The sequence below is a fragment of the Myotis nattereri genome, assembly GCF_964212035.1.
Source record: "Myotis nattereri genome assembly, chromosome: 9".
NCBI classification, from domain to species: domain Eukaryota; kingdom Metazoa; phylum Chordata; class Mammalia; order Chiroptera; family Vespertilionidae; genus Myotis; species Myotis nattereri.
Genome location: NC_138084.1, coordinates 51,639,490 through 51,783,668, shown reverse-complemented (window position 1 = coordinate 51,783,668; position 144,179 = coordinate 51,639,490). Strand labels below are relative to the sequence as shown.

The window sequence follows — 144,179 nt, the reverse complement described above, 5'->3', positions numbered from 1 at the left end:
TTCATTAAACACTAATCACAATTTCTACTCATGGTCCCATACCTCATTCTAGTTTTGCACTCAGTAGCTGCCCTATTGAATCTAGCTGTGATGGGTAGACCCTGAGGATGGAATCGCAAACTTCTTAAATGTCATAAGTTTTACATCATGGCAATGCCCTCAGTAGTACTTGGGAGAGATACAGGCATGATTGGAAATAGCAGATGATGAAAAGTAATATTTATCACATGGTCCTGATTATAATGCACTGAAGATTTTTTTATCCATCTACCCATTCATCCATCCACCCACTCATTCTTTCCTTAGACAATGTGCCAGGCACTGTGCCAGACACTGGAGTTAGAAAGTTGAATATGGTCATGGTCTGTTATAAAAGGATACAAACAATTATAAGCAATATAGTAAGTGCTGTGATGGAGTGAGCATAAGGGCACCCACTGGACAACTCCACAGAATAAATAGACTATTTATTCATAGAATAAAATTTCACTGCTGCTCCCTGGAGATGTGCATTAGAAGAACCTCGGATGCTCCTGAAATACAAGGAAGGGTTGGGCAAGAACAGAGAAAGCTCCGTTAGAAGGGGTATCAACCTGAGTTTTGAAGAGCTGGCCATGTGAAACAGGGAAAAGGAGACATGCATGAAGGTATAGTTTTGTTTTTCATGAAATAAGGTTTATTCTTCAGCTTGAATCTTTTTAAAAAATATATATATTCCATTGATTTTTTACAGAGAGGAAGGGAGAGGGACAAAGAGCCAGAAACATCAATGAGAGAGAGACATTGATCAGCTGCCTCCTCGCACACACCCCACTGGGTATGTGCCGGCAACCAAGGTACATGACCTTGACCGGAATCGAACCTGGGACCCTTGCATCCGCAGGCCGACGCTCCATCGACTGAGCCGAACCGGCTAGGGCAGCTTGAATCTTTTAACCAAAAAGATGTCATGTCTACTTCCTGTCAGTTCCCTTCATTCTTGAGAAAATTTCAAGTGTTGACAATCTGCATATTCCAGTTGTTCTTTCTGTGTGTTTTCTTCCATCACCATTGATCCCCTCTATGCTCTCTCCCACTTCCCGCCCCCCACAATCACCACACTGCTGTCCATCCAAAAAGTTCTCTCCCTTTTTTTCTTTTTTGCTCAATCCCTCCACCAAATATGTTTTTTATTTATTTTAGAGAGAGAGGAAGAAAGTGGTAGAGGGCAACAGAGAAAAAGAGAGCAACATCAATCGGTTGCCTCCTGTATGCACCCTGACCGGTGTCCCCACTGGGAATCGAACCCATAACCTGGACATGTGCCCTGAGCAGATTACCAACAACCCCTCAGTGCAAGGGATGATGCTCAACCAACTGAACCACACCAGCCTGGGCAAGCGATAGACATTTTTGAGAATCATTTCCAACACTTACTCACAGGTACAAATCCTCTGTATCACTTCCAAAAAAAACCCACCAGACAATAATGCTGGCTTTAGTAAAATAATTAGAAGTTATTGTGTGTAGTGGATTTTATTACTGGTGAGAATTACACAAGCATATCCCACTTTCTCTAATAACAACTGAAACCTAGAAGGGACAATGCTCAACAACTCAAAGGAATAAATAAACAACATTGATATTGAACCACAATGCCCTCTGGCATAAACAACAAAAATAAACCTTCACTTTCCTTTTTAAAAACCCTGAGCCATTGTTTCAGCAAAGCATTTCTGAGTCATAGACTTGAATGAAAAGACATCCTTCAGTATTAGTAAAAGTTCTCCAGAGAAACAGAACCAATAGAATGTAGAGAGAGAGGAAGATTTGTTTTAAGGAATTGACTACACAACTGTAGGGCCAGCAAATTCGAAATCTGCAGGACAAGCTGGAAGGCTGGAGACTCAGGGAAGAGTTGATATTGCTATCCTGTGTCCAAAGGCCATCGGGGACCTGTCTTTTCTCTTAAGGCCTTCAATTGTTTGAATGAGGCCCACCACATTGTGGAGGATAATCTTCTGTATTCAGTCCACTGATTTAAATATTAACCATATCATCCACCTGACGGCTGGCGTAGCTCAGTGGTTGAGCATCGAACTATGATCCAGGAGGTCACGGTTCACTTCCTGGGCAGGGCACATGCCCAGCTTGTGGGCTCAATCCCCAGTGTGGGGAGTGCAGGAGGCAGTGGATCAGTGATTCTCTCTCATCATTAATGTTCTTATCTCTCTCTCTCCCTAATCCTTCCTCTCTGAAAGTAATAAAAATATATTTTTAAAAAATAAATAAATAATAACTGTTAGTTATATCTAAAAATATATCTTCACAGCAACATCTAGATTGGTGTTTGACAAAATAACTAAATACCACGGCCTAGACAAGCTGGCACAAACAATTAACCATCACATTCCATATCCCAATCTCGGTGAATGGCAGCACCGTGCACCCAACTGTCCAAGAAGCAAACACCTAACCGCCCTGGTCAGTTGGGCTCAGTGGATAGAGCATCAACCCATGGACCGAAAGGCCCTAGTTTGGTTCTGGTCAAGAGCACGTACCTCGGTTGCAGGCTCAATCCCCAGGGGCACGCGTAGGAGGCAACCAATCAATGTGTCTCTCTCACATCAATGTTTCTCTGTCTGTCTCTCCCCCTCCCTTCCACTCTCTCTAAAAATAAATGGAAAAATATCCTTGAGTGAGGATTAACAACAAAAAAATGATCCCTTAACCCAGTGGTCGGCAAACTGCGGCTCGTGAGCCACATGCGGCTCTTTGGCCCCTTGAGTGTGGCTCTTCCACAAAATACCACGTGTGGGCGCGCACATACAGTGCGATTGAAACTTCGTGGCCCATGCGCAGAAGTCGTTATTTTGTGGAAAAGCCACACTCAAGGGGCCAAAGAGCCGCATGTGGCTCGCGATCTGCAGTTTGCCGACCACTGCCCAACCTGTCCCCTTATCTCAAATGTCATCTTCATTTTAAATTTTGAAACCATTAAGTTAATTTCCCATCTTAAAATACTTCAGTGATTCATTGTTTTTAAATAAAATCTAAGCTTCCTAAAGCATGGCCTATAGGCCCGTTATGATCTGACCCAGGCCTGCCTAACCAGCTTCATTTTCCACCACTTACCCTTACTCACCCCAAACCTAGACAGCTACTTGCAGATGCCAAATACCCATGACTTCTTTACATTTTAGTGACAGTGCACATGCTGCCCCCTCTGCTAGTAATGTCCCATCCATCTGGCAAATGCCTACTCTTGGGGTCTCTTTTGTGAGGGCACTAATCAATCCCGTTCATGAAGGCTCCACCTTCATGACTTAAGCACCTCCCAAAGGCCCCACCTCCAAATACCATCACATTGGACATTAGATTTCAAAATATGAAGTTTTTTTGTTGTGGGGGGACAACACATTCAAACCATAGCAAGGTAGTTTTGTATATTAAATGAGATAAACAAGAGTAGTTATTATCGCCATCATTCACCCTCTTTTTCTATCTGCATTTGTTGCTCCTCCAATCTACAGGTAAATGTCAACAGATACAGCTAATTATTTTATCCTTTTTCCTCTGGGCACAGCATTAGTTCTCAAATGGGCATGTGCCCCAGGCATAGCAAATGAGGTCAGTGACTATGAGGTTTGAAAATGGAAGATGGGAGGTTAGGTCTTACTTTTCTTTGGAATCATAAGTTCTCAGAATAACATCAGACTCTAAGAACAGACTGTTTAGCCATCTTTACCACCACATAGAAAGACGCTGCCAGAGAATTAAGCCAATAGATGAAATCTAAACCAACATATGCAGAGCCTGTGTCTTAATATGTCCAAACTTCAGGGGTACCTAACGCTAGCTCTGCTCTCAGGTTCTCCAGTACATAAACAATATATCATCTCTTTTGGGCTTATTTTAATTTGAATTGGATTTCGTTACATGCAACGGAATATAGAACCCACATAAAGGAGTGTGTTCCCTGAGATTCAGGGGCCAGATTCCCAAGGTGAGCTGTAAGGAAAAGGTGTCCAAGTTCCTACTTATTATTGTTGTTCTCGGATCCGGTACCATCTGGCCTTTCTGAAAAACCATATATTCTAAAATGTACTAAATGATGTGTTATATCAGAAATGGGAGGACAATACAAAGTTTTATCCAGAAGGATCACATAACAGTGCTCAGCTAACTGATAAGAAAGTGAGATTATGTCCACAGAGTTATTTTTATATCAGTCTGTGGGCCTGTCGGGGTCTGGTCAGGAAAACAGAAACCACTCTAAGCATTTCAGTGGGGGGAGTTACTGTAGGCAATGGGTTACAGATGCTGGAGAGTTGAAAGAGGGAAATGGGAACTTTTGCGGTACCCGGAGACAGTAACCACGTTAGATGCTACCACTGCTAAGGTTGAGGGAACAAAGAGAAAGACTAAGGAGGTGCCTCATGGTGCTTTATTTTGCCTCTAGAGCAGCGGTTCTCAACCTGTGGGTCGCGACTCCTTTGGGGGTCGAACGACCCTTTCACAGGGGTCGCCTAAGCCCATCGGAAAACACATATATAATTACATATTGTTATTGTGATTCATCACTATGCTTTATGTTCAATTTGTAACACTGAAACTGGGGGTCACCACAACATGAGGAACTGTATGAAAGGGTCGCGGCATTAGGAAGGTTGAGAACCACTGCTCTAGAGGAAGCAAAACGTGGTGGCTGCTGATACCAGGCAGGGGCGAGATGAGGCCAGCGACGGGAGTTCCAAAAGAAGCTGGAGGCTAGAACCAACCACTGTCACTGGGGCAAAGGGCTCCGGCTGGGATGACAGTGACCAGAGCTCAAAGCAAACAGGAAGATGAAGATCGCTTCTGCCCTCCTCTTGCCTTCCAATCTCCCTCTCGTACCTCCCGTTGGCAGAGCCTAGTAAGATGCCACCTGGCAAAGGAGGAGACCGTTATGCAAGACCCAGCACCAGCATCACAAAGCAGAGTATAGGAGTTGGATTTGGAGCTGAGTGACAATAATTTAATAACCAACACAGCTTGCTTTTGAATCATATTTCCAACTTGATTTGTCTCCCCTCTCAACAGTTTCCCAGACAATTCTCTTGTCAAAGAAATCTTCCCAGCTCCATTTGATTGTCCAAGGTAGCACTCAATCCCTAAAAGTTTGTTTGTTTTCTTTTTTAAGAGTGAAGTACATCTTTGCAAGACATTTCTCAAATAGAATTCCAAATAGAGAGCCTGGGCTTGCTTAGCCTCACACAATCTTAGAATATTCATGAGTGTTCCGGGATCTCTTCTCCAGGGACTACCCAAGCAATCATAGTAAGGCAGAAAGCAAGAGAATACAAATCAATCTAAGGAAAACTGGTATGGCTACTTGCTCTATGCAAGAGAAGGATGTAGCTTGTTTTGCTACCCACTCCTAAAAACTTTACATGACTTTAGAAACCCTTTAAAGTCCACCTTTCAATGATGTATGCAGTACTAATGCAATGATGTATGGTACTAATTGCAGCCCATAGGTCCTTTCAAGCCAGTGAATATGCATATTTTAATATTTCAATTTCTTTCCATTTAGCCTACAATACACATTAATGTGACCTGAAGCCAAGGTCCTAAACTACTCTGCTTAACTTGGTTATTTGCCAGAGTACAGGGAATTCAGAGTACAGCTGAGTACAATAGAATTGAAAGTAAATGGGTTCCAATTGATCTCCCACAATTGGAGTTCTAAAATTTTATGATAAAATGCCTTGAAGTAGGTTTCTTTTTTATTCATTGTGCTGAGAACTCGGTGAATTCTTTATATCTGCAAGCTTATATCCTTCAGTTTGAGAATTTTTCTTTTCTCTCTTGAATAATTTTCTCTCTCTCCTTCTTGGTTCTGAATATATTTGCAAATAATATTCAGGATACTGATATTCAATTAAACAGCTACCGGACCTCTTGACATATCCTATAATTACATCTCTTTTTCCCTCTATATTCCATCTTTGTCTGACAGTCTGGTTTCTAGTAGCTTAGTGGGAGTAAGATAGTTTGTGCCTCACTGTCCAATATGTAAACTTTCACTTAGTTCTACTGTTTTGAATAAGATGTGTGTCTCCCACTGTCCATGGTGTCTTGAGTGCAGAGCCTGTCTGATTCCATTTCTCCAAATAATAAACTCTTGCCCCTTGTCTACTGATATGTGAGAGGTGGTTGCCTGATTGCATAGGGTTCCAAAAGGAATCTAGTGTTTTCCTTCTCCTCTGCCTGTGAGGCATCTGGTACTTCCAATTCCTCAGCCTTCCTGGAGTTCTGGGATTGAACTGGTTTCTTCTTGTCATTTCCTTCTGCAGGATTCCATGAATTATCTAAATAATATAGCACAGCAATCAAGAGCTCAGGACCTATGTCCAGATAGCCATGGTTTGAATCTTGGCCCCTCTACCTACTAGACATTTCACTACGGACAAGTTACTTAACATCTGTGTTTCAATATTTTATAAGTGGAGGTCATAATAGTGCCTACCTCTTAAGGTTGTTATACCTAACGGATGAAATAATACCTGTAACACATTTAGAGAGGTGAAAGAGTTGTACATTAAAAACAAGAAAATATTGCTAAAATAAATCCAAGAAGACATCATGTGTTCATGAATTGGAAGACTCGATATTGTTAAAATGTGAATACTACCTAAAGCAATCTACAGATAAGTGTAATCCTTACCAAAATCCCCATAGCATTTTTTAAATAAGTGGAAAATTCCATCCTAAAATTCATATGGAATCTCAAGGGACCCTGGAGAGCCAAAACGATCTTGAAAAAGAACAAAGTTGGATGTCTCACACTTTCTGATTTCAGTAATCAACACATTGTGTTACTGACATTAAGACAGACATATAGACCAATGGAATAGAATAAAGAGTCCAGAAATTTGGACAAGGGTGCCAAGATCATTCAATGGTGAAAAGGACACTCTTTTTCAATAAATGGTATTGGAATAACTGATATTTACATGCAAAAGAATGAAGTTAACTCCAACTGAATCAAAGACCTAAATGTAAGACCCTAAAACTGTAAACCCTTAGAAGAAAACATACGGGAGGAAACTTCATGACATTTATTTGCCAATTAGTGGCCCAGTGCACAGATTTGTGCATATTGAAAGGAAATTAAGCCCTAACCGGTTTGGCTCAGTGGATAGAGCATTGGCCTGCAGACTGAAAGGTCCCAGGTTCGATTCTGGTCAAGGGCATGTACCTTGGTTGCAAGCACATCCCCAGTAGGATGTGGGCAAATGGCAACTGATCAATGTTTCTCTCTCATCGATATTTCTAACTCTCTATCTCTCTGCCTTCCTCTCTGTAAAAACTCAATAAAATATTTTTTAAAGGAAATTAATTAGAAGAAATATTTTAATATTGCTATTTGCCCTTTTTCTACAATAGAAGTGTCAACCAAATTCACAATCGATAATGACAGATCAAAACACACACATGTGATTGGCGCCAGCGAGAGCTTTTATGTATTGTACATGCATGAATCATGTTTATTTTTAAATTACCAGTGCACATCATATATACTGGCTGGTTGTTAGGTCGGATGGTCAGATGGACGTACGGTCAGTCACTTAGCCTTTTATATATACTAGAGGCCCGATGCATGAAATTCATGCAAGGGGCTCCCGGCTTCGTCTGGAAGATTGTCCGGAAGGATGTCTGGAAGGTCGTTCGGCTGTTCAGTCTAATTAGTATATTACACTTTTATTATTATAGATATAGATGATTTTTTATACAACACCAAAAGTATAAGCAACAAAAGTAAAATAAATACATAAATTGGACATATTAAATTAAAAATCTCTGTGCATCAAAGGACATAATTAATAGAGTAAAAAAAGCAAACCATGGAAAACACAAAGATGGCATCATAGGTAAACATCTGTATTCACCACCTCCTACAACCACATCAAAATTACAACTAGAATACAGAACAACCATCATCCAGAACTGCCTGAAAGCTGGCTGAATGGAAGTCCTACAACTAGAGAAGTAAAGAAGGAAGCATGTTGAGACTAGTAGAAGGGGTGGAGGTGCAGAATGGGCTGGTCCAGCACCCACGTGAACTGCTTTTTTAATCAGGAGGGAGATCGTGTCTGCGGAGGCTGCCCATAGGAGCAAGAGGTCCCAACCCCACACCAGATCCCCAGCCCAGACTCCCAGAGCTGGGAAGAGAAGTCCCCATAATGAAAGGCTATAAAAAACCAGTAGGGATTGGGGCTCAGTGACACAGAGGCTGCTGGAAACTCACGTGTTCCTTTTAAAGGGCCTGCACATGAACTGAACTTACAAGTTCCTGCTTCCTCTGAGCTCCAGCCAGGGCAAGGCAGACACATATGGGAGGAACTGGATTGTCTGGCATCAGGGCAGGAACTCGGGGGCAGCTTTCTCCCAGACAGGGCTACTTGCAGGGGCCATTGTTCCTGTGCTGGGACCTCCCTGGTTGCAGGGCTGACTGGCAGCCATAATGGAGTTTCCACTCAGTATGGCCCACACTGTTTGATCCTCCCTGATGATTCCCTGAGACCCCGTCCCATCCAATTTGCAGCCCCACCCAAGCTGTTTGCAGTGGCTTTTCCAAGAGAAAAGCAGTTACCTACAAGGGAGCACCCATATGACTATCAGCTGATTTCTCAACAGAAACTTTGTAGGCCAGAAAGGAGTGGCAAGAATTTGATTCAAAGTGATGAATAGCGAGGACCTACAACCAAGATTACTCTACCCAGCAAAGCTCTCATTTAGACTTGAAGGTCAGATAAAGAGCTTCACAAACAAGAAAAAACTAAAGGAGTTCATCACCATCAAACCATTGTTACATGAAATGTTAAAGGATATTCTTTAAGGGGAGGAAGAGGAAGGAGAAGGAGGAGGAGGAGGAAGAGAAGAAGAAATAAAATATGAACAATAAAATGGCAACAAATACATATCTACCAACAATTGAATCTAAAAAATCAAAATAAACAAGAAATATAATGAACAAAATAAACTAGTGAATGAAACAGAATCAGAGGCATGGAAGCATGGAACAGACTGATGAATCTCCGAGGGAAGGGGGGGTGGAGTAACCAAAGATCTTACGTACAGACACAGACAGTAGAGTGGTGAAGCCCTGGGGTGGGGTGGAAACTGAATGAGGGGGGCAAAGACGGGGGGGAAGGGAGACATCTGTAATACTCTCAACAATAAAGGTTTTTTTAATTATAATAGGCAAAACTAAAAAAATAAATAAATAAATAAAAGCAGCCCATGGAATGGGAGAAAATATTTGCAAATCATATATATGGTAAGTGGTCAATATCCAGAATGTATAATGAATTCCTACAACTCACAATAACATGATTAAGACATGGGGGAAAGGCCCAGCAGGCAGCTGGCATGGCTCAGTGCTTCAGCATCAACCTATGAACAAGGAGGTCATAGTTTAATTCCTGGTCAGGGCATATGCCCGGGTTGCAGGCTCAATCCCTGGTAGGGAGCATGCAGGAGGCAGCAGATCAATGATTCCTTCTAATCACTGATGTTTCTATCTCTTTCTCCCTCTCCTTCCCTCTCTGAAATCAATAAAAATATATTTTGAAAATAAGAATAAAGAATGGGGAAAGGCCTAAATAGACATTTCTCCAAAGAAAATATACAAATGTCCTTTCCCCATCTGGCTTCAGTCCCAGAGAGACAACTCTATCTCCCCCGTTATCTCTAGTGAGAAAGAAATCAAACAGAAACTTTCTCTTTGGGTCATTATCGGTACCTTAAAAGGCTGTCCTGCTCTCCATAAAAACACGTGAGCACTTTCTATAAACCTCAGTTAACCGTCCCATCTACCTTAGGGCCCTTGAATATAAGATGAGGCACCCTGGATGAGAAAAAAAAAACCTTTACTTTCCCAGACAGGGTTGAAAGTCCAGGACAGCCTGCAGGCCTCCCAGACTGACAGACATTCAATGGCTGCTCCATTCCTACTGTTTAAATCACAGCCCGGAGAGTCTGACCTTCCAGCTCCCAGGTTTTTGGTGCTAAATCACAGTCCCTTAGAAAATCAACCCTCTGAGAGGCATTAATCATTTCTCTACTCGTGGATAAAATGTTTTCTCTACTCATCATGGGCAAGAAGCTCTCTCAAAAATGATCTGTATTCTAAGGTGACTCCTTCCAATCTTCCCCTCCCACGGAAACATCTTTCCATGCACGGTTCCAGCCTGCAACCTGGACACTTCTCCTCATGATTTATTCTGGTATTCAGACATCTTAGAAGTCATGTAATTCACCTCCAACTTTGCATGTAGAAAGGAAACTGAGATAAGCATGACCAAGAGGCAGAGCTGTCAGGGCCTGGTTCAAGTCTGGATTCCTGTCCAGCTGCCTGTCCCACCAAAGGGCAACCATGTGTTTCCAAGACCACAGAGAGTCTCAAGAAACTAAGCTTTAAGGATCTCCTTCTTTTGTGCTAAGTGATCCTGACCGGGTTACTGACCTTGCTCTTCAAGATGTGGTCCCCAGAACAGCAGCGTTGGCAATACCAGGGAAATGCAGAATCTCAAGCCCCATGTCAGGCCTACTGACTTAGAATCTGATTTTAACGAGATCCCCAGATGATACGTATGTTAAAGTTTGAGGAACACTGACTTAAATTATCCCAGTCTCAATATCTTCATCTGTTAAGCAGGATGATAGTAACTACACCTCTTGAGATCGCTCCAAAAAGTAACAGCAAGGTATCTTGCAAGCAGCTATAAGAGGCCTTGATTTGAAAGCTCCGAGATTCTCTTCAAGGAGCTTTCGAGCTCAGCCATCTGGCAGAACTAAAATAAATAAAATCTCCATCCACGGCTTCAATTGAATCCATATATCTTATAACTTATGGTAATGGTTACAGCAGGAGCTAGAGAATAATCCAAACGAAGGAATAACATATTTAGTTGTTGGCTCTGGGTGAGATCTCCTGGGTTTGCTCATTTCCTAGAGGCAAACTTGAGTGAGGCATTTATCTTCATTAACCCCAGTTTTTGCATCTGTAAAGTGAGGATGATAGTGCATCATGTGATGATGAGAATTCACTGAGATAATCCATGTGAAGCACTTAGCACAGAGCCTGGCGCACAGAACATCTGCAGAAAACTCAGCCCCCATCACCATCCTCACCATCTTCCTTATCTTCATTCATGACACGTCCTCCGCTATGTCACTCAATCGCCCTGACTTGGGAAGATCACAGCACAAATGCTCCTAATTGAGAGGCAGGACAGGAGCCTCTCCTTCGACGTGAATAATAACTTGAAACCTCTGTTTCCCTTTCGTGAAGGTAATCTTATCCGTGGCAAGTAAACAGCTTTCTCACCTTGCCCTTCACACGGAATCTTATTGGGGAAAATCTGTTCAACCCCGTCAGCCTCGAAGTCCACCATCTTTGAATGGGGAGAGGTGACTCACAGGGTAGTATGTCCACTCCCTTGAGCGTTGGGATAAAGAAGAGGGCAGCTTGTGAACTGCAAGCACCCTGCAACCACAATCCAGGTCTCTGTCTCCAAGCAACAGAAAACACAGGCAGCAATTACAGGCTGTTGCTTTTTTTGGGCTTGACACTTTCCTAAGCACATCAGCAGCCATGCCATGAGGAGGGTAGAGCAGGAACTATGATGCCTCATATGAGGCTCAGAAAAACGAAATGATTTTTCCGAAGTCACAAAGCTAGTAACCAGGAGGAATCAAGACAGGGTATTTCTCCCAGGCTTTCTCTCACATACATGGGGAAAGAAATCTCAGAATGGATCACGCCCTAAGCTATTTTTAGAAATTCTCTGATTGTTAATTGATTTTTTAATGGGAATGAGCTGAGAACAAGAATGGTACACAAACCCACCATCGTGAGAAAGGAACCCTGGGGTGGGGTTGGATGGAGAAAAGGGGAGGAGAGGTGGTTTCCTAGACAAACATCTCAAACTCCATAGTTTTCCTGAAGGTGAGAGCTGACCATGCCAAACCCGCCCATTTGCAAGCTCTGTTGGATCTGGTCCTAGACCAGGTCCCTGGGGGCAGGGACTTACATCTCCAATGGCCAGCACTGTGCTGGGCACAGAGTAAATCCTCATACAGTTTTGATGAATGAATGAATGAATGAATGAATGAATGAATGAGTGGTTTTGTCTTTCACATGGTCACTGCCCTCACCTTCAGTTTTCTCCCTACTTCCTCTCTGATCTCTCTAGCTGGGCTCAGTGTCGGGGCTCCTAATCAAGAAGGGAATTGGCCCAGTGAAGGCCTCACCTTGGCCCAGCATAGAGTGCAAGCAGCTCTGGCCCTAGGACAGCAGTTTTCAGTTGAACCAAGCTCAGCAGGTTTATTGCTCATTCCTCTCAGACACATCAGATTTGACATTTCTCCCAGCAGAGGGATTTCTTGTTGCAAACAAAATGGAATCAATACAGTTTTATTAACCATCCAGTGTAATAAATTCGCTCCAGATGACAACCTCTACGCCTGATTCTTGCCAATCCAGCCTGAGTCTGAGATACAAAAGGAATGTGTCCAAGTGTTATTCACTCCTCCAGCCCCACCCCCGCCCTCCAGCCCCCGTCCTGAGCACCACCTCCCCAAACCCATCCTTTATCACCTCTGCCTGAACTTCTGCACAGCCTCTTAATCATTCTCCGGGGCTCCAGGCTGTCTCCCCTCCAGCCCTTCTTCACCTTATCTGAACACTTCCCCCTTCCTGTGGCATTCACGGTCCTTCACAATGTGGCCCCCCATCTCCTGACTGATTGCTCACCACTCCTCCCAATATCCTACAGGTCAAAGGAACCGTTCTCCAGACAGCCCTGGACACTTGCTCATGCTAGTTCCTCTGCCTAGCATGCCCTTCCCTACTCCTCTATCAGAACTCCTACTCATTTTTCAAGGCCCACTTCCTCTGGAAGGCTTTCCCTAGAGGCCCCAGAAAGAAGCAGTTACTCCCTCCTCCATGCTTTCTCAATATTATTTTATTTATTGCCTGATACTTGGGACATTATATTTATTTCACTTATCTCTTCTCCCACTTGTAAACATCTCTAAGATGGGTATGCAGTGTTGTTCAACCTTTAGATATCCTTGAATACCCCATGCCTACCACAGTATCTGATCCAGGCACACAAAAGTATGTTGACCTGCACTAAAAAAAAAAGCTAATAGGATTGTCCAAATCTCTGGAGAACTCAGGAGCTCTTGGTTTAGGCAATTCACATGTTGCAACTGGTCAGAGCCATGGAAAGGTAAGGAACACCCTCATAAAAATATCTAAATTAGCGAAACTTTTTAGAGTGCAATATAGCAATATATTTCAACATTTTAAATGAGCAGACTCTTGGACCTGGACATTATACTTCTAGGAATTCTTCCTATAAACATTCTCACATCCATGTACTGAGAAATATCAACAGGAATGTTCCAGTGCAGCTTTGTTTATAATAGCAAAAAATGTTGGATACAACCTAAGTACTCCTTAATGAAAACACTAGTTAAAAGGAAAATGTTTTACCTATCCCATATAATGATACTAAGCTACTAACAAAAATGAAAAGACCTAGATGAACTAACCTGGAAAGCTGTCTAAGATACAACGATAAGTGAGAAAAGCACGTTGCAGCACAATGGAAAGGCAATGAGCCAAACTATTGACAGTGGTCATCTTTAGGACATAGTATTAAAGAATCATTTCATTCTCGCCCTAGCCAGTTTGGCTCAGTTGGCCCGCAGACTGAAGGGCCCAGGTTTGATTCTGGTCAAGGGCACATGCCCAGGTTGTGGGCTCAATCCCCAGTAAGGAACGTGCAGGAAGCAGCCAATCAATGATTCTCATCATTGATTTTTCTATCTTTCTCTCCCTCTCCCTTCCTCTCTGAAATCAATAAAAACATATTTTTAAAAAAAGAATAATTTCATTCTCAACCTACAGATTCCCATACTTTTATTTCCAGGCAAGCAATCCTATATAATAAAAGCCTAATATGCAAATTGTCCCCTTGACTGGGAGTTTGACCACTCGCTATGACGTGCACAGACCACCAGGGGGTGGCGCAGAACATGGTGGGTGTCGGCAACGCAGAGCTGGCAGCGGAGGCACTGCCAGCCCCAATGGGCCCTGACAAGAGCGGGACCATGGTGGAATGGTGGAGCAGATGAGTGGGCAGTGCCAGGCCAAGGCGGGTGTGAATGGGGCCCGATCACCCCACCAATCTCCCCACAGATGGTGACCAGTAGCAGCGGGGGGGCGGGGGGGGGGGGCGGCAGGGCCGCCACCCGGCTCCCAGGCACTGAGGGAGCTGGGTGGGGGCCCAATAACTCAGGCAGAGGTGGGCATGTGGGGGCCTGGGGGCCCAGGTGCTGCCCAGGCCCAGAGTCAGCTTCCACGCCAGATGCTCGTGCTTCAATCACTGGCCAGGCCTAGGGACCGCACCCATGCACAAATTTCGTGCACCGGGCCTCTAGCTCATTTATAATTCAATACATGTTTGTTTGTTTTTAAAGCAGAAGCCCCACCCTCCAGCTTCCCAACTGGATGCTTTGGGAGATGAGCCCAGAGCTGTTCACAGCCTAGAAAGGCCAGAACCTGCTTCTCTGCAGTTGCTCCATGAAGGAGGCACAGCTCTTCCTGCTGCTCCTTCCCAACTGCTAATCACACCCCCTTCAGCTGATGCTGAGACCAGGGGGTAGTGGGGGGCCTGGGGGGGGATGGGGACGGGGGGGGGGGGGTGTTGCAATGAACAGCAAGGGAGGGAGGCAGGTAGGTGGAAGAACTGTGACATCTAAAGCTGCCTTTTCCTCTCTCTCTTTACCCCTTAAGGCTGTCTTATGGAGACCAGAATGAGCAATGAAATGAACTACAGGTACATCAATTAACTGCAGAAACAGCCCTCCACCTGCACTTCCAGTGGCATCCCTGGCCCTGGGCAGGGTCTCCCATAGCAGGGAATTCTGCAGACACCAAGGCTGGCCCACCGGGCACTGGCTGCAGAGGAAGATGGGGGCACAGCTCCTTGGGAAGGAAAGGACAGAAACAGTTGAATGAATTCCATGAATTGGTAAATTGCTAACCTAATCTTTCTCTTTGGATGAATGTCCTTTGTCTCTGCTTTCAGTGGTGGAAAAGGGCACAGGATGATGCTGCTGCCAGCTCTCTTCTCATTCAATGACAGGCCCCAGGTCTTACATCAGCAATATTCCAGAAGCCTAAGAAAGGACAATGCGGCAAATGAGCCTCTTCCTCCCTCCCGCTGTGTCCGCTTTAGGATATGAGCTGGGCTGGGAGGGCCTGAAATAAGCATACATGGTAAATAGAAATAATTCTAGTAATGCCATGTTATTAATTCTAATCATGCTATTATTAGCTATATAATGGGTCAATAAATATTATACTTTTACTCTACGCAATGTGCAAATGCTTAATATGCATAATCTCACTTTAAAATAATCCTATGGTAAATTATTATCACCATTTTACAAATTATTTAAGCCTGAATTAAATAATTTTCATGTCATCATCCAGTAAGTAGCCACACTGGGACTGGTTTCGCCCCATTCTTAACCATTACACTACAGTGGTTGGTACAGTATAATCTTGGCATTCATGAGAGATATACCATGATGAGGCCAAAATATTCAACCAAGCACAAATATTTACCTTTCTGTTAAAATCCTAAAAAAAATTCAGGAAAGATATTTTGAAAAAAATAGTAAACCAGTTAACATGAGAGGCAGATTAGTACCTTGGTCAAGCACACAGCCACTGGAGCCAGGCTACCGCAGTTCAAATCTCACCTCTGCTATCTACCAGCTGTGTGACCTTGGACAAGTTACTTAACCTCTCTGTGCCTCAGTTTCCTCATTTCTAAAATGGGTTGTTTGGGGGATTAAAAGAGTTAATATAGTTAAGTGTACTAGTTTCCTATTGCTGTAACAAACTACCACCAACTTAGTGACTTAAAGCAACACACATTTATTATCTTATAGTCCTGGAGGTCGGGAGTCCAAAATGGGTCCCAAAAGAACTCAAAATGGGCTACAGTCAAGGGCGATGTTCCTCCTGGAGTGTCTAGGGGAGCATTCATTCTCTTGCCCTTTCCAGTTTCCAAGGCCACCCATATTTCTTGGCTCCTAGTCCATGCCATCTTCAAAGCCAGAATTGCATCACCTCAGTCTCTGCTTTCATTGTCAGCCACATCCCTTTGTTTGACGCTAACTCCCTCTTCCCTCTTTCCCTTATGAGAAAAGGGCTCACTTGGATAATCCAGGTCTCCTCATCACAAGATCCTCCATTTAATCACATCTGCAAAGCCCCTTTTGCCATGTAAAGTAACATATTTTCAGGTTCTGGGGATTAGGATATGAATATTTGGGGGGGGGCATTATTCTACCTATCACAGTAAGGCTAGATAGGTAGGTAAGTAGATAGATGATAGATAGATAGATAGATGATAGATAGATAGATAGATAGATAGATAGATAGATAGATAGAAAGATAGATGAGGCAGACAGCAGGTTTTGCCCAGTGAGAGGGAGCACTGTGGTGTGACAGGCCGGGAGACAAGCTACCAGCCTCTCTCCTGACACAGTCACGGGAGCTGAAAGCATCATCTTTATTCAGAGGCCCTCAAACACAAACTGTCATATGGAAAACTGAGCACTAATCAAGAATCACCAGCATCTGAGGAAAGCAATGCCCGTGAAGATTAGAGCTAAATTCCACTAATGAGAACTAATGCCTAATGAACTAGAAGATAACTTACATTCAGTTTAATTACTCCTCCCAGGGAAATTTGAGAAGATATTACTTTCTAGAAAAAATAAACAACACAAGACCGTGAAATAAATAAAATTAGACATTAGTAACAACAGGATGAAAAATGCTATGTTGAGTTAAAAATTTTAAAGCACCCTTTAAATTATCCTTAGGTTAAAGAGGGAAAAATTAAAATTACAAATTATTTTAAAAGTAAACAACAACAAAAGTATTAGGTATCAAAACTGTGGAAAACTATCAACACCGTATCAGAAAAAAAAATCTATTACCTCAAATGTATTTATTAGAAAACAAAATAGAAGCTATATGAAGGGAGATTACAAACCCCAAAAAAGTAGAAGACAGAAATTAATAAAGGAAAAAGAAAAGGAAAAAAAAACACCTGAGAAAAGTAAGCTGATTAATACAAGCAAAAGCTGGTCCCTTAAAAGGACTAATATAATAACAAATATCTAACAAGTGTAGCCAAGCCAGTGGCAGTTGGGGTGGAGAGAGACACCAAAAAGTAGCATTAAGTCAGATGAAAGGAAATAATAGAGATGCAGAGAAGTCTCCTAAGTTATAAGAGAATAATATTTCTTCTAATCAATTTGAAAATCTAGATGGCTCTACGGGAAGGTGGCTCAGTGGTTGCGTGTCCGCCTATGAACCAGGAGTTCAATTCCGGGTCAGAGCACACGCCCTGGTTGTGGTCTCAGTCCCCAGCAGGGGGCGTGCAGGAGGCAGCCAATTAAGGATTCTCTCTCATCATTGATGTTTCTATCTCTCTCCCTCTCCCTTCCTCTCTGAAATCAAAAAATATATATATTTTAAGAAAAAAAGGCCGTAAATAAACACACCAAAATGTAAATAATTGTTTCATTGGGATAACAGGGTGATTTTTACTGTGTTTTCTCTGCAGATCTGGCAGCTCTGGTGACTGCACTGTGGTATTGTGAGTCCCAATGTGCTCTAGGAGGCTGCAGCTGCAGAAACGGCTAATGCCTCTGCAAGAAAACTCAGCTCAGTGAGTCTTTGCTTTAACGAAGAAATTTCATCAAAAGGATTTTTTAAATAATAACAATGCATTTATTTCAATGTGTATATATATATATATATATATATATATATATATATATATATGTATATATATATATGATGCTATGTTCATCTGGGAACAGATCTTGCTGTTGAAATGATAAACCTATGTTGTTTTCACCAGAAGAAGATAAAAATATCAAGAGGACAGCCAGTGCAGTATCTTGTTAGGAATGCTTCCCAAACAACTCCTTGAGAGCATTTTGCTTTATTTCATTTGCTGGCTGTGGTGGAGAGGGTCTCCCCTCTAGTCCCAATCTGACAGTAATTACCTATCCGACTTGGAGCAAGTTATTTAACTTATCTAAGCCTCAGTTCTCACATCTGTAAAATGGGAGTGAGTTCTGGATGTGGACTCAGATTATAAGGAAGAAATGAGAACAAGTGTGTATTTTCAAGGATTTATCAAAGCACTGGACACAGAAGGGACTACAAGATGGGTGATTGGACTTCATGCCCCACTCCCCGACCCACCCACAGGTTCCCGAGGGAAATGTAAGTGTGGAGCAAGGTCTGGCAGAAGAATACCCTTCATTACTATGAGGCTGAGACCTCCAATGCACACTGCGCATGTGCACAACTCATTGTCCAGACAGCCTGGCTTGTAGGTTCCAAGCCCGGTGAGTGGCCTCCATCGCCCTTCTCTGTCAGCCCACGTGAGAACCCCAGATCCTACAGCTCAGGTAGGAAGGACAGACCAGTGCAGAAAGTGCACAGGCAAATCAGGGTCTGCAAGCACAGCAGCCAGGGTGAGGGGGCCGCAGGGGGCCGGCCCCCAGGAGAGCTGGTCTGGGCTTCACAGGCTGGGCGGTGACAGCAACCCTGGCCAGTCTCACCTTTACACAGCACAGAGCAAGATACTGAAGGAGCACAAGAGAGCGAGAGAGAGAGATGACTTCCGTGTTCCCTGAGCAAGAGAGCTCAGCCCCTTCGGGAGAAAGATCCCAAGAAAGCAGGTCCCTATGTAAGCTCAGAACTCTGGTTCAAACACTGGATCTCCCCTTCCTGGTGCAACAGAATGAGTTCAGACACGAGTGATGGGTAGCAAGGCTCTTCCTACAGGAGGTGCAGAGAATGAGGCGGCAGTGAGGACTGCGGAGGATCCCCCGGTTGCTTCAAAATGCCCAGTTGAGCCCTGGCCCCTGTGGCTCAGTTGGTTGCGCATCATCCCTTGCCCTGAAAGGTTGCCAGTTCAATTCCCATCAGGGCACATGCCAGGATTTCAGGTTTGATCCCCAGTAGGGGACATGCAGGAGGCAGCCGATTGATATTCTCTCTCTCTCTCTCTCTCTCTCTCTCTCTCTCTCTCTCTCTCTCGTTCATCAATACAAATATATTTTTTTAAAAACACAACTCCCATCTGAGGCATGTCAGCCATTTCCTGCTGGGACCAGTCTAAAGATTTACAAAGAAAAATAAAGGAAAGTCATCTCTGGGGTACAGCAATGGAGTGAGGAGCTACACAATCCTGCTCCTGAGGCCCCGGATTCCAACCGTACTTCCTGTTCAGGCTCCATGATGCCAACTCTACTAAGAATCCCCTATTCCCCTGAGGTGAGGCCTTGTCTTTCAACTTTCCAGGGCTGGACTCACGTGTCTACTTCCCTTATTACCACACGTCTCTTGTATAAATGCCCTGTCTTCTTCTTCTTCTTGTTTTTTAAATATGTTTTATTGATTTTTTACAGAGAGGAAGGGAGAGGGATAGAGAGTTAGAAACATCGATGAGAGAGAAACACCGATCAGCTGCCTCCTGCACATCTCCTACTGGGGATGTGCCCACAACCAAGGTACATGCCCTTGACCGGAATTGAACCTGGGACCTTTCAGTCTGCAGGCCGATGCTCTATCCACTGAGCAAAACCAGTTAGGGCATAAATGCCCTGTCTTCTTGTTCTCATACCGCCTTCCATGGCCAGGAGGCTGGAGGAGGGCGGGCCTCACACGCTGCTGGGGGCCCGCAGAGCTAGCACAGGATGTGGAACGGCCCGCCTGGCTGCAGCCACCGGTAACTGCGTGCTTGGCTCCATCAAAGGAGGAGAGAAGCACTCGGAGCCTGATGTGGACTCAGACTGGGGCCCACAGACTCTGCACCGTTATCTACTCGGCAAGACGCATGAAGCAGGAGCAGTGCAGGCGCTGTTCTCACAAAGGACGCTCATCTGCACACGTTCTCTTCTGATTGAAGCTCTGTCCTCGCCAGCTCTTCCTTAGCGGTGATTCTCCTCCCCTCCGTGTCCTGCAGAAACAGCCTGTGTGCTCACAGCCTCACACATCTAGCACCTTAACCAAGCGGCAGTGGGAACCAAGCTCTCAGGGTTCCTTTGTGTCCTGATTTCATTAATATTTTTAAACTCGCTGTTACTTAATTTTCCTGTTCTTGCACCTGTTCACATATTTTATCTGGCAGGCAACCTGCCACATGTTGACCTATAAAATGAAAACCTGAAAACTAAAAAATAAACCAAGAGTCTGAATAAAACCAAAAATAATTTCAATCCCTCTTCAGAGGTGGAGAGGAGGGAGTCCGTGCAGCCACCAGTTGAATGGCTAACCTCCAAGGCCCTTCCCGCTCTGTGAGAGTGGCTTCTGCCTGGCAGGTAAGTCTCATGCCCAGAGGCCTAGCCTCATTCATTGCCAGGATCTGTCCCCCTTCTCCTCCGGGGGGTGGGGCCTGGGTGCTACCTGACTCCTACCCGCAGTGCCATCCTGTCCCAGTCTCTGGAGCTAGTCCTGTCTGGAGGCGCCTGAGAATTTCATCCGGACCCTGTCGGTATTGTCCCTTCAGACTGTCAGGGCCCCAAGGGCAGGGACTGTGCCTCTGCACTTCCCCAGCTCAGGCCCCAAACACAGCAGGTTCTCAGTGAATGTTTGCTCAATAAACGAGGGCCTGTGGCTCCCCGTGCCTGAGCCCTGTCCGGGCAGCCTTCCCAGCAGCCCCACGGGGCAGACATTGGGACCTGGCCTGTGCAGGCCCCTTTATGGTGCTCGCAACAGAGGCCGCCAAACTAGAAGCACAGTTTCCAGAGCTCTTTTTATCTAGGTTCTAACTGTGATTTAGTTTCTCTAATCAGATGCACTGGTCTGAGGTTTCATTCAGAATGGAGTCACATGGGGAGAGGGACAATGCCTGAGGCATCACGCTTTTGTGTGCACGGAGCTGAACCACAGCTCTGGCCGCAGCCTCCGCTTCCGCGGCCTCCTGATTCTGGCAAAGCCAGCAACCCCGTGGTGTGATTGGAGGGAGTCATTCCTGGAAGGGAAACTCCATTTACTTTCTGTTCCTTCAGCCCCCCACCCCCACCCCAAGAATTCTGTGAGCCATCACGTTTTCCATAAACCCCTTTCTGCTTCACCAGGTAGAACAGATTCTGTTTCCTCCAACCACAACCCTCGCACCCTGTCAGACGGCTCCTGGCCTTCCACCTTCCGAAGTTAATCCCCAAACTCAACCCCCCGCCCTTCGTCACGGCTCAGTTTACCTTCACCCCACTCTGTTAGAGAGGAAGCACTTGCTCTGCTCAGGGGCCCTGGGCTACATGCTGGAATTATTGACATGAAAGGGACCTCGTCTTTAATTGCGTAATCGAAGGATTTATCAATCAGAATAGGAAACCCGAGAAGGCTTTAAATGTTCCAGCCAGGTCATCTCCGTTCCACGCGTGTTCCCTGAGAGCTACTCTGAGCATCTCCTGGAAAGTGAAACAAGGGCCAGCAAACGTTTCCCGAGATGAGGATTTTTAAATCTACCCTGAGCACACAGCATCGGCCACCACAGCCAGGCGGACTTCCTTAAGGACTAGCGCACGCCTGTCCCTTCATAACAAAGGCTCCGCTCACTGCTGACAACAGTGCGATGGACACTCAGAATCTTACCCGCACGCGACTGCTGGGGAGAAGAATGCTGCTCATCTTGGAGATTCCAAGGACTTTGTGCCATTGCAACCTATTCATCTCGTCATTCATCCTGCAGCTTGGGCACATCTAACTTCCACCATCGCCAAAACATGGACTGCCCTGTCTCCCGCTAGCCCACCAGACTGCTCACTTGACTTGTCAAAATCCACAGCTCGGCTGAATGCCACCTGCACCACAAAGCCTTCCAGTGTTCCCTGGATACAGGATCACTTGTTCCACATCTGTACTATGGACCCTTGACATTTACAGATGTTAACATTCTCCACTTTGAACATTGTCAAACCACCCTAAAGGCCCAAGACACAGACTAATTTGGAAATTTGTTGAGGAGGGAAGTTAAGTCACACAGCTGCGATGAGGCTGGTGTATAGGAAAGTGTCACTGAGCCCCGAGGGTGGTGACAAAGTTGGGTATAAACGAGGCCCTGGAGGTTAAAGAGGACAGAGAATGGTGGTGCTTCCTACTTCCACCCTCACCTTCACCCCACTCTGTTGGAGAGGACAGGCTGGTAAGGGCTGGGAACCTAGTCACTGAATCCCATCAAAAGGTCTGGGGGCATCAGGAGATGCAGGCCAGGCGCTCTAACAAGGGAAAAGGGGAAGGCTATGTCGGGGAGGGGATTCAGGGAGGGGGCCCAGGACGGAAGCCCTGCCAATCAGAAAGCCTGGCCCAGACACCAGCATCAGGTAGGAGCTTGAGGTTTCAGGGCCCGAGAGCACACCAGGCACCCAGAAGCCAAACATGGTATTTCCATACTCCTTTTTGATACCTGTTGCTCAGGCCTAGTGGGGTCACAATATTTCTGTCATATTATGTTTCCAAATCCCGTGGAAGAATATAGAGCACCCATCAAATGCAGAGATCCCAGAGGCCTTGGTATGTAGTTTCTGAAATGCGAACTTCTACTGGACTTGAGGAGAGCCTCCATCCCAGCACCCGTCACCTGGGGGAGGTGGGGACCCCGCTTCTCCTCCACCAGACCGGCCAGGGCTTCGTCCAGGTGGTCCTTGCAGTTAACGAGGGGACCACAGACCAAAGTGGAGCAACCATGGCATTTGTCCACTTGACGTGCTAACTGGTCCGGGAGTGAAACTGAATTCAAGCTGGCCTGCGAATCCTTTCCCTCTGCATGCTTGAACTGGGAACAGAGGACACTCAGTCAGTTTCTCTCTGATGCTGACGTTAGATGTAAAACTTCTGAGATGTCAGAGGCTGTGCCCTATCCTATGGGAAAAGTCAGTCTGCAGTCAAATAGAAGTAACAGTACTAACAGCTAACACTATTTAAGCACCTTCTATGTGCTTAAACCAGGGACCATGCCAAGCCCTTTACGTGCAGTAACTCAGTGAGTCCTCACAACCACCCCAGGAGGTAAATAATAAGATGATCCTTGTTTACAAATGAGAAACTGAGGCAAAGCCAAGTTAAGTAACTAGCTCACTATCACTCAGCTAGTAACAAAGCTACGGTCTCTGGCTCCAGAGCCCATCATCTTAGTCACTAACCTGCCCTGTAGAGCTGCAGGCAGAAGGGAATAGCAATGAGATGGCAAGAGCCTGCTCACATTGCAGCCCTTGCTCCAGCTCTTCCAGGCTGCTGGGCCTGTTCTGCCCCGTGTGTGTAGAGGAGGACGCCTGTGCCCCCAACACAGGGCTGGTTCTCAAGGTGACTAGCAACCCAAGAACTCCTGGCAAGCATAATGTCTCCCCGGCATGCAGCACGGTGCCCAACAACAACCCTCTTACCCTGCATCTCACTCATCCCATCTCAACCGGACACCAAAGTGAGAGTCCAACTCCACGTGAAATCATCTTCCTGAATCCCTCCAATACCCTTCTAGTGCCGTGGGGAAAGTCGGGACCTCTCTGTGTCACAAAGTGCTTCAGGGTGTTGCTCCTGCTTCTTTCTCACCATCCCCCTGTCCCTGCCCCCTCCCATAGCGATCTACAACTAAATTCCTGGGGCCCCATGTGCTCTTCTCCCCCAACTCTACCACCATTTTCTCTAAATTCTCCTCAACTGATCACCAATAGTGTCTGCTTTGGGTCCTGCTACCCTCCCTTCCTCAGACTGAAGGCCAAAGACAGACGCTCAAGACCTTACTTAGCCCTCCCAGGTAAGGCCTGCTCACCTGGCTGACTCCCAAACACTGTACCCCCGTCATTTCTTTCCACTGTGCTTCAACCCTGGGATTCTGCTACCTCATTGAAATGACATCTGAGAAAGTCCCCTACCAGAGCCTACAGTGATGGCGAACCTTTTGAGCTCGGCGTGTCAGCATTTTGAAAAACCCTAACTTAACTCTGGTGCCGTGTCACATATAGAAATGTTTTGATATTTGCAACCATAGTAAAAGAAAGACTTATATTTTTGATATTTATTTTATATATTTAAATGCCATTTAACAAAGAAAAATCAACCAAAAAAATGAGTTCGCGTGTCACCTCTGACACGCATGTCATAGGTTCACCATCACTGGAACATAGCAGTTGCTCGCAACTCCTCACTTCATATGCCCGAGGGCAGTGGTCAGCAAACTGCGGCTCGCGAGCCACATGCGGATCTTTGGCCCCTTGAATGTGGCTCTTCCACAAAATACCTACTTCTGCGCATGGGCCACGAAGTTTCAATCGCACTGTACATGCGCACCCGCACGTGGTATTTTGTGGAAGAGCCACACTCAAGGGGCCAAAGAGCCGCATGTGGCTCGCGAGCTGCAGTTTGCTGACCACTGCCCTAGGGCGTATCTGAGAACTGTCCGACCTCCTCTCCAAGGCCTGGATTGGACAAGAATGATTCAAGTTCTAATGCCTTAGGTCAAGGTGGGTGCTGCTTTGGGGTCCGGGTCTCCAAGGGCCCAGCGGTAAAGAGGGAAGAGCTTCAGAGGCTGGCACCCAGCAGACCCGACAGGCCCCCCCACCCCCCCAGCACCTTCCCCTGACCTGAGCGTCGCTATAAAAAGAACAAGCTCAGAGCAAGCTGTTCTGGAAACACCGTTCCATCTTCACAGCAATTCTATTTGTGTCAGCAGCAGAAAGAGGGTTGGAGCATCCCATTCTGGTATAATTGGAACAATTACCCCTTAAATGTGATAATTACAGTTTGATCATTTTGTAGGCAAAGGGAAGATTGGTTCCAAGATTTTCTCCTCCTTGTCGGAACTTTCTGTGAGGAAACGGCTTATGTTCCAGAGCCACGGGCTTCAGATGTCAGACCCAGATGTGAAAGCCTTCCAGTGCCTACCTTACCAAGAGAACATACATTCTGAAATTTCTCCTTTGTGCTGTGCTGCTAAATTTAGGATGAGACAAGGCGGATTTTTGGATAATTTAAGCCAGAAGAACTAGACTCGTTACATGTGGGCATCAACTTAAGCGTTGATATCTGGCCTGCCCATGTCCTGGTAAATCTGTACAGGACACCCTTCGTCACCTCTAGGTCTTCCTGGAGATGTGTGCGGGAAATGGCAGATGTGCTGCCCCTGCCCTCGCCTGCATCCACAGCAGACAGTGCCAATCAACAGTGATGTTCTTTCCTGCTGCGCCAGGACGTGGCCTCACACAATTCGATGCTTTGATATGAGCAGTCAATCAAAGGGAGTTGTCCTAAAGATGAAACCCATTTGCCACCTCTGTACTAGATGTTTGGTTTTCATGAACACATGAAAAAAAACACAGCCTCTTAAGGGATGAGAGGTCATATGTCTGAGAAGTTGCAATTTCACAATTTGTGCCCTGCGCCCTAGGAAAATAAGTGGTGGAAGGGAGAGTGGTAGAGGTGACTTCTCTGTATAGTGAGCAGAATGTTCAATTCTGAACTCCACCACTTACTTGCTCTGTGACCTGGGACAGGTAACTTGGGCCTTCTGAACCTCAGTTTCCCCATCTGTAAAATAGGACCAATCGTACCCAACTCATGGAGTTGCTAAGGAGTTCACAAGAACTAATGCATACGAATGAGCTCAAATAAGGAGGTAAAGCAACACCCAAGTATAAGTTCTTCGGGGAAGAACTGTGGTTGGGGAGGGGAGGACACCAGTAATGGTACAGCTCTGGGGAGATTTCCCAGCTCTTCTAGCTCCCACTGCAGAAATTGGGCACCAAAGGTGAGGAGACCCTGAAGTCCTATTTCCCAGCAGGTCTCTGTGAGATCCAGGAAGCCAAACCCCACAGTGAGGAAGGCTTCTCTGATCCCGCACCTCGATGCGAGCTGTGGACAGTGTGGACTCCTTGTGGACTCTGCCAGGCGATGGATCATCCCTGGCCAGGAAAGAGGGGGTCTCAAAAGTCTCCCAGCTCAGCATCTAGGACAGGGGACCCTGGTGAAATAACAGACTGTGACTCCTGAACGTCCACACTGAAAAAGTGAGCGAAGAGCAGGCAAAGACCCTTTCATTTCAATCCCACTCCCCAGCCTAATGCCCTTCGGTGACTCCACTGATGAAGTCGAAGCGACCTTGAGGGCCAGCCCTACCTCTACCACCTTTAGCATCTGATTCCCTCTACCCATGACCACTCTCTCCGTTCCTGGACAAGACAGGCTCTCTCACACATACTTCCTGGCTTTTGCAAGTATTATTGCCTTTTGCACACAACATACCCACACCACTGACCACCAAATCCACTTAACTAAAATACTTTTCCTAGTCATCCTTCCAAACAAAAGCCTTCCCAGGGCTCCCTGCTTTGGGTAATATCATCCTCTCTTATGCATTCCCACCATGGTCTATCCTTCCCTTCATCATAGTACTGATTACAGTTAAACTGACAGTAACCTGAAGGCAGGACTGTGTCTTCTGTCTTTAGCCTTATGGCTTACCACGTTGCCTGGAACCACAAAGAGTCTTCAGGAAGAATTAGTTGAGGAATAAATAAGTCATCAACAAGAGTCACTGTCAGATATGATGTAACAATGCAAAGTATATAATGCTTTAACAGTCCTTCTTTTTTTAAATCATTCTTCCCTTTAATTCAGTATAAACAGCAAACATGAAATTGGGTGTCATTGCCAGGCCCCTAGTACAATTCAGGAAAAGCCTTTTCCCCAGATTTGTGGGGACAAGGGCTGGTGGTCACTTTCAAACCATGATAAATATATATATATATAAAAGGCTAATATGCAAATTGTCCACTCAGGAGTTCAGTCGCTCACTATGATGTGTGCTGACCACCAGGGGGCAGCGCAGAACATGGCGGGCAACCAGTGGTGGCAGCGGGGCACTGAGGGAGCGAGGGAAGGAGGAAGCAGGGAAGTGAGGAGGCCAGGCCTAGGGACCCTACCCTGCACGAATTTCGTGCACCAGGCCTCTAGTATTAACATAAAGTAACACATAGCTTTTGTAACAATGGGCTCCTCTGACTCACAAACTGTAAAATGAGTTGCTGGAATAAGAGCAAAGGATTGTCCTCTGTTCTGTCCTCATACTCCCTCTAGTGTCAAGAACTCCAAGTACGCTAAGAAAGGAAATGGAGACCACTGGGCCCTGTGCTGTCTCTCTGTCGCATTCACCTGCTTCCAAAAGTACACTGGGATTCCTTCCCACCTACTCCAGGAGAAAAGGCCTGACTCATGTGCGTGGTACAGGCTGCACCTCTCTCCTTGAAGTCACCAAAGCTACGGTCACTGTGCTGGAAGGCCGTTGGCCATCTCATGCAATTGTGTCCAACCTGAGTCCCCAAACCTCTGGGCCTCGGAGGAAAGAGCACTGGGGTCCGGGAGAGGGTTCTGGAATTTCAAAATGTCTAAATAAATTGTACCACCACTAGAGATAAAACTGGAAACCACCAAAAAAACTGGCAAGTGCCTTTGCCTTCAGCTGAAACGTATCAGCTTGGTGTTGGATCGGCATTGCTTACAGTACTCACTAACAGTCTTGAATTAATTGAATACAGTAAAATATATAATGGCTTCCTACATGTGGTTGATAATGAGTGTTTAAATTTGAGGAACACAAGGTGAAAATTAATAACAAAAGTGGTCCTTCACAGTGAAAAATCCAGGACCCACTTCTCTGCCCCCCTACTGGCCTCTGAGGTTCGGATAAACTAGGCTGCTTTTTAACGTGCCTCAGTGGGTAGAATGGTACTTTTTACGTAGCTGATGTTCCAAAACAGCAAGGAAAATCTAGTGGCAACTGTTTGGATACCTATGAGAATAATTAAGCCTTTAAAAACTAATTGTTGCCATTTTGCAGATCTACAAAAAAAAAAAAAAAGTGTATTAGCTCCTCAACTACTGTGTGTTGTTACTTTCAGCATTTTACCAAGTGGAGCAAAGTCTGAAGTAACTGAGGTCTGAGAGGGGTAAGTGGTGCATATCATCAGGTCTACCCTAGAAGCGGAGGAACTCAGTTTCCCTGAAGAGGGACTCAACCAGCTCAAGTTCCTCCTCCTGTGCACCAGAGGGCGAAGCCGCAGGATGTAAGGCAGCAAGAATGAGGGATTCTCTGGACTACATTTCCCAGAAGGGTTTTTACGTGACCCCCTCCCTCCCCAGAAGGCTTAGCGGCTAAGGACTTCAGGTCCCAGGTTGCTGTGCGGCTAAATGTGACTCCATCTCCCAGTGAACCAAAGGTGCAATGGCCGCTAGTTCTCCAGGGTTATTCTGCTGAACTGTACCTCGTTGCCAGGAAGCGGGCTCCAGAAGGTTCAAAGACAAGATCCCGCTTCCTTAGGGCGGTAACGGCGCGTCGGGGCTGGGAAGGGGTGGTAGGCGAGGCGGAGCCGCTCTGACCTATGCCAGTGAATTGTGGGTCCGTCTGTGAGGAGGCCCGGCTTTGCGGAGCCGCTGTGCGAGCTGGCGCTGGGCGGGGCCGTTGCGACAGGTCGAAAACTACATTTCCCAGCATCCTCGCGGCGCCAGAACTACCGTCCCCGAAAGTCTGAGCGTGATCCACCCGGCCTTTCGCTTCCGCTGACCGGGAAACTCGAGATATGTGGGGTCGCAGCGTCTGGCGGCTCCTGCGCTCTGAGAGCCTCGTGGACCGCCGGGTTTCAACCCCCCGCGGGCGTTTCTCGCCGGCCCTGCGGAGAGGTGAGGAAGACCCCGTGTCCCGAGGTCGGTGTGCGTCCCAGAGAAAGGATGCTCCAGCGAGCCCGGGTCGAGGGAGCGGGTGCCACGCCCTCCTGCCCGGCGCTCTCCTGGGGCTGGAGACCCTGCTGCCCGGCCTCGCCCCGGGTGGGCCAGGCCTGCGGGGAGGACTGCCTGCCCTCCTGAGAGCGAGCCTTGGAAGGCCTGGGGTTCCCCCCGCCCCCCGGCGGCACCGCGAGAGCCCCGCCGGGCTTCTTCCTGAGCTCTCGTTGCCTTTCCACTGTCAAAGGAGCCGGAGGTCCCCGCCCCCCCGTAGGTCTGTCGGGTGCCCGCGTCAGGGAGTCGGTGTCGGGAGAGCCTGTCTTCTCGTGGCCTGTTCCCGTTGAGACTGTTATGTGGGAGCTGGCCCCGAGCCCAGGTGGCGGGGAGGCTGCAGCGTCTGCCGGGCCCGCGGTATTCTCGCCGTGATGTCCGGTTCTCTGCGCTCGTCGGCAGTGGCCGTTCAAAAACCAGTCAGTGTGGGTCCCGGGACCTCCAGGTTCAGCGCTGGCACCCCTGTGAGCAGTGCGTCCCGAAGGGCATCCGACTTTCTTCTGAGAGAGGTTTTCGGAACCTCCCCCGCCCCCACCACCAAGTTTTAAACCCGTAAGGCTGCCCACGGTGGGCGCTCGGCACGAACGTTAGCGTCCTGTGCTCACCTGGCCTCGCCAGGGCCGGGGGGCCAGCCAGCGCCGCGGTGCTTTGTGCCGCTCGGCGCATGGCTCCGTTTTGCTCCCAGTAAGACCGCGGTTGCTGATTCCCCGTACGAGGCTGTCAGCTGCCGGGGTCCCTCACAAGCTCGTTGGCGCTGTATTTCGGTGTTTAACTTGCATGCACATGAGACGGCCTTTACAAAAAGGAGGTGGCATTTTTTGAGCCCTGGGAAGTCGCCCCAATCTCAGTCCTGTCTGTGTGAACTTTTAGAGGGGAACATTGTTTACATATTCAAATGAAAACAATATTAAACCGTTTTAGAGAACTTTGTAGTGCATATAATACTGGTAATACATCACCATAAGTAAACGATAATGCTTCAGCGTGTTTGCTGAGTTACGGCTCTTGAATCTGTTGGAGAAACCTTAAGTGGCCCCTTACTCTCTTCATCATTTGAGTTGAGTTTATATTTAGATTTTTTAAAAATCTATTTCCTGCCTACTAACCTATAAAGTCAGTGAAAACATGTTATGTCTGATTTTGCTCATCATCTATCTCTATGCCTTAAAAATTGGGAATTTATTGAAACAGGACATATATGTTTAAAATGTGAAACTTCCTAGGGCTTTGGTGTTAACAGTAAATACTCCAGCTTTTAAAGTCAAATTCATTGATTCAACCATAAAATATTTTAGCCCAACTATTTCCAACCACTGTTCTAGGTATTAATAAAAAAAAAAAGTAATGAAAAACAGTCAGGGCCTCATGGAGCTTATATTGTGATTCAGAAAGACAAACCATGCATAACTTCAAATTAGAACTGAGAACTATGTGGGAAATGAACAGAATATGTGAGAGTGTGGGAGTACAGACAGCTACTTTGGATGGGGATAGAGGTACTAAAAATCCTCATAGCTCTATCAAAAGCTTCTGAGCACTGAGGCGAGTTGGGCAGTTTATGTTCTCTAGTAGAGATGTGGCAGTGATAATCAGAGCTTCTGATGTGTATTATTTTAGAATGACTCTTAAACATTTCTAAAGACTAAAAGAAGGAAACATTTATTGAATGTTTGTTATGCCAGATAATGATAGACACTTTTGGATGAAAGAGTCAGTGACTCAGAGGAGTCAGTTATCTTGCCTGAAATTACAGAATTCCTAAGTAGAAGAGCTGAAACTGTATTATAAGTAAATGGGAAAAATGCTTTAGAAGCTGAAGTATGATGCTTCTGTTACGACAAGAAATAAAAATAATTGTCTTCTCTTTTCAGACTTCTTAACCACCACAACCAAAGGACATGATATAAGGCGAGTGGACATAACTCCTTTAGAACAAAGGAAATTAACTTTTGATACCCATGCATTGATTCAGAACTTGGAAACTCATGGTGAGAAACATGGGTATCTCTCGACAGAAGTAAATTACCACTCATGATATATTACCTAGTCAAGACAATATCACTATTAGGAACAATTAAGAGTCACTATTTAAATGTAAGTGCCATCCAGACAATGGAATATTTTATAGTCATAAAAAATGGTATGGCTTGATTATGTTCAAGTATGTAAATGAAAAAAAGCATTATGTAAAATTACATGTATAGAGTGATTCCAATTATGTAAAAAAGAAAAAATAAACGAGTTTCTAGGCTGATACTGAAGAGAATGTGGAAGTACAAGGACAATGTTTAAGAACAGCAAAAACGAAAATAAACAAGCACAAAAACTGACCACATATCAAAACATTCATTTACATATGTAGTATCACATAGAAAAGTAGATTATAGACTGGGAATCAGACACACACACATATATGGGTTTAGCAAGCAATAAAGTATCACAACTAGGGAAAGGAAGGACTATTTAATAAATGAGTTATGGTAACTGACTAGCCATTGGGAAAAATATATATGATCTCCGTACTGAAAAATAAATTTTAGATTGACTAAAAGCTAAATATAAAAAATGAAAGAAAAACTATAATAGAGTACTAGAATATAGAGTATGTTTAGATTTTTAGAGGGAGCAAAACAAAATTCTAAAGCAAAGTAAATACTGACAGATGTGATACAGAAATATTTTTTTTGCAGAAACATGACAATGAGCCTATGTTTTAATAAAGAGTCCATATGAATTGATAAGAAAAAAGTTCAGCAATTTTACAGAAAAATGGGCAAAAGCTATAAACAAATAGCTCACAGAAAAATATCAGTAGTCAGTAAGTATATGTAAAGATGTTTGACCAAGGAAATGCAAATTTTAAGTACAGATTAAATAACCAATGCAGCCCTAACTGGTTTGGCTCAGTGGATAGAGCATCGGCCTCCCAACTCAAGGGTCCCAGGTTTGATTCCTGTCAAGGGCATGTACCTTGATTGTGGGCACATCCCCAGTAGGGTGGGTGCAGTAGGCAGCTGATCGATGTTTCTCTCTCATCGATGTTTCTAACTCTCTATCCCTCTCCCTTCCTCTCGGTAAAAAAATCAATAAAATATATTTAAAATAACCAATGCAATACCATTTTTTATGGCACTTATACACTCAAAAGTAAAAAGAACTAAAAAGACTCCTGAAGGAGAACTGATTTGCTTGTTACTGTATTGTGCAACTATTTTGGGGTGGTTATACCACTATTTTTATAGTAAAATATAACTGGAACAGAGACCTCTCACCCTTCATACATTTTCAACTTTATACTATGAACATGTATTTTTTATTTAAAAAGTAAATAAAACTAAAAGTATCTCAAAATAAAATGTACAATTAAAAATTAATAAATAATAAGACTAGTAATATCAGTATTGCTATAGATTGGGATAATGGACAGTGGGCACTAAAATTGTATATTGCTTTTAGAGAGTAATTTAGCATAATCTGCCAAATTTTTATTGTAACCATTTTATAAAAACATAGCAATTTATAGGGAAAGTTATTCCAGCTGTCTATTCTGATAAGAATGTGCACTTTTAAAAATATATAAATACCTATTTACTGCCTACAGGATTTGACAAAGCACAAGCAGAAACAATTGTATCAGCATTAACCACTTTATCAAATGTCAGCTTGGATACTATCTATAAGGAGATGGTCACTCAAGCTCAACAGGTAACATTTTCTTTTTTATCACTTCTAAGTTTCATTAGACAATCTGTTTTATAACTGCATCTCTGTCTGCCCAATGACCTCCCCCACACACCTGCATCTTCCTTATTGTTCTCTCTAAAGGGATCAAAAGCAAAACAAACAAACAAAAAACCTTTACTAAAGTCAGTACCTAGAAAGATTAAGGAGTGAGAATAGTCGTAACAATTATGGTAACACAGAGAATGAAATTTTGTCAAATCTTTCATTGTCAGATAATTATATTATTAGAATCATGAGATGGTGGTAGATCATTAGTGAAACAACTTTTTCCCTGTTGAAAGCCCACCACAGTAGAAAAGCTAATCCTTCTATATAATAAAAATATTTTACTGCAGTCATGTGTAAATTCTGCTTAATTTTCACAAACTTATAAGGCCAGAAGGCTGGGAAGGACTTCATAAATCACCTGGCTAAGATGCTTTAATTTGACTGGATACACAAATCCTTTAAGTCAAAATAATGCCATTTACTAAGAACTTAAGATGTTAGAGGCACAAATGTGGGGGTTTCCCACTTATTTAACCACTCTAACAACTTTGAAATGTAGGTAGAATTTTTCTCTTTTGCCACTGAAAAGATGATCAGAGAGGTTGAGTAATTTGCAAGAGTTGTCATTGTGGTGCTATGGACAAAAGCGACAAGTTTATATAAAGAATAGAATAAGCTCAGTGAACCTAACTGTGAAATAATTCATAGTTTGTCATCATGAATCAATTCACTATGTTTAAAAATCTTTTTATGGTTATATTTTTAATTTTTCAAATTTCAACTTCCTTAGATAAATATTTCACAGCAGAGGGTTTCTTTCTTGTGTAAAATTAGCAGCTCTTACATAAAATATCATTACATTAAAGATCATGAAGGACCAAAAGCTTTTTAAAGATATTTACAATAATTTCCAATTAGACATTTAGAATTAAGAGTATTCAACTCCTGAATTTAACTTACCTGAAAACTTGTATGTGCATTATTTTAGCTTAATTTATTCAGAATCATAATAGACTACTAAATCTGAGAAAAAGCCAATCATTTCATTCTCCCAACTCTCCGAGCTATCCTGAAAGAGCTAATGGAGCTACTGACATCTACACTAATAAAAGAGAAACATGGTAATTGGCGTACGACCGCTACCCTTTTCATTGGCTAATCAGCGAGATATGCAAATTAACTGTCAGCCAAGATGGCGGCCGGCAGCCAGGCAGCTTGAAACTAACATGAGGCTTGCTTGCCTCAGTGACAGAGGATCGTTGGAGGAAACCAACGTTCCCCGCCTGCTGCTGCAGGACTCTGAGCAGGCAGTTTAAGAAACATTGTAACAAATACCGCGGACTTCAGCCAGCAGATTCGCAACATTGTAAGCAAAGGCCAGAAACCTCCTTTCAGCCGCGGAGGCCTAAGAGCTGGAGCCAAGCCTCAAGGTAAAGCTGGCCCAGAATTAAAAAAAAAAAAAGAAAAAAAAAGGAGCGGTTGGGAACTTCAGTCACTCCCAGCCTGAAAACAGCCCTCAGCCCCTCACCCAGACTGGCCAGGCACCCCAGTGGGGACCCCCACCCTGATCCAGGACACCCTTCAGGGCAAACCAGCCGGCCCCACCCATGCACCAGACCTCTACCCTATATAGTAAAAGGATAATATGCCTCCCGGCACTGGGGTCAGCGTGACAGGGGGCAGCACCCAAACCCCCTGAGCAGCCCTGCTCTGTGCCTGATAAGGGGGAGCACCCCAACCCCCCCCCCTACGGGCCCTGCTCTGTGTGTGATGGGGTAGAGCCATAACCTCCCCATCAGCCCTGCCCTGAGTGTGAGAGTGGCGGCACCCCAACCCCCTGATCGGCCCTGCTCTGTGGGTGACGGGGTGGCGCCACAACCTCCCCATCGACCCTGCCTTGAGTGTGACGGGACGGTGCCCCAACCCCCCAATTGGCCCTACCCTGAGCGTGACTGAGGGTGGCATCACAACCTCCCAATCTGCCCTGCTCTGTGCATGACAGGGGGCGGCGCTCCAACTCCCCAATCAGCCCTGCTCTGAGCCCGACCAGGGGCTGCACCTAGGGATTGGGCCTGCCCTCTGCCACCCGGGAGCAGGCCTAAGCCAGCAGGTCGTTATCTCCCGAGGGGTCCCAGACTGCAAGAGGGCACAGGCCGGGCTGAGGGACTCCCCCCTCCCTCCGAGTGCACAAATTTTTGTGCCCCGGGCCTCTAGTCTATAACAATAAAAGTGTAATATGCAAATCGATCAAACAGCAGACCACCATCCGGATGACCACACTATGACACGCACTCGTGCCAGGCCTGCCAAGGCGGGTGCGATGCGATTGGTTGGGGGGCCCCACAATTGCCCCGCAGAGGGAGGTCCAGGCCACTGGCCAGAGATGCTGCGGTGTGTGTGCAGGGCTGGCCAGCGATCACCCTGCAGAGGGAGGCCCAGGCCAGCCAAGTGGTCGCACCCACACCTGTCACCTGCAGAGGGAGGCTACCAGTGGCAAGGGAATGGGGCGTCACCACCACACAGATGGCAAGCAGTGGTGGGGGCGGGGCCAGCTGTCCGCAGCAGGTGAGGGGGGGGAGGAAAGCCCTGATAGGCCCTGATCGCCTGCCAGGCCTAGGGACCCTACCCAAGGGGCCCCAGATTGTGAGCCGGATTGCGAGAGGGCGCAGGCTGGTTTGAGGGACACCCCCATGCATGAATTTCGTGCACCGGACCTCTAGTTTTTAATAAAGTAATATACTCTTAAATCAGATTTTTAAGTTTACCCGATATGTAATAGTGAGTTAAAACTGGTTTGAGAAATGTTTAATTTGCCAGGACTTTTTTTTTTTTCAGGCTCCTTAGGGGCAGTAACCCGGAAAAAAAAACCTGGGGAGGGGGAAGAGGAGAGTGAGGTGGAGGGAAAGCTGGTGGGGGTAGGGTCCAGCCGGGTAGGGATGCCTCTGCCATATTCAAAATGTAGGATCAGATGTAGGAATATCACTGCTAAACTTTTGGGTTTTTTTATTAGTGGTGTGTGATATTGGAATCCCATTCCATCCTTTTTTATATATATATATTTTATTGATTTTTTTTACAGAAAGGAAGGCAGAGAGATAGAGAGTTAGAAACATCGGTCAGCTGCCTCCTGCACACCCCCTACTGGGGATGTGCCTGCAACCAAGATACATGCCCTTGACCAGAATCGAACCTGGGATCTTTCAGTTCTCAGGCTGACACTCTATCCACTGAGCCAAACCGGTTACGGCCCATTCCATCCTTGAGCCCAATCCCCTTGCTGACCCCACCTCTAGGATAGAATAACGCGCAAAGATGTCATGAAAGATGGGAGTGAGGCTCAGGGCCAATGGACAAACAAGCTTTGTACTTGATCACTTCAGGAAGGGCCATACTATGTCGAGTCTGCTCAGTCTGAGAATAGTTATATTCTGAATTCACTTATAATCTGAATTATATTCATATTCTCTGGTGGCTCCTTAATAATTACAATGATTACACTTAATAGATTCGACTACTTGATACTGGATTATACTTTTCCATTTCAAGTTTTTGAAGATGGATACCTGTGCTGTTTTATAGGCCTGTTGAATCACAAACTATATTTAAAGGAGGAAATGGAGATAAATAGAGGCTATTAGGGTCATAGTACAATTCCTTATCCAGGTTCAGACTCCACAAGAAATCTATGATTACATTTTCAGCTATTCTCTACATAGTCTCAGTAATAACATTTTATTAAAGATTCAAAATAAAGATTAACATTATGCTTAATATTTTAGAACTCCTTCATAATGACATTTTGAGTAGGACTAACACAGCCCATAGAGCCACTTCGATATGACTTCTGAACTAAATCTCATGACTATATCAAATAGAACTGCAAAAAGGAAATGAACCTCCTACCCCCAATAATAAGGATGAAGGTTAGGGAAGGCATAAGACTCGGGATGTTTATTGTGCACAGCAAAAAATAATAATTTTTATGATAGAATTAATATTTAAGGCAAAACATCCCCACATCAAAACATTGGTGTTACACTGGCCTGCTTCAGCCATCACATCCCTGTCTCTGGTAATATTAATAATAGCCAACATTCTTTGAGTGCTCACCGTGTGCCAAGTATTACATTAAGCATTTGATGTGCACTGTCTTGTTTAATTTTCCAAATAGGTGTAGGTACTGTTATTATTTACATTTTACTAGTGAGGTCAAATAAATAACTTTCCCAAAGTCTCACAGTAAATGGCAGCATTTGGATTCAAAGCCAGGCAGTTTGACTCCAGAACTCACATTTTTAACATCTACTCCATATGACTGTGCCTTCTGGAAGTTGTCATTGGAGAACGTTGTGCATTCTACACCCTTTGAAGACTGAGTCATTTCTTGGTCATGCATCTGGAACTGTGATAGCCTGTTTTCTAAAAGTCAGGTCAGTTTTGAAATAGTCTTTCTTGCCCACATTGGACAGTGGAGGACTGTAAACTCAACAATGCACTCCTGGCTACAAACTGTGACCAGAAAAATGGGAGTTCCACTAGTGATCCAGGTCTTTCTGAGGCTTTTTTGGTTTTGTTTATATACCCTGTATTGAGGGTCCCTTTTCCTGGCTACCTCCTCATCTGCTTTTTCTTTTGGTAAAGGAGGAGAAATGAGTCAACAAGCTACCAAGTGTAAGAAGTTTAGTGTTAAACCCTAGCCAGTTTGGCTCAGCGGTTAGAGCGTTGTTGGCCAAGGACTGAAGAGTCAAGGGCATGTTACCTGGGTTGCAGGCTCTTTCGGGCCCCAGTTGGGGCCACATGTAGGAGGCAACCAATTGGTGAGAGAGACATCGATGTTTCTCTCTCTCTGTCTCTTCCCCTTCCTTCCACTCTCTCTAAAAATCAATGGAAAAAAATATCCTCAGGTGAGGATTAACAACAACAAAAAAGAAGTTTAGTGTTGAAATGTCCCTCCTTAGCAAAGCAAAAGCTTATAAATCTATCAGATAGGAATCACCTTTTCTTTCACATATTCTTGTAGTGCTGAATATGGGAAAGTTACCCAGGAATTTATTTTATTTATTTTGTGTGTGTGTTTATATTAATTTACTCATGATGTTGCCACCAGGAATGGGCAAACTTATTTTGATAAAATACAAATTGGCTTAAAGGTTTAACAAAAATCAACTAATTAATAGCTAAAAATGTTTTTTTTCCTATTCATTTCAATGTATCTCTTGCTTTATCTGTTTTCAGCTGAAAGATACAGAATTGAAATGCCATTTAAAAATCACTAATTATGCTGACAAGGGGTAGTTATTTAAATCATACTTCTACCTATTTTGTTTTACTACTTAACTTCTGCGTCTTATCCAGGACCCTGGAATTTTCTGATGGTAGGAAATCCCTCAAAGCAGTAAAATGATTAACAAAACCCTTTCCATGTAGCCATTTTTTGTTGAGGAACTCATAGATGTTAAATAAATACTTTATTGGGATTCTTTCATAAATGTTTCCAGACATTTATTTCACTTCAGGAAATACTTTTTTAAATTTTTTTGTTAGTTCCCACCCGAGGATATTTTTTCCATTGATTTTTAGAGAGAGCGGAAGGGCAGGAGAGAGACAGAGAAAGAGAAACATCAATATGAGAAAGACTCATCGATTGGTTGCCTCCCACACGTGCCCCAACCAGGTTAAGGATTGAGCCTGCAACTGAGGTACGTGCCCTCAACCCCCTTAACCCTTCAGTCCAAAGGCCGACATTCTAACCACTGAGCAACTGACTAGGGCTGGGAAATACTTTTTCTTCCTTGAGTCTCCTGTTGCTTTTCATTTTGATAATTCAGATATGTAGGTTTTATATGTTGTTTTGTTTTACTTAGCCACGCGACATTGTATCTTTAGCATATGAAACTGAAGTTTCATGAAAATGACTCCATGTAAGGGGATGACTTTCCATAGATCATTAGTCTATTTTATTTTATTTTCTAGGAAATAACAGTACAACAGCTAATGGCTCATTTGGACTCTATCAGGAAAGACATGGTCATCCTAGAGAAAAGTGAATTTGCAAATCTGAGAGCAGAGAACGAGGTGACACAAGTTTCAGTTTATTACTAATAAAATAACTGACTTCACAAGTGGTCTACTTGGTGAATAATAGGACCAAATAATTTTATGTGGTTACTAAATAATTATTTACAAATTTTTAGATAAAAATATACTATATGTTTAACCATACCTAATCTTTTGATGTATAAAGCATAGTTTCTTGCATAGTAAAGAGTAAGAGTTGTATTTTATATGTATAAAAGTCACTTAGATATTTAAACTCTTTATATTATATACAATTTTAGAATAGCGCATAGTATAATGTTCTCAAAACTGAATGGTATTTTCCATTTTATTTGATTCTGCACTAATTAGTCATTTAAGAGAAAAATATGTTTTTTTTTAATTCAGGGGAAATTTGTTATCTAGTAGATTAACTGTTTTTAAATGTAGAATATCAGTTGTTTTAAAAAGTAGAAAACTAAAACATAAATATATTTTCTAATGTTTTCCTAAGAATTATTTTCTAAATATGATGAATTATTCTTTTTTATCTTTATTTTTAATCAAATCCTTAGATCACCCAGTTTTTGCTAATCTAGGGTTTCAAATTTTATGAGGAAAAAAATCATAATATAGGCTTTTGGTTTAATGCTAATTGTATGTGATCTTTCTTACATCTAGAAAATGAAGAGTGAATTAGAACAAGTTAAGCAACAATTAATAGTAAGTGAAATGTTTCTTCCCATTTAAAAATATTTTATTATTTTCAAAATACTCATTATAAGATCACACTTTAAATATTTTTACTTTCTTTAAAGAATGAAACCAGTCGAATCAGAGCAGATAATAAACTGGATATCAACCTAGAAAGGAGCAGAGTAACAGATATGGTAATGAGCTTTTAAATGCATTTTCTTGGTTGCTTGCTGCTTTTTAATCCCTTTAGTCTTTTTTCTTAACCTCCTGATGCATCATATCCTTTAGTTTACAGATCAAGAAAAGAAACTTATGGAAGCAACCACAGAATTTACCAAAAAGGTAAGTTAGTATGTAAAAATTTCTCTTTTGTACATCTCTCAGGCCTTGTATACCTGCTTTTATGTGTATCATTTTATAAGTTTGGACTTTAAACAGCTAGCCCTAAAGAATCCATGATTTCCTCATAGCTTTTATGGTTGACCAGCACTGGGGATAATGCTACCAGGTGGGTGATAGTACCTGAGCTGTGAGCTCTGACTGCTGAGTCAGAACCAAGCTTTCCTGGTAGCATACTTTTTTCAAACTAAATTACTTTCATATAAAAAATAAAGGATTCATAATTAGTATTTAAGTGTCTAGATTAAATTACCTTTAAATTTTAAAAAATAATAGTAAATATTTAATGAGTGCTTATTACATGTTAGATATTGTTCTACTTGCTTTACTTTTGTCTTTTATTTAATCCTTACACATCGACCTCTGTGAGGCAGGCAGGCTTATTCCCTTTTTACCAATTTAAAAAATGAGGCAAAGGGACATTAAGGTCACACAGCTAATAAGTGGTAGAGCTGGGATATGAACCTGGATTTTAAACCCCATACTCATTGTTAATGGTTACCTTTTCAGTAATCCTAAATTGTAATCATTAATCTCTGTGGCTTGAGTAAAACCCAGCTTTCTGGCTTTGCCTAGTCCTTCTCTTAAAAGTTAAAAGCATTTGGTCTACATTCTAACAGAAGAGACAGCACTTTCTTGCTTCTAATTTAATAGAAGGGAAGGTTCCATTTGCCCTTCTTAGCATCCTATTCTGTCCTCTTACTTTTTGGCCAGATAAAGGAGATAAGGAAATGTAATAATTCTCTCACAGCTAATTTCTGAGCTCTCAGTACCATTTTCTCTCTCTTCCCATCTCTTAGCTCCTATACACATAGCATTCAGTGTTACCCAACAAGCATTTCTGCCATTTCCTTTAATGTTGGTGCCAGTTCACATTATAAACCTGGTGAGGTTTTTTCTTCTGCAAAATATATTTAAATTTTTAACTACCTTAGCCTTTCTATACATAAAGTGATAGTTCAATGACTACCGTATTTTTCTGTATATAATATTTTTTTTCTAAAATTTTTTTTCTAAAATCTATTTTTTTTCTAAAATCATTAGACTGAAAATTGAGGGACATCTTATACACAGAAGTCAGCCTAGGAAGCAGCCTTGCACGGTGCATAGCTGCCCATACCTTGTCAAACAGGCTTCCTCCAATCACGAGCCTTATTGTTACTGACATCAGCTGATGCTGTAATTGGAGGTGGAAAGTGCACAGATGCAACAGGGACCAGAGCTTTCTGAGCCCATAAAAATGTCAAAAAATAAAAAGATAAATACCGGTAAGCATTTGTCTTACTCTGCAAAATTCAAACTGAATGTAATCATCTATGCAAAAGAGCATGGAAATAGAGCTGCAGAGAGACAATTTGGACCTCTTCCCACTGAGTGTAGAAAACAGGAAAAACAACTCCTTAAGATACCAAAAAAAAGAAGGCCTTAAGAGGAAAAACAGCCAAATGTTTAAAATATTGATTTCTTGCCCACTATATGGGAGAACATATTTGCCAATGTTATCACCGATAAGGGTTTAATCTCCAACATTTATAGGGAACTCATTCAACTTAACAAAATGAAGATAAACAATCCAATCAAAAAAATGGGCAAAAGAGCCCTAAATAGACACTTTTCAAAAGAGGACATTCAGAAAGCCAAGAGACATATGAAAACATGCTCCAAGTCACTAATCATCCGAGTGATGCAAATCAAAACAACAGTGAGGTACCATCTCACACCTGTCAGAATGGCTATCATCAACAAATCAACAAACAACAAGTGCTGGAGAGGATGCAGAGAAAAAGGAACCCTCGTGCACTGCTGGTGGGAATGCAAACTGGTGCAGCCACTATGGAAGACAGTATGGAGTGTCCTCAAAAAGTTAAAAATGGAACTCCTATTTGACCCAGTGATCCCACTTCTAGGAATATACCCCAAGAAAACAGAAACACCAATCAGAAAGGATAAATGCACCCCTATGTTCATAGCAGCACAATTCACCATAGCTAAGATCTGGAAACAGCCTAGGTGCCCATCAGCAGATGAATGGATTAGAAAACTATGGTACATCTACACAATGGAATACTATGCTGCTGTAAAAAAGAAGGAATTCTTACCATTGGCAACAGCATGGATGGAACTGGAGAGCATTATGCTAAGTGAAATAAGCCAGTCAATGAAAGAAAAATACCACATGATCTCACTACTCATTTATGGATAAGTAACAGCATTATAAACTGATGAACAAAAATAGATACAGAGGCAGAGCAACATCGAACAGACTGTCAAACTACAGCGGGAAGGCCAGGGAGGGTTGGGGGGGGTGAGTAAGAGATCAACCGAAGGACTTGTATGCATGCATATAAGCATAACCAATGACACAAGACATGGGGGTAGGGGAGGCCAGGGGAAGGTCAAGGAGAGGGAAAAAAAAAGAGATATATGTAATACTCTTTGTAATACTTTAAGCAATAAAACAACTTTAAAAAAAGATTATCCAAATATATACAGGGGAAAAAAATATTGATTTCTTAATTTGGGGTTGGAAAAGTGGGGGCATCATATACACAGAAAAATACGGTAAATATTTTTCTTCTTAGTTTATCCTATTATATATTTAAGTCTCAAATAACTTACTATGAGGCTTTTATTAGGATTATCACCAGAATTTGATAATCCTAATAATTGGTCTCCAAATATCAGGGTAGAAGGAATATTTTTTGTTAGTCTGTAATATTCACATGTTTTTTCTTAATATCACACTGCTTTTAACTGTTGCCCCACTTAAGATTTTTGTTGAGCATCAGCCCATGAATCAGGAGGTCATGGTTTGATTCCCAGTCAGGACACATGCCCATATTGTGGGCTCAATCCTCAGTGAGGGGCATGCAGGAGGCAACTGATGAATGATTCTCTCTCATCATTGATGTTTTTATCCTCCCTTCCTCTCCCTGAAATCAATAAAAACATTAAAAAAAAACAAAAAAAAACCCCTGGCCAGTGTTTCTCAGTGGGTAGAGCATTGGCCGTGGACAGAAAGGTCTAGGGTTCAATTCTCAGTCAGGGCACATACTTCAGTTGCAGGTTTGATTCCCGGCCGCAGTCGGTATATGCAGGAGGCAGCTAATCTGTGTCTCTCTCACATCAGTGTTTCTCTCTTACTCTCTTGCTCTCGCTCTCCCTCCTCCCTCTCTTGTACTCTCTCTAAAAAATCAATAGAAAAAATATTCTTGGGTGAGGATTAAAAAGACTATTGTAATACACAAAATCACCCATAAATAATATTTTTAATGTAAATATTTTCCCAATAATATATTGAGGACAAAACTTCATTGTATTTATTCTCATTTATTACAGGATACCATAACCAAAAGTATTATTTCAGAGACCAGTAATAAAATTGACACTGAAATTGCTTCTTTAAAAACACTAATGGAATCTAACAAGCTTGAGACAATTCGTTATCTTGCAGGTAAGGCTGTGTTATTTGATTATCAGACCTGTCAGCTCCTACCTCCCAAGGTAACCATGGCCAGCAAAGAAGAAAAAATGGAGGGTTCCTTTATTGCTTGGTCCCTGCAGTGTGTGAAGACTAAGTTTGGAAGGCAGTAAGATTAGGATATAAGTTTAACAGGCAACTTTGCAACTTACTAATAGGAAAAAACTTGTCGATATCCAAGAAATATATAAACACAAGTACAAAATGCTGCAAAGATGAACTAGGTATTCTACAATTAAAAAATGTTATTTTTATTGCTGTGCTCTTCCATCAGAGTGGACTTACAGGAAATTATAGCTAAAATATATGTAGGCCGTTAAAAATTATAGCAAGCAAAGGGGGGAAATATCTCCTACCTTGAATCCAACTGACTGAGCACTGATACTACCCCAAAATTAGATTATTTGTCCCATACTAGACTCAAGTACCATGGGACCTGAACCAATGACAAGACCCCAGGGAGGAAGGAAAAATGCCCTAGTCAAATAGTACTTTTTTGTTTCTTTTATAAAAAGTAATATATTTTCATTATAAGTGATTCTTGTAATTCAGAAACCACACAGTAAAAGTTAAAGCCTTTTACTCCCTCATAGGTATTTACTATTAGTAGTATGTATCTTTCAGGATTTCTCTTTATATAAACATTACAATTTTTAAAAATAATAATTAGATCATATTGTACAGACAACTTTTCTGCTACGAGTTTTTCATTATTAAAAACAATGCACTGAACAGCTGTATATATGTTTGTGTTTGGGTAAATACACACACCCCTTTGTGCCCTCATGCTAGTATTTCTGTATAAACTGCTTTGCACATTTATACTTTTTGTGTTTAAAAGATGTGCACATTTAAAAGTTTTCATATTATTGAACTGCTGTCCAAAACAAAATTGCTGATTTATACTATCAGTGGTTTTCTGGGCAGCCGCTAATGATGTTGAGGTGGCAGTAGGAGTGAAGATTGAATTATGGAAGAAAGGCAGAGGTATAGCTTCAGCCTAGGGATAATTGGAATCACAACTTTCTCTGTACGGTATCTTGTCTCTGAATATCTGTCTCATTTTCTTAAACCAGCTTCCTCCATGGGATTATAAACATGGCCACCAGACTCGTATCATTCCAGTTTCACCAACCATGAAAAATTATCCTTTTCCTTAGTTCCAATTCAGAAAATCCCAGGGAAGGGATCTGAATGGCCCATCTTGAGTCATATACCACCCTTTGACCCAGATCACTATTGCCAAGGAAACGAGAGCTGTAAGATAATGGCAGTTTCCATATAATCTATAGTTATGTGGCAAATTCTGTTCTGGGCAGATAAGTAGTAAAATCTAACACAGAGAACTTAAAATGTACCAGGCACAGGCTCTCCTATGCATTTTATATACCCAAAGGAAGTGTCTTAGGCCATAAAAGATAAACAACAAATTTGAAAGCAATTTGGGGTTGGCACAATGACAGCAATGAGAAGTAACAGTCAGCAATAGAAATGAGAAACTTATATACAGTAACCATTGTGTCAGAGACAGCAAGAGCACTGCTCAGCACTGCTGTTTTGAGTTGTCCTAAGTCCATATATTCTTCTAAGTTCTTCCTGACTACACCAGGGTGGCTCCTACTTGAATCATGCCCACTGTACTAACGGTTGGGGACTTAGTCCAAGTTCCTCCTTGAGCCTCTGCTCACGAGTATAACAGGTGTTGGGTCCGAGCCCCTCGGCCTAGGGCTGGACCTCCTATGACGCTGGGTCTTAGACGGAGAAACCATGAGAAGTGTGAGTATGTAAGAATGAGTCTTTATTGCAGAAGCCAGTGGCACAACAGTCCTGTACAGGCACAACAGTCCTTCACAGCAAAGTCTACACAGGCAGGCAGCCGACACCGGCTAGTGAACAGATAACATCTTTCCCACAAAGCAGCATCAGTCTCGGTACCCATAGCTATTATCTGAGCAGCCGCACGCTGCCCCCTAGACTCACTGCCCTACATCTTAGCGGTACCTAAGCTCCCTGCCTCAGCAGCTTCTTCTGTCTCTCCTGCCCAGCACACTCTAGCTGGTTAACATGGTAGCTATATCTGAGCTCTTTTGCCCCTACTCTGCCCAGCACCCTGGCCTTAGTAATATACTTTTATATTATTCCTTAGACAAAGAAGGCTTCATGCCAGTCGTATTTTGGCTATAGAAGGGCACAGTATACCGTGTGTCCTTGCACCCACTCATGGTATCTTGGCCTTGGGCACCCCAATTAGGCTTATGCTCAGAGGGGCCTTGGCCATTCTGGTGTGTTGACGACAAGGACTCCGTGTTCCCATTGGCCTGGACTATCTGGGGACCCTGGTGTGGTTCCCACATATTGTGTTGTGTTTTCTAATAAAGGAATGAAATACCTCCTTCCTCACAATAAAGTACTCCCTAGTAGTCTAAGACAACTTAGCTATTTCTGTTAGCAAGAATATACCACCTAGATAGCACTATGTAGCCCCCAAAATAACAAATTAGATTGAGTCCTTCCGGTGACAAGGGATAAATAGGATAATAGAATGGTTTCCTTTAAAAACAACAGCTCTAGAATCAGGAACACTTAGTGTTGAGTCCTGGTTCCACCACTGGTAGCAATATAGCTTCGGACTTGTCTCATCTATACAATGGGAATGATATCATCTACCTCATAGGATTTTAATTATGGTTAAATAAGATAATGTATATAATCATTCCTTAGCACACTGCTTGGAAGATAGTAAATAATAGCATAATCAAATGGGAGAATGTATAATTGACCAAGACAAGAAACTCTTAGTATTATACTTTCTCCTCAAATGTCCTCATTTCCTATGTGTCTTAAAGAGACCTAATCCCATTTCTTAAAATTAAGGAAATGATCTTGTCATTAACCAAGTTTCAGTAAGTAGTGGGATCAAATGGGATAATGTATAATTTTATACATTAAAAGTAGGATAGCTTTACTATGAAAGGCATTTCTTTTGTCTTTAGTTGAAGTTTGCCCTTCATTTCAGTTTCCCTATTTTAAAAGTCATGGCTGTTTAAAAATTTTAAAGAAGAAAATTAAAATCACCCATAATCCCACCAATTAAAAGTAATCATTAAGGACATGTTATTGTATTTTATTTAGTCTTTTATTCTATGAGTGTATGTCATTTTTAATGGCATCATAGACTACTTCTATTATAGATTATTTCCAATTTTTTCTATATGAATGATGTAAAAAATATCTTTGTGCATGGACATAAAAAGGTCATGGCTGTTTAAACAAACTAGAAACTAGGGAGTCCCTAAAAGCTTCATCCAGATTAAGCTGCTTAAAAACAGGGAAGGGGTTTTTTTGTCCAGAATAATGTAACAAAGAGCAGGTGGTATATTAACTGTTAAAGTCTGGTGCTTGTTCTACCTTTGCTTCTACCTCACTGAGATTTTTTTAAAGGGTTTCATTACAATTTTTATTTATGTTTTTAATATGAATTTTAATATTTGTGAGAAAATTCATTTTTAAATGTATTGAAAAGGCAAATTTTCTCATGGATGATCTGATGTCAGTTTTACTAACTTAACTACATAATTTTTAAATATAAGTGAAATTAAAGTTCATAATTGTTGTCACTGTTATTGCTAATATTAATGAATTTAAACAATTTATACATTCTTAAATTATAAGACCTACATTTTTAAATTACTGTCATCCTTAATTGGGTTTAAAATACAGAAAGCTTTTAAGAAGAATTGGTATCCTGCCCTAAAGGATATCCTTTATCTTTAGCTTCATTTTCTGGGAAATGAAAAACCTAAGATACAAAACTGATTGGATTCCCTTTGTTTTTTGTTCAGTTAAGTTGAAGATGACATTATTCTGTTTCTCTCTCTGCAAAAAATAATCACAGATGCATGACCTACTGTAACATGTTTTCTTCTGTTCACAGCCTCCGTGTTCACTTGCCTGGCAATCGCATTGGGATTTTACAGATTCTGGAAATAGCAGTGAAACAACTGTATTATGCTCTACGACTGCTTCCACTGACTTCTTAAAACACTGAGCTAGGATAGATTTACTTTGAACACTAAAAGTTGTAGCAAAACTTAATACAACAAGATTATTCAAAGTACATATGGACTTAAAAATGTTTTAGAATAAGAAAATGTAGTTTGTCTGTGTTTTTTTATGTCTATTTTATTATGTTGAAAAGCTGCCATTAAAACCTGGTTAATTTGACATAGAAGGGTCTTTTGTCTTTATCCTTTTGATAGTTTATAGAAACTGAACCGGAGTTTTGTGTTTGCTTGAATAACTGTGTAAATCATATAGGATTTCTTTGGTATCTACTGCCTACATACTTTGTTATGCAACTTTCCTGATAACTATTACACAATTACCTTTTCATATTTAATAAAATATTATAAGAAAATTGTTTGGATTGTTAAAGTGACTTACCATATAGCTGGAGATTTTTTAAATAATGTACAATTAAAAACAATTAAAAAAATTTTAAATTTGTTTTCTATTGTTAATTGTATGACAGATGTTTCCTATTCTCCTTCTACTTCCCCCCTCCACTAGTCCCTGTTCCACCCTAGGCCTTTACCACACTATTATCTGTGTCCAAAGGCTATGCATATAAGTTTTTTGGTTAATCTCCTCCCACCCCTCTCATCCCCCTCCCTTCTAAAATCTGTCAGTCTGTTTCCATGCATCCATGCATCTGGACCTATTTTATTTGTCATTATTTTGTTCATTAGATTCCACATACAGGTGAGATCATGTGATACTTGTTTTTCTCTGACTGGCTTATATCACTCAGCACAATACTCCCCAGGTCCATCCATGCTGTTGCAAAGGGTAAGAGATCCTTCTACTTTACAACTCAGTATTCCACTGTATAAATGTACCACAGCTTTTTTTCCCACTTATTACTGATGGGAACTTAGCTGTTTACAGATACTAGTTATTGTAAATAACACTGCTATGAACATAGGGTGCATACATTCTTGAACAATTAAAAACAAATTTAAAATTTTTAGATGTGTGTCCTAGTACAAGTGTATGACACTTAATGTGAAATCTGTTGAGTTGCTAATCTTGAGCCCTGATTATTACATATATTTTTTACTTTCTTGATTCACAAAAACCTGTTTGTCCATGCTTCAAATTCATTGCTTAAAATAAAGCTTTTTCTTATGACAGTTAAGTTCAATAAATGTCTATTGATATATAGCCCCTACTCTCAAGAAACTCATACTTTGGTTTTATTGCTATTGGGTCTACTATATATTTTTCCTTATATAATAGTATCTATTAATAGAATACATGTAATTCCAAGGAAAGTACAAAATATGTTCAACTCAGACCTTTAGTTTTAACCATCAAAAAACCGAGGCCAGGAAGAACTAAAGATTTCATAATGCCTTGGCAATAGCTTTAAAAGTTTGATAATCCATTATTTATTCAATACTAATGGCCCCGGAGAAACCAAGATGGCGGCATAGGTAAACACCTGAAATTCCTGCCTCGCACAACCACTTCAAAAATACAACTAAAAGATAAAACATACATCATCCAGAACCACAGGAAGACTGGCTGAGTGGAAATTCTACAACTAGAAGGAAAGAGAAAAACACACTGAGACTCAGAGGAGGTACAGTGTGGAAGTAAAGTGCAGAGGTATGGAGGCGCACATAGAAAGGGCTGGCAACTGAGGACGCGGTTGTCTTTTTCAATCAGGAGGGAGTCTCAAGCTCCCGACTGCTCTGAACTCCAGTTCCGAGTGAGTCTCTGGGGACCCAGATTCATATGGGGAGAGGCTAGACCAGCCGTGGGCAAACTACGGCCCGCAGGCTGGATCCGGCCTGTTGGGCTGTTCTATCCGGCCCGCGGAGCCGAAAGAGCGGAGGGTTCTCTTGCTCTCCCCTCCCCTCCTTCACCAGTAGCAGTGTTAACATGTATTAGTTCACACAAACACTCCATCCATGCTTTTGTTCCGGCCCTCCGGTCCAGTTTAAGAACCCATTGTGGCCCTCAAGTCAAAAAGTTTGCCCACCCCTGGGCTAGACTGGCATCAGTCGGACCTCGAGGGTGGCTTTCTCTCAGAGGTGCTTGGATTACCGGGACACTGAGAAGCGGGGCCTCTTAGGGCAGGACTAAGGAGCAGCCATAGCTGCTTGCTCTGCCCTGTTGATCTCCTGCGACCCCACCCCGCCCAAGCTGTGGGCCCACTTTTGCATATGAAAGGCCTGGTCCTTTGCAATCTGAAAATTACCTAACCAACTGCAGCTGGCCCAAGGCCCCACAGCAGCTTGCATTGCTTCACAGCTGGGCCTCATCTGGGCACCTCCAAACTCCAAACAAAGAAGAGGAATCTGCAGATCTCTCCGTAGCTCCTGCTGGATAGTCTCAGGCAGAGGCTAAATTAGCACCTCCTTAGAGATCCAAGAGCCAATGTACCCAGTGGTCAGAGTGGGGCCATCCAGATTACAACGCCTCACATCCTTAAGGGACACCCTCAGGGGGTAGACTCAGTGAGCACCAAAGCCCCACTGAAGCAAGACTTGCCCCACAAGGGTGTCTCCAGCACAGAAGTTCTCCCACCATAGACACAGCTGATTCTTATAGCCAATTGCCTGGAGGTCAATTCCTCCCAGTGATACCTACAACAATCAAGGCTTAACTACAACAAGACTGCACAAAGCCCACAAGGGGGTGCACCAAGAGTGTCCACCTCAGGTAATTGGGGAGGCTGAGCCCCTGGGCCCTATAGGACACCTAGCACAGAAAGCCACTCTATCAACACAGGGAAGCATAAAAAATGCGGAGACAAAGAAACAGGTCACAAATGACAGAAATGGAGGAAAGCAAATGACTGGATAGAGTTCAAAACCACACTTTTAAGGTTTTTCAAGAATTTTCTAGAAACCGCCGATAAATTTAGTGAGACCCTCCATAAATCTAGTGAGACCCTCGAGGATATAAAAAAGGACCAAACAGAAATTAAGCATACACTGACTGAAATAAAGAATATCATACAGACTCTGGAACCAAGATGGCAGCATAAGGTACAGACCTGTGCGTGCTGCTTCCCACAACAACATTGAGACTACCAACTATAAGACAAACAGCTTGCATTCAGAACCATGGGAAAGCTGGCCCAGTGGAAGCTCTACAACTGGAAGCAAAGAAAGAAGAGCATTGAGACTGAGTAGGTTTTGCAGAGGCTCCAAGAACGGAGGTACAGACTCGCACGCCCAGCGGGCTGCAACTGGATGCGCGGTTTTTTCCCATCGGAAGGGGCTGCAGACTCTTGAGTCCACTGAGCTTGTTTGGGACTGGATTCTGAGGTCCAAGACCCCTACGGGGAGAGATGGGACGGCCTTGCAATGGGCTGGAGAGCGAGAGTGGCTGTCTCGCAGAGCTGCTCACCAGCACTCGGACGCGAGACACGGAGTCACGGAGAGGTGAGGAGTTGCAGAGACGCCATTGCACCTTGCTCTGCCCTGGTGATTCCTGGGGACCCCACTCTACTCAATTTACATCCCCACCCAAGCTGTGCCAGTGGCACAAAGGGAACCAGCGGCACTTTTGCAGCCCAGCCCAGCACACTGAAGATTTCAATTCCTCGCATACATAAGGGACACACTCAAGAAGCAGAATCAGGTTCGGAGGAAGCCAGAGCCAGACCCAGCTGGGCCGGCGACGTGGATCCACTGTACCAGCAAACACACAGGCAGGTCCACCAGATCCAGTCTCACATGGGATGCTGGGAGACGGCAAACAGGCAGTCTGTGCACTTGGTAGAAAACGAAATCCAAGCAAGCATACCAGATATTCAGCGACCAGGAACGCCTGGAGATTTTGTCCAGCAAGGAGCCGCCCAACAAAGGACAGAATGCCAAACTTTGTGTTGCTGAGACGGCCCCCATGAGGCCGAGACGACCCCCATGAGACTGAGGCGGCCACCGTGAGGCCAGGATGGCCCCTGTGAGGCTGAGATGGCCCCCCGTGAGGCCAGGACAGCCCTAGTGAGGCCAGGACGGCCCCAGTGAGGCTGAGACGGCCCCTGTGAGGCGGAGACGGCCCCTGTGAAGCTGGGAAGGCCTCTGTGAGGCTGAGATGGCCCCTGTGAGACTGAGACAGCCCCTGGTAACCCGAGAAAAATACCACATGAACTCACTTATTTATGGATAATAAGGACCATTATAGACTGATGAACAAAAATGGATACAGAGGCACAGCAGCATTGAGCAGACTGTCAAACTACAGTGAGAAGCCAGGGGAGGGTTGCGGGGGATAGGAGATCAACCGAAGGACTTGTATGCCTGCATATAAGAATAGCCAATGGACACAAGACACTGGGGGGTGGGGGAGGCCAGGGGAATGTCAAGGGGGGGGGGGAGAAAGGAGACATGTGTAATACTCTTTGTAATACTTTAAGAAATAAAAAGAATATCATACAGAGATCCAACAGCAGACTTTGGATCGCAGGAATCAGGTCAAGGATTTGAAATATGAAGAAGCAAAAACCACCCAACCGGAAAAGCCAAAAGAAAAAAGGATCCAAAAATATCAAGATAGTGTAAGGAGCCTCTGGGACAACTTCAAGCATACCAACATCAGAATTATGGGGGTGCCAGAAGAAGAGAGAGAGCAAGATATTGAAAACCTATTTGAAGAAATAATGACAGAAAACTTCCCCTACTTGGTCAAAGAAATAGACTTACAAGTCCAGAAAGCACAGAGAACCCCAAACAAAAGGAATCCAAAGAGGACCACACCAAGACACATCCTAATTAAAATGCCAAGGGCAAAAGACAAACAGAGAATCTTAAAAGCAGCAAGAGAAAAACAGTTAGTTACCTACAAGGGAGTACCCATATGGCTGTCAGCTGATTTCTCAACAGAAACTATGCAGGCCAGAAGGGAGTGGCAAGAAATATTCAAAGTGATGAATAGCAAGAACCTACAACCAAGATTACTTTACCCAGCAAAGCTATCATTCAGAATTGAAGGTCAGATAAAGAGCTTCACAGATAAAAAACACACAAAACAAACAAACAAACAAAAACTAAAGGAGTTCACCACCAAACCAGTATTATATGAAATGCTGAAAGGTATTCTTTAAGAAGAGGAAGAAGACCATTTGCAACAGCATGGATGGAACTGGAGAGCATTAGACTAAGTGAAATAAGCCAGTCAATGAAAGAAAAATACCACATGATCCCACTCATTTATGGATAATAAAGACCATTATAAACTGATGAACAAAAATAGATACAGAGGTACAGCAGCATCGAACAGATCGTCAAACTACAGGGGGAAGGCTGGGGAGGGTTGGGATGGGGAGGAGTATGAGATCAACCGAAGAACTTGTATGCATGCATATAAGCATAACCAATGGTCACAAGACACTGGGGGGTAGGGGAGGCTGGGGAAAGATCAAGGGGGGAGAAAAGGAGACCTATGCAATACTCTTTGTAATACTTTAAGCAATAAAACAAAATTTAAAAAAAAAGCTGCTGCCAATGAAGCCCAAAGCTAGCCATCAGATCTTCAAGGGGAGGCAGGATCCAGACAATTGCCGCAGGAGAGTGACGAAACTTTTCTAGGTCAAGGAGTGGGGTCGGGTAGGAAAAGGGAGGAAATTGAAGTCAGAACTTCCATAGTTGTTTTTCTTAGTCAGCTAAGTTGGGGGAAAATACTAATAAAACCATGTATTTTTTATTTTTCCCAATTTGCCTTGTCTCTACATTCCTTTCTTATAGAGTCTGCAAGACAGAACAATGGTTGAATTTTAAATCAGGTTATATACATGGGTATTCTTAGTAAGCACACATTATGTATTTTTTAAAATCCTTTTACAACTACTGGTCTTCATTTCTGTAAAACTTTCCTGAGTGAGATATTTGGTTGTTATTGCAAAACTGGCCTTTTCTAAAACTTACTGTTATATTGTATTTTCTCCCAAGCCCAGATGCTTTCTAAAAGTCAAGTCACTTGAAAAGTTAAAAAATAAAACAAAAAACACATGTACCTTAGTAGTAAGGTACTCTCTAGAAAATAAGAGAAATATAATTTTATTATGAAGCTATAATAAAATGTTTTAAAAAATATATTTTATTGATTTTTTACAGAGAGGAAGGGAGAGGGATAGAGAGTTAGAAACATCAATCAGCTGCCTCCTGCACACCTCCCACTGGGGATGTGCCCGCAACCAAGGTACATGCCTTTGACCAGAATCGAACCTGGGACCCTTCAGTCCGCAGGCCAACGCTCCATCCATTGAGCCAAACTGGTCAGGGCTATAATAGAATTTTTAATAATTTTTAATATCTATCATAATTTTAACATCTGGAATTGTATTCCTTTGGAAACTGTAATATTATGTTTTAAAGTTTATGTGAATATTTTGCTAAATTAATTACTCATAAATCTAAATCTTGACTTGCCTACATAACTATAAAGAGGATATATTGGGAGGGAGATACAACTGAGTACATGCAATTTTAACAATTCCTTTGAGGTTATGTAACATTTCTGCCTTAAAAATTGTAGTAAATTGTATATCAGAGTAACTTGAAAAGAGTTTAACATATTAACATATCAATTTTTAAATAAAAGAGAAAAATCAAGCAAGTTTATTTAAATTCGTTTCATTGATTAGTACCTTCTCACAAAAACGCCCCCAGAAGACACTTTCTTCTTCACTCGCTTCTTCTCTTTGCTTGACTCAAAAGAAGAGTCATCTTCCTATAAATGACAAAAAAAGAGAACCAAGTAAGATTTCTACCCTAGACACATTTTATCTATTTGTTCCAAAAGAAAAAATTAATGATGCTAATATTTCCAACTCTAGATTAAAGTAAAATAAAACAGTGTCAGGAAGTTTGCCGTACAGATCAGGTTTGCGGTGATACAGGTCTGGAACAGAACTAGCTCACCCTTGGTGACTGAAGAAAAAATTTCCCATGAAAGGAAAATATGTAACGTACCCAAATCCCTACACTATGTCACATGAGCTGTCCACAAGGACCACATCATGGCCTGTCTTCACTCACAGAAGGGAGCAAGGGTAAAGTTTCCCCAGTGTACTTTCTGCCTCTTCTCCTGAGACCAGATGGCCTGAAATACAAGTACCACTGGGTTTCCTGCTGACGCTGTCACTCAATTATAAAAATACTCCACCTGTTTTCCTGTATTTGTTCTTTGTATCTGTTTCCATATTCTTTTCTTTTTAGCTTCCTTCTAGAGATTTGTCCTTTTCATCTATAACTATAAGCATTTTCCTATATTCCAAATTCCAAATTCATAGTTCCAGCTGGGAATTATGAAAAGAGATAAGGCTATGGAATCAAAAGTTAGAGATTGAATACTGATCCCACCATAACTAGTTGTGTGAATTTAGACAACTCCACTCTCTGAGCTTCAGTTTCCTCAGATGTTAAATGAGAGCAGATCAAATGACATGTGATAATATGTGTAAGAACTTTGTGTTACAAATTAATCTGAACAAAGGGATACTATGACAACTTCCATGCTGGCTTTCTATTCTTAAAATTGCTCCTTTGAGAAACTGACGATTTCGTACATGGATTCCACTCAAAGCACTTTATTTTGGCTATTTAGAATGTTAAATTATATTTATATATACTCTCTAATTGCCTTAGAATTTTTGATTACTCTGCAAATATTTTTTCCTTATATGGTACAATAATAAGAACAACACTGCTCATTTATGAACCAGGCTGCTGTTCTAACCAATATATATGTAGATATATATGTAGACATGTGTGTACTAGAGGCCCGATGCACAAAATTCATGCAAGAGTAGGCCTTCCTTCCCCCGGCTGCTGGCACCGGCTTCCCTCTGGCACCTGGGACCCGGACTTCCCTCGCAGCCCTGGCTTCATCTGGAAGGTCATTTGGAAGGATGTCCAGTCTAATTAGCATATTACCCTCATATTATTATAGACTAGGGGCCCGGTGCACAAAATTTGTGCATGGGGGTGGGTCCCTCAGCCCGACCTGAAACCCTCTCCAATCTGGTAGCCCTCAGGGGAGTCCTCTCCAATCCAGGAGTTTCTGTCTGTCTTTGCAATCATATGAGCGAATTGTCTGAGACCCCAACCCAGTTTGGTTTGGTGCTCACAGAATAATAGAGGTCTTTTTTTTTCTTTGCTCCATTGGTGGAGATTTTCAGGAAGTTCAGGATATCTTCCTTTTAATTTTTCCTCAACAGTCTGACTTTACTTATGTCTCTCACCTTTGCTTTCCCTCCATCCCCCACCCACAACAGTAACTTGCTCCAAGCTCACTTTGCTCTAGTGTCTAGAGATCCTGCAAAGCTTCTACCATCAGAACTACAATTCCCAGCCGTCCTGGTGCTCCCCGCACTTTTGGTTCTGGGAACTTCAGCTGCCCCCAGGCCAGGCTGACAGGACCGGACACTCCAGTGGCGTCCCCGGGACCCTAGCCACTCGGCATCGGCATGCACACGCACTGGCCACAGGCTCGGAGTGGCTGGGGTCCCGGGGACGACCGCCACATCCCACCCACCTCCCAGCCGCTCAACGCCCGTGCACATGCATGCTGCCCACAGGCCCGCCATCTTTGTCGGTTTAATTTGCATACTCACTCCTGATTGGCTGTTGTGGAGGGATGGTCAATTTACATATTTGTCTATTATTAGTATAGATATATGAAGGAATATACATAGATATATATTCATTTAAACCTTACAACACTCTAGAAAATATAAATTATTACCTCCAGTTTACAACTAAGGCAAAGAGAAGTTAAATGATTTGTTCAAACCAAAAAAGGGTTGTAGCCAGGATTCAAATCCAGATATCCCCAGTCCAAAACTTGAACTCTTCACTACTCTTGTATACTACTTCTTGAGAAAGATAAATGTGTTAAGAAGGACACTAACCGCCGGCATGGAATTGGGGACCTGAATATCTTCCAGGGTCTGCCTGAGCTGATCCACCTCTGCTCGACACTCATCCAGCTGACTTTCTAGTTTTTCTCTCCGCAGTCGTTCGTACTGCAGCTGGCCCTGCAGCTCTTGGATAGTCCTGTCAAAAATAGATTTTGTTTTCAGTCAGTCTCCAATATGAACTAAATATGATTTTGGTAAGAGTGAAAAGCATCCATGCACTGTATTTAAGGCAAATAAAAAAATAACTGTACAGTGGGGTCTTGACTTACGAGTTTAATTCGTTTCGTGATGGAGCTTGTAACTCAAATTACTCATATGTCAAATCATTAAAGTGAACGAGTGAGACACGTGATACTGGACTGATGTTGTGGTGTTCACTGTGATGTTCACTGCGCCAACTAGCGGTGGGGTATCTGAAGCTGGCTCGTAACCCGAATTTTAGCTCGCAACTCAAAGCAAAAAATTGGCCGAGAGACGGCTCGTATCTCGAAAAACTCATTAGTCAGGACACTTGTAAGTCAAGGCCCCCACTGTATTCTACAAATATGTATTGAGAAGCTACGTGAACCAACACTAATCTAGATACTGGGGATCAGCAGTACACCAAATGGGCCAAATATGCCCTCGAGGTCTTGTCTTAGCAGTGGAGGAAGACAGACAGGAAAGAAAATAAGAAATTATGGTATGTTGGAAGTTGATAAATGCTAAGGGAGAAAAAATAAGCAAGAAAGGGTCATGTAAAATGTTGTTGAAGAGGGCATTAACACTTCATACACAGTGGCAGGAAAAGCCTTACTAAGAAGGTGCTTTGGAGCAAAGTTCTAAAGAAATGAGGAAGATGATCAAGCAGACCTCCAGGGGAAGGGCATTACACACAGAAGAGCAGGTGTAAAGGCCCTACATCAGAAGTATGCCTGGTGACCTGAAAGAAAACCAGAGGCCATGTGATTGGAATAGTTTAAAGTATAAAAGGGATAGTAGGTCAGAGAGGTAAAAGGAATCCAGTAAAGTAGAGCTTTTACTCTCAGTGAAAAGGGAAGCCACTGGAGGATCTAAGCAGAGAAATGGCATGAATTGATTTAAACTTTTGTTTTCTTTTTCTTTGCTTTGTGTGTGTTTTTTCTATTGATTTACAGATACTTTACCATCCTTGCATCCCTGAAATAAACCCTACTTGGTCATGGTGTATGATCTTTCTAATGGAATGCTGGATCTGATTTGCTAAAATTTTGTTGAGGATTTTAGCATCTATGTTCATCAGAGATACTGGCTTGTAATTCTCTTTCTTTGTAGTGCCTTTATCTGGTTTGGGGATTAGGGTAATCCTGGCTTCATAGAAAGAACTTGGAAGTGGTTCCTTCCTCTTGAATTTTTTTTGGAATAGTCTGAGGAGGATAGGTTTTAATTCTTTTTTGAATGTTTGGTAAAACTCCACTGTGAAGCCATCTGACCCGAGCTTTTGTTTGCTGGAAGTTTTTTGATTACTGCTTCAATTTCCTCCATAGTTATCAACCTATTCAGATTTTTTTATTCTTCCTGATTGAGTTTTGGAAGGTTGTATTTTTCTAGGAATATGTCCATTTCTTCTAGGTTGACCAGTTTGTTGGAATAGAGTTGTTCATAGTATATTTTACAATCCTTTGTATTCCTGCAGGCTTTTGTTATTTCACCTTTTTCATTTCTGATTTTGTTTATTTGGGTCCTCTCTCTCTGCTTCTTGGTGAATCTGGCTAAAGGTTCATCAACCTTGTTTATCCTTTCAAAGAACCAGCTCTTGGTTTTATTTATCTTTTGAATTGTGTTTTTGGTCTCTACATCATTTCCACTCTCATCTTCATTATTTCCTTCCTTCTGCTCACTCTGGGCATTTGTTGTTGGTCTGTTTCTAATTCTTTAAGTTGTAGAGTTAGGTAATTTATTGCCAGTTTTTCTTGTTTTTTGAGATAGGCTTGTAATGCTATGAACTTCCCTCTCAGAACTGCTTTCACTGTGTCCCATAAATTTTGGGTTGTTGTGTTTTCATTGTCATTTGTTTCCAGGATGTTTTTTACTTCTCCTTTGATCTCTTTGATAACCCAATCATTGTTTAATAACATGCTATTTTGCCTCCAAGTGTTTGAATTTTTTTGATTATTTATATTGTAGTTATTTCTAATATTAAGCCATTGTGGTCTAAGAAGATGCTTGATATGATTTCAATCTTCTTGAATTTGAAGAGACTTTGCCTGTGTCCCAATATGTGATCTATCTTTGAAAATGTCCCATGTGCACTTGAGAAGAATGTATATTCTGTAGCTTTGGGGTGAAATGTTCTGAAGATGTCAATTAAGTCCATCTGATCTTGCAAGTCACTTAGGATTGTTGTTTCTTTGCTGATTTTTTGAATAGAGGATTTATCCAGTGATACCAATGAGGTATTAAAGTCCCCTACTATGATTGTATTGTTGTCAATCTCTCCCTTGATGTCTTCCAGAAGTTTTTTCATGTATTTGGATGCTCCTACATTGGGTGCATATATGTTTACCATAGTTATATCCTCTTGTTGTATCGATCCCTTTAGTATTATGAAGTGGCCTTCCTTATCACTTGTTATCGCCTTCACTTTGAGGTCTATTTTGTCAGATATAAGTATTGCTACCCCAGCTCTTTTTTCATTTCCATTTGCCTGAATGATATTTTTCCATCCCTTCACTTTCAGTCTGTGTGAGTCCCTTGTTCTGAGGTGGGTCTCTTGTAGACAGCATATATATGGGTCATATTTTCTTATCCATTTCGCCACTCGATGTCTTTTGATTGGAGCATTTAATCGATTTATGTTTAAGGTTATTATTGATAGGTACTTGTTTGTAGCCATTTTTATTTGGACTCAAACATAAAATGGGAAACCATAAAAATCTTAGCAGAATCAATAGAGAGCAAAAAAGCAGGCAAATGTCGTAGCAATATCTTTACTGATACAACTCCTAGGAAAATGGAAACTAAGGAGAAAATAAGCAAATGGGACTACATCAAAATAAAAAGCTTCTGCACAGCAAAAGAAACCATCAACAAGACAATAAGAAAGCCCACTGCATGAGAGAACATATTTGCCAATGTTATATCCTATAAGGGCCTACTCTCCAAAATTTATAGGGAACTCATACAACTTAACAAAAGGAAGATAAACAATCCAATCAAAAAATGGGCAAAGGACCTAAATAGACACTTTTCGAAAGAGGACATACAGAAAGCCAAGAGACATGAAAATATGCTCAAAGTCACTAATCATTTGAGAGATGGAAATCAAAACGACAATGAGATACCATCTCACACCTGTCAGAATGGCTATCATCAACAAACAATAAGTACTAGCTATGTGGAGAAAAAGGAACCCTCTTGCACTGCTGGTGAGAATGCAGACTAGTGCAACCACTGTGGAAAAACAACATGGCGTTTCCTCAAAAAGTTAAAAATGGAGCTCCCATTTGACCCAGTAATCCCAATTCTAGGAATATATCCCAAGAAATCAAAAACACTAATCAGAAAGGATATATGCACCCCTATGTTCATAGCAGCCCAATTTACAATAGCTAAGATTTGGAAACAGCCTAAGTGCCCATCAGCAGATGAGTGGATTAAAAACAGTGGTGCATCTACACATGGAATACTATGCTGCTGTAAAAAAGAAGGAATTCTTACCATTTGCAGCAGCATGTATGGACATGGAGAGCATTACACTAAGCAAAATAAATCAGTCAGAGAAAGATAAATATCACATGATCTCACTCATTTGTAGAATATAATGAACAACATACACTGATGAACAAAAATAGAGACAGAAACATCGAATAGACCATCAAACTTCAGAGGGAAGGCAGGGGAGCGTGGAGGGAGTAAGAGATCAACCAAAGGACTTGTATGCATGCATGTAAGCATAACCAATGGACACAGACAGTAGGGGGGTGAGGGCATGTGCTGGGGGGTGGGGGTGGCCAGGGAGAGGTCAATGGGGGGAAAAGAAGACATATGTAATACTATATGTAATACCTTAAATAATACTTTTTTCCTTTATTAATTAAGGTATTACATTATGTGTCCTTATCGCCCCATTGCGGGCCCCCCCCACACACACACACACTCATGCCCTTACTGCCCCCCCCCCCTGGTGTCTGTGAGTCATCAAGAAGGCCCCTGGTTTTTTTAAAAAATTTAAATTTTGCCCCAGTTTCCTAGTCTCTAAAATCCCACTGAAAGAGAAGAGTATTTTGGCTTAAAGCTTTGTCTTCTACTCAAATTCCCAAATATCTATGGAAGGATAATATATTAACCCTTATCAAAGATTTAGATATTACTCTGAATGCATTCACCAGACCTCTTACTGAGTCTATATTCAGAAGAAAACAGAGAAAAGGGAAGCGGGAGGTTCTAAGAGTCTGAGGGAAAGAGACCCAACCAAAGGAGAGGGCGGAGAAAGAGGAGAATCCTCTGTACAGACCCAAGTTTTGATTAAAAGTCTTCTCCCCTGTCTCCCGTTGTTCCCTGTCCATTCTGAAAAGCGGACCGACAGCAGAGAGGCAGTGCGAAGAAATAAGCACTAGGCATCTTCTATTCCAGCAGCCATTAATTAAGTAGAGAGGCACCAAATGTGCAGAGAGCCAACTTAGGGAGCAGGGAGTAAAGGATGCAACTGCTCACTGCCTCTGGACACAGAGCATCCTCTGATGAGGTACCACAGCCCTGGACCTCAGATTCATGAATAAGCAGTCCAATTTGATAGGGATGGTTATAGATACGTTGATTGAAAAGCTCAAAGTAGCTGTGATCTCAAAAACAAAAAAAAAAACAACTCTACAGAATTTCAATTTTACAAGATGAAAAGAGTTTTGGAGATAGGTTGTGCAAAAATGTGAATCTATTTAACACTACTGAATTGTACTTAAAAATGGTTAAGATGCTATACTTTATGTTATGTGTATTTTAACACACACACAAAAAAAATCTTAATACCTTCTCTATCTGGGGACTTAGGAGGAAAACAGGATAGACTCTTATGTCCTTTGGTGGGGATAACAAAACAAGTTGTTGGTCAACAAACCTTCACATGGCATTTAGAGAGAGAACTAAAAAGAAACCATTAAAGTTTGGAGGACATTACTTTTCAGACTCCAGCCGTTCTTTCTTCTGCTTTAAGTCTTCTTCTGTTATCCCTCCCAAGTGTTTATAGTTGCTCTCAGCAATTTCCAGGAGGTGTCTCAATTCTACAATTTTCTTATAGGCTCTCACTGCAAGACAGAGTTGCATAGAAACCTAATTTAGACAGGTGCTGGCAGGATGCTCATCCTGTAGCCTATTCTTCCTCTAAAGCCAGTGTCTGTGTGGTTTGGGGAGGAGGTGGAGGGAGGTGGCAAACACACAGAAGAATAAATATCAGTAAATAATATTTGGATGAACAAGCAATGATAAACCTAAATGGAGGGTTCTCCTCCTGCTCTTGGAGGGTGTATCAGACTGTTATGACTTTTAATACTATGAACAAGGAAGTTTAAAGACTAGCAGTGGTTTAGAGTAGTGGTATATTACAGGACCATGCGTAATCTATGATACAACAAAAATTAGAAAAATTGAAATATGCTGCATTTATTTAAAACAATAACTAGCCCAGCTCCCAAATTTTATGATTAGTTACTTGTAATATCTATGCAAGAGGATACTGAGAGAAGGAAGTGTGTTGAGAGCAGCTTTTAGCTATTCTCCAACTATCGAACCTTCTATTCTGTGTGGTAGTGCTTCTCAACCTGGGGTGATTTTCTCCCCTAAGGACATTTGACATCATCTGGACACATTGTTGCTTGTGAACTTGATGGGTGGAGGGGAATAGGTAACTGGCACCTACAGGCTCAGGTCTCTTCTCAAATGTCACTCCCTTAGAGAGGACTCCTCTAATGGTTATCTTATCTATAGCACCAATCTACTTTATTTTCTTTATGTATCTATTTTCTTATTATCTGTCACCACCACATCTCCAGAAGGTAAATTCTGGATGATGTTGGGGATTTTATATTGTTCACTGTTTCTCCAATAACTACAACAGTATCTGGCACATTGTAGACAATAAATATTTGCTGCTATTATTTTCTGTAAAAATCACTTGCCAACTAACCATGGAAATCCTTGGGATGTCTCTTCCTGTTTCCTATGATCCACTTAAATAATGTTTCCTCTTATATAACATTTTCCTCCTTGAGGGAAAGAGATCATGTCTTACATTTTTTATTTGTTCAACAACCCCTAGTACCAAAATTATACTAGTTCTGGTTCCCCCCAAAATGAAAGTATTTTACTTTGTAGATTATAGCTATTTTTAGGATAATTTTCAAATTTGGAGGAAAGACAATGGCTACGGCATTTCTTAAAGAACAAATCACAACAGAGTTGGCACACTTACTTCTGGCATCTGTTTTATCCGACTCATTAAGATATAAATCATTCTTAGCATCAGTGCTTCCCTCAACACCATGTCTTATAAAACACTTCATATCATCTTCATCAATTTCATTATCATCTATATCATATTTCTGTAGCCCTTCTAATAGCTTTACGGCTGCTAAATGGGCAAACCTGTAGAAAAGAATCACCAATGAACAAGAACCACAATTTTCAAATTGAAACTGCAGTTTGAACTTAATTTAAGTAATTACACTATGTACATTATGCCACCAACCCACCCACTCAGTAAAGGAACAAAACTATACCTGAATCTCAGTGCCAATTTGATGTACTATATCCAGCTAGTAGTACATGGGAAACTCAGTTATTCGACACTAAGGACAAGTGATCATTAAAGACAGATTCTATCATTTTTATTGGCAAAAACCCAACTGAAAGAGGAGACCAAAAGAGAATTGCTAAATTGAACAGAAAGTTCAAAACCACCCTATTTGATCGCCTGCATTTACTACCTTTTTCTGATGGCCTAATTTAGATTGTAGAATTAGTTATGGTTCCATTTTTAGGGATAACTATAGCTCTAGCACCCTTAATCTTGATTCTTCTTCAACCCAAAGCACTTGACATGGCTTTGAAATTTAATGGAAAAATAATGACTTTCCATCCATATTTTCTATTTTCTTTGCTATTTCCTACATCTCTGAAGCTTCCAATAATATACCTTTGATTTTGGAGTTGTTGTAATTGCATGTAATCTGAATATTTTTCCACAGTTTTCCTAATTAAGATGTTCAATGCTTTCTCTTAGGACAAGGATAATTACTCGCTAACCACAAAAACCTCAAATTCTATGTTTTCCATAACCATATAACCACACACACACACGTACATACATATATTCATACCTTTCACCAGGTACTGCAAATCATTAAAGATATAGAAATAAACATATGTAGGAAATTATAAGGTTAACAGAAATCATTAGTTCTATTACTAGGTTGTAATTTAACAGCTTTCATTTACTGAGTACTTGCTTTATAGAGATTCAACATTACACTTTACACCTAGCCTTTTGGTGCATGAATGAAAAAAAATGTGGGCCAGAAATTATTATTAACTCCAGATATATTCATAGTATTAAATCACCCATATAATACTGGTATAAAGATAAACAAATAGACAGATCAACAGACAAAATATAAAGCCTAGAAATAATCCCACACAAATATGGACACTAACTTGGACAAAGACACAAAGGTAATAAAGTGGAGAAAGGACAGCTTTTTCAACAAATAGTGCTACAACGATTGGATATCTATATTTAAAAAAAAAAAAAGAACACTTTGGATGCATACTTCAAAATGCATCATAGACCTCAATGTAAGACCTAAAACTATACAACATCTAAAAGAAACCAAAGGAGAAATCTTTGTGACTTTGTTTTAATTGACAATTTCTTAGCTATGATACCAAAAGCATAATCCATAAAAGAACAAATTGATTAAAAAAAAAAACTTCTGCTCTTCAAAGACATTGTTAACAGAATTAAAAAAACAAGCCTAAACTGGGAGAACATTTTTACAAAATAAAAACGTAAGGAAAAAACTAGTCTCCAGAATATATAAATAGCTCGTAAAGCAATAATAAGAAAACAACTCACTTTTAAAAACTGGACAAAAGATCTAAACAGTCACTTCACCAAAAGAAAATATACAAATGGAAAAAATGTATATGAAAAAATGCTCAAAATCAAAATAATTTTTATTAGGAAAATGCAAATTAAAACCACAATGAGATGCCACTGCACACCTACTAAAATCACTAAAATCAAAGAACCTGACAACAGAGACTTTTGGAATGTCAATGCCTATGATCACTTTGGAAGCACTTTGGCAGCTTCTTATGAAGTTAAACATACCCTTAGCATATGTCCCACCAATACTACCCCTAAGTATTTACCCAAGTAAACTTAAAGCTTATATTCACACAAAATCCTGTATGTAAATATTTATAGCAGTGTTATTCATAATCACCAAAAAATGGATACAATCAAAATCTCCTTCAACAGGTTAGTGGATAATCAAACTATGGAATACTATAGAATTCTACATCTGATGGAAAACTGTTCAGCAATAAGAAATGAACTACTAATACATACGAATTCTCAAAATAATTATGCTGGCTTAAAGAAGCCAGCTATATAATAGTACTTACTATATGATTCCATTCATAATAAAACTCTAAAAATGCAAACTAATCTACAGTGACAAAAAGCAGACCCGTGTTTGCTTAGGGAAGCCAGCAGTGGGAGGGAGGGAGATTAAAAAGGAGCACAAGAAGACTTTTGGGGGTCATGAATACTAGAGGACCGGTGCACGAAGTCATGCACAGGTGGGGTCCGGCCGGCCCACCCCAATGAGAGCTGATCAGGCCGGCCAGTGGGGGAAAGGGGCCGCGGGAAGTTGGCCGGCTGGCCCCGCCTCTGATCGGGGAAGAAGGGCACCCATCAGGGATAAGACTGGCTGGGAGGGAGGGGCTGTGGGCAATTGGGGGGGTGTCAATCTGTGCCCTGATCAGGCCAATTCGCCTCCCCAGTGCATGTCATAGCAACCAGTTGTTCCGGTGTTCTGGTCTCTTGTCTTTTATAGATATACTAGAGGCCCGGTGCACAAAAATTTGTGCACTCGGGGGGGGGGGGTCCCTCAGCCCGGCCTGGGACCCCTCAGGGGATGACCACCTGCTGGCTTAGGCCTGCTCCCCGGGGGATTGGGCCTAAGATGGCAATCAGACATCCCTCTGGCAGCCCAGCAGCCCTCGGGGGATGTCCACTTGCCAGCAGGGGGCAGGCCTAAACTGCAGTCGGACATCCTTAGCACTGCTGAGGAGGCAGGAGAGGCTCCCACCACCACCGCTGTACTGGCAGCCGGCAGCCTGGCTTGTGGCTGAGCAGAGCTCTTCCCATGTGAGAGCGCCCTGACCACCAGGGGGCAGCTCCTGCATTGAGCGCCTGCCCACTGGTGGTCAGTGTGTGTCATAGTGACCAGTCATTCCCAGTCCTTCTGCTGTTAGGGTCAGTTTGCATATTACCCTTTTACTATATAGGACAGAGGCCTGGTGCACGGGTGGGGGCCAGCTGGTTTGCCCTGAAGGGTGTCCCAGATCAGGGTGGGGGTCCCGCTTGGGTGCCTGGCCAGCCTGGATGAGGGGATGATGACTGTTTGCAGCTGGTCACACCCCCTTCAGGGTGGGGGTCCCCACTGGGGTGCCTGGCCAGTCTGGGTGAGGGGCTGAGGGCCGTTTTCAGGCTGGCGGGTGACTGATGCTCCCAACCTCTCCTTTTTTTCTTTTCTTTTTTTTATTCTGGGTTTTATTTACCTTCTATGGCTGTAACTGGAGCTGAGAGCCCGCTTTAGCTCTGAGGCTCGGCTCCAGCTCTGAGACCTCGGCTGATGAAAGCAGGTATCTGGGATTTATTTACCTTCTATAATTGAAACATAGTTGCAGCTCCAGCTCTGAGGCCCGGCTGGCTGAAAACAGGTTTCTGGGGTTTGTTTAGCTTCTATAATTGCAACATTGTTTCTTAGAGTGCAAGCTCAGAGCCCAGCAGTGGCAGGCGGGGAACCTTGGCTTCCTCCATCACTGGAGCAAGCAAGCCTCCTGCTCGCTTCAGCTGCCTGGCTGCCGGTCACCATCTTGGTTGGCAGTTAATTTGCATATCACCCTGATTAGCCAATGGGAAGCGTGTCGGAGGTATGGTTAATTACCATGTTTGTCTATTATTAGATAGGATATATAGATGGTTGCTAGTCATTGTGACAAACCCAAATTTCCAAATGCCCCTCCTCTAGGAAAGGGGACGATACTTCCTCCTAGTTGAGAATCACTGCTTTAAAGAAAAGAGTTAATATACTGTCAAATGTCTATTCAGCTTGAATACTGTCATTCTCTCAGCATTTGACAATGTCATCCCATTGAATCTTCAAAGATTTCCAAGTATAACAGAGTATACGCAAAACTTTAAAAACAAAACCAAAAAGAAAAAAGTGAAGCATATAGGGATACCTCTTAGCCACATCGCTGGGTTTCTCCCCTGCTTTGTTGGTAATATTACTGTCTGCTCCCATTTTAATTATCCACTGCAAACATTCTATGTGGCCTTGTCCAGCAGCTGTAAAAACAAACAGAAAATACACAAAAAGTTGTTACTAGTAGCAACTTTCCAAACTTTGAACACCATTAGAGAGTACTTTCATAAATACTGATACTTGCAATAACCAATAAATTGGGCAGATGTAATTTTCTCCATTTCATTTATTCATTCATCAGACAAACATGTAATCAAATATATACTGTACCCATCACCTATACAGAGAACTTTACATACAGATATAAAAGTTGAGGTTCAAAGAAGTTATTTCGTTAACATCACACAGCTAGTAAGTAATGGATTTGAAACTATAATCTAATTTTTTCTAATTTTATTGAGTGTCTGTCTGCTGGTATTGATAGCTCCTGACCAATCTTCTATCACAGAACTTATTCCTCTGACCCTCACAACTCAAAATTTATAGATCCCCAATTACCTAAACTATTTACACCTTTTTCTAAATCTTTCTCTTCAGACACATGCACTTGATATTAATTTTCACCTCCACAACACTGCTTATGTGTCTTCTCACCTAGTGTACATCACTCAACTCTATGCTTATCTGACTTCTACCCATCCTTCTAAGTCCATCTCAAGACTCAGGAAAACTGGGACAGGGGGACTTAATAAACTTAAAAGAGCTGAATTTAGGTCTACTAAACAATGAGACTGAAGGACAGAACAGAATTAGCAAGTGGCTGGCACATACAGACCTGCAACAAATATCTATAGATTTGATGAGTGAATGAAGAAAAATAAATAAATGAAATCTAAGCTCTGCTCTTACCAACTGTGTAACCTCAGTCAAAAAACCTGGTTCCTCTGGACCTCAATTTTCTCATCTTTTACACAGATAATTTCATATTTATAAAGCAGCAGTGATTTACACTGCTGGCTTGTAAAATTACAATAAGGATTGAACATGACAGTTAAATGTTATGTAAACATAAGGTATTATTTATGAATTCCCATGAATATTTCCTCAATAATTTAACACTTAGCAACTTCTGTTCAATTTCTACTCCTGAATTCCACTGCATGTATTTTAACAACCAAAAACTTTTTGCCATTTATTACATCCTGACTTATACAAATCTCTAGTTGCTCATGGTATAAGTATATAGCTCCTTAACAGTAAGGTCTGGATCTCACACGATTTTCATGGTGTGGGCACATGACTGGTACTGAATATATATGTACCTCTGTAAAATAAATCAGAGCATGAACTTTTGGTATGGCTTGGTGTCTTAAAAAGTTAATCTACCTCCAATACTGGGAATAGAGAGGAAAGGACACAAAGCCAGATCCAATGACAAAGCAAACCCCATCACTATAGCCCTATGGCCCAGCTTACAAAAGGTCTACGAGTATAAGCACTCTTATCCTACCTTTCCCGAAATGACTCAGGTCCATCTTCCAAACTCAGAATTGGCCCCTGAGGAGCCTGGGGCTTCTCTTTTCGCTTCTCTTTTCTCCTACAGCAAATCCAAAATAGCTAACAAAGAATACTACAGGATTTCCCATACCTGTAGACATAACCCTACTTTAAACAAAAACAGCAACATCTTTTCTCTGTAAGAGTTACAAAACCATATTTATGAATCCTGAACAATGGTGAGCTTTATAAAATAGAGTTTAACCCAACATTTCCATTTTATTACACAGTTAATATGGGGGGGGGGGCGCTAAGTAATTTGTCTACAATGAAATACAATAAAAGAATTTTTATCTAAGATCCTTATTATATATTGATTAGAATATATTTATTAATTGGACCAATGTTTTATATGAGAACAAGAAAAAATTATACAGTGGCTAGAAATTTTAAAAAAATGATTTGAAATAATTAAAGCTTAGAAGTAAACGAAAGAGAAGTCATAGTAGATTTAAAAATCATTAAATGACTGATACTGCAGCTTATTTACTGAATCAAAATTAAAATGAAAGAAAAAGAAGCAGATAGACTGACAACATGTTAATTAAATTATAAGGAAACTGTTATTTACCCTGATTTAGCATACAGATACTCCACAGAAAATAAGATAATGTACACAAAAATTTCCCTTCTCCTGCTCCAGCCACTTATCACCCCTCCACCATACCATGTGATCCACCCTTGGCCCCAGGAGTTCTTACGGACAAACTGACCAGAGAAGGGGTGAAGGGCAAACCCTTTTGGTTCCTCTTCACTTTCACCCTCTCACCTTCTCACAATAGCTGTAACCCAAACACTCTATTGTTGTACATCAATCTCTTTAGAACCTTCTTCCAGTTCCCTCATTTCCATCTCAGTTCAACTGGTAAAGAACTGACTGATAGGCTGAAAACCATCTGGCAAGTAAAACTTACTTTAATGTATCATCACTCCAAAGATGCATTATAAATACCGTGAGTGAGCCTCTCTTTTGCTTCTCATAAATGACACCCCACATACACACTAGGAATAAAGACTGGTTGTACCTAGGTTATAAAATGGGGGCTTTTCTCCAGGGCAGCACATTTTTTAAAAACCACAATCTTTTATGCACATTTTAAGTATCCACTCCATTCATAAATCCCATAGTGAAAAGCTTTAATGCCTAGACAGCTAGTAGAGGTGGATGGAGTGAGATTCTCCAAACTACAGAATAGCATTTACCAAAGTGGGACCCCTCTATGTATAAGAGAAACCCCTTTCACTTCGCCTTCTTTCTGCCCCAAATACCCTTTCTCTTATAAAACTACTAGAAGCCAAGTGCACGAATTCGTGCACCAGTGGGGTCCCTCAGCCTGGCCTGCGAGATCGGGCCAAAACCGGCTCTCCAACATCCCTTGAGGAGTCCTGGATTGTGAGAGGGTGCAAGCCAGGCTGAGGAACTCCACCAGTGCACAATCAGGGCCGGGGAGGGACACAGGAGGTTGGCCAGCCAAGGAGGGACCACAGGACGGTTCCAGAGTGTTCAGCCGATCTCGCTCAGTCCCAATTGGCCAGACCCCAGAAGTAAGCTAACCTAACAGTTGGAGTGTCTGCCCCCTGGTGGTCAGTGCATGTCATAGCAAGCAGTTGAGCAGCCTTAGCATATCATTAGCATATTGTGCTTTGATGGGTTGAATGGCCAACTGGGTAGACCAGACACTTAGCATATTAGGCTTTTACTATATAGGACTAAAATTTGTGCACTCGGGGGGAAGGGGGGGTCCCTCAGCCTGGCCTGTGCCCTCTCGCAGTCTGGGACCCCTCGGGAGATAACGACCTGCTGGCTTAGGCCTGCTCCCGGGTGGCAGAGGGCAGGCCCAACCCCTAGGTGCAGCCCCTGGTTGGGCTCAGAGCAGGGCCGATTGGGGAGTTGGGGCGCCGCCCCCTGTCATGCACAGATCAGGGCCAATCGGGAGGTTGCGATGCCACCCCCAGTCACGCTCAGGGTAGGGCCGATTGGGGGGTTGGGCCACTGCCCCCTGTCACACTCAAGGCAGGGTCGATGGGGAGGTTGCGGCGCCACCCCCTGTCACGCACAGAGCAGGGCCAATCCAGGGGTTGGGGTGCTGCCCCCTGTCACGCACAGAGCAGGGCCCATCAGGGGGTTGAGGAGCTCCCCCCTGTCACTCAGAGAGTAGGGCCGATAGGGGAGTTGGGGCACCGCCCCCTGTCACACACAGAGCAAGGCCGATCAGGGGGTTGGGACGCCACCACTCTCACACTCAGGGCAGGGCCGATGGGGAGGTTATGGCTCTACCCCATCACACACAGAGCAGGGCCCGTGGGAGGGGTGGGGGTTGTGGCGCCGCCCTCTATCACCCACAGAGCAGGGCCGATCAGGGGGTTGGGGCGCTGCCACTGTCACACTCAGGGCAGGGCCAATGGGGAGGTTATGGCTCTACACCATCACACACAGAGCAGGGCCCGTGGGGGGGGGGGGGGGTGCAGGGGGTTGGGGCGCCGCACCCTGTCACACACAGAGCCGCAGGGCGAGCAGAGGTTGGGGAGCTCCCCCCTATCAGGCACAGAGCAGGGCTGATCAGGAGGTTGGGGCGCCTTCCCCTGTCATGAACAGAGCAGGGCGGATAGGGAGGTTGTGGCCCCACCCCCTGTCACACACAGAGCCGCAGGGCGATCAGGGGGTTTGGGCGCTGCCCCCTGTCACGCTGATCCCGGTGCCGGAAGGCCTGTCGGCTCTGCTGATCCCGGTGCTGGGAGGCATATTACCCTTTTACTATATAGGATAGAGGCCTGGTGCATGGGTGGGGCTGGCTGGTTTGCCCTGAAGGGTGTCCTGGATCAGGGTGGGGGTCCCCACTGGGGTGCCTGGCCAGCCTGGGTGAGGGAATGATGGCTGTTTGCAGCTGGTCACACCCCATTCAGGGTAGGAGTCCCCACTGGGGTGCCTGGCCAGCCTGGGTGAGGGGCTGAGGGCTGTTTGCAGCTGGTCACACACCCTTCAGGGTGGAGGTCCCCACTGGGGTGCCTGGCCAGTCTGGGTGAGGGGCTGAGGGCTGTTTTCAGGCTGGCGGGTGACAGAAGCTCCGGACCGCTCCTTTTTTTCTTTTCTTTTTTTTAATTCTGGGCCAGCTTTAGCTCTGAGGCTCCAGCTCTTAGGCCTCCGCTGCTGAAAGTAGGTAATCGAAACAATGTATAACTCCAGCTCTGACTCCAACTCTGAGATCGCATTCACTGAAAGCTGGTTTCTGGGGTTTTTTTTTTTAGCTTCTATATTTGTTAAAATGTTTCAAACTGCAGGCTCAGAGGCCTGCAAGGCAGGCGGGGAAGGTTGGTTTCCTCCGTCACTGAAGCAATCAAGCCTCATGTTAGTTTCAAGCTGCCTGGCTGCCGGCCGCCATCTTGGCTGACAGTTAATTTGCATATCACCCTGATTAGCCAATGGGAAGGGTAGCGGTCGTATGCCAATTACCATGGTTCTCTTTTATTAGATTAGATTGGTACACATGGTGCTTAAGATTCTTAAGATACATTATAAATTAAATGAACTTTAATGATTAAGCTAAGAACCTAAACAACAGTAACATTATTTCATAATTTATGAAATAAATAACAACCAGAAGTTATTTATAAAATAAAATCCTATTCAAACACAGGACTATATTAACAAGACTACTGTCTTTTTATTGTTGTTGTTAATCCTCACCTGAGGATATTTTCCCATTGCTTTTTAGAGAGAATGGAAGGGAGGGGGAAAGGGAGAGAGAGTGAGAAACATGGATGTGAGAGAGACACATGGATTGGTTGCTTCCCTCATGGTCCCTGACCAGAGCCAGGTTCAAGCCTGCAACCAAGGTACATACACTTGACTGGAATCGAATCTGGGACCCTTCAGTCTGCAGGCTGATGCTCTATCCACTGAGCCAACTCAGCTAGAGCAACATTACTATTTTTACTCTAAGACTTTTACAAGAATACCAGCCATCACATTATTAAAAAAAAGTATAATATCACTAATGAAGCAAAATAGAAATTTCAGGTGCTAGAGGTTAAAGATTTGGCTTTTTATTTTATAAATAAAAGGGATATTGGCAATAATAAATCCTAGCTATATACTCCCTGCACTGAGTTGACAATCTGACAAGGTCTGACAAAAAAAAAAAAAAAAAAAAAAAAAACATGGATCAATCTTTTAGAATTCCACATAGAAGGAAGGAGAGTGCAGAGAAAAATTGCACATATCTAGAAAACGTGTTCATATCATGTTGATATTTCTATAGAAGAAAAAACATTTTTTGCAGAGTATTAGAATAAAGAAAATTCTCCTAGAGGTTGCTCGTTTGATTCCCCATTACATACCCGGTTTCAGGCTCAATCCCCAGTGGGGGCCGTGCAGGAGGCTGATCAATGTTTCTCTCTCTCATCAATGTTTCTCTCTCTCTCTCTCTTTCTCTCTCTCTCTCTCTCTCTCTCTCTCTCTCTCTCTCTCTCTTCCTTTCTCTATAAAATCAATAAAAACATTTTTAAAAGATAGATATGGTTTTAGCATGAACAGGACATTTTCAGTCCACAGAAAATGTTACTCCTAAGAAATTTTTCTAACCGTGAATTTCACATCTTAACTACATGACAAAATCAAAAGAGAACTTCTATTGGAATTACCCTCAAATGTGAAAATGTGTAAATATCTGACATCATAAAAGGAGTATCACACTTGAATTAAAAATTAAGCACTCCGATCCTGGCTGGGTAGCTCATTCGGTTAGAGCATTATCCTGATACAACAAGGTTTTATCCCTGGTAAGGGCACATATAAGAATCAACTCATGAATGCATAAAGTGAAACAACAAACTGATGTTTCCTTTCTCTCTTTCTCAAATCAATTAAAACATTTTTAATTAAAATAAAATAAAATAAAAATTAAGCACTCTGCCATGCATTTTCATGTGTTTCTGATGGGTAATTATTTTAAAAGGTAAATAATTCAATAGCAATTGCGTCAGAATTGAAAATTAAACAAGAATCATAACTTGCCCTAACCAGTTTGGCTCAGTGGACAGAGTGTCAGCCTGTGGACTCAAGGGTCCCAGGTTCGATCCGGTCAAGGGCATGTACCTTGGTTGCGGGCACATCCCCAGTAGGGAGTGTGCAGGAGGAAGCTGATTGATGTTTCTCTCTCATAGATGTTTCTAACTCTCTATCCCTCTCCCTTCCTCTCTGTAAAAAATCAATAAAATATATATTTTTAAAAAACAACGAAGAATCATAACTCACCTTTATGCATAGGAGTTGATCCATTATTATCACGTTCATTAATATTGATTACTCCATCTTCTATTAATTTCTTAAGCATTTCCAAATCACCCTTAAAGGCAGCCACATGACCTGGAAATGCTAAACCTATGAATAAAAAATTCAGCATTTCAGTAAACACATGAGCTAATTCTTTTTTTCTGCCTTAAGCGGGTGCACATTTTAGATTTCAATATTAACTGAAGTATGAGAATGTTATATTGGAATTAGTTCTGTTAACAATAAAGTAATAAAAAGAGAACCACAAAATAAGATTATTATTAACTGTGTAGCCTTTCCACCCCTCAGGACCTCAAACATGCTAGTAGTAGTATTATACCAGAACTATTCTTAGTCATAGTCCCTTTTACCCATGGCTCTGCTCACAAAAAACACAAAGAGATGGTCATTTTTGACCCTTTGCATAAAGACATACTTGGCTCAAGTCCTACATTAGCATAAACCACTCTTTCCCTCTGTTTGCAAGGAAGTGAAGAAAGTAAACCATAAGTAAATGAAGTACAGGTATGTATATACACATATACAAATATATATATATATTTATATGTATGTATATATATATACATACACACACACACACACACACACACACACACACACACACATAGATGTGTGAATGTACCCGATCTACTAGTGCCTAGAATATCTATATATATATAAAAGCCTAAGTGATGGTTACAACTGAATGACTAGAACAACTGGAACAACCGGCCAATAGCTATGATGCGCACTAACCCAGACCTTGCTGCTGGGGCCCTGAGAGTCCCAAATCTGGTTCGCCCACACTCCGGACCCAGACAGGAGGGAGAAGGGAGCCCGATTCCTCACATAATCGGCCAATGGTTAGCTTGCTGCTGGCACCCTGACAGCCCCGCACCCTGGACCCAGACAGGAGGGAGGAGGGAGCCCGATCCTTGAGGAATCAGCCGTTGGTTAGCTTGCTGCTGGAACCAACCTCTCTCGGTCCCTCCCCCCAGCAGGCCAGCCCCCTCCCTTCTGATCAGCCCTGATCACAGGTTAGGCCAAAGAACCCCACCTGTGCATGAATTCATGCACTGGGCCTCTAGTAGTAAATACTTGATAATTTTTTTTTTTAATAACAACGACATATATTGAGCCCTTACTGAATGCCGGGAACAGTTGTAAGCATTTTCAAGGACTGCCTCATTTAAGACTCTTAGCAACTCTGAGATATAGCTATTCTCATTTTTACATATGGAAAAGAAACAACTTAGAATAGCCAAAGAGTATGTTAAAAAGAACAAAGTTTGAAACTTATAGTCTCATTATAAAGCAACAGTAATCAAGACAGGGTAGTACTGGCAAATAAACAGATATATTAGTATGATAGAATGCAGAGACCAGAAATACACCTATACATATACACATGGCTGATATTTTATAAAGCTGCTTTCCAAAAATATGGAGCTAGGACAAGTGGCTATTTTTTTTTAATTAAAATCAACACTTTATTTCATTCAATACATCAAATTTAACTTGATGTAGAGATCAAAGATAAAATTAAAAAGCTAAAACTGTAAAATTGCTAGAAAACATAGGAGAATATCTTGCTGATCTTGGGGCAGGCAAATATTTCATAGATATGACACAAAAAAACACATAAACTGTAAAATATTGATAAATTGGACTTTATCAAAATTTAAAACTTTTGCTCTTTGAAAGACACTATTAAAAACATGCAAGCTTCAGAGTGGGAGACAATATCTGCAATACATATATCTGACAAAACATAATGAACTGTCAAATTTTCAATAATTAGTAGACAATCAATCCAAGAAAAATGGGCAAAAGAATTAAATGCACACTTCATAAAAGAACATATATGAATGCCCATATAAAAAGATGCTCAATATCATTAGTTATCAGGAAAATGTAGATTAAAACCACAATAATATAACACTTCACAGCCATTAGAAAGGCTAAAATGAAACATGACCATATCAAATGTTGGGAATTCCATGGAGCAAATAGAATTTTCATGCGTATCTGGTGGGGATGTAAAGTGATATAACTACTTTGGAAAACAATTAGACAACTTTTTAATGTTAAACATACACCTACCATATACTCCACTCCTATGTATTTAACAAGAAAAATGCAAACATATGTCTATGTAAATGTTCAGAGCAGATCTCTATTATTAATGACTAGAGGCTCGGTGCACAAAATTCGTGCATGGGGGAGAGGGAGGTCTCTCAGCCCACCTACACCCTCTCCAATCTGGGACCCCTCGAGGGATGTCCGACTGCCCGTTTAGGCCCAATTCCAGTGGGATTGGGTCTAAACGGGCAGTCGGACATCCCTCTCACAATCCAGGACTGCTGGTTCCCAACCGCTCGCCTGCCTGCCTGCCTGATTGCCCATAACTGCTTCTGCCTGCCAGCCTGATCACCCCCTAACCACTCCCCTGCCAGCCTGATCAACGCCCAACTGCTCCCCTGCAGGCCTGATCACCCCCAACTGCCCTCCCTTTCAGGCCTGGTCCCTCCCAACTGCCCTCCCCTGCTGGCCTGATCGTCCAGAACTGCCCTCCCCTACTAGCCTGATCACCCAACAACTGCCTTCCCCTGCAGGCCATCTTGTGGTGGCCATCTTTGATCACATGGGGCGGCCATCTTGTGTGTTGGAATGATGGTCAATTTGCATATTACTCCTTTATTAGATAGGATAGCCCAAACTGAAAACAATCCAAATACTCAGCAGGTGAACTGATAAAATATATACATTCATACAATGGAATACTATTCAGAGATAAAAAGGAATGAACTACTAATATATACAAACACAGATGAAATTCAAAATTATTCATTAAAAAATCAAACTAATCTATATCAGCAATTTTCAACTGATATGCTGCAAGAATTTTTAGAACATGCAATACCTGACTATTTAGTCAGGGGCATTGACCTCTTTTCCCTTAGACTATCAAATAAAAAAAAAAATGACAACAACCAACACAATAATAGCTGTCCAGTGTGAAGGAATCAAAATCATACCTATATTCTTTGTCAGTTGTTTCTCTCTCACATCAATATTTTTCTTTTTCTTCCCTCCCTCCATCTCTCTCTCTCTCTCCCCCTTCTCCTTTCCTATCTCTAAAATCAATAAGCAGCCGGCCAGAGTGGCTCAGTTGGTTGAGCATGGTGCTGTGCACTGAAGGGCTGCTGGTTCAATTCCCAGTCAGGACATCTTCAGAAAGCAACCCATCCGCTTCTTGCATCAATGTTTCTCTCTCTCAGCATGTCCTCCAGTGAGGATTTAAAAAACAAAGCCAGGATAAATCTATCAACCTAATCTAAAAAATATGACATAGAAGTTAAGTCATAAAAGGATACATACCCTTGTATGCCATTTTAATAAAGTTTTAAAAGAAGTTTCAAAGACTGCTAGTTGTCTACTAAAATCCCTTCCCTTAATTAGTAAGCGAGCTGCAGCTGAGATGAGGCTTCTCATCTAGGTGGCAAAATCTCCAGGATCCTAAATAATACTAGTATATGGCCATGTAACTAAACTCTTTCCAATGGAAAGTTAGCAAAAGTGATGAGTTCAAATTAGACTTTGAAAAATCTTTATTTCTAGGCATATATTCTTTTTCCCTACCCATCTCCAGCTGGATTAGCAACAACTATTTTATTCTAAAACCCAATGGTATGAAGATTGCTCATTATATTAATCTCTGTACATTTCTGCCTAAAATATTTCTCAATAAAGAAAAGAAACTGTATAAATATATGGACAACGGTACGTAACATATTTTAATGTTTAACTTACAACTTCTTTCTTTTCCTTTTCAATTTATTCTACATATTAAATGCTAAAACATTTCAGGTTTATTACTTACTTTCCTGATCTTTTGGATCATTTCTTTCATACTCAACCCCCTGGATAAACTGTAAAATGTTCTGCTTATAGAACCTCTGGGCCAGGTCCAGCACATTTTCTCCATTGTCATTGAAGGCTTTTAAAGCTTGTGTTGCACTGTTCATTCTATTGAGTAGAAATTTAAAACAGTGAAGGTGGCCTTCCATGGCTGCTAAGTGAACTATAGGTGAGAGAGAAAAAAGAATTTCATTTTTAAATTGACAATAAAAATAATCATAAAAAAATAAATGATACATTGTCTCTAATCCTCACAGGGACATACTCTGAGCAAAGAGAATAGATCTTTTTCCAGCCTACATGTCCTTACTCGGCCTTCTAGTCAAGCCAAAGCAATACTTACTATGAGTGTGGAGAGGCCAGAGGAGGCTCACCAAAGATCAGGCCCCAGAATGTTTTCTTGGAAAGTGAAGTCCCAGTTATGCAGCTTATCATTACATGAGAAAACGCTTGCTATGTAAGATAGATAAATAATAGACAAAATTCTTAAGTATTTTGCAAAAAAAGGGGAAGAAATAAGCCAAAATAGTCACTATGCAAATATGAATGATGTTATTTTTATCACTATGTATTTTGTCAATTTTACATAAACATTATATGTCTATAATAATAAAAGGGTAATATGACCGGAGGTCTTCCGGATGTCATTCCGGACATCCTTCCTGATGAAGCCAGGGCTGGAGGGAAACCAGTCCAGGTCCCGGTGCCTGCAGGTGGCCCAAGGGAAGCCAGCCCAGGTCCCGGGTGCCAGAAGGCGGCAGGAGGAGGGAAGAAGCCCGGGTCCTGGGTGCCGGAGGGAAGCCAGTGCTGGCAGCCAGGGGAAGGAAGGCCTACTCTTGCATGAATTTTCATGCATCGGGCCTCTAATTCTATCTAATAATAGACAAACATGGTAATTAACCATACCTCCACTATGCTTCCCATTGGCTAATCAGGGTGATATGCAAATTAACTGCCAACCAAGATGGCGGCCGGCAGCCACGCAGCTGAAGCAAACATGAGGCTTGGTTGCCCCGGCAATGGAGGAAGCCAAGGTTCCCTGCCTGCCGTGGCCTGGCTCTGAGCCTGAAAGCAACAGCTCCGAAATGCAACTATGTTTCAATTATAGAAGCTAAACAAACCCCAGAAACCTGCTTTCAGCCAGCCGGCCTCAGAGCTGGAGCCGCAACAAAGTTTCAATTACAGAAGGTAAATAAATCCCAGAATAAAAAAAAAAAAAAAAAAAAAAGGAGAGACTGGGAGCTTCAGTTGCAGGCTTGGCCTGCCTAAAAACAACCCTCAGCCCCTCATCCAGGCTGGCCAGGCACCCCAGTGGGGACCCCCACCCTGAAGGGGGTGCAGGCAGCCTGAAAACAGCCCTCAGCCCCTCATCCAGGCCCGCCAGGCACCCAAGCGGGACCCCCACCCTGATCCGGGACACCCTTCAGGGCAAACCAGCCAACCCCCACCCGTGCACCAGGCCTCTATCCTATATAGTAAAAGGGCAATATGAAAACTGACCCTAACAGCAGAAAGACTGGGAATGACTGGTCACTGTGACACACACTGACTCCCAGGGGGCAGATGCTCAATGCAGGAGCTGCCCTCTGGTGGCCAGTGAGCTCCCACATGGAGGAGTTCTGCTCAGCCACAAGCCAGGCTGCCGGCTGCCAGTACAGCGGTGGTGGTGGGAGCCTCTCCTGCCTCCTCACTAAGGATGTCCGACTGCAGCTTAGGTCTGCTCCCCGCTGGCAAGTGGACATCCCCCGAGGGCTGCCCAGCTGCCAGAAAATGTCTGATTGCCAGCTTAGGCCCAATCCCCTGGGGAGCAGGCATCAACCAGCAGATGGTCATCCCACGAGGGGTCCCAGACTGTGAGAGGGCACAGGCCAGGCTGAGGAGACCCCCCCCACACCCGAGTGCACAAATTTTTGTTTACCGGGCCTCTAGTATATATATAAAAGGCTAATATGCTAAGTGTCCGACCATCTGATCAGTTGCTATGAAAAGCACCGACCACCAGGGAACAGATGCTCAATGCAGGAGCTGCTGTGATGCACTCTGGCCATTTACAGAGAAACAGCATTGTGAACCTGGCGCCCACAAAGTAACACTCGTCTTCGTCCAAGTGGGACACTGGCCCCGCCACTACCCCAGAGCAACAGCCCAACAAAATGCAGGCGAAGCTGCCAAGATCCCATGGCACAAAATGCGGCCCACAGCCCAGCCCAGCCCAGCCAGGAAACGGTCGCTGTGTACGCTGGGTAATGACGTCACATAGCAATGCCCAGCTTCCTCTCCCTCGCAACTAGCCTCCTTACAGTTCCTTTAGCCCAGGAACACGACTTGCTTTATAATTAGGTGCAAACATTTCACACTTTAGCCAAGTGTCTGTGAAGTGTTTTCTCATGCCTCATCTCATTTGATCCTCACAGAAGTCCTGGAGTAGGTAGATAGGAGACTCAGTGGAAACTTATTTTCTTTTCATTAGCCGGAAAACAGAGATTAAGAAAGCTTAGAAACTTGACCCGACTGAAATCAAGAAATGGTGGACCTTGAAAATGACTTCAGGTTTTCTCACTGCATAGAATATAGTCAAACACCACTGCAGTTAAATATTTTACCCTTTGTTCTCCCTGCATGATCTACAATAATAATCTGCTTCAGTTTGATATTTATTGCTGTGTTGCTGACAATTACCTGAAAGAAAAGTCAGGGTGCTTCACTGGGCTGGAAAAAGCTTAGCTAAATCAGAAAGCAGGTTTAATTAAGCAACTATATATATATATCTCGCTGGCACCAATTGTATACTTGTTTCGATCTGTCATTGTCAATCATGAATTTGGTTGACACTTCTATTATAGAGAAAGGGCAAATAATGATATTAAAATATTTAGTCTAATTAATTTCCTTTCAATGTGCACAAATTCATGCACTGGGCCACTGGTTTTTATTATAAACAAGAAGGTTGGATCAAAATTACAAACTAAGGACACACACTACATCATAATTTCTACTCTAATTCCTTGAAAAATAATAGACAAAATATATCTTAAAGCCATAAACGACTAGAAAAACAAACAAGAATATCATGAACAGACAAAAAATGTTAAAGAAAGGGAAGGCGGGGTTGGATGGGTGGGTGGGAAGATATTAACCAAAGAACTTATATGCATAGATGAATAAGTCATGGACACAGATGATAGGGAAAGACTTTTTAAACAAAATTCAGAAAGTGGTAACGATAAAGCAAGAAGTTATTAAAATTAAAACTTCTATGAATCAAAAGACATCTTAAAAGACTGAAAAGGTAAGCCACAGAATGGAAAAGATATTTAAAAACCCATGTAAGTGACAAAGAGATTCTATTAGAATAGTGATTTTTAACCTTTTTCATCTCATGGCACACATAAACTAATTAAGTTCTGAAGCACACCAAAAAATAGGTATAATTTTAATTCATTCACATCAAACGGCTATTGTGCTGGCTGTTGTTATTTTTTTTATTTGACAAACTAAAGGGAAAAGCGGTCAGTGCCCCTGACTAACAAGTCAGCTGTTGCATGTTTTAAAAATTCTTGAGGCACACCAGTGTGCCACAGCACACCAATTGAAAATCACTGATCTAGAATATATAATGAATGCCTACAATTCGATTTTTAAAAAGACAACTAACCTAATAAAAAAAAAAAAAGGCAAAAGATTTGACATGGTACTTCACAAAAGAAAATAACCAAATGACCAGTGAGTATTTGAAATGATGTTCTACAACTGCAGTTATCAGAGAAAATGCAAATTAAAACCACAAGATATTACTATACATCCAAAAGAATGACTAAAACTAAAAACAAATCAAGTGTCAATGAGAAAGTGGAGCAACTTCAAGTCTTAAACAGTGCTCGTGGGTATATAAATTAATACAACCATTTTGGAAAATCAAAAGAAGCCATCTGTATGTCTTCTTTGGAATGCCAATATATTAATTTATTCCATAGAGTTCAGAAAAAGAAAGTTACTAATTTTATGTTAGAGATAAAGGTAGCGATTAATTTTGGAGTGATTAACCAAAAAGAGGATATGGAGACTATTCTATTTTTTTTATCTGGCTAGTGGTTACAGAGAAGTGTTCTTTTGTAAAAATTCAATGAGCTGTGCATTTAAATTGGGCATTTCTCTGTATTCATGTTATACTTCAATTAAAAATGTTTTTACTTATTTTTTATTAAAGTAGAGTTTCAGGTGATCAATTTAGTGATTCAGCGTTTATATACCTTATGATGTGATCACCATAAGTCTAGTAACAATATGTCATTTGTACAAAGTTATTACAATATTATTGACTAAATTCCCTATGCTGTGCATTACACCCTTGTGACTTATTTATTTTATAACTAGAAGTTTGTACCTCTTTTTCTTAATTTAAATTTTTTATTGTTTAAAGTATTACATGTCTCCTTTTTCCCCTATTGACCTCTCCCCAGCCACTCCCAACCCACAGCACATGCCCTCACCCTCCTACTATCTGTGTCCGTTGGTTACCCTTATATGCATGCATACAAGTCCTTTGGTTGATCTCTAACCACCACCACCACCCCTCTTCCACTCCCCTGCCTTCCCTCTGAGGTTTCACAGTATGTTTAATGCTTCTGTGCTTCTGTATCTATTTTTGTTCACTATATTCCACAAATGAGTGAGATCATGTGATATTTATCTTTCTCCGACTGACTTATTTCACTTAGCATAATGCTTTCCATGTCCACCCATGCTGTTTCGAATGTTAGGAGTTCCTTCTTTTTTACAGCAGCACAGTATTCCATAGTGCAGATGTACCACTGTTTTTTTAATCCACTCACTTGCTGATGGGCACTAAGGCTGATTCCAAAGCTTACCTATTATAAAGTGTGCTGCTATGAACATAGGGGTACATATATCCTTTCTGATTAATATTTCTGATTTGTTGGGGTATATTCCTAGAAATGGGATTACTGGGTCAGATGGGAGTTCCATTTTTAATTTTTTTCAGGAAACGCCATACTGTTTTCCACAGTCTGCATTCCCACCAGAAGTGCAAGAGGGTTCCTTTTTCTCCACATCCTCAACAGCACTTGTCATTTGTTGATTTGTTGATGAAAACCATTCTGACAGGTGTGAGATGGTACCTACCTCATTGTTGTTTTAATTTCCATCTCTCAAATGATTAGTGACTTTGAGCATGTTTTTATATGTCTCTTGGCCTTCTGTATGTCCACTTTCAAAAAGTGTCTAGTTAGGTCCTTTGCCCATTTTTTGATTGGATCATTTATCTTCCTTTTGTTAAGTTGTATGAGTTCCCTGTAAATGTTGGAGATTAAACCCTCATCGTATACAACATTGGTAAATGTTTTCCCATGTAGTGGGCTCTCTTATTGTTTTGTTGATGTTTTTGTTTGGTTTTTTTTCTGTGCAGAAGCTTTTTATTTTGATGTAGTTTATTTTGATGTGTTTATTTTCTCCTTGGTATCCATTATCCTAGGAACTGTATCGGTAAAGATATTGCTAAGACATGTGTCTGATATTTTGCTGCCTATGGATTCTTCTAAGGTTTTTATGGTTTCCCGTCATATGTTTAAGTCCTTTATCCATTTTGAGTTTATTTTTGTGTATGGTGTAAGTTGGTGGTCTAGTTTCATTTTCTTGCAGGTATCTGTCCAATTTTCCCAACACTATTTATTGCAGAGACTGTATTGACTCCATTGTATGCTCATACTTCCTTTGTCGAATATTAATTGAGTATAATGGCTTCAGTAGATTTCTGGGTTCTCTGTTCTGTTCCATTGGTCTATATGTCTGTTCTTGTGCCAATACCAGGCAGTTTTGAGAACTATGGCTTTGTATTATAGCTTGATATCTGGTATTGTGATCCCTCCAACTTTGTTTTTCTTTCTCAGGATTGCTTTGGCTATTCGGGGTCTTTTTTTATTCCATATGAATTTTTGGAGAGTTTGTTCTAGGTCTGTGAAATATGCCATTGGAATTTTAATGGGGAGTGCATTGAATCTATAGATTGCTTTGGGAGAGAACCAAGATGGCGGCATAGGTTAACGCCGGAGTTTGCTGCTTTGAACAACTACTTCAAAAGTGAAACCAAAAAACGGAAGGGACATCACCCAGAACCACAGGAACGCTGGCTGAGTGGAAGTCCTACAACTAGGAGGAAAGAGAAACGCATACCGACACTCAGAGGAGGCGCAGTGCTGAAGTCAAATTCTGAGGTGCAGAGTGCGCGGAGCGGGCTGGCGGCGGAGGGCGCGGTTGGCGTTTTCAATCGGGAGGGAGTCGCAGACTCTGAGCTCCAGATACAGGCGAGTCTTTAGGGACCCAGACTCAAACGGGAGAAGCGGGACTGTCTGGCTTCGGTCAGAGTGAGTGCAGCTTTCTCTCCGAGGTTTGCAGCCGTTGCTGGGACTCAGGAGGCAGAGCCCCTGGGGACAGGACTGAGAGCCGCCATAACTGCTCTCTCCGGCCCACCCTGTTGATCCTGTGCCACCCGCCCCGCCCAAGCCCTGCTCAGAGGCATTTGCCGGATAGCCTCAGGCAAAGGCTAGATTAGCACCTCCCTAGAGGACAGAAGTTCTCTCACTGCTGACACAGCTGATTCTCATAGCCACTTGGCCTGGAGGTCAAACCCTCCCTGGAATTAGCTACAACAATCAAGATTTAACTATAAGACTGCGAACAAAGACCACTAGTGGGTGCACCAAGAAAGCATAACAAAATGCGGAGACAAAGAAACAGGACAAAATTGTCAATGGAAGATATAGAGTTCAGAACCACACTTTTAAGGTCTCTCAAGAACTGTTTAGAAGCCGCCGATAAACTTAATGAGATCTACAAGAAAACTAATGAGACCCTCGATCTTATATTGGGGAACCAACTAGAAATTAAGCATACACGGACTGAAATAACGAATACTATACAGACTCCCAACAGCAGACCAGAGGAGCGCAAGAATCAAGTCAATGATTTGAAATGTGAGGAAGCAAAAAACACCCAACCGGAAAAGCAAAATGAAAAAAGAATCCAAAAATGCGAGGATAGTGTAAGGAGCCTCTGGGACAGCTTCAAGTGTACCAACATCAGAATTATAGGGGTGCCAGAAGATGAGAGAGAGCAAGATATTGAAAACCTATTTGAAGAAATAATGACAGAAAACTTCCCCTACCTGGTGAAAGAAATGGACTTACAGGTCCAAGAAGCGCGGAGAACCCCAAACAAAAGGAATCCAAAGAGGACCACACCAAGACACATCATAATTAAAATGCCAAGAGCAAAAGATAAAGAGAGAATCTTAAAAGCAGCAAGAGAAAGAAACTCAGTTACCTACAAGGGAATACCTATACGACTGTCAGCTGATTTCTCAACAGAAACTTTGCAGGCCAGAAGGGAGTGGCAAGAAATATTCAAAGTGATGAATACCAAGAACCTACAACCAAGATTACTTTATCCAGCAAAGCTATCATTCAGAATTGAAGGTCAGATAAAGAGCTTCACAGATAAGGAAAAACTAAAGGAGTTCATCACCACCAAACCAGTATTATATGAAATGCTGAAAGGTATCCTTTAAGAAGAGGAAGAGGAAGAAAAAGGTAAAGATACAAATTATGAACAACAAATATGCATCTATCAACAAGTGAATCTAAGAATCAAGTGAATAAATAATCTGATGAACAGAATGAACTGTTGATTATAATAGAATCAGGGACATAGAAAGGGGATGGACTGACTATTCTTGGGGGGGAAAGGGGTGTGGGAGATGTGGGAAGAGACTGGACAAAAATCGTGCACCTATGGATGAGGACAGTGGGTGGGGAGTGAGGGCGGAGGGTGGGGCGGGAACTGGGAGGAGAGGAGTTATGGGGGGGAAAAAAAGAGGAACAAATGTAATAATCTGAACAATAAAGATTTAATTATAGATTGCTTTGGATAGTATGAACATTTTAATGATGTTGCTTCTACCAATCCATGAACATAGTATGTTCTTCCATTTGTTTATGTCTTCCTCTCTCTCTTTTTTCAATGTCCTGTAGTTTTCTGAATAGAGGTCTTTTACCTCTTTAGTTAAGTTTATTCCTAGGTATCTTAATTTTTTGTTGCAATGGTAAATGGGATTGTCTTTTTAGTTTCTCTTTATGTAGGTTCATTATTGGTGTATAAAAAAGCCAGTTTTCTGGGTGTTAATTTTGTATCCTGCCACATTGCCTAATTCATTTATTAGGTTTAGTAGTTTTTTGATGGAGTCTTTAGAGAAGTTTGTATACCTCTTATTTTCTCCTTCATCTTGTTCACCCATCTCCCCAGCCCCACCCCTCTGGCAAAATCAGTTTGGTCTTTGTATCTATTAGTCTATTTCTGTTTTGTTTTATTTATCTGCTTGGTGTTTTGTTTTGTTTTTAGACTCCACATATAAGTAAAATCATATGGTATTTATCTTTCTCTGACTTATCTCAATTAGCATCATACCCTCTAGGTCCATTCATATTGCTGCAAATAGCAATATTTTATTCTTTTTAATGGCTGAATAATATTCCATTGTATATATGTACCACCACTTTTTTATCCACTTGTCTATTGATGGGCACTTGGGTTGCTTCCATATCTTGGCTATTGTAAATAATACTGCAATGAGCATATGGATGCATGTATCTTCAAATCAGTGTTTTTATTTTCTATGGTAAATACCAGAAGTGGAATTGCAGGGTCATAAGGCAGTTTCATTTTCAATTTTTTTATGAACCTTCCTCCTGTTTTACATAGTGGTGCACCAATTTACAGTTCCACCAATCATGCATGAGGGTTTGCTTTTCTCCACAACAACACTTGTTATTGGTTGACTTTTCAATAATAGCCATTCTGACAGTGTGATATATTTTATTTCCCTGATGATTAGGGATGTTGAGCATCTTTTCATAGGTCTGTTGGCCATCTGTAAGTCTTCTTTGCAGAAATGTCAATTGCAGTCCTCTGCCCATTTTTTAATTGGATTTTTTAGGCTTTTTTGATGTTGAGTTATATGAATTTGTTATGTATTTTGGTTATTAACACCTTATCAAATATATCATTTGTAAATAACTTTTCCCATTCAGTAGGCTGTCTTTTTACTTTGTTGATGGTTTCCTTTGCTATACAAAGCTTTTTAGTTTCATTTATTCCCATTTGCTTATTTTTGCTTTTGGTGTCCTTGCTGAAGGAGACATACCCAAAAAAATATCTCTAAGATCAATGTCAAAGAGTTTACTGTCTATGTTTTCTACTAGGTATTAGGTCTTATATTTAAGACTTTAATCAACTAATAACAAACTATCAGAAAGAGAAATTAAGAAAACAATCCCATTTATAATTGCATCAAGTAGAATAAAATACCTAGGAATAAATTTAACCAGGAAGGTAAAAGACCTATATTCTGAAAACTGTTAAGACTTTGATGAAAAAAACTGAAGACAACACAAATAAATACCATAGGATGGGGATTGGAAAGATTAATATCATTAAATTATCTATATTACCCAAAGTAATCTATAAATTCAATGCAATACCTATCAAAATACCAATGACATTTTTCACAGATCTACAACAAATAATCCTAAAATTTATATGAACCACAAAAGACCTCGAATAACCCAAGCAATCTTGAGAAAGAAGAACAAAGTTGGAGGTATCATGCTCCTTGATATCAAACTATACTACAAAGCCATAGAAACCAAAACAGTATAGTACTAGCACAAAAAAGACATAAAGATCAACGGAACAGACAAATAAACCCACACTTATGTGGTCAATTAATCTATGACAAAGAAGCCAAGAATATACAAGGGGAAAAGGACAATCTCTTCAATAAATGTTGTTGGGAAAACTGAACATATACATGCAAAAAATGAAACTGGATGCTTTGTTACGCCATATACACAAATTTATTTCTAAAACTTTATTCAAAAATTATTTTAAAAAAGAATGAGAGTAAAATAATAATTTACAGATACACAAAAACTGAAATTTTTATACAACAGACCTTCACTAAATGAACATTAAAGGGTGTACTTCAGTCCGATCAGTGTGGATCAGTAGTTGAGTTTTGACCTATGAACAAGGAGGTCATGGTTCAATACCTGGTCTGCCCAGGTTGTGGGCTTGATCACTAGTAGGAGGTGTGCAGGAGGCAACCGAGTAATAAATCTATCTCATCATGGATGTTTCTACCTCTCTCTCCCTTTCCTTTCTCTCTCTGAAATCAATTTTTTTTAAAAAAAAAAAAAGAAAAGAAAGAAAGAAGCAAAATGATTACATATAGCAGAGTAAAGGAGTGAAGGTGAGGCCAGGGAGGTAGATAGGTAAAAGCCAAATAATGAAGACCCAGCATGCTAAGGTAAGGAATCAGAGCTCCACAGGGAACTAGGGTATTTTAAGAAGCAAAGAGATTGAATCAAACCTGTTCATATAATTCTGCATAGACTTCCAATTCATTTGTTTGCTAAAAATTCCTTTAAGACATAACTCAAGTATCATTTTAGTAACCCTCACTCCAAGCTCACTGTAACCTACCCCTTTTATGAATTTCTATAGCAGCTCTTAGAAGACACAGTGTTTAGAGTATAGATCTCAACTGGCCAGTTGATTGCAGGTGCAGTTAGCAAATTAACTCATATACACTAGTGTCCACTATTTATACATTTTTAAAAGCAGTCTGTGGGGGACCCTGGCCAGGTAGCTCAGTTGGTTAGAGCATCGTCCCAATATGCCAAGGTTGTGGGTTCAACCTCAGGTCAGGGTACATAAAGAAGCAACCAATGACTGCATAAATAAGTGGAACAACAAATCGATGTTTCTCTCTCTCTCTCCCTTCCTCTCTCTAAAAATCAATAAACATATTAAAAAAAATACAGTAGTCTGTGGGACAGAGATGTATAAAGCTAAAAAAATAACTCTACACAGTAGACGAAGGAAACAACTAGCTAGAAGAGAAAATCCAAGTTTAATTTTGACAATTTCTGTTTTGCTGATATCGTTCCAGAAAAATAAATTGGTCACATGACAGGCACACAATATAGGAGTAATATAAGATTTTAAAAAATGCTCATGCTAACATACTTACTACTTATATTTTGTGAGGGACTATTAGCATGATGACAGTTTAAATTTCTTAAAACATGATCAATATTTTAAAAGCTTACATTAATGAAAATCCAAAATATTTGCTTTTGTGGATACCTGGGAGGTTTCCATTGTAGTCCACATCTTCTATGCCACATCCCCATTTAACTAGAAGTTGCAAACAGCCAAGTCGTCCATGAAAAGATGCATAATGTACAGGTTTCCATTCTCTCACATCAGTTATGCTGGGATCCTAGTGGTAACATTCACAAGGTCTAAGTTTCTTTCCATTTTGTAGGGGAAACACTAGTGTAGCAGTTTAACTCAGCAATTAAGAACTGGATGTTGTTCTTAAAACTATAAGGCAAACACTAAATATAAAAGAAAAATGTACTGAAACCACTGATTTGAACACGCAAGCTAATAACATACTAATGAAATTTTATAAAATAGTCAGGCAACCAATCAATGTGTCTCTCTCATATTAATGTTTCTCTCTCTGTCTCTACCCCACCCTTCCATTCTCTCTAAAAATCAATAGGAAAAAAATATATCCTCGGATGAGGATTAACAAAAGCAAATAACAAACAAAAAAAAGTTAATGAAAAAATACTAAGATTTTTTACTTTTTCTCTATAGAAACACCAATTCTTACAATAATGACTACAATATAGGTAGTTATTTTCTTATCAGAAGTTATTTTTTACAACCATTGGGTAATATTAAAAACAAATGTAATAAATGAAATTTCTGGAGATATAAATGACTAGTGGCCCAGTGCACAAATTCGTGCACATTGAAGGGAAATTAATTAGAATATTTTAATATCACTATTCGCCCTTTCTCTATAATAGAACTATCAACCAAATTCACAACTGACAATGACAGATCAAAACACACGCGTGCGATTGGCACCAGAGAGCGCTTTATATGTAGTGTGCATGCACAAGTCAACTTAGCCATATATATATATAGATATAGGTATATATATCTATATATATATATACACACACACACATATATATATAATAAAATTGCTTAATTAGACCTGCTTTCTGATTTAGCTAAACTTTTTCCAGCCAGTGAAGCACCCCAACTTCTCTTTCAGGTAATTGTCAGCAACACAGCAGTAAATATCAAACTGAAGCAGATTATTATTGTAGATCATGCAGGGAGAACAAAGGGTAAAATATTTAACTGCAGCAGTGTTTGACTATATTCTACGCAGTGAGAAAACCTGAAGTCATTTTCAAGGTCCACCATTTCTTACTTCTTTTCAGTCGGGTCAAGTTTCTAAGCTTTCTAAATCTCCATTTTCTGGCTAAGGAAAAGAAAATAGGGCATGAGTGGGAGGTGGGGGGTTAATGGGAGATAAGGATACATATGTAATACCTTAATCAATAAAGAAAAAAAAATAGGATTCCACCAAGTCTGCTATCTATCTACTACAGGACTTCTGTGAAGATCAAATGAGATAAGGCATGGGAAAATGCTTCACAGATATTTGGTTGAAGTGTAAAATGTTTCCACCTGCTATAAAGTGAGTCATATTCCTGGGTTGAAGAAATTGAAGGAGGCCAGTCACTAGGGAGAGGAAGCCGAGTGTTGCTATGTGACGTTGTTACCCAGATAAACACTTAGCATATTAGCCTTTTATATATATAGATTATAATAATAAAAAGGCTAAGTGACTGACCGTCCGTTCGTCCAACCGGCCAAGTGACCAGCTGGTACATATGATGCACACTGGCAATTTAAAAATAAATATTGACTAGCGCATGCACAATATTTGTCCCCGTCTGACACTGGCCTCCCATTTAAATTAATTTGAAGACAGTTTCCCATAATGCCAGCATTTGCGATGACCATTAATAAATCACAAGGACAAACTCTAGACAGAGTAGGAATATTCCTACCTGAACCTGTTTTCAGACATGGTCAGTTATATGTTGCTTTCTCTCGAGTTTGAAGAGTATGTGACATTAGAGCTGTAAATATTTCATCACAAGGGAAATTAGTCAAGCACTCTGAAAATGTTTTTACTCTTAATGTGGTATATAGGGAGATACTAGAATAAGTTTAAGCAATTTATCAGTCATTGTTTGTATCAATATTGTTTTTATATCATGTTTTTGTTGTTTTATCATGTCTTTGTTGTTTTTATATCATGTTATTATTATTAATCAATTTATTAATGTATTTTCATATACAATTTACTAATTTTCTTTCATCTCTGACACTTCTATTATAGAGAAAGGGCAAATAGCGATATTAAAATATGTCTTCTAATTAACTTCCTTTCAATGTGCACAAATCCGTGCACCAGGCCACTAGTATGAAATAAGAGTTATACACAGAAATTCAGAAAGACTTACAATCATTGGTTAACATATGTTTAGAAGCTTTAGAATCTTCCCAGTTAAACTCTGAGCTGATATGAAGAACCCCATAGCCTCTGAAATAGTTTACACTACTAACTGGGTGTTTTGGGGTTTTTTGAAGATTATCTAAATTATTACTCCTATGCTTAAAGATGGAAAAGCTAAAGAGAGAGATCAAATTACTTCCCTAAAGTCATAAAGGATATTTAAAAAGTCAGGAAGCGATAACTGGGCTACCAAATGCTATATCATTTATATGGTTATACATCCTCACATACTAACAGGAATCCCTCACCACTCCACTCCGGAGCATTATTTGTAAAGTGAAAGAATGTCCATGTGTCGCAGCAAGATGTAAAGGAGTGCAACCACGATCATCTTTAGTTGTCAAATTTGCTCCATTGATTATAAGAGCCTAAAAATGGAGAAATAAGAATGAGTTTATGTTAAATCATAAATGTAGTTGCAGATTATTTAAAGGCAAGCAATTTATTAACCTAGTCAGTGGTCGGCAAACTCTTTAGTCAACAGAGCCAAATATCAACAGTACTTCTTCAAAATGGACTCGCCCAGGCCGAAAACCAACTTCTGCACATGGGCCACGAAGTTTCAATCGCACCGTACGCGTGCCCGCACGTGGTATTTTGTGTAAGAGCCACACTCAAGGGGCCAAAGAGCCGCATGTGGCTCGCGAGCCACAGTTTGTCGACCACGGACCTACGTAATTGCTATGTTCTTACATATGTGCCACGGGCAAAGTGTGAGAAGTTCTTAGCTAATCCAAAGAAAATGTTTGGGATCCTTTTTAACACTGCCCAGGAAATATTTATAATACCTGATTTCACAATCTGATTTGAGCATGGACATACAATTTATAAAGCGCACTTTTCATGAGCACTGATCCATAACCACTAAGTTAAATACTTCAATGTTAAGCTAGTAAAACTGAAATTTAAACTTCCACTTTTTCAAAACAGAATCTTTTATTAACTTGGTTTTGGATAGAATAAAAGGATTTCATTATTAAAGTAACTAGTTCTAAGCTCCAAATCAAAGTTCTAACTACATCTGAGAAGATTCTATCTGAATTTACAATTGGCCCAGTTTCTGTATATGGGTTACATCAGATACAAGTACATCTCCCTATTTAACGTACAGAGTAATTGCTTTAAAAAATTACTAGTGTCCTAGCTGGTTTGGCTCAGTGGATAGAGCATCAGGGCTGCGGACTGACGGTCCCGGGTTCAATTCCAGTCAAGGGCATATGCCCGGGTTTTGGACTCAATCCCCAGTAGGAGGCATGTAGGAAGCAGCGCGTCAAATGATTATCTCTCATCATTGATGTTTCTATCTCTTCCTCACCCTTCCTCTCTGAAATCAATAAAAATGTATTTTTTTTTTAAAAAAAAGTTTTAGGTAGAATAACCATCATGATCTTGTCTGATTCACAGTAACAAACTAGTTAATAATCATCACAAACCATATATTGAGTGCTTACTATGTTTTAAAAGTCATTACAAAGAATATAAAGACTTATTAACATAGGGAATTAGGGCTGTGGAGAGACAAAGATAATCAATTATACAAAGCTGTCCTTGATAAGCAAGCACTAAACAGTATAGTACAAAAAAAGGCATCACACCTGCTCTGAGAAGGGAGAGGTCACCTTGAGAAAGAGAAGGACAGTCAAGGCAGAGGGAATGTCTATTGCTCAGAAGGAAAGTATCAAGTAAAGCTTAAATGGAACCCGATGACTCCTAAAGTTACCATTTTCACTTCCTACTTCTCAAATTAATATCTCAACTCCAAATCCACCTGCAAAATGAGTGTCACCTCCGCCATTGCAGAGAAATACAGCCAGCCTCACTCTACAGTGAGCTCTTAAGTTCAGTGGCATTACTTAAGCTTTATTCCCCTTAGTTTTATCGTGCAACTGATATTCTGCCTAATTCTTAAACTTGCACAGCCCTAATGGATCCTGGCTCTACCTCTCAGACTTCCTCTTCCAAATTCCTTACTCTTTTCTCTGCTTCCTCCCATGCCTACTAGTAACATTCTTCAACACTTGAGAATACTCTATTTTCTTCTCTATAGTTCATTACTCCTCAAATCTTTGTCTCCAGCCTCCTTAAAATTGCCTTAACCTTCTGCACCTGAATGTCCTACAGGCACCTTAAACTTGGAATGTGCCAAATTAAACTCAACCTCTTCCCTCTCAAATCTCCCAACCTTCCAGATATCCCTATCTATAGTTTCATAATTAGCTATAATTCTGACTCAAAACTTTAACTTCTCACTATACTCTGTCAATGACTGCTTTGGAAGATGTCTTGAATCATTTTCTTTCTCATTGCCACCACCTAATTTCACCCTCGATAGTGAGTACACCAAAAATCTTTAATTTGTCTTCTTGCCTCCAAACTCTCTCTTCATTCTAGGTAATCCTGAATACATTTCACAAGAATAATTTCCTGCCCTGACTGGTTTGGCTCAGTGAATAGAGCATTGGCCTGCGGACTGAAGGGTCCCAGGTTCGAATCCAGTCAAGGGCATGTACCTTGGTTGCGGGCACATCCTCAGTGGGGAGGTGTGCAGGAGGCAGTTGATCGATATTTCTCTCTCATCGATGTTTCTAACTCTCCATCCCTCTCCCTTCTTCTCTGTAAAAAATCAATAAAATATATATTTTTTAAAAGAATAATTTCCTGAAATAGTGCTTTCATTACATCATTCCATGTGCATTTATACATATGTGCGTATATATATGTGAATGTATACATATATATGTAGTATGTGCATAAAACCTCTTTCCTATATAAATGAAAGTTAAATCTCTATTCTACTTCCCATTTTACAAACTAGCTTATCCAAACTTCGTAACAGTCCACAGAACAAACCATCTACACTCAGTTAAACTTATGTTATAGTATATCCCCTGAACACATCTTATTTTTCCAATTCAGGGACTTCACATAGAATTACAGCGTAGAGATTAAGAGGACAAAGTATAGGTTCAAATCCTTGCTTTGTCACTTATTTAGCAAGGTACTTAACTTTCTGAATCTGTTTCCTAATCTATAAAAAGTGGAACTCATAAGAGTATTGTATTAAATGAGGTGATGCATGGGAGACTGATTTGACACATTAAAAATGTTCAATAAATGATCATCATTATTTTTATTTGCTCCTGACATATTCCCTACCAATAATGCTTCTTTACTACTTACCTCTTTAAAATCAACCCATTCCTTTAGGCTTAGGCTTAGCTGAAATTGTATTTCCTCCAGTTATACTTTCTCTAACTCCAGCTAAGTTCTATAATTCTTCTCATCTGTACTTTTTATTAAAACCTTAATCATAAAATGTGCTTTGTATTGCTTTGTAATGCACTGAGCAGAGCTCCTGTCATTCCAAACAGAATCTCAGGTTTCTTATAGGCAAGAACTGTTTGCTTATATGACTTTGTATTTCTCCAAATTCCAGTCTATTGTACACTGATTAAATCCAGCTACTCTAATAAATTATTAATAAATTAGAGTAGCTGTCACATATTAATGTGCTATTCTGGCTAGGAAACACATTAAATAAGGAATTTTAGGCATGGAAAGCTATAAAGGAGATAATCTGTGCATGAATGTGACATCCCTTAAAACAATCTAGACAGATAATCAACTACTTTGAAGATAAAAGGGCCTCTTCTCATATATCATTTGCTTAAGTGGATAGTTGATACCAAAATATCTAAGACATGGAATCCAATAAGTTCTTGTTTAGAAGTAAATCTATAGGATCAAATTATTAGAATAAAAGCAACAGCTTAACAAACTATGCTAAAGTAAACTTATTGAATTTTTAAAAAGTAAACAAAATTATTACCTGCATACAAGCATCCTGACCCCTGATTGCAGCTATGTGAGCTGCTGTCCAGCCTCTCATAGTTGCTTGTTTAATATCAGCTCCATGCCAGAGGAGCCAATGAAGACACTAAGTTAAGAAAATAACCATGTTAATAAGTGATAAGATAGATGTTTTAAACATTTTTATATCTTTGAAATTTAGTCTGTCATCCAGAAGTACTGCAGCCTGAGAAACATCATAAGTGAATGAGGGAGCCAGGTGTAAGCACAAGCACAATGATAGGACACCAACATCAGGCCTTACTGTTGGGTAAATAATAGCAGTAGGGATTGTGACAAACTGGAGATGCCATTCTTTGTCAATAAGGTGCAGATGCCACTCAATTCCAGCCAGTTGTTGCTGTGACTAAAGTGCTGATCCAAATCTTATGTTTGACCAATACTGTACAAGCCAAACAAAAAACATATGTGTGAGCCAAATTCACTTAAGGACTACTAGTTTGCAACCTCTGCCATAGATTTTATTTTTTGTTTTGTTGTTTTTTTCATAGATTTTGAATGGGTCGAGAAACTTCTGTATCAAGGCAAACTTTGTTATTCTGATGATATTCTCTAAAAAGAGGTTTATATAAAAAGGGGGGTGGTGGGAATCAAATGCATCTTCATTTAAGATGTATTACTGTCATTATATGTTCAAGTTTGTAGACTCTACCTTCAAGAAGTTTCTTTTTTTAAAAATTGACTATCATTGGAATCACAGTCCTATCATTTGTTGAAAGCTTACCAATAGGTATCATTTGCCTGTCATAGAGATTAGTGGCCAGTAATATATATTTTTTAAAAAGTTCAACTTCACTAATAATCACTGTAAATAATTCATTTATTCAACAAATATTTGTGTGTACACTACTATGTACTAACACTGTTTAGATATTGGAATAAAACCATTATAAACATTCATGTACAGGTTTTTTTAACTGTTCTAGGTAAATACTAGTATGTGGAAGCGAGATTGCTAGAACACAGATAAGTATATTCAACTTTATAAGAAACTGCCAAACTGTTTTCCAAAGTGGCTGTATCATTTTATACTTCTGCCAGCAATGTATGAGAGTTCCATTTATTACATATCCTTGCCAATACTTTATACTGTCATTTCTTGAGTTATCTGTGGGGGGTTGTTTTTGTTTGTTTGTTTGTTTTTTTGTCATTCTAATATGTGTGTAGTGGCATTTTTTGTGGTTTTAATTTGTATTTCCTTAATGTCTAATGATGATGAATATCTTTTCATGTATTCAATTGCCATCTATATTATCTTTGAGTGTCTATTGAAGTTATTTGCTGTTTTTTAGTTGTTTTGTTTTTTTTCTTTTGTTACTAGAGTTGTGAGTCTCTTATTCTGGTTACAAGTTCAGATACATGATTTGGAGAGATTTTTTCCTATGCTTTCTTCTAGAAGTTTTATAAGATTAAGTTTCAAATTTGTCTATAATCTGCTTTGAGTACATTTTTCTATATGGTGCCAGGTATGAGTCAAGGTTTGTTCTTTTTACATATGAATGTTCAATTATGCCAGCACCATTTAATGAAATTAATATCTGTTCTCCATTAGATTACATGTTCACCCTTATCAAAAATCAATGGAAAAATAAGCAGGAATTCAGAAATGGGTAAATAAGGAGCTTGGCAAATCCTCCCTGAGAAGCAATGATAAAACTAGACAAAGTTGTCAAAAACAACAATTTAAAGACTGGAAATTGACCAAAGGCATATAATAAAATGAGAAGCACATATATGAAAAAATCTACTGAATCTCAGTAAGAACAGGAGACTGAAACTACAGCTTCGCCTGTCCCTGCTGCATGGTGCCGAGATCTACTAGGTGGACAGCTCCACTGCTCTGCTGGAGGGGTTGACTTTATTAGGAGCTGAACACATAAAATTCCATGCCCAGATACATTGTCAAAAACAATTCTGCTCCTCAGAACAATCCAAGAAAGCCAACATCAGAGCTATCCTAAAGCCATGATACTGGCTGGGGCATGCACAAAACTAAAGACTACCCAGAAAATTAATGGAAAATTCCAAAAAATGAGATGGCCAAAGTGGTCCTTACTAAGATTCCATTTATCCCTTGTGATCTAAAAGGCTGTGTGCATGTACAAGGCTGCTCAGACCCAGATAAGACTGAAGAGGGACTAAGTTGACAAGATATCCCTGGCTAAACATGAGGCCTTGCAAACATTATTTTTTTAAAAAGATGTTAGGGCTGGCTTGTAAGCTGCTTCAATTTTGAAAACATCCTCCACACAGACCCATCAGTAAAAGATTAAATCCTTACGGTATTTAAGCACATGCTCTCATAGGTCACTGGCTGACCACTAAACTATGCAGGCCCAGGGGTGAACCCTAGGAAGCCAGGCTGAAAAATAAAAACAAGAATTAAAAGAGGGAACAACTGAGCAGTGGCCACACACTGTTAGGAAAACAGACTCCACAAAATTACTTTAGGCGAGTAAATAAACACACAGGAACAACCATGCCTGGGTAGGGGTGAAGGAGTAGGATCAGACTCCAGAGTTGCCACAATATATAATCTAAAATGTCTAGTTTCAAAATGTCCAAATATGTTGGGAGATGAGATTGGAGATATGTCTACTGTATTAATTAGTCTGAACTTTATCCTATAGGTAGGAGTTAAGTAACATCAGATTTTAGTTTTTAGAGTGGTAACTTTGTATACAGAATATGAACTAGAGATAGACAAGACAAAAATCAAGAAAATCTATTAGATTTAAGGCGGTGGCTATGAGGATGAAGAGTACAAATTCAAAAGACAAAGATGGAATAGAATCAAAGGACCTAGTGATCAGTTCCTACTGCATCAATGTGCACCATGTAGGGCACCTTCAACTACACAAATATCGATGTGTACTGCTTCTATAAAAAATTGAGACAACTCAAGCAAACTTTTCAAAATAGGTCACATTTGGTGCTTCTCAGATTTCTGAGGAAATTAATTTCTTTGTATTGTATATTACAATGAGCACCAACTGACAATATTTTTATATTAGTTCTGTGGGGTTTTTTCCTGAGGTTGTTATTAAACAAATACTTAAGGTGGTGAAAAAGAAATTGAGAAAAAACTAAGAAAGGGAGAGAAAAGAATAACAGCTTAGTTTTATAGCAACTGAATTTGAAATGCTAGTCAGATATGCATGAGCTGTTGATCAGGCGCGATATACAAACCGGGATTAAGGAGAGGAAGCAAAACCATGCATTTTATGTAGACACTGGAGGCCTGGTGCACGGATTTGTACACCAGTAGGGTCCTACAGCCTGGCCTGCGCCCTCTCACAATCCGGGACCCCTCGGGGATGTAGTAGTATGCTCAGCGGCAGGTGCCAGGGAGGAGCCTGAGCCCAGGCTGGGCACCACTGCTCCTGCTCATCCCGACCCTACTGTGCCTGTGGCTGCCGCCACTTGGTAGCGCTGCCATGAAAGCAGGAGAGGCTCACGCCACTGGGCAGCACTCCTGCTGTGGAAGCACACTGACCACCAGGGGGACAGCTCCTGCATTGAGCGTCTGCCCCCTGGTGGTCAGTGCACATCATAGTGACCAGTCAACGGGTTGTTCAGTCGCTTAGGCTTTTATGTATATAGATGATAAAGCCAATGAAGTCTAAAAAACTGCCTGGAGAGAGAAGGCAGAGTCATAGAAATACCTATCTTTATATTTTAGGTAGGGTAGGTTAACCAAAGAAGCCTAAGTGAGAGAAATCAGAGAAGCTGAAAGGATACCAGGAAATAGATTAAATAAAGGTATATCAAGAAGTCCTATTCTATTGAAATACGGCAGAGTAAAATCAGTATTTCATCTCTTCAAAGTTATCCAAAAAAAGGAAAGAAAAACAGGGAGAAAACCCCATCTTTGATGAAAGTAGAAGACATCTGAAACTCAAACCACAAAAACAGATGGGAAAGCTGCCAAATTATAGATCAAAGAGGGCTGTGGGAGGAAACAGCAGAGAAAATCCCCACCCAGGGCTGTATGTGCAGAAAGAGCCATCAAGGCACATTTCTGCCAGCTGAGAGGAAGTCACTAAAAGGCCAAAGGGAAATCCTTGTTTACAACAATTCAAGTGAGGCACACAGCCTGGTGGAGAGAGATTCTCCAAACCAGATTTGGTTCCAAGAAGCAGAGAAGCCCAAATAAACAAGAAATCACACAGAGAAGCCATATTCATAGAAAGCAGTCTCTGCCTGTGTAGCAGGGGGGAAAGTCTGCATAGTGAATAGACCCACTGCAGCCCACAGGCTGGGGAAATGTAGTAGCTAAAATAAGCTCTCCATACACAACCTTGAATCATGAGAAAAATTTTAGTTGGCTTTGTATCTAGTCCAAGAATAAGAAGTTTTGCATTAAAAAAATTCACTAAGAATGCTTGTACTAGCTAAAAATTGAAACCAGACAGCCAGTTGGCCTGGAGGTCAAATCCCCCCCAGTATTAACTACAACAATCAAGGCTTAACTACAACAAGACTGCGCACAAAGACCACTAGTGGGTGCACCAAGAAAGCATAAAAAATGCGGAGACAAAGAAACAGGACAAAATTGTCAATGGAAGATATAGAGTTCAGAACCACACTTTTAAGGTCTCTCAAGAACTGTCTAGAAGCCGCTGATAAACTTAATGAGATCCTCAACAAATCTAATGACACCCTCGATGTTATGATAAAGAACCAACTAGAAATTAAGCATACACGGACTGAAATAACGAATACTATACAGACTCCCAACAGCAGACCAGAGGAGCACAAGAATCAAGTCAAAGATTTGAAATGTGAGGAAGCAAAAAACACCCAACCGGAAAAGCAAAATGAAAAAAGAATCCGAAAATACGAAGATAGTGTAAGGAGCCCCTGGGGCAGCTTCAAGCATACCAACATCAGAATTATAGGGGTGCCAGAAGATGAGAGAGAGCAAGATATTGAAAACCTATTTGAAGAAATAATGACAGAAAACTTCCCCTACCTGGTGAAAGAAATGGACTTACAGGTCCAAGAAGCGCGGAGAACCCCAAACAAAAGGAATCCAAAGAGGACCACACCAAGACACATCATAATTAAAATGCCAAGAGCAAAAGATAAAGAGAGAATCTTAAAAGCAGCAAGAGAAAGAAACTCAGTTACCTACAAGGGAATACCTATACGACTGTCAGCTGATTTCTCAACAGAAACTTTGCAGGCCAGAAGGGAGTGGCAAGAAATATTCAAAGTGATGAATACCAAGAACCTACAACCAAGATTACTTTATCCAGCAAAGCTATCGTTCAGAATTGAAGGTCAGATAAAGAGCTTCACAGATAAGGAAAAGCTAAAGGAGTTCATCACCACCAAACCAGTATTATATGAAATGCTGAAAGGTATCCTTTAAGAAGAGGAAGAGGAAGAAAAAGGTAAAGATACAAATTATGAACAACAAATATGCATCTATCAACAAGTGAATCTAAGAATCAAGTGAATAAATAATCTGATGAACAGAATGTGTTGATTATAATATAATCAGGGACATAGAAAGTGGATGGACTGACTATTCTTGGGGGAGAAAGGGGTGTGGGAGATGTGGGAAGAGACTGGACAAAAATCGTGCACCTATGGATGAGGACAGTGGGTGGGGAGTGAGGGCGGAGGGTGGGGCGGGAACTGGGAGGAGAGGAGTTATGGGGGGGAAAAAAAGAGGAACAAATGTAATAATCTGAACAATAAAGATTTAATTTAAAAAATAAAAAATAAAAATAAAAAAAGAGAAGTTAAAAAAAATAAAAATAAAAATTGAAACCAATTAAATATCCGTCAGCGGAAAAATGAATAAATTCTGATATTAGTCTAAGAATAGACTATTACAATATGGCTGAAAGAAATAAACTAGCATACATATATCTAATCACATGTATCAAGCTGCAGAATGTTAGTTATATCATTTATATAAAATATGTCATTTAGAGCAATGATATAATCATATGCAATAACAGCATAAAATGTAGATAGGAATAATAAACACCAAATTCAGGGTAATAGTTGTCTCTGGATTTGGAAGGAGAGAAATAGTGCCTGGAGGGGTGCTCAGGGATTTCAAATGTATCTATAATATTCCATTTGTTTTCTAAAAATCTGAAGCAACTATAGCAAAAAACATTAAGATTTAAGAGAACGAGGTATTCATTCTGTTATCCTCTTTAAGTTACCCTTTATGCTTTCCTTTGGAACCCAGCTACCACACTGTGAGGAAGTACAAACTAGCAAGGTGGAGAATCTTCACAGATAGGCCCACAAAGAAAAACTAAGGTACCCAGAGCCAGCATATACCAGACAGCTGTGTGAACAAGCCTTCAAAAGGACCCAACCCCAGCTTTCCAATCTGTAGCTGAAGCCCCAGACATCATGGAGCAGAGACAAGCTGTGTCTGAGAGCCAAACTCCTTGCTCAATCCTGAGCATAAATAAATGGTTATGTTATGCCACCAAGTTTTGGGATAATATGTTATAAAGCCATTGTTAAGTAAACAAAACACCTAATGATAGACTGAATTAAAAAAGAAATTATTTGCAATGCTTCAGTCCTGACTGCTAAATTTATAAAAGAGCTAACAGTTGTAAACTTATGCCAGTTTTATTTAGCTTACCTCCAAACTTCCCGAATGTGCTGCCCAATGTAAAGGGGTAAATTTATGGAGAATATCAACTTCATTAATGCTGACTCCACGTTCTACTATTTCTGAAAGCTGCTTTACATCTCCAGCGCGTACTGCATCATGTATGCTACTAAAATGCACCTTCTTCCTGGCGCCTACTGAAAAATCAAATTGCTTAAAATGTATTACAGTGCCAAAAAATAGAAAAAGACTAAAGCAATAAGACAAAAGAAAACACAAAATCACTTTGACTTTCCAAATAATTTAATACAAAGATGTGTATGATTAACATCGTCTTAATCAGACTTCCATTTCAGTTCTAATGTCTAAAAAGCATGTAAGTATCATTCCCTTATACACAGGAGAAAACAAACTGAAAACCAGTAACTTTTCTTAGACTGATCAGAGAACTGAGGTCTCAGCAAACTACCACCCTGAATCTGAAAAGATGGGCAAATACAGAGAAACACAGTTAAGCTCAGCTCACCTAGAGCAGAAGCCACTGGAGCCATGAACAACTACAAGCACTTAAATGGGGAATCATTGAGGGATTTTAAACAGAAGACTAATAAAGATCAGATTTGTAATGCTGGATTTATGGGACTGGCTGCAGGCGAGGGGAATTCATTGGGGAGCAAAAATGCAACATTAGAGATTCAGGGAGACTATGTAAGAAAATAACTATGGTATCTACAGCAGAAAGATTGAGATCCTCAACCCAGAGAATGGCTTTGGAAACAGAATATTCAAAAAATACTATAAAAACAGGTTGAACTGAATTTGGATGTAATAGTGGGCAAAATAAGGAAAGAGTATTGGGATAACTTCAAGGAGTCTGGCTTAGTTCTCTGAGTGGTGTGGCACAATTGAGACAGTAAACACTGGAGGACAGAGAGGACTTGTGAATACAAAATTATTTTATTTTTGAATTTTTAAAACATATTTTAATTGACTTCAGAGAGGGAGAGGGAGAAACATCAATGATAAGAATTACTAATCAGCTGCCTCCTGCACACCCCCTAATGGGGATGGAGCCCGCAACCTGGGCATGTGCTCTTGACCAAAATCAAACCAGGGACCCTTCAGTATGCAGGCCGACACTCAATCCACTGAGCCAAACAGGGTAGGGCTATTTTTTTTTTAATCTTTACCCAAGGGTATGTTTTTATTGATTTTAGAAAGAGATGAAGGGTAGTGAGAGAGAGAGAAAGAAACATCGATCAGTTGTCTCCCATACACGCCCAGACCAGGGATCAAAATCAAAACCTAGCTAGTGTCCTGATAAGGAATCAAACCAGCAACCTTTTGGTGTAGAGCAAGCATGTCAAACTCGCGGCCCCCGGGCCGCATGGGGCCCACAACAAATATTTTTGCAGCCCAGCCAATATATCAGTATATAAGAAACGTTTTAATAAAAATTTCGTAACTTAATATTTACAATATCCTGTTATACATAACTAGAGGCCTAGTGCATGAAATTCATGCATGGGTAGGGTCCCTAGGTGGTAGGTGATCAGGGCCAATAGGGGCCTTCCAGCTGCCAGCAGGGGCCTTCCTTCGCTCTGCCTCCTGGTGGTCAGCACATGTCATAGCGAGCGATAGAACTCCCAGGCTCCCGGTGGAACTCCTGCAGGGACACTTTGCATATCAGCCTTTCATACACATAGATTATTAATAACGAACTAATGACTGATTACTATAATCATTGCATTCATTTCCCTTAGGTGCCTTACATGCAGGCACACCATTCCTCTTCACGAATACTAGCAGTGAATATTTTTAGCAACCATTTGCCATGTCATTAGTCTTGGACTGACTTGTTTGGTGTGCGCAACAGGAAATATTTCACTTTCGGAGAACAAGAAATAGGTTTATTTACATTACGCTTATTAATTTGTGCAGTTATTCAGTGTCTGATAAGTTAATGTTCAAGAAAAAATATTTTTATTAAAATGTCCTATTACTTTATGTTAACGATTACTCATTTAGTTCAGCCCTTTGTATTCAGTATCAAAATGAACATATGTTTCTATGAAAATTGAAGCTTTTGTTTTTTTGCAGCCCACATAAACTTAAACCTTGTTAGCCGTTGAGTTTGACATGCTTGGTGTAGAGGATGAAGCTCCAACTAACTGAATCACCCAGCCAAGGCCAAAATTACACTGCAGACATGTGGATCTTAAGGTGCCCCAGAAGAGTTCCAGAAGGGACTTCTACATGAGTCTGCAGCTCAGAGGAGAGCTCTGGAGTTCAGATCTCAGTAGCAGATGTGTCCAGCGTTAGGTAGGTTTTTCTGATGCCCGTAAACTGGAACCAATGGCACTCTACTCTTCTTTATAATATTCATCACACTAGTCATTATTTGCTCAGTATTTATCTTCCCCAGTAGAAGGTAAGGAATATGCCTGTCTTCTTAATGTCCTTAAGACAGAGCACATATTCGGCACTCAATAAATATTTACTGGATGGTTGAATGAATGACACAGATTTGGAAGTCCTCAGTAGGGCTTAAGTCATTGTACATAACATAAAGCGCCAGCGATGGCACTGGGGGGCGGGAGGGAGGGAGAGAAGCAACGTTTAAGGAGAGGATGGAAGAAAAGTCAGCCAAGAAAAGGGAGAGTCAGCAGAGTGGGAAGAAGAAAACCAGGTCAGTCTAATGTCATCTCCACAGGGTCAAATGCTTCAGAGAAGTCAAGTAAGAACTTAAAAGGGTTCAAAAGATTTAACAAGCGCGGACATCCCCAGGCGAGAAGTTTCGGGAATGTGCAGCGGGAAAGAAAGGGAGTAAAGCTAAAATGAGGAAGGTCTGGGTCCGGGACCTCCTGAAAACAGGTCACTTAGGCGGAAAGAGGAGTGACAGCGGAGAAAGGGAACGGCCAGAGAAGGCAAGGCTGATGCGGGCAGAAGTGCGAGAGGGCGCGTGGCAGCGACGAGGGTCGTCCAAGGCAATTAACGGGACTCACACGGGGTTGCCGACTCCGTGAAGGAAGCGGAGGGGCCCGAAGGGGGCACCCCGGGCATGGTGCGATCCCACGGACGCCGAGGGGGAGGCGAATCCTGGCCCCTGCTGCTGCGGCGGTCTTCACTCGCTGTCCCCCACGAGCCCCTGCAGCGGCCGTCTTCGTCCTCCCCGGCCCTCTCCCAGGAGCCCCCGCCGCGGGGCCCTCCGTCCGCACTCTCTCTCTCCCAGAAGCCCCTGAGGCGGTGGTTGTAGCCTCGGCCGCTGCTCACCCCGGAGGAGTCGCTGGCCGCGTAGTCGCGGTCGTCACTCACTCCTTCCGAGGAACTACTGAAGCTGGGGCCGCCATCCACGCTCCCTCCTCCCCAAGAGCCGCTGAGGCGGCGGTGGAGCTCGTCGCTGCCCCTCTCCCCGAAGTCGCTGGTGCCGGCTTCTCCGACGGCTCCCCCAGAGTCACTGCTCTGGGCGCCGCCGACCTGACGGAGACCGGCGTCGGTGCTAGGAAGGCCGCGGTCTCCCCTCACACTCTCCCACGAGCTGCTATGACCGTGGCCACCGTCTCCCCTGACTGCCTCAGGGGAACCAGCGCGGCGGCGGCCCAGGTCTTCAAGGACCCTTCTCGGGTCCCTTCTGGAGAGGCCCCCGTCCTCTCTCACTCGTCCCGGAGAGACGCTGCAGTGGCCGTCGTCCTCTTCGCCGATTGTTTCCGTGTCTTCGCTGAGACAAAACTCCTGGTCTTCACTCCCTCTTTCCTCAAGCTGGCCGCCGCGGTGACTGGGTCGGCCGTCTGTCCTCCACACGAGAGGGCCGGCGCGGCGGCCGCCGTCCCTGGCTGTGTCCCCCCGCGAATCGCTAAGGTGGCGGCCGCCGTCGACGGGGACCCTCTCCTCGAAGGAGCGTTCCAGCGTCCCGACTCCGGCCGCCGGGTCGGAGCGGTGGAGGAGACGTCGCCTTGGAAACGAATAAACTTCCGGCTTCCGGCCTGCGAGGGTCATTTCCGGTTCCTTGCGGCTTGGCGTCACTTCCGGCTTCCCTCCCTTCACCCTTTGCAAGGCTTGGCCTGCAGACGAATCGGATGGTGGCAGAGACCCGTTTTCGGTGAAGTTCCGCTCGGGCCCACGCCCAGCCCGATCTGGCCCCGGCTCTGTAACGGCTGGCGTGGTCCGCGGCCTCCGCGGCCCCGCGCTCGGGTGGAGGCCCAGGACTGCCGTCTGCGTAGGTGACCTGTATGGCGCGTGCCGGGCGGGGCCTTTCGTCCTTGGCAAACCAAGTGTAATTTTTTTCAGTGCAGGTTGGGGATGTTGAAGTAAAGCTCTTCTTAACCCTGACTTCTCACAAATATGGAAAAAGACCTAGCGGAGAAGTTAGCAGCTGCAGCCGGTATCATTGAGTGCTTACTAGTGCCCGGCCCTTTGAAAATCGCTCGCTTGGTACTTAATTCTCACACTAATTTGGTAAGGTAGGTGCTATCCCTATTTTACAGGTGAGGAGATTGAAGGTGCCAGTCTCTTGCTCAGGCCAAACAGCAGGTAAGTGGTAGAGCCGGTGTAAAAATGCAGGTCATTAGTCGAAAGATTGCTTCAGGTTTTCTGACTCAAATCCAAGATTCCTTTCACGGTAAAATACTTACTTTCAACAGTTTAGTCCAGATCTTTTTCTCCAAGCCTATTGCTTAACGTGCATTTTTCCATTCACTATTTATTGTAAAAGTATGGCTCAAATATATGAAAATGGACTGAGAATACAGAAATTAAAATTACCTGCCCTCCAAGGGCATCACTCGGCTTGATTCCCCTCTCACCCTGGTTTTTTTTCCCATCTTTATTGTTTTGCCACAGGGTTTGTTGTTACTGTTGCCTTGGTTGTTTTGGGGGGTTTTTTTGCTACAAAACTTTTTAAATTTTATTTTTCAATTACATTCATTATTATTTTGTATTAGTTTCAGGTGTACAGCGTGGAGGTAGACAGTCATATATTTTACCAAATAATACCCCTGATATTTCTAGTGTCCACCTGACCCGTACATAGTTATTACAGTATTATTGACTATATTCCTTATGCTGTGCTTAACATTCCTGTAACTATTTTGTGACTGCTAATCTGTACTAGATCCTTCACCTTTTTCACTCAGTCCCTTTACCCCCTGACCTGTGCCTCGCCACAGGTTTTGTGCTGTGAACACATTTGGGAAATTCCCCTGACCCCATTTTTACTCTCTTGAAATACAGTGCCTTTTTTTAAGTTCCATAGCCTCTTGTAATATTACTAACTGCCATTTGTTGAGTTCATATGATGGGTATGGCATTGAATTAAGTGCTTCATCATATTTGTTACTTAATCCTTAATATAACCTACCAGCATAGTATTACTATTGCTTTTTACAAATAAAGTGCAAAGTTAATTGCCTGAGAATACACAGCTAGTAAGTAATAAGTACCTGAACTAGGGTTTCTACCTAGATCTTTGATTTTGCTGCACATACTCCTCAAAGCCTCTGAATTCCCACAACCTTTATATCAAACACTTATCAATTGTATTATAATTACCTGTTTAACAGTTGATCCTTACCCCTACCCCTCAAGGACTCTGAGCTTCTGGAAGGTAGAGACTTTCATTATTCGTCTTGGAGTTCCTGACATCTAGAATACTTGGTTCAAGGGGGGAAGGGCCCACTAACTTGTGTGGGTGAGTGGGTGGATTTTTGAGTTGATTTTCTGGTGGATGAAGTGATAGACTGAAAGTAAAGTTTTTTACAGTTGGAAGGGATTTGGGAATTAGTCATTTTACCAGACATCTGTTGAATTATTAATATGGGACAGTTACTATGCTAAGTGACTTGCAAATAGTTTCAAACTTAACCTGTATTATTCCTGTTTTTACAGATGAAGAAACTGCTCAGATTTGGCCAAGATCACATAACTAGGTGGGGAGTTGGAGCCCACTATGACTGACTCCAAATTAATATAGTGGTTGTAGCCACTTGTATAATAATGGTAAAGGCTTCATTTTTGCTTTGTTGTATGGGTAAACTCAGGAGGGAAGGAGGCAGCACATCCTTAGACATGACAGGAAGGATTAGAAAAAGAAACGGAAGAAAAGTAGAAAAAGTAAAATGCCCTCATTAATTTTAAAGGATTTAAAAATAAAGCAGAAACAAATGGACTAGGAAATAAATTGATCCCAATAATAGCTGGTATTTGAAAAAAAAACAAAACAATAAATAGACACTTAGCAAATCTGAGGAAGGAGCGAAAACAATACTGGAAACAAAGGCAACATATTACTGATAATGAGGGTTTTTGAAAATCAGAAATGATTTAGTGTAAAATTACACTAATAGTCCTGAAAAATGATGTATAATTTTCTAGGAAAATGTAAATTTCAAAAAAAAAAATTGGTTCAAGTTAGAAAACCTTAATAAGCTGATAATCATAAAAGAATGACCTATGTAGCTCTGACAAAAGTTACCAAGAACAAAGCAGAAAGAATGGAATACTTTCCCACTATGAAGTATCATAAATAAGGAGAGGGAGGGGAAAAAAACTTACATCTCAGTCTCACTTATCAATGTATATACAGCTATCCTAAGGGAACTATAAAGCCTACAGTGCATTTAGAGAATAATGTCATAACCAAGTTGGGTTTATCCTACCAGTACAAGGATGGGTTAACAGACAATATAGCAATGAAAATTTCCTAATAAAGGAGAAAAACTATATGATCTTAATTGATACTGAAAAATCACTTGAAAAGTTAGCATCTATTACTTATTCAAAAAGAAGATAAAATTCATATTAAGTAATAAAAGGAAGCTTACTTAACTGAAGGAACATATAAACAGCACATTTAATGTTAATAGTCCAGGTTATCTACTGTCAGTCCTGCAAGTCAACATTGTCCTGAGAATTTTGGACCCAGTATAATAATAAGCAAGATAAATAAGGTATGAAATTGAAAAAAAAGAAATTAAGACAAGTGATGTCATTGTTTACCTGGAAAATATAAGACAACTGTAAAATATTAAGTATTAGAAAAGAGTTCAGTAAGATGGAGAGCTAGCAGGGCAACATACAGAAGTAAGATTCCCTATAAACTAAAATAAATGTGTAAATGTAAAGAAAGCTTTCATTCACATTAACAGCAACAGTGGGGAAATCTAAGAATAAACCTATGAAGTAAGCAAAATCTACATAGGAAAAACAAAACTTCATTTATGGATGTTACCGAGTAAAGGGAAAGATGCTATGTTCCTGTGTGAGGAGGTTCAGTACTGCAGATAGGATTCTCCTGAAAGTAAATTTGTTGCATTTGAAGTAAAAATCTAATGTAATTTTTTAGTGGAAGTTGGCAAGATGATTTTAAAGTTTATCTGGAAGATTAAATATGCTAGGTTAACCAAAACATGTTTGGAAAAGATCAATTAATGAGACTTAACCCACTTACATATTAGAACTATAAAACTAGACTATTTAGAACAGGGTGGTATTAGAACAGGACTAGACAAAGAGATTAGTGTAACTAGAGTCCAGAACTAACCCCATTATAGAGGCAGAGTTTTTCAAATCGAGAAATATAGGTTCTTTAATATTTTCATATACAGAAATTTCAGAATTAAAGTTATTAACAATTATAAAGTCTTAAGAGAATGCAGAAAATTTGTTTTCAGTGAGAAAGAATAACTCAATTAGCAAAAAACATAAAAAATACCAAGAGCAAATTAGCAAAAGAGGATACTCAAACTCAGACTGTTGAGACATCACAATGATAAAAACTAAAAGACTATGGATAATGAATGTTTAGAGGTGGTCTAAACAAGTACTCTGAAGACTGCTGGTGAACAACTAAAGTGGTGGGACCTATGAAGGACAATTTCACACTGTCAAAATTCCAAATGTACGTTATGCTTGAGCCAGCAACTATCGAGTTGTAAAATCTTCAAAATAACTTATATATACTAGGATAGTCGTTGCAACACTTTTTAATGGTAAATAATTAGAAATTTGAATATTCATCAGTGGAAGGATGGCTAAATTACACATCTACATACATTTAGCAACATGGAAAGGATTATAAGAAATGGTAAATGAAAAAAAGAACCTAACAAATTGTTAACTCAGTGGTTACTTTATGTAACAGGAAAGATGTGAAAGAAGACTTTCCTATACTTCCATTTGAATTTTAAAATTTAATTTTTTGTAAGTAAAAACGGCAAAGCACAGGAAGACATGTATTGTCACATAAAGCAAAAGATACTTTAAGGAGTACATGGGCCAGGAGAGGTTAAGAGGCTAATAAAAGCACATTCGTTGTGGCAAGGCGTCATAATACTTGAGAGCAATGTTAATGAAGAAGCCAGGATGTAAAAGCCAGATTGCATAGGATTTCAAGGTAAGTAAGGGACTGGCATTAAGGAAGTTTTTCAGGTGGGAAGTGGGCATCAGCATTCCAGATAATTGGAACCCTTTGTAAGTAGGAAGATTATGATTCCAACTAGTAAAAGTGGATAGTCCTCCACCTGTCTACCTTAGCATTTCCAAAGTTGGGTAATTAATCAGGTCTGCATCTAGTTCCAGAGAAGGAAATAGGGCCAACCCCTGACCAAAAATTGAACTAAGGATTTTGGTAACCATCTCTACTTTGTTCCCTCATGCTTTCCAGGCCTTCTTGCTCTCCCTCTGGGCATCCCACTGATGCTTTTTAGCCTTTTCTTTAACTTTTTCTTCCTCACCTGCCCAACAAAGTGTCCATTATTTCAGGGAGCTGACCCCATGTAGAATTAGGGAAAAACTTGCTGCTACTGCTGAAGTTCAGGCCTTGACAATAGTCTGACTTTCCATTTCTACCTCCAGATTACCTTTTTAGTCAGCTAAATCTTTTCACTTGGAGACATGGTTAGATGCCTCATATTTTCCTGAATATTTTGTATAAACCTTTCAGAGCATTTATTAGGCACTAAAATAGGCTGTAAAGAAAGCCAGCCAGGAAAATAGAATTCTCTATTTATTAAGCTGTTATATGAGAATCTTTTAATAGGTAATTAGGTCCTATTTTTATCCCTAAAAGCTTGTTATTAGCTGAATAACAGGTCACTGTAGTATTTTCCACAACATGAAAGTTTTAAGTAAATTATATTGACGTTGTATAAACAGTGAAATTTGTAGTTTTCGAGAAATACACAATTCCTTTTATTCTCACAAACTCATTTCAAATGAAAATGTTCCATCTTTAAGTTTCCCAGCTTTCCTTGCTACACTTTGCAGTATAAATTATTTCTAGTTCCCAGTGCTATGTTGTGACTTATTTTTCCATCTTTTGGGGCTAAAATTCAGTGTTCTCTGAATTCTAGATCAGGAGATTTTGCCTGTTCGTTAGAATCGTTTAGAACTTTTTCAAAAGTGTATTTGTATTGATTTCAGAGAGGGGGAGAGAGAAACAAATGATGAGAATCATTGTTTGCCTCCTGCTCCCCTACTAATGGGGATTGAGCCTGAAACCCTCGCATGTACCCTGACGGAATCAAACTGATCTGGTTCATAGGTCCTCAATCACTGAGCCAGGCTGGAACTTTATTTATATAATTGACATTAGTTTTGAGTATAATTATGGAGCATCTTAAATACTAGAGGTGTTTCTGAATGAGAATCTATTAAGTGACTCTCCAGAGATAAGTATTCTTAACACTCACTGTCATTCTAGTGCACAGCTCTAATTGGAGGAGGGGGAAGCATCTAAATCACTACCCTAAATCTAGCCTCCTACTTCAAAGAAAAACTAGAAATTAATTCTCAATTCCAGACCCCAAATCTGTGACCATCTTAATACTGTCCATTCTATTTTTTTAAAAAAACTTATTGATTTCAGAGAGAGGGAGAGAACGATAAGAATCATTGATCAGCTGCCTCCTGCACGCCCCACAGTGGGGATAGAGCCTGCAACCCAGGAATGTGCCCTGACCAGGAATTGAACCTGTGACCTGGTTCACTGAGCCATACCAGCCAAGTTGTCCCTTCATTCTGAAGCTAATTTCTCTTGTGCTTTCGATAGTCTTTCCAGCTACAACTGGTCATCTCTTCAACCTTTCTTTCCAATGAGTTTTTAGAATTATAACCACAATTCAATCTCCAGTTAAATTTCTTAGGAGTAGCTCTTGTCCCGTTACCCTCACATCACAACTGGCATTGGCACTCAATAATTAGGGGATATTTCTCAATCCCCTATTTTCCTGATTACCCAGTCTTTGAATTGTTTTCCTCATTACTAGTTTTCCTATTTTACTTCAATTCTGCTCTCAATTAGCTGCAAAGCTAAATGTTCCCCCAGAGACTTCTTACTTTATACATTCTAGGTTTAAATGCCACCTTCGTTTGACTTCACATACTTTAATTGAAATGTATTTTGTTTTAATTTTGTATGTTTTTATTGATTTTGGAGAGGGAGAAACATCCATTGGTCACCTCTTAAACCCACAACCTGGGTATGTGCCCTAACTGGGAATCAAACCCACCACCTTTCAGGATTTGGGACAATGCTCCAACCAATTGAGCTACACCAGCCAGGGCGATAGTCATGTACTTTTAAGCATTTGATAAAAACTATGATGGCTTTCCCAAAAAGAGGCACAACAGGAAGCTTCCAACATTTTTCAATTCAGACCCCAGCATTTCTTCCATGCTTGTATATTCAAAAGTTCATCTAAAGTCCAGTACATAGTTAACCAGTTTTCTTACTGGACCTCTCTATATTTGAAAATCTCTCAAAGTTTTTTTGAAAATGAAAAGCCAACCTTAGATGCAGATTAGGATATTACTTGTTTAAAATTTCTAGTGGCTCCCATTGTCAGTGTAATAAAAAATCCTTATCATGACCAAGACTACATAATCAGGGTTTTAACCATACAAAATTTTTGAAAACACATTGTTTACATTTGCTATTCATTCTCCATAGATACTCTTCTCAGGAATTTGGACTCCACTGCTAGCTATCTCCCAAGGCTTAACTATCACCATCTTTATAAAGCCTTGTTTAACCTATCTTCAGGAGGTTCGGTGTGCCTATTTCTATCCTAGCATTTTTCTTAACTATAGAAATAGTGTTCACAAAAATGAAGCAAAGCCAGCTCTATGTTCTTGTTCTGCACCTAAGTAGGTGATTCAATTTCACCTGTAAAGTGGGGATACCATCTCTCATATAGGATTTTTTTTTTAAGTCCTAGGGAATATATGTAAAATGTTTATCAATGCCTACCACATAGTAAACGCTCAACAAACTATAATTTTCATTAGTTTTATATGCCTATTTCCTCCAATAGAAGGCTCATAAGTGCCACTTCATGTTTTAAAGCTGAAGAAAAGTCACAAGCTAAAGCCATTCAAGAAATAAAGAGACACAAACCAAGTTTCTCCATCATTCTATTTATTACATGTATGAATATTAACATCTCATGGTATCCATCTAATTCAGTCAAAACCAACAAATGAAAAAGGTTAACCATGTTTCAAATGAACATTCTTACAGACTCCCCTGTAACTTAAAATAGAAATATGTTCACTGCATTAAATTATGACAAATTTGAAAAATGTCATTAAAAAAAAGTCACCTTTAGTACTTAAATATATTCGTTAATTATTTGATGGCATCAATGTCCAAGTTAAAGAATAAAAGTTGCTTCATTAGATATTTTTCAAAAAAGGACATCTGGGTGGTTCTCTATAGCTGGAGATATATATATAATATATATATATGCATAAATGTCCTATTGTTTCTAAAATTTTTTCAAATCTGGCTTTCTTGAGAAAAGTCCTGCAGCACTCTCTCACAACCCCCCTTTGAAGGATAAAACTAACTTAGACTTTGCTTTAGTCATGAGAACTACCAGAAAAAAATCATGTTGAAGTTGCTGTTTCATTCCATTTTCACCCAATAAAAAGTACAGAAACACTGTCTTTATTTGATGGTGTGCATAAATATTACACTCCAGGGGTAGCAAAAATATTTTTTATTTATAATTTACAGTTTCACAAGTGAAAATCGTACATTTTTACACATACAATTTCATTTTGTTAAATTTGCACACATCTACAGAACTTTCACACAACAAGCACCTGAAACTGTGCAGGCAGTAGGATATGCAAATACTAAAATGTATTTATTAACCAAATGATAGCTGAAGGCCCTGCCTCAGCTAGAAAATTTATATAGATAGATCTATATATACAGTAAAAAATTCTTCACCTACATCCAAACAGCAGCTTTTTTAAAAAGAAAAACATACCTTTTTCATTTTATTTAAACTGACTCAACTGTATCATTTTCAGTTTTAATTTCAGTGGGTGTTGCTATGCTCTCCTCTGTACAAGCTGGTGGGGTATCAATTTGTTCTTCCTTAACTTTGGGACTTTCACAGGGTTCCTGCAATTCATTTTTGACAATGTTCAACATAATGTTCAAAGGGTTTTCAACTGGTGTCTTGCTGGGAGATGGTGTACAATCAAATGAAGATGTCTACAAAATAAAAATTTAATGAGTTTTATAGGACAATTATATGGGCAAAGAAACATTCATATACCACATGCAACTGAAATACCTGCTTCCCCACAAAACAAGACTAAAAAGCCTAATCTTTTGATGGCCTACATATATCTACCAAACTGCCTCTCTGAACCCATGAAATAAATATTTGAAAGGCAGTATGTTCTGTTCCATTGTTTGGATTAAAAAAATGGTCAGTATTAAAAAAGAAGTTTGAATTTCTAAGGGAAACACATTGATATCTTTTTCAGATTTCATGTGTGACCATTTAAAAAGTATTCCTATATTACAAGGCTGAGTGAAGTATGTAAGAAAAAAAGCAGTATATGCTACCCATAATTCTAGAAACCGAGTCCCATCATGATCCTTCAAATCTGTTTTCCTCACATTTCTCTATGACTAGTGCTGTAGTAAAAGACGTCATCATGATTGAAGTGAATGGAATGCAAGGAATAAAGAAATTTAAATCAGATTCTATCAATCTGACTCCAATATAAGATTAAAATAGCAATAATGCTCTGATGCAAAAAATAACTATTAATGTTAATGAGAACAGTAACCAAAAAGAACTTACATTTTGATAATCTTCATAACATGATGGATGATAAATCTGAAGCAAAAAGAAAAAAAGTAGATATTCACATGTATATTCATTTCTAATGGCTACTCTAGTAAGATTTTCTTTTCTAATTTAAACCAAAGATAACTATGTTTGGAAAGAAGACAAAAATCAGTTGTTTACAAAAATGGATTAAAACATTTTTCATCCTGATTTCTCTTTAAAGTTGGCTTTCTGCATTTAAGTAGGTAACATGGTATGCTTTCAAGGCAGTAACAGTTTCAATGAAACAGAAATTTAGAATATTGAAGTGTGGTTAGGCAGAAAGACTAACTAGATTCAGAAGACTTAGTCCTGGGTTTATCATTAACTAGTTATGCAACCTCTTATATAAATGAGTCTAGAACAAGATGACTGCTAAGATCCCTTCCAACTCAAACACTGACTAAATTCCAATACCTCTGAAATACCTTTTTTTATTAAAAACTAAAACGTTTCTTTCAAAGTGGTGAACTACCCCTACAAAAAAACAAATTTTAAAGCTTCCTATAAAGAACTGAAAATTACCTTTCCATCCACTCTAATGGCATTCTTTAAATGCCACTCCTCCTCTTCTTCATCCCAGTATTGTTCAAATTGTTCTTGACAGATTTCACAACTCTAAAATAGAGTAATATAAAATGAAATGTACTAATAGAACACATTGAGTAAAAATACATAAACATTAAGTGGAAGGATTTGAATTATCTGAAAAGTTTAAACAATGTTTGACATACAACAGATACAAAATAAGTTCTCAGAATTTTGCATTCTTCCACGGAAAAAAAGCAAACATTTCACTGCTATCAGTCACTGATAGATATTACGTAAATAACTACAGTGGTTATAAAACCCCAAGTCAAATCATATTAGAGTACAACTGAAAAGTAACGCTTACATGAAATCTTAGTATTACTGAAAGAGAGATGTAAATAAATGTTTATTTAAAGTGAGTGACATGACCAGAGGTAGAAAATTTAACATTCTTTTCTTACCTCCACTGCTCCAGCTGGCCCTGCCGGTACACTTTGGAACTCCTTTTCTTTAGCAGCTTCCTGAGTTTTGAGCACAACTTCTTCATGCACCTTTTCAAAAAACTGGCTCTTTGCACGTTCTTCCAAATCAGCTATTTCCTCAAATTCTATCCAGTCCTTAAAAGGAGTTGATTTAAAAGATATTTTTGTTTGTTCCTAAACTTTTATTGCATATTACTCATTATAATGCCACTTAAAGGTATGGGTGCCTTCTACAATATACCTTAATATTATTTAAAATTATGCATTCTCACCCTAACCGGTTTGGCTCAGGGGATAGAGCGTCGGCCTGCGGACTGAAAGGTCCCAGGTTCGATTCCGGTCAAGGGCATGTACCTTGGTTGCGGGCACATCCCCAGTGGGGCGTGTGCAGGAGGCAGCTGATCGATGTTTCTCTCTCATCGATGTTTCTAACTCTCTATCCCTTCCCCTTCCTCTCTGTAAAAAATCAATAAAAATATATTTTAAAAAAATAAAATAAAATTATGTGTTCTCTTTCAACAATATTTGTTTTAAAGGAGTCAAAATAAGTAAATAAAATTATGTATTCTCTTTGAGCCCCATAACTAATAGACAATATAAAGCCACTAATTACACTTTAGACCTTAATATTAATTTTTCATTGCCTCTAGACTTACAACTACTAAATTTAAAAAAGATAAATTTTATGTACAATTAAAAAAAAATCAGTCATAGCAACTTGGAATTTTAGACCTAGAAGAAATCTGTGTTCTTCTCTAATTTCAACAAAAAACAATACATACTGTTCAAATTTCTTTTATTTAAAAAACCTTTTATATTCTAGAGGTCAAATACTATTCAAAACATTCACAAGTTAGATCCCAGCAATTATTTAAACCAAGCATGTCAAACTCGCAGCCCACATGTGGCCCACAATGAATATATTTGTGACCCAACCAATATAATGGTATGTAAGAAACGTTTTAATAAAAATTTTGTAACTTAGTTTTTACAATATCCTGTTCTACATAATTATTAATAATGAACTACAACGTTTGCTAATGACTGATCCCTATAATCGTGCTGCATTCATTTCCCTTATACACCGGCGCACCATTTCTCTCCACTAACAGTAGCAGCGAATATTTTAGCAGCCAATTGCCATGTCATTAGTCTTGGACTGACTTGTTTGGTGTGTACAACAGGAAATATTTCACTTTCGGAGAACAAGAAAAATGGGTTTATTTGTGTTATGCTTATTAATTTGTGCAGTTATTCAATGTCTGGTAAGTTAATGTTCAAGAAGAAATATTAATTTTTATTAAAATGTTCTATTATGTTAACGATTAATCATGTATTTCAGACCTTTGTATTCAGCATATCTCTATCGAAATAAACCTATGTTTCTATGAAAATTGAAGCTTTTGTTTTTTTGTGACCCACATAAACTTAACCCTTGTTTATTTGGCCAGTGTTAGCCTTTGACATGCTTGATTTAAACTAGTATACTTTTAGAATGATAGAATTTAAAGGTTGACAGTTCAGAGACATAAGGATTACGTACTGTTAAACTGTAGTACCAACGTCTATGAGTGACTTTTCTGCTAACGTCTTTTTCAGTTCTATTTTGCCGATAATGCCAGTCCAAGTGATCTGCATAAACATCTGTCTGTGATGTTGTAAACCTCATTCCACAAGAGTAACACTGAATACCAGTGTACAGTCGATTTATAACACTGTCATAACGTCTGTTTCAAAAAAACAAAAAAAAGAATCTTTAGTTTTTAATGGACTTAAAAAAAAAGACAATTACAAATGTTTCCATTTTCTATTATTTTAATAATGCTGATGCCATTATTATGTGACAAAATAATGTTACTGACACTCTTTCCTTAACTTGGGTGAATTTTGGAACATGAAGTCTATCCTATAATTGACAGACCTGGCCTAATTGCTTATTTCCTTTTGGCTAAAAATGGAATGACCATGTGCTAACTAATAAAGCAATAGTTGGCCTGTTCTTAGACTAGTGTCAGTATCAAGGCGGACACAGCAAGCAGACATGGCAGAATAATTAGAGTTCACCTCTCCAGATTTTTGAAGTTCTTAGTAACTCAACTGCTCCACCCTGGTCTAAAGAATACTGGAAGAGGTACAGAAGCACTAATTATATGGATTACAAAAAAGAAAAATTAGAAGACTAATGGGAAACTGAAATCAGCAATAATCATTTTTTTAAAATTAGAGGTTCCCTACTTTGAATGAAATTGCATACAGACCAAGTAAATCCACAAACAGGGAAGTTAGGAACGCCAAACAATTTTTTAAATAGCAGAATAAAGCAAAGGACAATATACTAGTACTTTGTATACCAGCAAACAAAATAAATAGTGTCATAATATTAATAGTGAATGATTTAATAAAAAATATTTATATAACTGTAGAAGAAAATTGGTAAAACAGTAAAAACTAGCTAAATCTTCACTTTCAGAAATTCAAAAGACTTCTAAACATGATAAATCAAAAAATGTGATAAATCACCCCTGAAACCTATAATTTTATTAACCAATGTCACTCCAATAAATTCAATAAAAATTTCAATTAATTTTTAAGAAAAGAAACATGATAAACCAGAAAATTAGGGTGGAGCAAAAGTAGCTTTAGAGTTGTTTGGATGGAAAGTAATATAATAAATCATTAAAAATAATACAAATTCGTGTCCTCACAACTGTAAACCTCTATTTTTGCCCCACCGTGTATGCATGTATATTGTAAGAAAATAAGAGAAGTAAATGCTAGGAACCATGGAATTTAAATGTTCTTTTATAACTAATATAGGCAATAGAAAATTATAAAAAGATATGCACCAAAGGTTAAGAGTGGTTATCAGTAAAGTGGGAATTGTAGGTAATTTTATTTTCTTGATTTCTATTTTCTAATTTCCCATAATGACTATGTATTACTTATTAAGGGAAAATAGATTAAAAAAATTTTTTGAAATACTATAGTACAAAAATTTAATTCTCTTAGCCCCAAAAGCATAAGTATATCAATGAAGAAAAAATAATGATTAAAACAGAAGATGAGTGATTATAAATACCTAATATTTAAACCATCTGTATTTGTTACACCAAACACAGATATGAAAAAATAGAAATTTGGGGGAAGCCTTGGGCCTAAGTATTTGTGCAAACATATTTCAAAGGGGGACTTAAAAACAGGCTTCCTTAAATTTATGTTATGTGTATTTTACAACATTAAAAAAAAAGAAAACAGGCTTCCTAGACTTTAAAAGGGGCATATAAGGGGTAAAATTAATAGCACTAATAATGTCCACTGTTAGTAAAGTCATTGCCCTTTTTATCTTAGAAAATTAGAAAAAAAATTAGATTACATACTGTTTTAACTCTTCAATTGTAAAATTGGTAAGATCTGGAACATCTTGATCTTCATTTTGATCTTCCTCCTCTTCAGTGGGAGGCTGAGCAGCAACTTCATTTACTTCTTCAATTGAAAAGAAATACACCAATTTCTCAATACCATTCTTCCACGTATTTTTTTATAGGGAAATACTATAGTGTTATAAGCAATAGAGAACCCCATATTGTCTATTTAGTGCTTCTAAACTTCTATTTATTTACTGGCCAAAATATTTATCACTTATTTTGATAAGGGATATTAGGTTTGACCTTGTAAAAGTCAATCTTCACAAAATTTTACTACAGCAATATTCAAATTATTTGTAAAAAACTAAATTAACATAGTAAAAAGTCTGTACATTATCTATAGAAATGTTAATAAATTGAAATAATGTTCACTACAAAATTAGTAATTCCATCTCAGAAAATTTTAAAATAATTTTATTATAAACCAATTCTATTAGATTTCCAAAAAAACAGAGTATACCCTAAAAATTCAATGATTGTACGTAAGAACTTTTATAACTTACATTATATAATATTATACCATACACCTGTATAACTAAATGGAGCTTTGTAGAGATGAAGTATGGAAACATACTTACGTGTTGTAGCTGAATCAGGCTGGGACAATTTGAGAATTCCTGTTTTTAGCAGTTTTGAAAATAATTCATTTACATCCACCTGACTGAGGTGATTATCAGGATATGCCTTAGGAAGGGCTCCTTTAAAAAAATGAGAGTCTCAAAATGAAAGAACTTAAAGACATAAATTATACTAAACATGAAAAGTTTTCTTCATTTCTTGAAGATGTCCTATCAACAATAAATTTTACAAACTCTTGTTAAGGATGACTATAAATTACATCAAAAGCTCCTAAAATGAACTTTACAGATGGGTAAGTAAATCATCACCTCTTAAAAATATACTTTAGGATAAATACTAAAAAACACAGATACTTTATACTCATACTCCCTTCTATGCAATGCAGCACATCACTTCCAGCCACTTCTATTTCCAACTACAGTGGGGCCTTGACTTACGAGTGTCCCGACTAACGAGTTTTTTGAGATACGAGCTGTCTCTCGGCTGATATTTTGCCACGCTAAAATTTAGTTGCGAGTTAAATTTGGGTTACGAGCCAGCTTCAGATACCCCACCGCTAGTTGGCGCAGTGAACGTCACAGTGAACGCCACAACATCAGCCCAGCATTCAATTCATTGTTAATGGTGAAAATTGATTTGACATACGAGTAATTTGAGTTACGAGCTCCGTCACGGAACAAATTAAACTCATAAGTCAAGGCCCCACTGTATCTAAAATTTTTTATTCCTCATCTTCTGACTATACTGAGGGGTGTGGGGAATGAATACTCAAAGCCCAAGTGGAAGTACTCCTTCCTCAGCCTCCACCCCCCATGACTATCCAGGGGAAATAATGCAGGAAGATGAACAATGTGGCTCCAAGTATACCTGCCACTCTGACCTTTGCTGAATTATTGCACTTGCAGAGCCGTTCAAACTACTGCTAAATAGGCGTGAGGATTATCAAAATCTCAATAATTGAGATAAAAATTATCTCCTTAAGCTCACTGGTAAGGAATCAATTCAATTACATACTTTGTTAAGCACTAATCTAATTATGATTCTTTCACTCAACTATAAAAGTACTAGTGACCTGTAGCATGAAATCGAGGGAGACCCAGGACCCCTCCTCCTCCCGTCCCCCCACCGCACCATGGGACTGCCCTGAGTCCCAGAGTCCCGCCCCGCATGGCCAGTGTGCCATGGGATGGCCCTGAGTCCTGGAGTGCCGCTCCAATGCCCCACACCTCTGGGCCGAAGGAGCGGATGCCCGGCCCCGCCCCCGTGGTGCACTGGCAGAAGTTGCACGAAGCAGCCAACGCCGGGACCCTACCCCCTACCCCGTACCCCGGCAGGGCCACAGGAACCCCAGCGGCCACCAGCCCTGCCCCCACGGCCCTGCTCCCACTGTGCACGCTGCCATCTTGTGATGGCATTGCGGAGTGAGGGTCAATTTGCGTATTACCTCTTAATATATAGGATTATTTCAATGTATTTGTATGTCACTGCATCTCACTATACTTCTAGAAAAGGTTATGGAACACCAAAAATTCCTTCATGGGAAGAAATTCAATTTGCATCCACAATACACATAATCCCTGTTCTTAACCACTGCATACTCTTCCACTTAGCACAATGCCTTCGACACAGAGACTAATTAATGTCTATTCAAATTAAATGTCTGAATACATGAATGAATAAATAAATCAACCCTGATATCAATTACAATAGCATTTCACACATTACTTTAACATTTACCTTTCATTAGAATTATTTGTCTTAGTCCTAACTAGCTATTTACATGTCTTCAGATGGCCAAGTTTAGTGATCAAAAATATGAACTATGAAAAAAAAAATAAAACATGAACTATGGAACCAGACTCCTGAGATCCTAACTAGAAATCCCACATTTTAGTTGTGTGACATGATCAAGTTGTTTATCTGTACCTCAGTTTCCTTTACCTATAAAAGGGTAATAATAATTGTTCCTAGATTGTTATGAGGAAAATGAATTCATAATTTTAACACACTAAGATGTTTGGCACTATATATAGTATTTGCTTCTTTTTGTTTTTAAATTTGCAGTTTTGCATACTAACCTCAATGCAACAAATCCTCTACCCAACAAGAAAAATTAAATTCTAAAGTAAAATACATTAGAATGTATATAATGTATTTAAGTTACAAAATACTTTTGCATATATGATCTCATTGATTATCTTATAAAAATTTTTCTGGCAAATACTGACTTTTATCATATTCTGTCTAGAGAGGAAGAAAATGAAGCCCAGAGAGGATTTGTGGTAATAACCTGCCTATCTAGAAATAGAGTGAAATTCCAAGGCTGGTCTTCTGACTTTAGATTCCAAATTCTTTCCTTCCCTTTCATTACAATGATACCAAAAAACATTAATTAACCTAATCAAACTAGAAATTAAAAACAAAAAGCTTTCAAATTAATTGAGTGAATTCCTTATGATGACACTGTTTAAGAACTAATTAATAAACTAGTACTTGGCTAGGACTTCCCTAGTTACTTCAGAAGATTTGGACAACTCCGTAACCTTGTAAACTGAATAGTACCATGTTAAAGCATGTTTCTGAAGATTCAAAAATAAAACAGCCTAGCTGGTGTTGCTCAGTGGTTGAGCATCAACCTATTAACCAGGAGGTCACAGTCGTGGGCTCAATCCCCAGTAGGGGGCATGCAGGTGGCAGCTGATCAATGATTCTCTCACATCGACTTTTCTCTCTCTACTTTCCTCTCTGAAATCAATAAAAATATATTCAAAAAACAAAACTTATTTTTAAAGCCCTTGTATCCAATATTGTTATTATACCCATAACGATATTATTATGCTTCACCCCAGAGTAACAAAGATGCTTTTCAGTGTACCTGGCTAGAGAAACACAGTTTTTTCCTACTCTTTTAACATGTTGGGTATAATTATTATTTGAGTGCCCATAAAGACATATAAATGGATAAACTTTATAAGGCAATATCCCCAGTATTTACTTAAAGTTTATTGAATCATCACACATATACATAAAATATCAAATAATGAGATTTCTGAGGTTTGCCATTTATCACTTTAACATAAGTATCACATCCCTCCCCCACACCCCATACCCCACACCCCCACTCCCCCTTCCAGCTTCCAATAGGTTTCATTCCTCCCCTTTTAAATGGTCTACTAGTCCTGGCTAACCATCCCTAGTTGTAAATAGGATCAATGTGAACACATCAATAATGTAAACAAACTCAGTAGCTATTCAACAAGACAATAAGTATTCGCCTTTTGAAAAACACAAAGGTCAGCAAGCACATACCTGAAGGATTCTGAACAAATGCTCCAGGATTTTGTGGATGAACTGGTAAAAATTGTTGTCCCTGGCCAAATGGTACTGGTTGAGCAACACCAGTCAGAACCTTTAAGAGAAACATTGGTTTTAAGAACATCTGTTCCATATTTTAAGTAAAACTTTAACATACTTACCACATAAAAATATTCACATACATCTTAAGGCCTGGTTTCTACAATAAATATTTACAAGTGAAACCTGACTGGGTCACTTCACTTATAGGCTTTCTACAAAAAAAAAAGGAACAATAATACCTTCCCAAATCTGTTTCATAGAATTATAAAGAACTGAGAATGGATGTGAAGCTTCTTTGAAAAGTTGAAGACACCATGAAAGTATCAGTAACAACTAGCTGTGTGGCCTTATACAAGTCACTTTACTTGCTCGTGCTTTCTCTTATTTTACAAATAGAAGAACTGACATCCAGAGATGTCACCTATACTTAGTCATAATGGCTAGAGTTAGCAGCAAAAATGAGACCAGAACTCCTGAACATCAGGTGTCAAAAGCCAGTTTTAATTAGCAATCTGAACTCTTTTGTGATCATCTTGCTTGGCCATAATACTTTGGGTTACAAAGTAGATTGTAAAAGACATCAAGAGAATGTTAAAAAAAATGAAGTAAGTATTGTGCAGGCATACAAATACTGTATTTGTAGTTCAGAATGAGGTAGGACTTCAACATGTTTCCGCTATGTAAATAACTATCCATTCATAAGCCTTATTCAGTATCCATGTTAACTTTCAGTGGTATGTATATATAAAAAAATCCAATTCAGCATAATGTACCAAGCAAGACTTAGTCAAGTCCCACTCCTAAATATGTCAATAGCAGTATCATTTCTTTTAAGAACACATAATAGAGTAAATCTATGCAGAACAATTTTTTTTTCAAATTATTGGATATCAACAGAAGTTTGCTTTCTATCAATAATGCTTATAATGTGCTCTAGCGGGTTTGGCTCAGTGGATAGAGCATCGGCCTGCAGACTGAAGGGTCCTAGGTTCCATTCCGGTCAAGGGCACATGCTGGGGTTGCAGGTTCAATCCCCAGTAGGGGGCATGCAGGAGGCAGCCAATCAATGATTCCCTCTCATTGATGTATCTCTCTGTTTCTCTCTCTCTCTCCCTCTTTTCCTTCCTCTCTGAAACCAATAAAAATATATTTAAGCCCTAGCTGGTTTGGCTCAGGGGATAGAGTGTCAGCCTGCGGACTGAAGGGTCCCAGGTTTGATTCCGGTCATGGGCACATGCCTGGGTTGTGGGCTTGATCCCCAGTAGGGAGCACGCAGGAGGCAGCCAATCAATGATTCTCTCTCATCTTTGATGTTTCTCTCTCTCTCTACCTCCCCCTTCCTCTCGGAAATCAATAAAAATATTTTTTAAAATAGTAATGCTTATGTGATTTTAAAAATCTTTCTTTTAGTTTTACATTTTCTTCCATGCAATGTTACTAGTATAACATGATTTTGTCACAGTAAGAAAGTGTTAGCAAGTGCAAAAGAATACCAACAAGTGACTGTACATATTTAGGTGATAAAATGAATACATTTGGGCGGGAAGTCACAGGTTGCTGTGTTGATACTAATATTAAATATTTCTATTTGACTGGAATGACTGGGAAGGTGCTGCTAAGTAGGAAGAGAGGAAGAAAAATATTCATAGGCTGTAAAAGCATGGACAACTTGATTTTCTTAACTCAGACTAAGGAAGTTCTTAAAGAGCAATCTAAAAAACAAGGTTTAGCCCGGCCGGTGTGGTTCAGTGGTTGAGTGTCAAACCTATGAACCAGGAGGTCACAGTTCAACTCCTGGTCACAGCATATGCCCAGGTTGCGGGCTCAATCCCGATCCCCAGTGTGGGGTGTGCAGGAGGCAGCCAATCAATGATTCTCTCTCATCATTGATGTTTCTCCCTCTCTAGCTCTCTCCCTTCCTCTCTGAAATCAGTAAAATTTAAAAAAGAAGATCTATGGTTACTTTAAAGCTTATAAAGGCTCACAGTTCTACAATGTAGCAGAGATCTATAAAACACCCTCACAATTATATACTTTACTAGCTTTGTAGCCTAAAGCAAGCAAACAAAAACATAATGGGGAAGCTATCCAGGTGTGAAGGCAAGAAGTATAAAGGAAATATCTATACTACACAGCATGATTTTGCTGTAAACCTAAAACTACTCTAAAAAGTCCATTAAAAAAAAAAAAGTGTGGCCCTAGCCAATTTGGCTCTGTGGATAGAGCATTCAGCCTGCAAACTGAAAGGTCCCAGGTTGATTACGGTCAAAGGCACATGCCCCAGGTTGTGGGCTCGATCCCCAGTGGGGGACTTGCAAGAGCCAGCCAATCAATAATTCTCTCTCATTATGGATATTTCTAACTCTCCCTCTTCCTTCCTCTCTGAAATCAATAAAAACATATTAAAAAATAAAAAGTGTGAATATGTGCGCACATGTGAATGTGTGTGTGTGTGTGTGTGTGTGTGTGTGAGAGAGAGAGAGAGAGAGAGAGAGAGAGAGAGAGAGAGAGAGAGAGAGAGAGAGAGAGAAGTAGGTTTCTCTAGCTACTGGAATAGCTAAAGTCAATTTTTGAATGAAATTGCAAATTTTAGACCTAAGACTCTCTTCCCACTTCCCTAGCATGTGGGGTTTTGAAGTACATTAAAAACTTGCCAGTCTATGAACTTGTCTCCTGAAGACCTTCCTCAAACACTAAAAACATTAAAAACGATTCATATCTCCACACAACCTAATTTTAGAATAAATACAAGACTTACCTGTTGAGATGCCTGAATGTTTCCTACTGTTATTGGAGCAGGTAAATTGCCAAAGTTTCCAAATTGAGAACTTTGAAGATTCTTTTCATCAAAATAGTGTCCAGAAGCTCTGCTAAGGGGATTTGAGAAACTCTGGTTCCCAGGGCCATGTGGTCCATTAAAATTTGGTCCTTGAGGTGAATCAAATATTTGTTCGTGTCTTTGGAATTGCAGTCCTTGGGATGGGGTATTAAAAGCATTGCCAGGCGGCTCATTATATGGACCAGTCTGATTGAAAGAAACAGATTCAAGCCTTTGTGAAGGATGATTGTCAAATCGTGCGCCTTGAAGACCAAGGGGAATATCAAACCTTGATGCTTGCTGGTGTTGTGGCCCATCAAATCTTTGAGGAACACCATCAAATCTTGGTTGAACCTGCTGTCCAGGTGGTCCATCAAATCTCTGTGGGCCTGGTTGACCAGTTCTTTCAAATCTAGGACCTGGTTGACCATGTAATCCATCAAATCTTGGTAAGAGTGATGGCTGACCTGGCTGCCCATCAAACCTTAAAGCATGACAACCTTCAAATCTTGGACCACCTTGACCCAGAGGCCCTTCAATTCTCAGTCCACCTCCTGGAACAGGACCCTCAAACCTCATTCCACCTCCTTGTTGGACTAAGGGTCCCTCAAACCTGATCCCAACCCCTGGCTGACCATGTGGACCCTCAAACCTAAGGTTTCCACCAAGTTGATTATGTTGTCCTTCAAACCTCAGACCAGCTACTGACTGACCATGGGGGCCCTCAAACCTCATTCCAACTCCCTGCTGTAGCAAAGGGCCCTCAAATCTGATCCCACCTGCTGGCTGACCATGAGGTCCATCAAACCTAATTGCAGCTCCTGATGGACCATGACCCCCCTCAAATCTATGTCCACTTACAGGCTGACCTCGGGGATTATCAAATCTAAGCCCACCCACAGGCTGACCATGAGGTCCCTCAAACCTCAGACCTCCCACAGGTTGACCCCGATGTCCCTCAAACCTGAGCCCACCCACAGGCTGGCCCCCTGGTCCTTCAAATCTTAGACCACCTGCAGATCCCTCAAACCTCAGACCAGGGGAACCTTCAAACCGAAAACCACCTCCGCCTGCTTGACCAATTGGCCCTTCAAACCGCAAAGGTGTCCCTACTGGTCCTGGAGGACCTTCAAATCTCAAAGGACACCCGCCTCCTAGCTGACCTTGTGGTCCTTCAAATCTCAAAGGACCAGCTCCCCCCATTTGTCCAGGTGACCCATCAAATCGAAGAGAACCTGGTGCAGGAGGTCCATCAATTCTAGGGCTTAATTTATTAGGTCCTTCAAAAATCATCTTGGTTGGGCCATCTCTTGTTACTGATGGCCTACTAGGTCCATCAAATAACGGTCTGTCTTCAGCTAACGCTGTAAGTCGCTGATTTGTATCAAGGCCGGCGAATCGTGATGCTGGGCTATCTACAAATGGTTTATCTGCATCTTCATATCTAGGTCGCTTAAGTGGAAAACGATCATTGAATGGTGACCTCTGCTCTTCTCGCACACCTTTTAAAAAGAAAATAAATTATTTTCCTTGAATCTGAATTTATATAAAATTATCTTCAAATCTTTCTACATTCATGTAAATGCTTATCCAAAAATATCCATAACTATCTCACTTCATTACAGGGGAGGGAAAAGACAACATCAAAACAGCCGGTAAAATGATGCCCTCTAAAGTCAGACACACCTGGATTTTAAAAATCCCCATTCTGTCAACTTACTAATTATTTTTTTAAAGCAAGTTAAACTTCTCTGGTCTTATTTCCTATCTGTAAAATGGGGATAATATATACTTCGCTGGGTTGTTGTGAGGGTTAAATCGGATTACATATATAAAGAACCTAGTAAAATACCTAACATATAGTTGGTTTTATAAGTATTAACTCTCTTCCCTTCCCTCTGAGGGAAAAACAAGTTGAAACAAAAAAAGGTAGTCTGAACAGTCACAAAAAATCCATCCCCACTTAGCTGTTCATTTTCCCTTCACTGCTGTGTGATTCAATAGGCATAATCTGATTTAACTTTCTACCTTTAGCAGAGACTTGCTCGTCATGTCTTCTCCGGCCCTCATGGGGTGAAAGATTCTCAGCATAAGAACGACTCCCAGATATAGGAGAAAGACGTCTTGCTCTTTCACTAAATTGTTCTTTTCTGTCAAACTGTGCTCCACTATTCCTACTTGCATGTTTACTTTTGGATGGCTCACATTCTATTCCAGACAACAAGGCATCAGTCAAAGGGTAGTCAAAAATATCAGGATCTAAGAGATCAAGTCTTGGAAATGAATGCTGAACCTGTGTCCTTTTCAGTTTTGCTTTATGTTCATAGTAGGTTAATTCAGCATCAGATAAGAGAGGTTTCTTTTTTAATCCACCTTTATTTTCTTCTGAAGGACTATCGCGTACATTGCATCTATGTTTACCTTCTTGATACTGAAATAGCTGTCGAATTTGATGCACAACAACAAGGAACTCATCCTGTGTAATTTCACCAGATGCTAAACGTTCACTCGTCTGCATGGGATGATAAAAAGAAATCAAGTATTTTAAATATAAAAAGCACTTACAAAATATTTAGACAAAAACAATATTGAATACATGGGATCATAGTAACTACCTTTTGAAGTAATTCTCTTTTGCTTGCAAGAGTTAACTCTTTAGGAATCTGAAGATTGGCATCTACACTTAATCGATGCTGTTGCTTTGGGGCTCGAGGTGACAAAATTCCTTTAGTGCTTGACCAGCTTTCCCTATGCCTTAGATGAGGAGATTTACTATGGTCGTCACCTTGTTGTAAGCTGAAACCATAAAAGCAGTATGTTACTTCATAAAATTTAAATACTCAGGACCATATTTAAGAATCCTTTTCAAAGAATCTAGTTAAACTGATTGTATGTAATCATGAAAGTTAATTAAGAGCACAAGATCTTAAGTCAGGAAAATCAGATAAATTCTAATTCTTTCATGTCCTGGGTATGCAGCCTTACATAGATTAACCTTTCTAAACTTCACTTTCCTAATCTGTAAAATAGGAGTAATGATATTTAACCCATGATGTCATAAGAATTAAGTGAAAAAATAAAGCAACAATTACAGCACTCAATGAACATTATCCAATTTTTAAGTTAACACTGTATTTTAAAATGCACATATTATTTCACTTGATTTAAAATGTGAACATCCTACCTTTTATTTTCTTCCCAACCAGATTTCCATCTTTTGTTAGACTTGGAACTTGACCAATTTTCTACATTCTCCTTTGGTTCAGTGCCTGACTTTGTAGAATGCTGACTTGTAGTTTCTTGCGGTCGTTCCTCTTCAGTCTTTTTTATTCGCCTTGGATCTCGAACATCCTGTTTAGTACTTCTCTTAGCATTTCTTTCTTCCCTGGAAGGTGGCATAAAGTCTTCCATATGTGACTGCTTACATCCAGATTGGCGAATCTTTCCAGCTTTGGCTGTCGAGGTTGGAGACATACTCCTTTGCCTTCGTTTGGGTGACCGCCTATCTCTTCTCTTAGGAGAATGTATAATTGGTGACCGAGACTTGGGTGATCTCGATCTTGATCGCTTTCTAGTACTTGATCTCCCCGGTTTTGTTCCCTGTTTTTCTGAGTCTTCCGTTATTACATCTTGTTTTTGTACAATGCCATTAACGATTTTATTTCGACTTCCAACCAGTCTATGTTCAGATGATTTCATATGCTCATCTTTATCTTTTTTTTCTGACGTTTTTCTCTTCTCTTTTATATCATCATCTTTGCTATCAGTCTTATCTTGAAGATGTTTTTTTAATCTTGGATCTCTCTTACTCATGTCAGACACCCTTGGACATTCAGATTCTTGATTTTTCAAGTCTTTTGTGTGAGAGAATTTGTTTTTCAAAGGTGATGGTGATTTAGATTTAGATTTAGATTTAGAATCTAACTGGTCAACTTCTTTCTTGGTTATTTTTTCACCTGATTTACTTTTTTCTTGTTTGGATGAATTTAGTTTTTCAGAAGGTATAGTTTTACTTGTCTTAATATCAGATTGGTTTAATGTATTCATTAGAAATTCTTTTCTGTGACTTTGATCTTTTCCATGAGAAGAATGCTGACTCATCCTATTAAGACGGGGATCCCGGTTTGTTCCTTTCAAGTCCTGAATTTGTAAGGATGGACCTGCACGGCTTTTTTCAGGTTGCAAAGGAATCTGATGGGGAGCTTTAACTGCCATAGGGGGAATTTGTGAGACATGTAATTTGGATGGTGCAGATCCAGGACCTAAGTTGGATGTCTCCTGCTGAACACTAAGAGAAACTGCCTGAAATACAAAGTAAATGTTCATATTAATACTGCAAAACATGCAGATTATCTATCAAGAAATTGAAATCTAGAATATGCTTTATTCAATAAATCCATTTATTTAATACTGTTTTCACATTGAATACGTCTAATGTTTAAGTGGAGATTAAAGTGAAAAGAGAAAGTTCATCTACCTATGTGGCCTGTCATTTCTTACTAGTCCTTTACTTTGGGATTTTATAATATAATCTCTAGGTAGATTGAAAAAGTGGCACTAATAACAAATGTACAAAACTCCCTTCATGAACTTCCCACTCTCAAACTTAAGTGCCAAGTAAAATAACTTTGTATAAGGTCATTCGTGCATATGAACATGTAATCTTCCTAGTCGTTAATTTTGTGGTGGCTTTTCTTTTGTTTCCTTCTAGGAACCTGACTTCTGCTCATGAAGCACAAGCTCATAAAAGATTCAAGACTGAAAAAGCATTCGCCACAACACACCGACCATACTGGGACTGATACTAAATCTAAATGATTTAATTGTTAACAAAACTAAGGTGTTATCTACAAAGATAGCAATCCAATAGAAAAGTACTTGAGAAGAAAATAGTGTACAGTTTATATTCGAGTTTTACAGTAAGGATATAAAAACTTGCTCTAATGCACCATAATTTGTGAAAAAGTGGGAAAATACACTATGAATAAAAGTAACATGTTAAGAGAATTCAAACACAAAATAATTACTTCTCTATCAGAAGACATGATTGAAATATTTAAAATGTAGATTTCCTGTACTTACCAGTTGTGCTTTAGCTTGCTCTAGTTCAAGCTCCAGCTTTTTCTGCTGAAGTTCTAATAACTGTTTTTGTTTTGCAAGTAACTGCTGCCTTATTAGTTGTTCTTGGGTAAGATTCTTTTGTATATCAGGAACAATTGGAGGAGTGGAGATGCTAGGGGAAGTGACCACTGTGCCAGGTGTTGAAGGCTCTTCAGGCTATGAGAGAAAATTATTTGTTAAATAACTATGTATCACAGCTAAATAGGAGGTTAAGAGGGAACTGAAAATTATGAGTTTATCTCTTAATACCATCCACAATTTTAAATGGCCAATCATGTTTAAAAACACACAGAAAATTTTTCAGGAATTTAAAATCCAAAGAAGGATAATATGTTATACCTAAACAAGAACATATTTTTAAATGTACTGTGAACCTGAAGAGGAAAAAAAACAAATTTAAACTGTTTCAAGCACAGGATATTTTTGATATTTCTTTCTAGCAAGAAATCTTAGAAAAGTCAAAATTTGACAGTTGAAAATATTAGTTATACACCATTCATGTAAAACTTACCGATTTATTTAAAAATTTAGGATTCACATGGATGCTAGATGTATTCACATTGGGGGGTAGAGGTTTAATAGGCCAAGCAGGATCTAATGAATTGACTCTGACATCCAGGGCATAAAGTTTCTTCAATGGGAATATCTCATCCCATGTGGAACGTAATTTAAATAAACTTTTTCTAGTATTTTCATCCACCTAGAACAACAGAACAATTCTATGGCTTGTTAAGTCACTATAGAATGTTTTAAATATTAAGTATAAAGCTAGATCAGTCTCTACTTTACATAGAGCACTCATACTGCTCATTCATAAATATATGTACAACAGTATTCGATATAGTTTACAAATGTTAAAGAAATTTCTCCCTGAAAAAAAAAAATTAAAAAAATTAAAGTTGTCATCACCTAGCCTTCATGAAAGCAAACCACTAGGCAAGTCTTTCTACTTTTAAAAGTACAATTACACAGGAAGTTTGGCTTTGAGATTACTGAGACAAAGAACTACTATATGCAGATAGAGCCCACAGATGCTCATGTGATGTGCTTCAGAAAAACCTCAAAGTCCCTTACGGCCAGAATGCAGATGTGGAAGACTTATAAATGGACTTTCTTGCACTTGCTTGTAGCCAAATAAAAGAGACCCATGGAAAAAAAAAGTGCAAAATGTTTTCAAATTTTAGGTCTTAAAATAGCATTCCTAATGTTATTCTTACTCTGGACAAAACATAAGACCATAAAAGTAGGGAACAGTTTACCTGATGGCTTAAATTTCTTCAATTATTTACATGGTAGTGCAAAGTTAAAATTAAGACAAAACTATCTCACTAACCCATCTTCTGCAATACAATACGGTTGATACCTCACAACAGACTATTTGTGGTGTGGAAGGCACCTTAATAAAATTAAAAATCTTACCCACTGATGAGCTTAGTTTTATAACTTAACTGCTCATGCTTATGATGGGCATAACTATTTTTTAAATTAGCCATCAGAGAAACCTAAGGTATTTAACTTCAGGATAATAAAGCCTTGACTACATTCAAGTCTTCAGATAATAATTATACTACAAGGTCATTTTCATCAACTGTAAGGTCTTAAGGCCCAGTTAGATTCAGTAAAGATATTCTATCAAACACCCAAATGAATTTGAACATATTGAAACTGAAGCCAAGTTGGTTTAGCTCCCCAACTTCTATAATGCAGAGTTAACTTCTCCTTAAGGCCTTAGGCTCAGGTAAGCAGTATTTAGAAAAGGTGTACAATACACTATTAACAAGCTCCTTAACACAATCTGAAATACAGCTTTCCAAATTTCTTCTGCATGTACTTACTTAGCAGTATTTATTTTCTCTAGGAGTTTAAAGGGGAAAAAATTGCTCAAGTAGCAACTACTTTTTCTGTTCTAACAAGCAAGTAAAAATTATCTGATAATAGTTCTTTCAAAATAATCCCAATTCTCCTAGTCTGACAACTCTTAAGTTTTCTCCAAACACGAGTACTTCTAAATATAAGAACTACCGATTTCTTGTTAGGAAACAATCTCTAAACCTAATTATCTTATAAATGCCCTTTTACTAAATTTGAAAAATAAAGCCTAACAGGAAGATAATTACTTCAGCAAATCCCTTGGCCTCCTCAACATAACTGTATTTACCAAACTACCAGATACAATGTTATTGAAGGAATGTACAATCTCTAGGTCTAGAACTAACAAACCTTTCTTCTAAACACTAAGAAGTTAAAAAGTACTTCCAATATAACCTAAGGCAATTAACTGGTCCACTATTCACACATACCTAGAACATTCATATAAAACATACTTGAATGGATAACAAGAGGAAACAAACAAAATCACGAAAGTTTCAGAAATCAATGGTAGGTTGAGACACACTGGTAAATTACACTTTTTTTCTTTCCAGATAGGAATAGCCAACAACCTAACACCAGAAATATAAACAATGAAATTTGAAATGCTCTTGATAGCTTCAGATCTTTTTGCCCATCTAAAATCAAAGTCATCTAGGGGAGAAAATAGGGGACATCTGTAATACCCTCACCAAAAATAAATTTAAATATAAAAATAAAAGCCAAGTCATCTAATCTTGAATGGATATTGTAAAACTCCTAGAATGAGTTAAAAATCTAACATAAAACGCTAACTTAAGCATGGTACTTGGTAAATGTCCAAGAGAAAAAACATTTCACCACCCAAGAAAACCCAACACAAAGGCAAGTATTTATTTAATCAGGAACACATTTTTTTTTAAATTCAAATGTTTCTAAATGCATATATACCTTTTCAAACACACAAATAAATGTTGCAACTAGATTTTTAGTAAAGGCAGTGAGATACTCTCGTCCAACGTTTTTCACGATAGAATCCATAAGATACATAACAGGAAGCTTCTCTGAGGAAGGAGCCTGAATAAAAAGAAACTGATAAGTTTAGTATAATGAATTGCCACCAAAAAATACTTTTAAAAGTGAATTTTTAAACATACAATACAGACCTCTATTTTTGTTGATAATTTAAAATTAACGTTTATGAAACATTTGTGGTCAATCAAGTACTGATTTCTTACAGTGATCTTTAGCTGAGCATACAAAATAAGCTCAAAATCACCATTAAGAAAACCTTAATCTCTAGTATATTCATTTAACACTCAATTTCAGGTTCATATGATAAAGACCTGTTTAAAGTGACCAAAAAGTAGGAGGGAGATATTTTCTGCAATCCAAGTATAAGCTTTGTGACCCACATTAACAATGGTGTACCTAGACTCAATGAAGTTTTTAGACTTCTGGCAGAAACCCTAATTTCCATAAGCATATTTTATATGTTAAAGTCTATGAAGCTTTTGTTACCTGTAAAATCATTAGGATTATTTCTCTATAATCCAATGTACAAAGAAATCAAGTATACTTCACATATGAAGTTAATGGCAAAAAAAAACAAAAACACTTTTAAACTTGCAGGAAGGTGCAAGTTGTTACTGATACAAGAAAAACTGGATGGAGCGGCCGCTGAGTCATGTAAATCAGGTTGAACTTGACTCTGGAAACCAGGATTTGTCCTGAAGATTTTCTTCACAGCATGGACTCTCCGTCGAAATTATTTTTCCTCTGACATGCACAAACCAGAGGTTCTAAATTTGTGCAGAGCCAGTGTGGTGATGCGGATACAGGTGGCCCTTTCCAAAGCAAACAAATGTTTCCCCAGTTCAACTGGAATGTCTACCCATCACTGGCTTTAGAAGGCACAGCAAGCTTCCAGAAAGCATCAGCAGGTTCACAGACTTGCTGAGGAGCATTAAGACACACCATATAAACTAAGTGTTAAATCCGACTCCACAGGAGCATCCATGATTTAAAAAAAAAAAAAAAATTATCCCCATTTACCCATCCCACGTGTATAGGAATCTTAACCCTGAACAACACTTACCCATAGCTACCTGAAGCTAGGGTAGGCTCACAGTTCTGCAGTACATAATTCCATCATATTTCACAAAACCAATTGCCCATAGAAGTGTGTAGAAGTGCTCTTGCTTCTGATAACCTTTACTACAACCAAAGTTGACTAAGGAAACCTTTGAATAACCTTGTATGAAAAATTTCTTTTCCGGTACTTCTAATAAAAGGGTTCACAAGGCCACTGCATGTGGGTAAATTAAGAATCAACATGTCAAATGCTTTATTGCTGTGTCTTTATCTTACCATGTCATGTTTTACACCATTTTAGTCATTGTGATCCTTATGAAAACAACAGGCTCTCTATAAAACCAAAATCTGTTCAGTAGGCTAATTTTTTATTGTCCAGTGAATCCTGTATGTAATATTTTTCCACTACTGTCTCATGGGAGGAGTCAAATTAAGTGTGAATCCTTAAGTTTAGCAATGCTGAGATGCTAGAGAATAAGGACACAAACATCCACCTCCAGAAACACAAAACCAAGCCAGTTTGCTACCAAAGGACAGAAAATCCCTCCCCTCACCCTCAACCCCAACCCTGATTAAGGTATTTCCCCAAAGTGACTTTTACATCTTTTCCTCAATCTGGCTTTACAAAAATAATCAGGAAACGTGTGCCAAAAAATTTTTAGCTGTCTTTTATCAGCAAATAGTCCATCTATTTTCACCACTCCGTGTAGCCATACACAAATACAAGTTTTAATGTGACCACTATATTCAGCATTTACTTTTCACTTCTCGAAGATGTTCAGGATCCATAAAACCCAGCAAAGAAACTTGAGTGACAACCTGAGCTACTAAATATTAGGTTCTGTGGAATATTAGTAATCCCCCCAAATACTAGGTATTTAGATTTTAAAAATCAATGTTATTTTTAAAAAATGCAAGTGGTTTCATTTGTTAAAAAAGGCATTCAATGTCAAGTTAAGCCTTCAACAAGGCAAAAATTAAGTTTTCATGTCCAACATGTTTGTGGTATCAATAAAAAGGATGTTGAGTATGAGGAATGCTTCCTTTTTAAATCTCATACTTTAAAAAAAGAACAATAGCTGTTTGACACCAACATTCACAGGAAAAAGAGAATGAAGGCTTGTATTTTAGTTGCCAGACTGAGCATGACAAACTTGTCGGGCCCTTAAAAAAACAAAACAAAAAAAAACCACACACACAAAAAGAAACCTTACTTTTTATCCTCTTTAAATTAAGGTATGAAAGGACCACCTGAAACCGTGTATCTTGTGAATGGATTTACCCAAGAGTGGATGGAACCTAAAGAATGAACCCAAGTCACTTAAAGACTTTTGTTTAAAACACACAACCACGTAGATAAATAAAAATAAGTCTTGGAAGCAGATTCTACACCTTACAAAGGTAAATAAAAAAGACAAATACATATTTTATATGTTTTATTCACAAATTTTATAATACCAATCACACATTTCAAAACCATTTATTAGTCAGACCACTCAGTTTTACACTAGACAGAAACCGCCTCTAAACAATATATTTGGTGGTTGTTGTTAAAGTGGCCTTTTAAAAGGGGTTCACTCTGCTAAAAGGAGGCTCATCCTGATCATTTCCATCACTAACAACTAGAAAAAAACTAAACCATAAGTACAAGCTTGAAAAAGAACTTAAAACGTAGTGCTGGGAAACTATTAGAACTCATTATGATAACCAAGTTGAACAGTAACTTTTAAGTGACATATCACTCCCACATGAATGCACAGAACAGGAGGACTACAGGGAAATATAGGGTGGCAGAGGACCCCTTCTGTCAAGGGGTGAAGAAAAGGCACGTCTCCGCTATCAGGGAAGGGAGGAAAAAAGAGAGAAGGAAGAGGAGGGACTGAACTTTTCAAAAAAAACTGCCAAGTACTTGTTACCCAATGGGCCAGTTCTCCACCTACAGGTTGGATAAAACCTCCTTCCCTCCCGCCCCCCACACCCCACCCTCAATCCCAAGTGCCCATTTGGGGGGACGAATAAAGCACTCCGAGAGGAGGATGGAAGTTCTACCTAGCCGCCCCCACCCCAAAACGGGGCTGACGGGTGTGAGCAGCTGCCTGGCTGGCAGGGAATGGCTTCTTCTCTCTTCCCTTTTGCATCATGTGCTTTGCAGGCGCCATGTTGGGCTCCTAACAAGCGGCTGCTCCACTCGGGGCCAGTGCCCGATGCCCACCCCCCGGCAGCTCGCTCCCAGGTCCCCCTTCACCTCCTTCCAACCCACACAGCACAGATCACCCAAAAGGGCTCTGGGAGGGGGAGCCGGGGGAGGGGGGAACCACTCCCCACCTTCCCAGGGGCTTAAGATCCTTTTAACTCTCAACTTCCCCGCACCACCAACTGCCTTCAAGTCCCCCCCCCCCCAGGGCTCTATTCGAAGCGGGTGTCGGGCTCTACAATGCGGTGGCCTAGATAGGGAGCTGGTAAGCGGAAGTGGGACTCCACCCTTCACCGCCCCACTCCCTCCCCGCAGGAGAGGCCCACGCTCGAAGCCTGGGCCCAAGACCGAGCCAGAGTTGGAGGGGGGAGGGTTGGAGGGGAACGCTGTCCCCCTTTGGATGGAAGCGAGACCTGGGATGAGGCTGACACTAAAATCAGGGAGTATTAGAAGAATAGGAGGCTGCGGGGTGTATAAAAACCTTGGCGGTTTGGGCCTCGATGAGAGAGACGATCTCCTTGGCGAAGGGCAGGTTCTCCTCGGCTAGAATGGTCAGCATATTGATGTGCGGTTTGCTATTGAAGGTCAGGTCTTCGAGGGATGACTGATAATCCCGACAGGCGTCCTCCCGGGCCCCCGCGGTACCGGCCTCGGCCGGCGTCGGCTCTGACATTGCGCCGCGGCCCCCCTCCGAGGTCCGCCGCCGCCGAAGCTGAAGCCGCTCTCGACACCCCGCCTCCCTGCCGACTGCGCTTCCTCTCCCCGGCTCTCTCGCGGCTCCGGCCTCACCACATGCTGACCGCGGAGGGGGGTTGGGGGACGACACGGGGGGGACCTCGGGGACGCAACGCCGCCCTCTCACGGGTGATCTCCGTCCACTTCCAGCCGCCTCTGGAGCCTCTTTCTCCACAGGCACAAAATGGCGCCGGCGCAGGCGGCTCCAGCTCCGAAAATGTCTGTGTTCCCAACCGCTGCGTCGTGCGAAATGAGCTAGGGGAGGGGAAATGTGCGGTAAAGGGGCGGGGCCGTTGAGCAAGAACGAACGTGATAAGCTGGTCGTGGTGCCGTCACACGCCCCGCCCCCGCTCTTCCGCAGAACGTCCGGACACCGTCCGCTCGCCGCCCCGACCGGGGCTTTCGCAACACCTCGGGCTCAGAGGTGCGGTGGGAAAGACGGGCCCTCTCATTGGCCAGTTCGTAAGGGACTGTTCGGTCATTTGTTACCATAACAACCCATTCTGGGAGGCCGGGAGGCCGGGGGAGGCCGTTCCCGAGGCCCAACCCAACCGTTTAAGGGGAAAGCTCAGCCGGCCCCCCTTCGCCCCGCCCTCTGCGAGCCCCAAGCCACTGATCAGCTTTGTCAATCATCCTCCTCCCGCCCTCCCCTGCGGCGGGGTGGGGGCCCAGGGGGGCGGAGGCTCCCTGCCCGCCCCATCCCCTTCGCCACTCGAGGCTCAGGTGCTCCCCAGAGCCTGGGCGGGGCCAGCTGCTGCGGCCGCTGTCTCCCAGCACTGAGCGGGGTTGTGGGGGGCGGGGGTGGGGGTGGGGAGAGAGACTCCGACTTGACCCTTAACCTCGGGAGAGTCGCTCGAGTCGTTTCAGCAAGCTGCTGCCCACACCCGCCAACAAAAACACTTAGGCTAAAAAAATAATAATAAAAAATAAAAACACCTAGGCTGGCTCTCTTGAGTTGAATCCCCAGGAAAAGGTCTTTATTGAGAGGGGGTGTGTGTGTGGATTTGGAAGAGATCTTTGAGGAGCCCCCGCTGGTCATCACACACTTCGAAACAGCCTAAGAATACGCTGTTGGGGGCACGTCGGGAAAATGTGTATATTTCAACTCTAAGGCTGTTTCCCAAGCTTCTAAAATCCTATTTGGAGGCTGGAAATGATACTCTACAAGCACAGAGCATTCAACTAATTCTGTCGTGCAACTGCAGCATAATACAATCTACGAAAACGGTGTTTTGTTTTTCCATCGCGTAAAGATAGAAATACACATGTAGGCTAAAAAAAAAAAAAGAAAAAGAAAGAAAGAAAGAAAAGGACCAAGTAGATAAAATTTGCTTCCTTAGGTTACCAGGCTCTGTAGAGACACTTTGTTGTTCCCCAGAAGTAACCGCTCTGAAGAAATAAATGAAGCAATTCCTTTATTTGTCCCCTGTAAAGTAGAATTTTTATTTCTTTTTTGTTTTGTGTTTTTTAAGAAGCTTTATTGAAGTATAATTGATATATAATAAACTACACATAAAGATTGTTTTGACATGTATTTTTCATTCTTAATGTGATACTGCATACGAATGAGAAGTAAACGGGGGAGGAGAGCTTGTCTTTTCTCATGTGAAGCTACGAAACATTGTCGAAAACTAATTATTGATCTCAATAATTTCATACCATTGTTAATGTGGTATTCGGCTTTAATAGACCGTTAAAATTTAGGAATTGTCTGAGTTCCTGTTTTCTGAAGGGAGATAAATGTCTGGGCTAAGATAGTCCTCTAACAGTTTTCTTTGTAATTTTAAAGGTGAATTTAATTACTAAACTTTGAGGTATAGGACATATCTGCCTCTCCTTTTTAATATTCCTTTTAACAAGCAAGTGTGCTTCAAAAATTTTTAAAGTTTTCGAAGCTCTAATTTCGCTTCTATTTGTAACACTCCCAGGCTGCACAGAGTAAACAATATATGCTTAGCATCACATAAAGCAACAAATCTATGCACCCACAAAGGACACAGAAAACTCAAGAGTGAAGTAGCAATCTTACTCAAACCATGTGCAATACTATAACAAGACTATTTTTCTTTTTCTAATATATTTTTATTGATTTCAGAGAGGAAGAGAGAGATAGAAACATTAATGATGAGAGGGAATTACTGATTGGCCGGGTCCTGCACGTCAGACGGAGCCCGCAACCCAGGCATGAGCCCTTGATGGGAATCGAACCCTGGACACTTCATTCCGCAGGCTGACGCTCTATCCACTGGGCCAAACGGGCTAGGGCAAGACTATTTTTCTTTATATCCTCAGGACAGATAACAAACTACATAATCAGTATTTTTAAATATACAAATAAATGCCTGAAACTTCTCCCATGATAGTTTTGGTGCCAGTTCTTTCTTCAGAATATGCACCTAATGGCCTCTTTGCACCAACATTAAGCCCCAGCTATCTTCCCATCTCTGTGTTATTTGCAGTGGTGAACCTGATAGGCCCTTAACCCAGCCTTCATGAAATTTAAAGCCCAATCATAATTATAATCTCATAGAGTAATATGAAAAAGTGCTACATCTGACTAGGAAACAGTGGGTATTTCAGAACTATTTTAAAAAACGAAACCCATTGACTATTGTATTTCTGAAGGATATGAAACTTAATCTTTTTTTTTTTTTTTTAAGGAAATAGTGTTCTCCCTTGGTTCACAGGGTGCAAAAGAAGTTAATTTCTCCTAAAAAAATGTCTTAAAATAAAAAAGCTCTGTTCTAGGCAATCAATTACCCTTCTGATGTAAATTTTTTATGTCATTAGAAAAACTGAAATGTGTATACTAAACAGAAATTACAAAAGGAAATAAGGAAACAAGAATTAGAAAGCGCCCTAACCGGTTTGGCTCAATGGATAGAGCGTCAGCCTGCGGACTCAAGGGTCCCAGGTTCGATTCTAGTCAAGGGCACATACCTTGGTTGCAGGCACATTGCCCCAGTAGGGAGTGTGCAGGAGGCAGTTGATCGATGATGTTTCTCTCTCATCGATATTTCTAACTCTCTATCCCTCTCCCTTCCTCTCTGTAAAAAATCAATAAAGTATATTTAAAAAAAAAAAAAAAGAATTAGAAAGCAATCCCTTTGACCCTGGCCAGGTGGCTCAGTTGTTTGGAGCATCTTCCTGAACACCAAAAGTTTTCCGGTTCAATCCCCAGTCAGGGCAAGTACTTTTATGTTTCTCTCTCTCTCTCTCTTTAAAAGTCAATAAAAAAATATCCTTGGGTGAGGATTTTTTGAAAAGTTTTTAAAGCAATCCCTTTGATAAGTTATATAATTGTCTAATCACTGGGTTCTACACCTGAAACAAATATAATATTGTACATCAACTGTAATTGAAAAATAAAAAAATTACTTAAAAATATATACAGCAGACCCCAATGATAAAACATAAATAAGTAAAAACCTCAGCTATTGTTTTTTTAAAAAAGCAATCTCTTTGAAAACATAAAACAGATCATTAACTAGCACTGCCAGGAGGTGGATTTCCCCTTAAACATGCGAATCCAGTGTATGTAAATAACATTCAAGAATAACATTTACACCATATATATAGTAAATGTACATACAGGGTGGAGCAAAAGTAGGTTTACAGTTGTAAGTATGTAAAACAGTTTATTCTTGTATTGTTATTTATTAATTATTGTATTATTTTCCATAGGAACAACTGTAAACCTACTTTTGCCCCTCCCCATACAATATTATACCATATACAGTATATGTATATATAATACTTATACATTGTATATAATGTATATATTGTTGCTATAACATGAACAATGTTATCCATTTAACATTATTGTTTACTCATCTTTTAATTATAAAAATAATACATGCTTATACTAAAGAATTCAAATACAAGTATAAAAATAAAAAATGACCATTCCCTCTGGCTGTCCTTAGTCACAAGGTAACCACTGTTCATAGTTTAATGTGTAATCCTTCCATGTCTTTTTCAATGAACACACACACCCAAACACAAAGTGTATAGCATTTTATTTTTTTGATCTTTACAAAAAATGGGGTCATTATACTTATTACTTGTTTTTTAAACTTAGGGTATCACATACATCCTTCCATGAGCAGTCCTAAAGCTGTATAATTCAAAACATTTGTTTTTAAAGTCTGTGGTTTAGAAAGATAGCTAAGACAAGAAAAAGCCAGTCCAGTGTTACCTCTAAAGGAGGCTTTAAAATTGGCACACAGTAGATACTCAATGAATATTTGTTGACTGATCCAGGCCTTCTGATTTCAATTTCACCTTACTTGACCACTGTTGTGGTTTTACTAACTCAAAGAGGCAAATACTGGGTTAGCTGAGACCCTATGATAGAATAGATAAAGATAAGAGGCTGACAGCTGTCAGAGGGGAGGGGGATTAGGGAACTTCATGAAAAAGATGAAGGAATTAAGCAAAACAATAACAACAGAAATTCAAACACTGACAACAGCATGTTGATTACCAGAGGAAAAGGGGGTATGGAAGACAGAAGAGGGTAAAGGGGGCACTTTGGGTGGTGAATACACAAAACAATATACAGATGATGTATTATAGAATTGTACACTTAAAACCTATATAATTATATTAATCAATGTCACCCCAATAAATTCAATAAAAATGTTTTAAAAGTAGCTCTGATTATTTGAAATGAGTATATAATTCTTTTTTCCCAATAATGATTTCCACAATATCTTGTTTTAAATATATTTTTATTGTTGATAGTATTACAGATATCTCCCATTTCCCCCCTTCTCCCAGTCCTTACTCAACTCCCAGGTCTTCTCTACCCTATTGCCCATGTCCATGGGCTATGCATTTAAGTATATCATTCTTTTGTTTAAATATAACAATAATCAGCTTTGAAATATGTTCTTGGCAGCTTGACACCCTTCACTTCACCAAAGAACTCAGAAGCCAAGCAGTGTAGTGTAGGTTTCTACCCTCTATATTCTGCAACCAGAGCCATCATTCTAAACATCTGCTGCAAAACTTAAGCCTTTTCATGGCTTCCCATTGTCCCCAGGATCAATTCCCTAAATCCTAATCCCACTTACTCTGGTCCTTGCCTACCATGAACCTCAGGAAGCCAATCTGTCCTGATTCTCTATATTCCAGCCACATAAGCCCAGCTCCAAGCCTCCTCCTTTCTCAGGGCTTTACAGTGCTACTCCCTCTGCTTGGATTGTTCCTCTTAGCTTCCCTCCCAACATACATGGCTACCATCACTTTCCAAAAGAGGCCTTCTCTCACCCTCCAGACTAGGTTAAGGACTCCTGGTTTTAGTCTTTGAAAAAGCTTAACAGAAATTATATCTTTGTCATAAGGTTGGTTAGGCATCCTTAGCCAATCCCCTCTAAAATATATGTAGGTTGTGTATAGTGTTTAATTATTATATACAATGACTCAATTGACACCTTTGTATATTATTAGTATACTAGAGGCCTGGTGCACAAAATTCATGCACAGGTAGGGTCCCTAGGCCTGGCCATCTATCAGGGCAGATTGGGGCCTTCCTTCGTTCTGCGCCTCCCCCTGGTGGTCAGCACATGCCACAGTGAGCGATTGAATTCCCGGTCTCCAGTTGAACTCCCAAGGGGACACTTTGCATGTAATATATATATTACAACAGTTGCTGCCAGTGCCCCATTGATATTACCTTGGCCCTCACTGTTTTCTTACTCTCAGGATCTCTTTCTATTTTAAGCACCTGTGACTCGGACTTAGGCTTTGAGCTTGGTCCACGCATGGGCAGGGCATTAACAACTCAGCAGCCCACCATCTAATGATGGATGGAAATTTGTGAATAACTACCTCAACTTCCTTGGATAAGACACCTCTAGGAGGGGAGGCTAGGGGACTGTCAAGGGCGGGGGGGAAAAAACATAAGACACCTCTGGGGAAAATTCTATATAGTCCCCTGAAAAGGATTGAAACCCAATTACCCTCAGTTGTAATCTGTCCATTAATCTTGCACCCATATTGGCTTCCTGCCGCCTAATTCCCCAACCCAAGCTCTTTCTCCAACTCCATTGTATCCTAAATCAAGCAACCAACAATTAAGCCAAATAAGTATGTATTAGTGAATATTATGTTCAATAATATGTTATGTGCCATGGGTGGGATACAAAAGAACATGGTTCTTAAATTCAAGGGGTTTATATCTGTTTGTGACACAAGAATAACATGAACTAAGCTAAGTGACTCCAAGTATAACAAGAATTCCCAGAAAACATACATAAATGTGGGCTTGACTGGTTCAAAACAGTTAAAAACTTTTATTTATTTATTTTTATTAGAGAGAAACATCGATTTGTCATTACACTTATTTATACATTTATTGGTTGATTCTTCGATGTGCCCTGACTAGGGATGGAACCCACAACCTTGGCATATCCGAATGATGCTCTAACCAACTGAGCTACCCAGCCAGGGCAAAATAGTTCTGTAGAAAACA

The 144,179-nt window shown here is 40.4% G+C and overlaps 3 protein-coding genes across 6 annotated transcripts; 1 reads left to right on the top strand and 2 right to left on the bottom strand.

Moving 5' to 3' along the window:
* Positions 1 to 28,340: 28,340 nt before the first annotated feature.
* Positions 28,341 to 48,444, top strand: CCDC90B (coiled-coil domain containing 90B). 4 transcript variants are annotated; one of them, XM_081098907.1, is made up of 9 exons: positions 28,341 to 28,819; positions 30,781 to 30,817; positions 32,511 to 32,614; positions 38,615 to 38,716; positions 39,359 to 39,400; positions 39,496 to 39,567; positions 39,662 to 39,715; positions 43,112 to 43,226; positions 47,188 to 48,444. In XM_081098907.1, the coding sequence occupies exons 3-9, from the start codon at positions 32,594 to 32,596 to the stop codon at positions 47,241 to 47,243; spliced, it is 462 nt and encodes a 153-aa protein (XP_080955033.1). In that variant the 5' UTR covers positions 28,341 to 28,819; positions 30,781 to 30,817; positions 32,511 to 32,593; the 3' UTR covers positions 47,244 to 48,444. The 4 variants fall into 4 exon arrangements, with proteins under 4 accessions (XP_080955033.1, XP_080955030.1, XP_080955032.1 ...); XM_081098904.1 differs by having other exon boundaries at positions 28,348 to 28,819; positions 30,781 to 30,897; positions 47,188 to 48,379; XM_081098906.1 differs by having other exon boundaries at positions 28,348 to 28,819; positions 30,781 to 31,003; positions 47,188 to 48,379.
* A 5,417-nt stretch (positions 48,445 to 53,861) lies between these two features.
* Positions 53,862 to 105,081, bottom strand: ANKRD42 (ankyrin repeat domain 42). Its single transcript, XM_081099880.1, has 12 exons — positions 104,393 to 105,081; positions 101,418 to 101,584; positions 94,752 to 94,859; positions 91,171 to 91,290; positions 88,612 to 88,747; positions 77,354 to 77,554; positions 73,453 to 73,578; positions 66,679 to 66,784; positions 62,615 to 62,787; positions 61,325 to 61,451; positions 56,182 to 56,326; positions 53,862 to 53,999 (listed from the first exon to the last, which is right to left on the bottom strand). Exons 1-12 carry the CDS (start codon positions 104,448 to 104,450, stop codon positions 53,910 to 53,912), a joined length of 1,557 nt encoding a protein of 518 aa, XP_080956006.1. The 5' UTR covers positions 104,451 to 105,081; the 3' UTR covers positions 53,862 to 53,909.
* A 7,702-nt stretch (positions 105,082 to 112,783) lies between these two features.
* PCF11 (PCF11 cleavage and polyadenylation factor subunit) lies at positions 112,784 to 137,925 on the bottom strand. The gene is made up of 16 exons (XM_081100458.1): positions 137,448 to 137,925; positions 133,630 to 133,755; positions 131,342 to 131,530; positions 130,792 to 130,986; positions 128,894 to 130,011; positions 128,325 to 128,505; positions 127,738 to 128,221; positions 125,650 to 127,211; positions 122,844 to 122,943; positions 119,534 to 119,653; positions 118,908 to 119,013; positions 117,074 to 117,257; positions 115,510 to 115,665; positions 115,043 to 115,135; positions 114,491 to 114,526; positions 112,784 to 113,889 (listed from the first exon to the last, which is right to left on the bottom strand). Exons 1-16 carry the CDS (start codon positions 137,637 to 137,639, stop codon positions 113,674 to 113,676), a joined length of 5,058 nt encoding a protein of 1,685 aa, XP_080956584.1. The 5' UTR covers positions 137,640 to 137,925; the 3' UTR covers positions 112,784 to 113,673.
* Positions 137,926 to 144,179: the final 6,254 nt, after the last annotated feature.

Coding starts and splice junctions, on each gene's coding strand:
- PCF11 (XM_081100458.1), bottom strand. CDS start 137,639: ATGTCAGAGCCGACGCCGGCCGAGGCCGGTACCGCGGGGGCCCGGGAG. Junction 128,222..128,324: donor AAAGAGAATTACTTCAAAAG/GTAGTTACTATG, acceptor CATCCCATGCAG/ACGAGTGAACGTTTAGCATC. Junction 115,136..115,509: donor GGCCAGCTGGAGCAGTGGAG/GTAAGAAAAGAA, acceptor ACTCTATTTTAG/AGTTGTGAAATCTGTCAAGA.
- CCDC90B (XM_081098904.1), top strand. CDS start 28,720: ATGTGGGGTCGCAGCGTCTGGCGGCTCCTGCGCTCTGAGAGCCTCGTG. Junction 30,898..32,510: donor TCAGAACTTGGAAACTCATG/GTGAGAAACATG, acceptor TACTGCCTACAG/GATTTGACAAAGCACAAGCA. Junction 39,568..39,661: donor GGAGCAGAGTAACAGATATG/GTAATGAGCTTT, acceptor CATATCCTTTAG/TTTACAGATCAAGAAAAGAA.
- ANKRD42 (XM_081099880.1), bottom strand. CDS start 104,450: ATGCCCGGGGTGCCCCCTTCGGGCCCCTCCGCTTCCTTCACGGAGTCG. Junction 94,860..101,417: donor CACATTCGGGAAGTTTGGAG/GTAAGCTAAATA, acceptor TTCTTAACTTAG/TGTCTTCATTGGCTCCTCTG. Junction 56,327..61,324: donor GAACGGCTGGAGTCTGAAAA/GTAATGTCCTCC, acceptor TATTTTTGACAG/GACTATCCAAGAGCTGCAGG.